Source organism: Girardinichthys multiradiatus, chromosome 8 (assembly GCF_021462225.1).
Source record: "Girardinichthys multiradiatus isolate DD_20200921_A chromosome 8, DD_fGirMul_XY1, whole genome shotgun sequence".
Classification (NCBI taxonomy): domain Eukaryota; kingdom Metazoa; phylum Chordata; class Actinopteri; order Cyprinodontiformes; family Goodeidae; genus Girardinichthys; species Girardinichthys multiradiatus.
This window is the reverse complement of record NC_061801.1, coordinates 8,811,175-8,933,521: the sequence shown is the minus strand read 5'-3', so window position 1 is coordinate 8,933,521 and position 122,347 is coordinate 8,811,175. Positions and strand designations below refer to the sequence as shown.

The 122,347-nt window shown below is 39.2% G+C and overlaps 6 protein-coding genes and 2 long non-coding RNA genes across 14 annotated transcripts; 6 read left to right on the top strand and 2 right to left on the bottom strand.

The window, feature by feature from the left end:
• The first annotated feature begins 1,018 nt into the window (after positions 1 to 1,018).
• Positions 1,019 to 9,068, top strand: denr (density-regulated protein). 4 transcript variants are annotated; one of them, XM_047373701.1, is made up of 8 exons: positions 1,019 to 1,125; positions 5,315 to 5,427; positions 5,511 to 5,530; positions 5,648 to 5,732; positions 6,354 to 6,443; positions 7,110 to 7,226; positions 7,312 to 7,451; positions 8,756 to 9,068. In XM_047373701.1, exons 2-8 carry the CDS (start codon positions 5,325 to 5,327, stop codon positions 8,798 to 8,800), a joined length of 600 nt encoding a protein of 199 aa, XP_047229657.1. In that variant the 5' UTR covers positions 1,019 to 1,125; positions 5,315 to 5,324; the 3' UTR covers positions 8,801 to 9,068. The 4 variants fall into 4 exon arrangements, with proteins under 4 accessions (XP_047229657.1, XP_047229658.1, XP_047229659.1 ...); XM_047373702.1 differs by having other exon boundaries at positions 1,025 to 1,237; positions 5,320 to 5,427; XM_047373703.1 differs by having other exon boundaries at positions 1,025 to 1,237; positions 6,363 to 6,443.
• A 135-nt stretch (positions 9,069 to 9,203) lies between these two features.
• On the top strand, positions 9,204 to 10,990 carry LOC124873165 (hydroxycarboxylic acid receptor 3-like). Its single transcript, XM_047373699.1, has one exon. The coding sequence runs from the start codon at positions 9,521 to 9,523 to the stop codon at positions 10,511 to 10,513; it is 993 nt and encodes a 330-aa protein (XP_047229655.1). The 5' UTR covers positions 9,204 to 9,520; the 3' UTR covers positions 10,514 to 10,990.
• A 2,773-nt stretch (positions 10,991 to 13,763) lies between these two features.
• Positions 13,764 to 74,408, top strand: clip1b (CAP-GLY domain containing linker protein 1b). Of its 4 annotated transcripts, XM_047372440.1 has the most exons (24): positions 13,827 to 13,883; positions 14,262 to 14,346; positions 17,416 to 17,599; positions 18,118 to 18,507; positions 19,736 to 19,869; positions 19,967 to 20,091; positions 20,716 to 20,917; positions 21,287 to 21,484; positions 24,658 to 24,761; positions 25,291 to 25,351; positions 26,033 to 26,137; positions 31,329 to 31,490; positions 31,745 to 31,840; positions 33,783 to 33,840; positions 33,954 to 34,051; positions 38,309 to 38,383; positions 45,131 to 45,237; positions 62,187 to 62,232; positions 62,441 to 62,484; positions 68,673 to 68,778; positions 68,851 to 69,016; positions 69,120 to 69,172; positions 69,290 to 69,402; positions 69,987 to 74,408. In XM_047372440.1, exons 3-24 carry the CDS (start codon positions 17,491 to 17,493, stop codon positions 70,219 to 70,221), a joined length of 2,787 nt encoding a protein of 928 aa, XP_047228396.1. In that variant the 5' UTR covers positions 13,827 to 13,883; positions 14,262 to 14,346; positions 17,416 to 17,490; the 3' UTR covers positions 70,222 to 74,408. The 4 variants fall into 4 exon arrangements, with proteins under 4 accessions (XP_047228398.1, XP_047228396.1, XP_047228397.1 ...); XM_047372442.1 differs by lacking the exon at positions 14,262 to 14,346 and having other exon boundaries at positions 13,764 to 13,834; positions 17,414 to 17,599; XM_047372441.1 differs by lacking the exon at positions 14,262 to 14,346.
• Positions 74,409 to 75,346: 938 nt separating this feature from the next.
• bcl7a (BAF chromatin remodeling complex subunit BCL7A) lies at positions 75,347 to 83,432 on the bottom strand. Its single transcript, XM_047372446.1, has 6 exons — positions 83,234 to 83,432; positions 81,075 to 81,156; positions 80,856 to 80,952; positions 80,598 to 80,747; positions 79,079 to 79,182; positions 75,347 to 77,662 (listed from the first exon to the last, which is right to left on the bottom strand). Exons 1-6 carry the CDS (start codon positions 83,323 to 83,325, stop codon positions 77,588 to 77,590), a joined length of 600 nt encoding a protein of 199 aa, XP_047228402.1. The 5' UTR covers positions 83,326 to 83,432; the 3' UTR covers positions 75,347 to 77,587.
• Positions 83,433 to 86,441: 3,009 nt separating this feature from the next.
• eif2b1 (eukaryotic translation initiation factor 2B, subunit 1 alpha) lies at positions 86,442 to 92,899 on the top strand. Its single transcript, XM_047372445.1, has 9 exons — positions 86,442 to 86,738; positions 86,822 to 86,923; positions 88,294 to 88,430; positions 90,533 to 90,649; positions 90,727 to 90,839; positions 90,916 to 90,984; positions 91,844 to 91,919; positions 92,500 to 92,625; positions 92,706 to 92,899. Exons 1-9 carry the CDS (start codon positions 86,726 to 86,728, stop codon positions 92,859 to 92,861), a joined length of 909 nt encoding a protein of 302 aa, XP_047228401.1. The 5' UTR covers positions 86,442 to 86,725; the 3' UTR covers positions 92,862 to 92,899.
• Positions 92,900 to 92,923: 24 nt separating this feature from the next.
• ddx55 (DEAD (Asp-Glu-Ala-Asp) box polypeptide 55) lies at positions 92,924 to 103,075 on the bottom strand. The gene is made up of 14 exons (XM_047372444.1): positions 102,862 to 103,075; positions 102,724 to 102,774; positions 101,047 to 101,133; positions 100,857 to 100,948; positions 100,677 to 100,739; positions 99,365 to 99,514; positions 97,760 to 97,949; positions 97,585 to 97,667; positions 95,615 to 95,746; positions 95,441 to 95,533; positions 95,064 to 95,178; positions 93,537 to 93,705; positions 93,167 to 93,459; positions 92,924 to 93,070 (listed from the first exon to the last, which is right to left on the bottom strand). Exons 1-14 carry the CDS (start codon positions 102,967 to 102,969, stop codon positions 92,924 to 92,926), a joined length of 1,773 nt encoding a protein of 590 aa, XP_047228400.1. The 5' UTR covers positions 102,970 to 103,075.
• A 3,342-nt stretch (positions 103,076 to 106,417) lies between these two features.
• Positions 106,418 to 108,101, top strand: LOC124872376. Its single transcript, XR_007039273.1, has 4 exons — positions 106,418 to 106,602; positions 107,609 to 107,659; positions 107,750 to 107,784; positions 108,039 to 108,101. It is a non-coding gene; the product is annotated as an uncharacterized LOC124872376 (long non-coding RNA).
• A 612-nt stretch (positions 108,102 to 108,713) lies between these two features.
• On the top strand, positions 108,714 to 109,552 carry LOC124872325. The gene is made up of 3 exons (XR_007039262.1): positions 108,714 to 108,931; positions 109,263 to 109,375; positions 109,496 to 109,552. It is a non-coding gene; the product is annotated as an uncharacterized LOC124872325 (long non-coding RNA).
• Positions 109,553 to 122,347: the final 12,795 nt, after the last annotated feature.

Here is a 122,347-nt window from a genome sequence, read left to right as displayed (position 1 = left end):
AAAATCTAAATAGGTTTGTAAAACAAGACGCACATGCAACAGGTTTAAGTGCATACTGCAGAGGAGAGGTCTTCCCCGATGGGGTCGCGACCCCTAGTGGGTTCTTGGAGGTACTGAGAAGGCTCGTGAGATTTCTTTAAATTTTACTTTTTTTTTTACACTTTTCTTTGTGTTTCTAAATTATGTCTTTAAATACACATTACCATGAATCCAACATGTTGTAGCAAACTGATAAATGCAGGCATAAAATAATGTATTTTAGTCAGAAATGCACACATTCATTGGACACACCAGCTGAACTCTGCTTTAATCACAGCCTGACCCACCATGATACACACACACACACACACACACAGAGCAACGACCCCTACTATACATCCATATGGTCATGGGGGGGATTCACAAGAACTGGTATTGGTTCTTCAAGAACCATCAGTATCCAGGACATGGGGAATATAGTGTTCCTATGTATAGTGGTCCTTGTGTTTTCTGAAGTCCAAAATTAACATAGCCATCTCTCTGGAAATTTTCCTTTGATGACCAGCTTTATGGAGACGCTGATTTCTTTTTCTGCATTCTGTAGCAATAACTTGGAAAAAATGTCGGATAAACCTGATCAGACATTGTAAAAAAAAGGTGTACAGCATTTTAGTAAGTCCTTAAAATGAATAAAAATGAAGCCGGTATCTTATGGTTCAATTTACAGATTTTTTTCATGTTCTGTGTTATTTTTTAAATATACGACAGACATATGCCTTCGATTGTTTTTTTCAATAAAGTTTATAAAAAAAAAAAAAAAAGAGTCGCTCTCAGGCCCCGACGTTCTCAGGTTCGACCACTCCCGGTCCTTTTACGTTCCGTTTACGCTAAAACTCTACCACAGAAACCTAACCTTTACATCCTACATCCCTTCCATCCTACCTTTAAACTACACTGATGTCCTACGCACAATCTTGGACCGAAATAGAAGCCAGTCAGACTTTGCGCATGCGCTAACCGGAAGCAAATTCTTGCATGAACCAGGAAGGGTTTTGGACTATTGGGTCCTGAGTGGCGTTGAAAAGCTGCCGCTATATATTATTGGCCAGACCCCTTTCACCAGAGGCGTTACAAGGCGTGCTCGAAGTATGCCAAGTAAACCTTATCAGTGAGAATGGTGTTCTAAAAGTAAAACTGACCTTAATAATGCGAGCGGATCTTCTACTGAACCGGCAGTTTTAAGAGTTTACTGTGCAAGGTAGGGCATGGTCCAATCGCGCGTCTTAATTCACTTTGTTTCCGCTGCAGTGAGCCGTTGTGCTGCATTAGCTTAGCTATCTTGCTAAACTAAATCGAGGTGCTAACGGTAACAGCTGGTGAGCCCACGTAGCCTGATGAATGAAACCACTCAAAGCTGATTCTAACGTTTCGTTTTAGCTACGTTTACGAAGTGGCGGAATTCGCAGTAGTAATTATGATGTAATTGTACATTTTGATATAGATTATATTAGCATACTGTTCTGTTTAACAAATCTTACAGCCAATAAAACAACCGCATGTGTTAGCTGGCTAAGGCTACTTCAGCTGTGTAGCAAATTAGATTCAACTGAAAGCTACAAAAATCTATTTTCTTTCCACAAGCAACAGAGTGCCAGGAAGAAATAAGCTGAGCTGTTTGGTTACAGTTGTGAAATATATGAGCTTCCAGTCAGCCTGGGGTAGTGTCTGGGAAGGAAATCAGATTTTTCTTTTCATCTTTTCGCACGTTACTTCAGCGATAGCTTTGCAAGCTGTAGCACTTAAAAACTGTGACCCATCGACACACGACTTTACATGCATGACATTATCATGCATGTATGTAAAAGTAGGTATGTTAGCAACATTTTCAAGACTTTTCAATGATGCCACGATAATGTGGTTAGGTTCAAAATTAAGGTAGTTTGTCTCTAAATTTATACGGAAATCTGTAAGATATTGTGACCTAACATAAAACACACTACTTAATCTTTTTTTTTAATATTACATTGAAACCTACAAACTATTTTAGTTGAATGTCCTAATTTTTTTAAGTGGGTGTTGTTAATGTAACTGAATTTATTTGTACCAATACTCTTTTTTTTCCAGTCAAATGTTCTGTTCATTATTGTTCAACAGACATGATGAGCTACTCCTATTTACACAGATTTAAAATATATACTAAGTATGAGCTTTGTTGTTTTTATTTAAAACTGAAACGTTTTTCCACTACTGAAGTATATTCAAATCTTAATTGTTACATTTATATTTCCTACAACATTTGATTTTTTTATTTGTAGACTAAAGTAAAAATACAGCATAAGCACCTGCTAACCTAAATAGCAGCTTAGTAACAGTTTTAAAATGCGACTGTAATACTTTGCTGTTTAGATGCACGTATAACACGCTGATAACAGCTGGTTAATTCTTGGGGCAATCTGCCCAAGGAGAACCACTAGTAAGCTGTTAAACAGAGATGCTGCCTACCAACTGCAGCTTTAAATAACGGCGTTATCTTAAAAGTGACTGGAGGGGGACTTTTTTTTTTACCAGACTTGACTTTCCGTGTTTTTCTCAACCATACACATTTCCAAACAGCCAAATGTTTTGCTTGTAAACATGGGAAAAGTGTAGTGGTCTTATTTCAGCTAGCTGACCAGCAGTGCACAGCCACAGGTGGGGGAGTGACACAATGCTCCATAAAATAGAGGGAAAACTCTTGCTAGTCTGGCCCGTTCTCTGGCATCTGATCAAAAGGATTTTAAACCGGTAAGCAGCGTGTTGTGTACAGGTAGAACATCCGAAGCGTAGACGGAGGATATGAGGTAGTCGATTCTGGCGCTCTATCTATCCATACGCTGGGAAAAAATAGACCACTAGTGCCACAAAATTTAAAAAAGGAATTTAAAGCGTGCAAACAATATGATGGAACCTTGAGCAGTTTCGAGATTTAATTTTTTTTAAAACTAAGGCTGAAATTATTACTCCGATTAATCGTGACACTTGCTGAAAGAACAACCCACTCAGAGCAGCAGTTAGACCAAAATTGTACTAAAGATGTATAGATTTTGCTTCTAAGATAAAAAAAAAAAAAAACCTTTTAGTGTGTAAATGTGCTCTGTTAGAACTCCTCAAGTTGCATAGTTTTAGCTTCACCTGGTTCCAATTCTGTGTAAAAAAAAACAACTCCTATTAAGCACCTTTTGCTATCTGATTATTAATCAATTAATTGGAGAAATAGTCAACAGATGAATCGATTAACAAAATAATTAGTTGCATCCCTATTTAAAACCTTGGTGTAAGTTGGTTCCAGTAAGCAGCCCATGCCTACTGTAGAATACTGTTAAACTGACTATATTCTGCATGAGACCAAATGCATGTGATTACGGTCTTTTTTTTTTTTTTTTTTTTTTAAATAAGACTCAAACTTTGAAATTAAGCTATAAATTGTTTGCAGCTTTTGAATGATGATGAAAAACAGACTTCTCTCAGGCCAGAGGCATACGTTCTAACATACCAAAACGGTACGTTTGTGGTGTATGCATAACTGAAAACAGTGGCAGACTGTTTGGTTGATTGACCAAATTCTGCTTGTCTTCAGGTAGAACATCTCACCCCACCTGTCTCTGACAGGAAGGAGAAAACTAGATAAATGATATTTTTGGGAATGTTTCCTTTAAGATATCAGTGAAGATTCTCCAAAATGCAACCCACAATGGTAAATAAATTGCTGTTTTCAGAAAGACTGCACAGCCTGCAGAGTAATCATTAATTAAGCAGTGGGCCAATGAGAGCAACTGCAGACTCACTGATTGTAACAGACCTAATTAGAGGACTGGATCTGTATTGGTTGGGCAATGACATTTATTATTATTTTTTTTTACATATTTCTTATATACAGTACAGACCAAAAGTTTGGACACACCTCATTCAAAGAGTTTTCTTTATTTTCATGACTATGAATTTTGTAGCTTCACACTGAAAACATCAAAACTATGAATTAACACATGTGGAATTACATACTGAATAAAAAAGTGTAAAACAACTGAAAATATGCCTTATATTCTTGGCTCTTCAAAGTAGCTACCACAGCATCTTGCAGCGGCATGGTATTCCATCCTGTTTGCGTTTAGTTGGAACATCATTTATTTTTCAACAGGACAATGACCCCAAGCACACCTCCAGGCTGTGTAAGGGCTATTTGACCAAGAAGGAGAGTGATGGGGTGCTGGGCCAGATGACCTGGCCTCCACAGTCACCGGACCTGAACCCAATCGAGATGGTTTGGGGTGAGCTGGACCGCAGAGTGACGGCAAAAGGGCCAACAAGTGCTAAGCATCTCTGGGAACTCCTTCAAGACTGTTGGAAAACCATTTTAGGTGACTACCTCTTGAAGCTCATCAACAGGATGCCAAGAGTGTTTGGAGCAGTAATCAAAGCAAAAGGTGGCTACGTTGAAGAACCTAGAATATAAGACATATTTTCAGTTGTTTCACACGTTTTTGTTCAGTATATAATTCCACATGTGTTAATTCATAGTTTTGATACCTTCAGTGTGAAGCTACAATATTCATAGTCATGAAAATAAAGAAAACTCTTTGAATGAGAAGGTGTGTCCAAACTTTTAGTTTGTACTGTACCTTACCTGATTGTCAACCAATTAACAGTAAATGTTCTTCTGTGAGCTGTGCAGCATTTCTGTGTAGATGGGAATAGTCTCCTGTCAATGAAACGCCAACAGAAAGACCTCAGAATTGCTCCTGGATTAACAGCGAGCTTCAATTCAAGTAGTTTGGACAATACAACCTTTTCAGAGGAACATCTCTTCTGAGCTTGTTTTGAAAAGACACACACCCCTCTCCATATTACGATTAGCTCAGCTGATCAAAATGTATATTTTTACTACAGCCTCTTTGGGGGCGATGATGCATTAGTTTAGAAACTCTTTACTCCGAGGAGTCCGAGTTTGTGTCCTTGTTGTCCCTGAGAGAAAGTGGGTGTGGTTACCACACTGACACAGGGTGCAGTGGGAATAAGTGAAAATAAAGTATTCGGATCCCCGACTGATTTTACAGTGCAGCTCTAATAGTAAATATCTAGAAACATGGAATGATACTATTTCACCTTGCTTATTGCAGCCTTCTAATACATAGAGGGTTTATGCTCCAACAAAATGACAAAGTTCTGACCTCAGGGAAAGAGAAAAATGACTGATGGTAGGAAAAAAGACAATGTGAATTATCTGCCATCAGCTGCCATGCCAACACTCTTTTTTTAAATTTTTTTTAACCTTCTCCTCATTTGTCTTCACCTGGCCCAGATCAGTTGTGATGGCTACTACTGAAATGGAATCTGGGTCTTCAGAAAGCAGGTCGGAGCAAGGATCATTGGACCCTGATTCGAAATACCCTCTTAAAGTTCTGTATTGCGGAGGTACAGTTGATAAACTCATTTTGTTGTTTACTACTACTTATTATGATGCCTTTAACCTTAGGTTATTTGTTTTTCTCCTACAGTGTGCTCCCTACCTACAGAGGTGAGTTTGATCATTAGACAGACCTTGCATAAACACACTGTGTGACCTAGTTGACTATAAATAAACTTTTGCAGATTATTCCTTTCAAGAGTTGTAAATTAGTGATGTCTCTTGCAGTACTGCAATTACATGCCCGAGCCAGCCAAATGTAGGCAGTGGCTTGAGAAGAACTTTCCGGATGTGTTTGCCAAGATGACTGTTGGTGAGTGACTTGAAGATTTTCTGTGGATTTTTACATCATTTCCCCACAATTTAAAGGACTGCATTAACTGTGGATAGATTACAGCAAAGAGAGTTGGGTGGACCCCTGTTTTCAGTTGCTTTAAAAGCCAGATTATTGGCTTGGCCTTTAGGCCTTTAGAAATGGGGTGCAGTATAGCAAAAGATGGCAATGATAGTAATGGAGTTCTGTCATTGGACATTTTTTAGGCATTTACTGACTTACAGAACCAACATATACACAGCAGAATGGTTTTCAAAGTGAAACCATTATTTAGATCCTTATGGATGCTAAAGTAGCTTCTAAGCTAAGGTTTGAATTTTAGTCATAAAAGTTGAAAAGTTTCATATTAAGATTCCCTTTTATCTGGGTTCTTTCAGAGTTATCTTCAACATGTAAGAACGAATATTTATTAGTATTTCACAGCAACTGCATTTCTAGATGCGAGTGGAATTTACCCTTATGGGGGACCAACCGACAAGTAAAAAAAACCAAAACAAATAAAATATTGTTTAGCTGTAATCAAAGTAAGCTTTCCTTTAATAGATAAGTTGTATTTTTGCAGAACTGGTTGTAATTCTTCTTTTTACTTCTGTCCCTCTGGTCCGGCAGGAAATGCTCCCAAACAGGAATCCGGAACTGGAGAAGCTCCCCCTACAGGTGAAGAGGAGGAGAAGAAAAAGCAAAAACGAGGTACGGTTTTCTAATAATTGTTTCAGACCTGCCAGTAGAAACGTAATGTGTCTGATTCCACGAACCCGAACTGCTTTAGGATGAGTGTCAAGTCAAATCAACGTTTCAGCAGTGTTTGTGTTCGACTGTAGAAAGAATGCTAGCATTCTTTAGTGTAGGAGCACCTGAGAGGCTCAATGAAAAGCAACAACAATCCAGATAATCAACATAGTCTCTTAGTTACAGCTCTTGTAGCTCATATGGCTTCGAAATGTGTAAATGCAAAAAAGTTATATTAGTCAGAATATAGCTAGTCTTGTAAAAAATTCTCATCAGGAATTAAATTTAGGTTTGATTTGTGGGGAAGAGCATGATCTACAAGGGTGGAGTTGTTCATGTAGAGAAGAAATAAAAATGCAGAATTTTATTAGTGAACTCTTGATTATTGCAATGCCATGTTGGATCTGGTTAACGATGGAGTCTTTCCTCTTAAGGAAGCAGTTTTCCGCACAATTGAGTTGAACAGACTGATTTCTTATTTTGTTTAAATTAAAAATGTAGTTTCAAACAATCATCACGAACTATTTGTGGGTTTATTTACCTGAAGTTTCTCATCGCTGAGCATCATTGTTGTCTGCATGGAGATCAGTGGTGATTCAAATCTTGTTTTATCACCTTTCTGTTCAGGTGGAAGAGGCCAAATCAAACAGAAAAAGAAGACGGTGCCTCAGAAAGTCACAATAGCAAAAATCCCAAGAGCAAAGAAGAAATATGTCACACGAGTGTGTGGCCTGGCAACATTTGGTGAGACTTATGCTGTTCTCTTATCCACACATCTTGCTGTTCACTTTTTAAGCACTTTATTCTAAATGTTGTTCCTTTGTTGCAGACATTGATCTTAAAGAGGCTCAGCGATTCTTTGCTCAGAAGTTCTCTTGTGGTGCCTCAGTTACAGCCGAGGATGAAATAATCATTCAGGGAGATTTTACAGATGACATAATTGACGTCATTCAAGAAAAGTGGCCTGAGGTAAACTGTCTGTTCTTGTGGGAAAAGTTTCATAGGATTTTATGCTTGTCAATTTTAGGAAAATGTTTTTTTTTTCTGTAGCTTCAAACTTTTCTTAAACACATCTAATTAGCGAACAAACGGCATCACCACGCTCAAGTAACACAGCAGTCAGGAAAGATAGAAAGTTGAGGAGTTGAAAGCAGGGTTTGGTCAAAAAAAATATCCCAAGCTTGAAACATCTCACAGAGCTCTGATCAATGCATCACCTGAACATTGAAAGACTGTGGCACTGCTGTAAACCAGCCAGGACATGACCTCCCACCTCAACTGACAGGCCAGCAAGGAGGACATTATTCAGTAACGCAGCCAAGAGGCCCTTGTTAACTCTGGAAGGGCTGCCCAGATCCAGAGCTCATGTGTGAAAATCTGTTGACAGGACTACCTGTTGTGTACTCCATCAATTTGGAAGAGTGACAGTAAGAAAGCCATAAGATAACCTGTTTGCAGTTTACCACAAGCCATGCACATAATAAAAATAACTGCACATACTTCACAACTCACCTTTCCTACACTGAAACATGGCAGTGGCAGCACCATGCTGTGGGGATGATTTTCTTCAGCAGGGACAGGGAAGCTGATGAGACATCAAGAGAAGACTTGCGTAGCTAAATTCATGATAACCCAGCAAGAAAATGTGTAAACTTTGGAAAAGACTCTATTCTGGGGCTTTGTTTTACCTTTCTACAGGACAGCAACCACTAAATACAGCCAGTGGAATGGTTTAGGTCAAAGTGTAGTCATGGCCTAGTCAAAGTCCAGACCTAAATCCAATTGAGAGTTTTTGGGTAGACTTTAAAATTGATGTTAACAAAACTTCTCTAAGCAGTCTGAGAACTTTTTTTTTTTTTTTACATAAAATGTACAGCATCTATGTACTGTTTCAAACTTCAACTTTACAATTACAGACCACAGGACATTGATGCTTGTGGTTGTAATGTGAAAAAATTTATTGGATATGAATTCTTTTGCAAGGTACTGTATATAAATATTTTAACTGCTCTTATCCAGTGTTTGTTTTAACACAAAGTGTTAATTTACTCCATACTATTTTTTATGGCACACTTTAGAAATCTGGACAATATAAGAAGCCTCTCATGGTGAAGCTAAGCCATTGGCTTTTAACCAGAAGCAGGATCTGAAATGGAGTTTAACACAAAAACTTCCACACAACAAAATTATGACCCCAAAAAGAAAAAAAAGTTACTTTAGAAAACTGCAAACCTAACACCTTTTCTAAGGCTAATCTCTTTATCCTTCTGTAGGTGGACGATGACAGCATTGATGATCTGGGTGAAGTTAAGAAGTAGAAGACCAAATATGCACTTTCACTGGGATGGATGTGACCTGTAACATCAATAACAACTTGGCCAAATGTACACATCAAGTCATTTTATACTTATTTTATTTACTGTACATAAAAAGGTGCAGACTTGGCCACTCACTTGGCAGTTTTCTTTTTTTTTTTTAGTTAATAGCTGCTTTCTCTTGTTTGCCAAAGGCGTGGTATGAATTAAGTCCTTCACAAATGTTCTTCACTCAAGCAAACTGTAGGCTAATAAATTCCCGTCTCCTCTGTCTGTTCTGCCTGCTCTTTATTCCTGAGTTGGTTTCTTGCTTTTCTCCATGACTGTTTCCGTTGCGTTGTTTTCTTTTCCAGAGTTGGTTTAGTCGTCCTCACCTGCTTTATGAGTCCCATAGATGACCGCAGGTTACTTGTTTTTCCTGCGTCCCACTGTTCACCCATGAGTAAACCTATTCCCAGGTATAATAGTTTTCTAATGAAGGTACCCTCCCCAGGGAGATAACATTTACAGTTGTTATAATGCTCCTTTGGGTCAATACCACTTCCCCGTAGATAACACCGTGCACAGATGCTCACTCCAATTTCGAATTAGTGTGTTTGTCCATGAGCCCTTTGCAAAAGTGCAAACATGATTTGCTTTTGAACCAAGGCACTTTGTGCAGCTTGTCTTTATTGACTCAGTTATATAGCAGCAGCTTGTTGTGCACCACTGGTGCGTCAGAAGATGAATATCTCTCATTCAGAGGTCTGCTGTGCCTTTGAATCGCCCATCCTGAACCAGGTTTTGCCTCCGGTTCTCATCTTGGAGTTTGTGTTTGGATTAATGGGAAACGTTTTGGCTCTGGGGATGTTCATCTTCTACATGGACACATGGAAGCCCAACTCCGTGTACCTCACTCATCTAGCTGTTGCCGACTCAGTCGTACTGTTCTGCTTGCCCTTCAGGGCAGATTACTACAGGCGTGGGAAAAACTGGATTTATGGCGATGTCCCGTGCCGTATCCTTCTTTTTCTGCTGGCCTCTAACCGGGCAGCGGGGATCTTCTTCCTCACAGCTGTGGCTGTCGACCGTTACTTCAAGATCGTCCACCCACAGAACCCTATAAACCGCCTAGGCCTGGGCTATGCTCTGTGGGTCTCCCTCGGCCTTTGGGGGCTGATTGTTCTTGCAACCGGATATCTTCTTGCTAATGAGCACTTTTACTACAATAGCAACCGCACACAGTGTGAGAGTTTCAACATCTGCATGGACTTCACCCCCTTGTCCACCTGGCACAACGCTTTTTATGTCATCCAGTTTTTCCTGCCCGCTGCCATCGTGGCGTTTTGCACCATCAGCATTACCTGGCAGCTGAGAAATAGGGCTTTGGATAAGAAGGGGAAAATCAAACGTGCCGTTCAGTTTGTCTCTGCGGTGGCCCTAATCTTCATTACCTGCTTCTTCCCCAGCACCATATCTCGCATCGCGGTGTGGATCCTGAAGGTTTGGTATGACGAATGCAGACATTTTGAAAAGGCCAACCTGGCATTCTACACAACGGTCTGTTTCACCTACTTCAACAGCGTCCTCAACCCTCTCGTGTATTACTTCTCCAGCCCGGCATTCAGCGGCACCTTCCGGAAGGTTCTGAACAAATTGCTGGGAAGAAGCGACGACAAAGATCCAACACAGCCGTCCGACAGTAACATTTCCACCGTCCATGGTGACGGAATCTAAAGCCACCTGATGAGTGAACAGCGATGCCTGAAAACATCTTTTCTAGGTTTCTAGCTGCAATAAAAAGGAGAAAGGCTTATGAACAAAGTAGTGATTGTGATGTAAATGTAGACAATAAGCAGCGTCAATAAGAATAAAACGCGAAGCAATTCATGGAATACTAGACAATAAAATTCAAATTAAACTTCGGGTTTTCTTCTCTAGTTCTTGGGTGAAAGTAATTTACTCCATTCAACGTCGGTGAAGTTTAAAAAGGAGCGGCTCAATAAGTTACAACCAACACACATGACCTGTAAAGTTTAGATGAGTATGAAGCTCATGGATAAATTCAGATGTTTACTTGATTTCAAGAAATATGAGGCGTTTTTTCCAGCTTTCATAAACATCATGGTGACCGGGTTTCTACAAGGTCTTAAAAAAGCTCAAATTAAAATTTTTGCTCTTCAAAAAAAAAAAAAAAAAACTCAAACACGCTCAGATGTTCTAAATCAAATCTTAAAATGTTTAATTATGTCTCAGCTTTTCTGGTTCATTTTCCTTTGATGAGCTCTGATTGGTGCTCTCCAGGTCCCGAAAATGCATTTTTATTATTCTTTAAAAGTAGACCTATTCAAGAGCTTTCATTTTGGTAAATAAACACATAGACCCAACAGTATGTAGGTAGTTTAGGGTTTTTTTTTTTAGTTTAAGAAAATCTGATAAAGGTTAGAGACCAATGAGCACAATCTCCTAACTCCTCCATTCAAAACTCTTGCCCGTATAAATTGGCAGCTTTTTCTGTCATTGTCCTTAGAAGAGAAAGACCTTCACCTTCTTTTGCATGGCATAGACTATTAAGAATAGAGTAAGTAGCAGTTGGTAATCACTGATTGGTACAGACACTAAATGTGTTTCAGTTTAATTAACTTGTGTAAAAGTATAAAAATAAAGCATATTTGAAAAGGGTTAATAGACACATTGTATCTTCTGTGAAAATTTTAATTTAAAACAGACAGAGGAAAAAACTGAAATTTGATAAAAAAAAAAAAAGCTCTCAGTAACTTAATGATTGGCAGTGGCATTTTATTTGTTTTATATGGGCAATACAGCTCATCTCCTAGGGGGTCATCCAGGTGGAGGGTGGCAAGGGTAGCATGTGCAGGTGCAAAGTTATGAAATATATTCCCAGAACGTTTTTGTAAGTATTGTGTGTAAGCGCTGTAAGAAGAAAATTACAGCTCTGCTGAATTGCCATGATTGCCTTTAAACTATCAGCGTTCAAACTTTTCTTCTGGAAAGATAAGAAGTCATTGTCATAGCTGCAAACAGCCTGGATTCTACTTGCATTTAAGATGCAGTGTGGAAACAGGGAATGATCATACTAAATGAACTGGTCATCTTCCATGTAAAACGTTGGAAGGTTAATGTTGAGTTTTTTTTCATGGTTTTCTTCATTTGATTTGGTAAATATAGACACCACTAATTTACACTGATTTATATTATTATATTTATTTCACTAAGTGTGATTTTTGCAGAAATAGATCCATAGTTTTATATCTTGAAATTTCTATTTTCTTCCCTATGAAATAAGGGAACTTCCCTGCCTGCTATGCCTGAAACCTGATTGAAATGTGAGAAAGAAAGAAGGTTACACTTTTCAATTGTAATTTTTAAGTGTGCTGAAATACAAAAAAAATTCAACAAGAACTGAAACAATGTATTAATTATAGTAATTATTTTTTATTATCATATTTTGGTAAATAAAAAGAGTAATAGCCCTCTGGTGGATAAACATAAGAAGACCAAGATGACTGTCCTAATTGATTGCAACTCTCCCTTTTGGAAAAATTAACTACACAATAAAAACATCAGCAAAATAAATGTAATCAGATTCTGGAGTCCTTAATTCACGAAGTCACAGAAACAGATGTGACACATTCAGTGGCTTTAAAAAAATGAACCGACCTCTGTTAAAATGCCTAGTTTTTATTAAAGTAAAAAGGAGAATTTGATAACTAATTCTTTTTAACTCTTTTTCACATATAGTGTGACATTCTTTATATCATAAAATAGATACATAGATAAAATTCAATTCATTGTACAAAGGATGACAATTTTCATGTATTCTCCATATGTCTGGACTACAGAGTAGCGTTATGAGACAGAATTATTTTATATAATGAAAACATTTAGGCCAGACTAAATTTAGGCCAGATAAATGTTTTATAGGCTACCATAGTTATAGTCTAATGAGTTGAATTTGGACTTTTAGGCCACAGTTCCATGAGGCATGTTTAGCACAAAAACAACATGGAACATCACCAAAAGAACAGCATACAGTGAAGTATGGTTGGGTCAATATAATGCTCTGGGGTTAGTTTTCTTCAGATGGTCAGTTTTGTCCCAAAACCTTCAGTTATCTGCTAGAAAGCTGAAGATTAAAGGGGTATCATTTTGCAGCTCTACTGTGAACCCAGACATACATCTTTATCAACAAAATTCTGACCGCATGAGATGAAAATTAAACGTTTTCAGTGGCCAGTCCCGAGTCAAGAACTGAGTCTGACAGAAAATCTGTGAGGTCATCTGAGTTTAAGAGACCTGATAAATTTGGAAAACTGTTGCAAAGTACAAAGGGGAAATATTGCCAAGTCAAGATGTGGGATACAGACAAACTCCTAGCAAAGATGACCGCAAGCCAAAGTTAAATCAAAAAAGTATTAGTTTAAGAGTATGCGCACTTATGGAACAAGATTGAATTTTTTTGTGTTGTTGTTGCTTGCAACAGATCTATTTTTAGTTGAACTTTACAGGAAACATGTAACATTATACGTGGAAAACCGTTTTGAAATTATAATTTCTCATTTTAACAGGGGTGTGTAAACGTTTGAGAGCCATTTTATAACAGAAATGCTTGGAGACAAGGAACAGATGGCATCTCAAGTCTCCAATAAAGCATATGTTTATTCTTGTTGTGCGTGTTTTTTTCTATTTATAAAATGGACTAAAACCAAATGTAATTCACTTTATCCCCAGTGAGGATGTGGATTTTACTGTGTGGTGAAAGTGAATCCCTATCCCTTTATTCCAGACTGCCAGTTATGTCGCTATTATTAGTATTATTACTGTTATATTCTAAAAACAATAAAAAGCAGCTTTGTGCTGTCCTCACTCATTTCTTTAACAATTCTTTGAAAAAAAATATCTGAATCTGAAATGTACGAGCTTTTGTGCGTGTCCCCAAACTCAGCATCTTCTCCAGGGTGACGTCAGACTGTGACAGCCGGGGCTGGGCAGGGAAACGGAGAAACGGGAGCCGCTGGAAAAACATGTAACGGTGCACCTTCCCACTACAGCCCTCACAGAGACTCATTTCACAAAAACAGACCAAGTAAGTCTGCAGAGCAACTTTTCCTGCTGCTTTCTGCTAAAACCTTCAGCAACACCCATCACTGGGCGGTTAGTTGTCTAACATTAACTAGTAGTCGGCGCTTTATTTGCTAGTCTGAAGCTAGCTAGCTTTGGCATTCCAGCAGAGAGTGAGGCTTTAGCTTTATCGTGGTTTGATCCCAAATAGCTCATTTAGACGCTGTAGGCAGGTCTCCTTACAATTAATTTGTAAGGAATTTAGCAGAAGTGTCGTTGTGGTTTACATCAAAGTTGTGCTGCTGTGGCTCATTTAATGACAGAGCCCAGCCCAGATATACTGACAACAAGGTCCAGCCTCACTAGGTGTGTACATGCTAATGTCTTATACTCCGATTTATAGGTAAAATGCAAAAACTTGAAATAGAGACAGAAGAGTTGGGGTGTGTGATATCTGGAGGTCTCACGCTGATGTCTGACAGCTGCAGGTATGCTTGTTTTTTGGTCTGGCTGCACCGACTGGGTGGGGAGAGAGACCCGTCTTGGTGATGTTACATCTGAGGAGCGCCACTTTTCATTGGTTACAGTTTAGTCTTGTTTAAGTAGCTGAAATATGCCTTTTTCACTCAAATGATCGTATAAGATACAGTGATTATAATATATGGAGAGGATGTGTATCTTTCTAAAAGGGAAATACAAAAAGATCCTGAGCATTTGATGTAATGGATGCCTGAGAAACCTTTGCATTGGTCTGGACGACACCACAATAAAAAGGATTTTCCACAGTTGTCACATTGCAACCACAAACTTCAGCATATGTTATTGAGATTTTATGTGATAAACAAATTTGGCATAAATGTGAAGTGGAATGACAAGCACACATTGGTTTGAGAAATTGAAGAAAAAAAAACATGGTGGTCTTGGTATTTGGTCCAACCAAGAAAATTCTTTGGAGAACCAAGTTTCTTTGCAGTCAGAGCTGCAAGTCTTCTGGGGCATATATCGTTTAACTTTGGAGTTATAGAGTCTTACCACAAATTCTCAATAGTATTTAGGTCTGGACTTTGACTGGGACATTCTAACACATACATATGCTTTGATCCAAAACATTCCATTGTTGCTCTGGCTGTATATTTAGGGTTCTTGTCCTGCTGGAAGGTGAACCTCCACCTCAGTCTCCAGTCTTTTTGCAGGTTTTCTCCCATTATTGCCTGTATTTAGCTCCATCAAGCCTCACATCAACTTTGACCAGCTTTCCTGTCGCTGCTGAAGAAAAGCACATCATAATGCAGCCACCACCATGTCTCATTATGGAGATTTTGTGTTCAGGGTGATGTGCAGAGTTAGTTTCCATCCACACAGTATTTATACATGTGGGGGCAGAAAGTTATATTTTTGTGTTATCTAAGGGTGAGGGGTATGAATACTTTTTCAAGGTACTGTATTTGTTGATAATGTGATATAACAGACAATATTTGCAACTAATTTGGACAAATTTTCAAGAGACAAATAGCAAACCAAAGCATACTGATGGGTCAATCCAAGGACTTTGAAAGTTGAGAAGCTAAACATTCAGGAATAGCCATTTCAGTCTGTTGATCTCAAGTGAATGGTATTTTATTTAGCTTTCTGATGACAAAACTAAGTATGGACAGAGACACCCTTTAACAGAGAAGTGAAGGCAGCTGCACCAAAGACTTGGTAAAGCAGCAAAGAAATTAAAGAAGGAAATTTCCTTGTCTTCCAGACTTTTCTCAGTTAGTGTGTGCAGATGATTTCTGATTAATTATTAACAATTGTAAATGAAAACAATGACTCATATCCCTGAGCATTAAAAGAGAATGACCGAGATGCAAGAGTGTACCAAGTGAGACAAGATAAACTTGTTACTGTGGTGTACAAACAGTAATTGTCCTTAAACATCAACTTGGCATTTCTGTCTTGCAGCCTCTCCTTATTGATTGGCTGTAGTACACTTAAATGTGCGAAAGCACCATAGTTCCCAAGACTTAACAGTAATCCATGCTGAAGTGAAAACACATCCATTTGTGTGGAGAAACAGAGTCTGTCTTGTTGCAGCCAGTATGAGTCATCTGTGTGGTGAGGCTTCTGTTCCCCACCTACAAGATGTGGATGCAGAAAACCAGTCCTTGTTTAAAGCTGGACACCAAGCACAAGCCCTGATGGACCTCACATTTATTACTCTGGTGATAGCAAATAGTTTTTTATACAGTAGTTTATGGGTTGTGTAGCAGCTGACATTGAGATGCTCATGTAATCCTGTATGATTTACAGTATGTCTCGGAGAAGAGAGGGAATGAGAACATGTTTTATGATTTCCCTTAAAGCATTAAATACAAATTTATTCAGTAAAGCCTTTTGATGTGGATCAGTCAAAAGTGTGGCTTATTTACCAATTCTGTTTTTTTCAAGTTTTTTTGGCACTAGTTGCCTTTTCATTTTTGTTATTTTTAAGTAGGTCGACAAGTAGGAATTGGGGTGTAGAGAGGGGCAAGACATGCAGGACAGGTCACCGGGGGTTGGGACTCGAACCAAGGATGGCTGCGTCGAGGACTGAGGTCTCCATGCCCATGGGAAGTTGTTTAAACTGTAAAATTCACGAATTAAAATATTTGCTCAGTGTTCATCGGGCATGGGCTGATATGAAATTCTCACAGTATTGCAACATTCGCAGTCAGCAGATTTTTACATAAAAGTGAAATATAATGATAGCTGCATTTAAAAAAAAAAGCAATATATCTATAACTGTAAAATAATCTAATAAATTGATTGCTATGGTTACAATAATGTTATTCAGCAGACAAATAAGTTTTCAAGTAAATGTTCTAATTGGGCAGAAAATATCTACTGTTTTTGCTTTAGTATAATGGAGTTAGAGTGATGCCACGATGGCTTGAGAACTACAGGAAAGCCCCCCAGCTACCTATTTTTTGGCAATACAGAGTATTTGCTATCTTGTATTAGATATCTTGTTATGACCTCAATTTGCTGCAGTATTACAGTTACTGTTTATTACGCTTGTGCCCGAATTTCTATTGCATATTATGGTATATGCTGCACTTGTGCGCTATGTAGTGTACGAAGTCTCCAAACAAACTTTTGTTGTCACGTTTATTTTGCCAATGACAATAAAGTATTGAATTGAACTGAATCTAAACCAGGTTCGTATCTCAAAGGTCATAGGGTCAATTTCTATTTGTAAAATTATTGAAAGCCACTTGTCTGTTTTCTTCCATTTCACAATTGTCAAACACTTTAAATCCCAGCAAAGTACATTGAAGGTTTGTGGTTGTAATGTGACAAAATAAGAAAACTTTCAAGAAGTACAAATACTTTATTAAAGCAAAGTAAATATTTCAGCTAAATGGCCAAATTGATGTTAATCTTAATTTTTAACTGCAAACTTGCATGTCGAAAGCTTGTGCTTCAAATACCATTAAAGTGATACTATTATGAATATTATATTTGTGGATTACGTTTAGAAAGCTTCATTCAATGTTTGGGTTGAATTTTTATTCCCATATTTGTTTTTCCAGCTCTCTTTGGTCACATTGAGACGGGGGAAGGCGGGGGAAGGCCGTGTCCCCCCACCCTAATTGAGTCCCTCAACCATGGACAAACAGGGCCCCATCACTACACCAGGCAAAGCAAGTGGGTTAAAACCTCCCAGTAAAATAGCTCGACCATCCGGAGTACCATCAAAGACATCCCCATCATTTGGTAAGAATATTTTAGTGATGCTGAATAAATACCCTCAAATAGTCCCCAACCATGAATGTTTAGATATATGTTAACCCAATGCCAAGGGTGGGAGACATCAGAAATGATCAACTGTGTGGGGACGGGGGAAAATCCCACTTTGTCCTGCTGTTGCCATATTGTTGTATTTTTTTTCTACATTTAAAGATCAACTAAATGTCTGATAATGAAAGTTCAATACTCTCAGAGCGCCTCCAAGTGGTCAGATACTTATTAGCCAAATGAATCAGAAAACAGGTCTTGCCATCAGTTTCACTTTTGGGTGCAAGCATCCGGCATCCAGAGCTGAGTGTGTCTTCATCACAGACAGCGTTTGCATAGTGTTGCATGAGATTGAGTAAAGTTATTATCGGATCATTGCTGCCATAGTGTGTTGTGGTATTAACTGAAACACATTTTAATTATGTTGCAACAAGGTTCTTTTCAGAATTTAATAGAAGAAAACATCAGTTTATTACCTTCTTAACTTGTCCTTGTAGGTGCCTCAAAGCCAGTTCCTCCTGAGAAGTCCTCTTCAGGTGTGACCTCCCCAACGCAAGATGGCAACACAGACTTTCAGATTGGTGATAGAGTCTGGGTGAATGGCAACAAGCCCGGCTACGTTCAGTTTGTTGGGGGCACGCAGTTTGCTCCTGGCCAGTGGGCAGGCATTGTCCTGGATGAGCCAATCGGGAAGAATGATGGGTCTGTGGCAGGTGTGCGCTACTTCCAATGTGAGGATGGGCGGGGCATTTTCACACGACCTTCCAAGCTATCCAGAACTGCGCTACCAGAGAAGGAGGCGAATGGGGGGCAGGCCAGCCCTGCACAAGCAGCCTCGGCAACAAGCGATGCTGCACCTGCTGTCTCTGCTGTCCCTGGCTCAAATGGTAACAAACAGAAATATTATTTTAGATCTGGATTAATGAAGCACCTCATAGTGAAAAATCAGTTTTGGTCTGGTTTCTGGTTTCTGTAAAATAATATATTTGGAAAATCACCCTTAAACAACAGTGTTATCGCAGTGCCTTACAAAAGCATCCGTATCCCTTCACAGTTTGTCAAGTTACAACCAAAACAAGCTCCTTTGATCATCAGTTTAAACATTTGCTACATATTCTCAATTGGATTTGGATCTGGACTTTCAATATAATTTCATATAAATCATTCCATTTAAGCACTAGCTGTGTGTTTATTCTCGTTCTCGTGTTATAAGGGGAACCTTCTCCCTTTTGCAAACTCTAACAGGTTTTTTTCTGGATTTGCGCTATATTTTCCTTCATCCATCTTCCCATTAAATCATCAGCATAATGCACATAGGACATAATTTTCAATTTCAGTCTTATCTGACCAAAGCATTTTCCACATGTTTACTGTGTCGTCTACATAACTTGTGACGTACTGGAAACAGCACCTTTTTTCTGGCTTTTCTTCTTTAATGACTTTGTTCTTGCCACCATTCCATTAAGGTCAGATTTGTGAAGGGCACGATTAATGGTTGTCTTAAGTGAGGCTGGGTACAAATGTACCACATTCTTGAAATGTTATTTGAAAAAAGTTTTGAAAACAATTGATAATTTATCTTCCACTTGAGGGTTGTGAACTTATATTAAAATTTCACATTCTTTTGCAAGGAGCTGTTGCATTGTGGTACTTAATTTATTTATCATCCTTCATCCATTCTTCGTCTGTAGCCGGTTATCTCCAGCTGTCTTCGGACAAGCAGCAGGGTACATCCTGGACAGGTTGCTAATCCATCACAGGGCAGCAAAGAGACACACAGGACAAACAACCATACACACACAATCCTGCCTAAGGGCAATTAAAGAGTAATTAGTTAACCTAACAATCATGTTTGTGGACTGTGAGAGGAAGCTGGAGTACATGGAGAGAACTCATGCATGTACTGGGAGAGCATGCATACTCCATGCAGAAAGACCCCCAGGTTGAGATTTGAAGCCATGACCTTCTTGTTGCAAGGCAACAGTGCTACCATGCAGCCGTCTGTCGCATCTTATCTGGGGAATTTTTGTAAACTCCGAACATAGCTGAAAAGACCCCTTCTCCAGTACCTTCCTTTGTCTGGTCGCACTGAAAAAAATATTTCTTCTCTTTCAGCTCCAGTCACTGGTATAAAGACCAGTGGTGTACTTAACCGAATGGTAACATCGAGCGAGTCAGTGTCCAACCTGTCAGACCCAGACTCCATGAAGAAGATCAGAAGAGAGCTGAGGCTGGGAGACCGTGTTTTGGTTAGAAAGACTCATTGAATCTGGAAAAGCAGCGTACATTTGTATAATTTGGTTCTAAAAGTAATTTCAATAATAAACAAACAACTTCCATGCACAGGTTGGTGGTACAAAGGCAGGAGTGGTGCGGTTTCTTGGAGAAACAGACTTCGCTAAGGGGGAGTGGTGTGGCGTGGAGCTGGATGAACCTCTGGGCAAGAATGATGGAGCTGTAGCTGGGACCAGGTGAAGATCACTGATTCCTGGAAACTTTGTATCTACATATGACTTAGCGTATCTGGTAAATCATTCAGTGACTGTTATACAAAGTTCATTAGAGCTGGAGTTTATCCTAATTAATTACATTTTTCAGCACACTTTAACCTGTTAACTAACATCTGTACAGTTTACCAGTAAGCTTTTAATCTGGCCTGTAATGCTATTTATCCATTTAAACTGTTTTTCTTTGGACTTGCCTTCTCTTTGATGTAATGGGACTGGGAGATAATTTGCTGTAATGCTTTCAGCACCAAAGAACTGGGAAGAGGTACCAATAATCGTTTCCCCAGTAATTTTAGGTAAAAACAAAATATTTCTTAACATGGGATTTTCCCCCCCAGTGGATAAATATGCTCAAATTAAAGGTTGGATTCTTCTTACATTTTCAGTAATATAGTGCTGCATTAAAATATAATTATATTTAAAGGCTTTTTACACATCTTTACAAGGGTTGCCAACAGACTGCTTCTATCTGCTTCTGTCTTCTCACAAATGAAACATAAAACAAAATCAAACATCACACAGCAGTTTCTACAGTGTATCTTAACCAACAGGAGTCTGACAGTTGGGTGCAACTTATTTTCCTCCCAGATACTTCCAGTGCTTGCCCAGGTACGGCCTGTTTGCTCCCGTCCACAAGGTGACACCGATCGGCTTCCCCTGCACCACACCCACCAAAGCGAAGAGTTCCCGGAGGAAGTCCACTCTCAAGAAGAGTCCGAGTGCTTCCTCCATCAGTTCCCTCAGCTCTGCCACGTCCTCGATCAGTGGCAAACCCAGCCGGGCAGGGCTGGTAAAATTTACACAGATATTGAACTGAATCATAAACCTGATGCATAACTGTAGCTCAAACATGTGTCACACCTGAATGTTTGGATCGGTTTATAGGAACTGATTTGGCTCTTCAAAAAAAACTAAAGATGTTATCTGTTTAACTCAAAAAATTAATCAAGACCTGTTTCTAGTTGGAACTTGCAAACAAGTGCACCGAGCAATGGTTTTAATTGGGCCTGTGCAAAAGTTCTTTCCCCTAAGAGTATCGATAGTACCAAGATTGACTTTATATTGTAATATTTACCAAAAAAGCCTACTTTCCCCATCCTGTTGACCTTGCAAACTTTTACCAACACACAGAGTAAATTGCGTTTGCATTGTTTTGCAGCTGACAGAAACATCTGCGCGCTACGCTCGCAAGATTTCGAGCACCACTGCGCTGCAGGAGGCTCTGAAGGAGAAGCAGCAGCACATTGAACAGCTGCTGGCAGAGAGGGACATAGAGAGGTGTGAGGTCGCCAAAGCAACCAGCCGTGCAGGAGAGGTGCAACAGGAGCTGGTTATGCTGAGTAAAGGGCGGGATCAGGTGAGTCTTCTGCAGATAATTAAAAGAATTTCCACCTCTTTAGAGTATTACTGCAATTTAAACACTTGTCTAGAGTATTTTCACTGAAACAACTAGCTCCAATGTTGGCCCTTGCTTGTGTACTATGCTTGGTAATAAAGGAGTTAACCAGGGGTTACAAAAACAAGCAAGCATCCATTTTGTTTCCAGAAGTGTTATATGTAAATAATGAACATGAATCAAAGATGGCTGCATGGGAAAAATTGTCCTGAGCAAAGTTTTAGAACGATAAACTCTGTATAAAATGTCCACATTTTAAATGCAATTTATATTTTTACATTAGCTTCCTTCTCTGCTTTAAGAAAAAACACTGAATAAAATGAGTTTTTAATTTTTATTACAAAGAAAATATCGAACCCTTAATTATTTTAATTAGCGAAAGCACAAAAATAAAGATCTTAGTCCAACTGCATTTAATTTTATCTCAGGTTAAACACGGGGCCTTGTAAAGGTTTTCTAACCCTTACATTTTTTCATTTTAAAACCACAAAACCTTATTGTATTGTATTGGGATTTATGTCACAGACCAACACAAGTAAACCATAATTGTGAAGAAGGAAAATTAAACCGGTTTCAAACTTTTGTGTGCTGTGCATTTGTATTCAGTCCCTTTTACGTCTAAATCTAGTCTATTCGAACTAATTGCCATTAGAAGTCTAAATTATTGATTATAATGTGACAAAATGTGGTAAAGTTCAAGGGCTATGAATACTTCACGACAAACTGAAATGTAGACTTTCACATGTAAAAACTCTTAAGTAGAACTCAGGTTTAAAATAAAATCTCTTCAATATCTAATTCTTTGATTCAATATAAACTAAACATAATCTCAATTTTCTAACAGCTTCAAATATAAAGTTGCTTGTTCTTCAGTCTTAACTAAGGCCACATTTGACTTTTTGGTATAGTGTATTCAAGTTTTCAGCAACAGTTAACAGTAAAATGACCGGATGTCTGATAGCTGAAAAACTGTATACCCCCCACCCCCCTGGTCCTGACTGCTCCTACAAGCATTTGTTTTATTTCAAATGCTGATTCGTAATTACCGTACATAGCATACAACCAAACAAGATGGGATAATAACAAAACTGGTATGATATGAAACGTGCAATAATATAAAGTGCAGGTGGTTTTGCTTTGGATGATACTGGTGCCTGATATCAGCAGTATAAAACCTTCATGAGAGGTAGCTAAAATTATTCAGAAAGCGGCTCTGAAACAGATTATGGACAGAGAAAACAGACTCTCCTCCCCTCACTATCCTCTCCAGGGCCGTTCTTGTCTGCCATTATGCACCAGCTAAACAAAACCACAGTTTGGTAAAATAACACCAGGATGTTAAGAGAGAGGGAGGTTTGTTTCCGATCAATTTCATGATCCTAGTGATGTTCCTCAACCAGGTGAGGTCATCAGAGAGGTGTACTTCGAGTTACTATCCACTCTCTTTAGTGCATATCTGCTGGTGCTGGAGGGTGTTTGCTTAGGTTGTGAGCTCTAGGAGCTTATGATCATCTCCTTTGTTTTGTTCACATTAAGCACCAGGTTGTTGCCTCTTGCACCGGGGATATACAGGGGTTGGACAATGAAACTGAAACACTTGTCATTTTAGTGTGGGAGGTTTCATGGCTAAATTGGACCAGCCTGGTAGCCAGTCTTCATTGATTGCACATTGCACCAGTAAGAGCAGAGTGTGAAGGTTCAATTAGCAGGGTAAGAGCACAGTTTTGCTCAAAATATTGAAATGCACACAACATTATGGGTGACATACCAGAGTTCAAAAGAGGACAAATTGTTGGTGCACGTCTTGCTGGCGCATCTGTGACCAAGACAGCAAGTCTTTGTGATGTATCAAGAGCCACGGTATCCAGGGTAATGTCAGCATACCACCAAGAAGGACGAACCACATCCAACAAGATTAACTGTGGACGCAAGAGGAAGCTGTCAGAAAGGGATGTTCGGATGCTAACCCGGATTGTCTCCAAAAAACATAAAACCACGGCTGCCCAAATCACGGCAGAATTAAATGTGCACCTCAACTCTCCTGTTTCCACCAGAACTGTCCGTCTGGAGCTCCACAGGGTCAATATACACGGCCGGGCTGCTATAGCCAAACCTTTGATCACTCATGCCAATGCCAAACGTCGGTTTCAATGGTGCAAGGAGTGCAAATCTTGGGCTGTGGACAATGTGAAACATGTATTGTTCTCTGATGAGTCCACCTTTACTGTTTTCCCCACATCCGGGAGAGTTACGGTGTGGAGAAGCCCCAAAGAAGCGTACCACCCAGACTGTTGCATGCCCAGAGTGAAGCATGGGGGCGGCTCAGTGATGATTTGGGCTGCCATGTCATGGCATTCCCTTGGCCCAATACTTGTGCTAGATGGGTGCGTCACTGCCAAGGACTACCGAACCATTCTTGAGGACCATGTGCATCCAATGGTTCAAACATTGTATCCTGAAGGTGGTGCCGTGTATCAGGATGACAATGCACCAATACACACAGCAAGACTGGTGAAAGATTGGTTTGATGAACATGAAAGTGAAGTTGAACATCTCCCATGGCCGGCACACTCACCAGATCTAAATATTATTGAGCCACTTTGGGGTGTTTTGGAGGAGCGAGTCAGGAAACGTTTTCCTCCACCAGTATCACGTAGTGACCTGGCCACTATCCTGCAAGAAGAATGGCTTAAAATCCCTCTGACCACTGTGCAGGACTTGTATATGTCATTCCCAAGACGAATTGACGCTGTATTGGCCGCAAAAGGAGGCCCTACACCATACTAATAAATTATTGTGGTCTAAAACCAGGTGTTTCAGTTTCATTGTCCAACCCCTGTAGCAGTTTGACTTCTACCATATACACTGATTTGTCATTGCAATAAATGAGTTCCATTACCGTGGAATCATCCACAAATATAAGGATCCGATTTTTCTCATTTTTGGATCTACAGTCCTGTGTTAAAAGAGTGAACAGCAGTGGACTGAGTACAAAATCTTGAGGAGTCCCAGTTGATGAATTTGGAGTTGTTTTTTTTTTTCCCAATGTTGATTGACTGTGGTCTCTCAGACTGTTCTGTACAGTTTTTGGCGTTCGTCATGCCATAGACTCCTGCTTATTGTGTATTTTACAGTATGCACTGGAGATGGAGGCCAAGCTGGATCAGTTGCGTTCTCTGGTGGAGGCAGCTGATCGAGACAAAGTGGAGCTGCTCAACCAATTAGAGGAGGAGAAGAGGTGAGCCCTTCCTTCTGCCTCACTCGACTATGGCTGTTTATGTACAATGTTAAATCCACAGAAGCAGCAACAAAGTACTCAGTTTACCAAACTCATCAAAGTGAAGCTCTTTTCTCAGTGTTTTCTGTGATTAAAATATCGTTACTCTTTAACTTGCCCAAGTAATTCTAAAGACTTATCTAGTGTGTCTGTGATTCAGTTAGATTTTAGTTTTATTTAAAAATCACTACTTCACAAGAAATGTATCCTCAGAGGGCTTTACAGTAAAAATAAAGTTCAATTAAAGTTCAGTCTACATTAAATATAGTTTGGTCACAATTTATATTCCAGTTTAATCTGGGTTGGAAGAGAACATTGGTACAAAAGAAAACAATATTGGAAATTAAATTAAAAAAATAGAGAAAAGGTTTTGAACCATGTAATTTACTCATGAAAACAAGCGTTAAAATATTTTTTCTGTTAAAGGTTGTTTAGATCATTCTTTTTCAAGTTTTACTTTTTTTTTAATGGTTTTGTAATTTTTTGACAGGAAAGTGGAGGACCTGCAGTTTCGTGTAGAGGAGGCATGCATCACCAAAGGAGACCTCGAGGTATACCTCCTTAAAATAAATTCTCCGCACACCAGAGTGTGACAATACATCACACTTTTAACACTTTCTGTGTTAGTGAGCTCTAAAATACTATTTTAGTGGATCTCCAGATCAAGTAACACTGAAGTTGCTTTCCATTTTCCTTTAAATAATGAGTAAGACTGAAGTTTTTCCTTTTCTTGCACTCTTTGGATCCTACATATTCTGTCCTGTTCAGACTCATCATTTATTCTCCCTTTTATTTATTCATCCAGGGGTTGGGTTACTCTTCTTCTCAAATGTCTCTACCATCTTTCATCTTTCAGTGATGGCATCATCCACCCATTATCTGTTCATTAACATGCTTGTTTGTGGAAGTTTTTATCTTCACCATTCTTGTTTGCCTTCATCTTCAGCTGTGCTTGTGCTGTTTGCATTCATTTTTACAGTAGACATTAATTAGTGCCTAAATTAGTTGGGTTCCTATGCTAAGTGCAAGAGAAGATAATATAAATGAGCAGATAAGTCACTTTAACTGAGAACATATCAGAAGTCAAAATGCTGCCAACCTTCTGTGAATTCTTCTGTTTCACTCACTGCTCTTCTTTTTAAATCATACTTTCTGTGCGTTGCACAAAGCTGGCATGTCAGTGCTGCATTGGTGTTTGTTCTCCTTCTCTTCCTGCTCTTTCTTACTAACAGACGCAGACCAGGCTGGAGCATGCCCACATAAAGGAGCTTGAGCAGAGCCTGCTTTTTGAAAAGACCAAAGCTGAAAAACTCCAGAGGGATTTAGAGGACACTAGGGTAATGCTGGCACTTGCAGTCCCACACCGGGGCTGAGTCACGGTCTTTTCCCACTAGGTTTATTAATGATACACAGTGTATATTAAAAGCACTGCAGTGTTGAGGCCCTATGGAAATTGTCCACCGCTGTGGCATAGAGACATTAACAACTCATCTGCATGTAGCTTCTCTTACAACCCAGGTTTATCTGAACAATATGCATGTGTGCATGAGTTTAGCTGATATTGTTTGGAGATACCTTTGCAAAATCAGCCAAAAATATGGCTGGTAACATTTTCTTCTTGCCAGCAAATCCCACATAAAAACATAAGTTTGTTATCTTTATGTTCTATTTGCTTGGATTTTCCATAATCATCTTATTTTAACCAGTTGATCCAAAAAGATCCAAACAATGTATAGAGATGCACAGATGGGAAAATTGTTCCTGTTTTTGTAAAAATTTGACCTGCTGATTCCAAATCCTTTGATGGAACTATAATATAAGAAGATATAAGAACAGTGATCAAATATTTGTCTAGCCCACCTGCCATGAGGAGTGTTTAATTATTTATATGAGAAGAAGAGGTGATGTCATGTTGCATGTGTGAAATAAAAGTTCAAATTTTATTGAAATTTTAAAAAGCAGAAAAAAACTGCATGGGACCTGGTGGCTTTAAGATAAATGTAGAAGACATTCTTTATGCTTTGAACTTTAACCTGTCCCTACTCACCTATGGGTTCTCTGATCAAGGTAGTATTTCATTCTGAAAAACAAGTAACTGTGGTTGATTTTTCTCAACTTCTTTTTGGTTCTATTCATCTTCTATATGTTTAAAACTAAAAACTAAATTTAGAATGTTTTTTTTAGACTGCAGGTCGTCTTTGTTATTTTGTTTTATGTCAAGTCTGTAACTTTTTGTAAAAAGAGCAAGATTTTTAAACAGAGTTGAAATGTTTAGATCAGGAACATAATCTGTGGGGTGATAAGCTGAAACTAAGATTTCTAAAATCAAGAGGCTCAATACAAAAGAAAATTTGTACATCCTGTCTTAATTCACTTTTTTTCCTTCTGTATATTTAATACATTTAGTAAACTTTATTAAAAATAGTACATGAAAAAATCCTAGCAGTATTCCACTGATGCCTGTACTTCCTGACGTCTTTCCAACACTGTGCAGAATGCTGCCCGTCTTATCCATGTGTTTATTAAAAGTACATTCATTTTCCCCCAGGACCGGTCTCTCCTCATCGTGGTCTGCAAGGGTCCAAACTCAGACATTCAGGTTCTTAATACGATCTGGTGTTCACCAGATTCTAAAGTTATTTAAAGCTAAAGTGAAGGGTACAAAAGACAAAACAGACACAACACTGTTATTATTTGTTAAATAAAAATAAAGCCAAAATTGAAAAGCTGTGTGATAAACTAAGTACACCCTATAATTTAAGAATGTAAATGGCAGCCAGGTACTTCTAATTAGGGCACTTAATAAATTAATCATCTGCAGGTTATACTGACTGTATAGGTTACTTTGACCCAATGCCAAGAAGGAAAGAGGTCAGTAATTTCTTTGAATTGCCCATCCGACAGAAATATGTTATGGCCATTCGCAAACTACTTGACATCTGTCATTGTAGAGTGAGAAAGATCTTTCACATTTGGAAAACATTTAAGAGAGATGACAGTCTTGTCACGAATTCACATCCTAGTTGATTTACTCTCAAGATCAGACAATGTTCAGAAATAATGCTGCTCTAGAGTTCTACTTCAGACTCTCCAGGGTACAAATATGGTTTGTTTGGAAGGATTGCCATAAAAAATGCTCTTCTCTCTAAAAAGAAGGCTGATCATTTGGGCTTGTTTTGCAGCCACTGGACCTGGATTCCATCCAATCATTGAGTCTAACATTGAGTCCTTTGAATATTCCAGAGTAAAATGTGAGCCCATCTGTCTGACAGCTGAAGCTTGGGCAAAACTGTCTCATCAAGAGGATAATGATCTCAAACAAAACCTCAGCTCTAAAGTAAAATGGCTGAATATATATATATATAAAACACACAGTTTATTGAATTAAAGTGATGCTGCAAAGAAGAGATACCGATAAAGTCAGTCAGAAAATAACTTTAAAGTTAAAGATGGTTTTACAAGCTCTTAAATCCTTTTTGATTTCTTTATCATATGTCAATTTAAATACAATGGTTCGGCTGTTTACATACACTGAAATCATTATTTCTAAGACTTTCCACATTGAAACATGAAACGACAACAAAATTCAAAGAAGTTCAAACATTTTGATATTTTTTAGCTGCTCTTGTTGCTAGAGAAAGGCATCTACACATATATGCTGGATCTCTTCATAACTTTATAGTTGCTCATTGACTTTGCTTGGAAAAAATAAACATTTGTGAAACAGCAGCTGGGTGTAATAGGGCTGGATGAACAGGTGGACTTACACAGGTGGGGGACAGAAATTAATTCACATACAGTGCCTCGCCAAAGCATTGACAGCTATGCTTTTTCATATGTTGTCATTTTAAAATCACAAATTATAATGTACAGGTCCTTCTCAAAAAATTAGCATATTGTGATAAAGTTCATTATTTTCCATAATGTAATGATGAAAATTTAACATTCATATATTTTAGATTCATTGCACACTAACTGAAATATTTCAGGTCTTTTATTGTCTTAATACGGATGATTTTGGCATACAGCTCATGAAAACCCAAAATTCCTATCTCACAAAATTAGCATATTTCATCCGACCAATAAAAGAAAAGTGTTTTTAATACAAAAAACGTCAACCTTCAAATAATCATGTACAGTTATGCACTCAATACTTGGTCGGGAATCCTTTTGCGGAAATGACTGCTTCAATGCGGCGTGGCATGGAGGCAATCAGCCTGTGGCACTGCTGAGGTCTTATGGAGGCCCAGGATGCTTCGATAGCGGCCTTTAGCTCATCCAGAGTGTTGGGTCTTGAGTCTCTCAACGTTCTCTTCACAATATCCCACAGATTCTCTATGGGGTTCAGGTCAGGAGAGTTGGCAGGCCAATTGAGCACAGTGATACCATGGTCAGTAAACCATTTACCAGTGGTTTTGGCACTGTGAGCAGGCGCCAGGTCGTGCTGAAAAATGAAATCTTCATCTCCATAAAGCTTTTCTGCAGATGGAAGCATGAAGTGCTCCAAAATCTCCTGATAGCTAGCTGCATTGACCCTGCCCTTGATAAAACACAGTGGACCAACACCAGCAGCTGACACGGCACCCCAGACCATCACTGACTGTGGGTACTTGACACTGAACATCTGGCATTTTGGCATTTCCTTCTCCCCAGTCTTCCTCCAGACTCTGGCACCTTGATTTCCGAATGACATGCAGAATTTGCTTTCATCTGAAAAAAGTACTTTGGACCACTGAGCAACAGTCCAGTGCTGCTTCTCTGTAGCCCAGGTCTGGGGAATGCGGCACCTGTAGCCCATTTCCTGCACACGCCTGTGCACGGTGGCTCTGGATGTTTCTACTCCAGACTCAGTCCACTGCTTCCGCAGGTCCCCCAAGGTTTGGAATCGGCCCTTCTCCACAATCTTCCTCAGGGTCCGGTCACCTCTTCTCATTGTGCAGCGTTTTCTGCCACACTTTTTCCTTCCCACAGACTTCCCACTGAGGTGCCTTGATACAGCACTCTGGGAACAGCCTATTCGTTCAGAAATGTCTTTCTGTGTCTTACCCTCTTGCTTGAGGGTGTCAATAGTGGCCTTCTGGACAGCAGTCAGGTCGGCAGTCTTACCCATGATTGGGGTTTTGAGTGATGAACCAGGCTGGGAGTTTTAAAGGCCCCAGGAATCTTTTGCAGGTGTTTAGAGTTAACTCGTTGATTCAGATGATTAGGTTCATAGCTCGTTTAGAGACCCTTTTAATGATATGCTAATTTTGTGAGATAGGAATTTTGGGTTTTCATGAGCTGTATGCCAAAATCATCCGTATTAAGAAAATAAAAGACCTGAAATATTTCAGTTAGTGTGCCATGAATCTAAAATATATGCATGTTAAATTTTCATTATGACATTATGGAAAATAATGAACTTTATCACAATATGCTAATTTTTTGAGAAGGACCTGTATTTTATTGGCATATAATATGATACACAAAGAAGTGTATCATTGTCAAGAAGAAGGAAAATGATACATGGTTTTCATTCTTTTTACAAATAAAAATCTGAAAAGTGTGGCATGCATTTGTATTCAGGCCCTCTGAGTAAATATTTTGTAGAACCATATTTTGTTGTAATTATGCATTTTTGGGTATGTCTCTACCAGCTTTGCACATCCATAGTCTTAAATGTTATGACCATTCTTGCAAAAAATACCAGATTGAGTGAAGAGCATCTGTGAACATGAACGTCTTGCCCCAGATTCGCAATTGGATTTAGGTCTGGACTTTGACTGGGCCATTCTAATATATGAATATGATCTGAACCAATAGTAGCTCTGGCTGTAGGTTTAGGGTCGTTTGTTCCGCTGAAAGACAAACCTCCACCCTAGTCTCAAGTCTTATAGCCCACAAGAAAACTTCCTACTACATTGCTGTATCCATCTTCCACCTCCACCATCATGCTTCTCCAGAAAGAAACATGATGGTGGTGCCACCTGAGGTGTGGATCTATGCAACTCCTCCAGAATCACAATAAGCATCTTTGCTGCTTCTCCTATTAATCTCCCCTTGCCAGGTTGTTAGTTCAGATGGACAGCCAATATTACAGGCTTTGAGATGAACAAACCCATGACCTTCTCCCTGACCTGTCAGCTTGTTCCTTGGTCTTCATTAAGCTGTTTGTTCTCTAATGTTCTCTAATTAACCTCTGAGACCTTCACAGCACAGCTGGATTTATACTGGGATTAAATTACACACTGGTGGTCTTCACTAATTTGTGTTGATTGGTCACATAAAATCCCCCAATAAGACAGGAATAATATATGAAGTCTGTGGTTGTAACATGGCAACTTGAAAAAGTCTAAAACTATTCAAGGAGTATTAATGCTTCACTGTAGATTTTTCATGGCTTTTATTTGACAGACAAATTGAGCCTTTTTTAATTGAATCATTTGAAGGTTTTACACCTCAGCATAAAACCATAAGGTCTTACTTTTAATCTCCTCAGTCGGGCACCCTGTGCGCCCTCATGCCGCCTTTGTCCTGTTTATGCTTCAGGTGGCCACGGTGTCTGAGCGCTCCAGGATCATGGAGCTGGAGAGGGAGGTGGCGGACCTCCAGCTCAGGCTCCGGGCTTCCCAGCAGAAAGAGGATGCTGTGTCTCTGTCGCAGCAGCAGATCAGCAGCCTCAAGGCCAAGGTTCAGTCTCAGGAGAAAAAGGTTTGTGGACAAGAGAATTAGCAGCACTGCTGCTGTGTTGAGCTTGGCTGCAGCTAAACCTTGAACACAACATCGTTTGCTGGTTAGACATAGTAGCCAGCGAACATGGGTGGTAAAGCTAGAAGTGTTGATGTCATTCATATATCTTACAGCTCTGGTGTCAGGTCTTAATGTAAACATCAAAAATTATATATGACCGTTAATGGTACTGTCATAGGATGTAATTATGGCCCAATACTGGTATATCTCAACAGATAAGTGAGCTGAGCGTCGACCTGGAAAGAAAACAGAAAGAGCTTCAGTCTGTGCTACAAGAAAGGACATCTTTGGAGCAGCAGCTGTCGAGTCTGGTAAGAAGTTAAGAATCTCTGGAGATTATGACAATTATTAAAAACGGAGGTGATATTTTCATCAAAAGATGAGTGTACTGCAGCCGGTCCCAGGCATGAAACATAAAGCACAGCAGTATTCCTGCCATTGTTCTTCATTCAGATATGTTGAAGAGTCTGTTTTTAGGAAACTTAGATGCACGATGTACTCCAAATGATTCCAGGATAAGGTTCACACAGTTCATCCAAGTTTCTGAATATCATTAGACGTTTAAGCACTTTCTCAAATATGAGGAAAGCTGAACCCAACACTGATCATCAATCTAAATCATTAACTACCACATTTACAGGGAAATAAATAACAAGTTTTAATAGCTGTATGTTCGCATTTTTACGTAATTTCATCAGAATGTGAAAATATAAAGAAATTAAACTATGTTTCTCTTCCCCAGCTGATTAAAAAGGAGCTGTAATTTTGTGCATGTTACTGAGAGCTTGCAGCTTACATCCTGAGGAATTAAGTTATTACATGTTCTAGTTGTTCTTGATTTGATAGTCATATTTTCATTCAGAAAGTTAAAGTGTTCATACAAAATGTGCAGGCCCAAAACTGGGCTTACTAAAATGCAGATACTTGTCCTGTGTGTGTCTGTGTCGCCCTGTGATGGACTGCTGGCCTGTCCGGGGTGCACCCTGCCTTCCACCCACTGATTGCTAGAGATAGGCACTAGCCTGTCTGCTTTGTTGTTTGCTACTCACCATTGGGGGTCTCTTAAAACAATCTGGATCACAGTTTTTAGATGGCTACCATTTAGAAAGGCTTGTTTCATTTTTCTGTGCTGGTATTTATAGGATTTTAGTGGATTAGAACTGGCTGGACGTCAGAAAACAAATTAGATGTTACGGGATAGACTTGAATCCTTTATTTAGGAGTGATGTTGATAGAAATGTTGAATAAGGATGCTGTTTACTATTGATTTTGTCTTGTGCTATTAGAGCGCTGCAATATTTTGTTGATCATTAGTTGCTAAAATCTTTAATAATATTGAAACCTCTTAGTTTCACTGATCCCCAAATCTGGATTTCAGTGTGAACATCGGAGCACAGTTCACAGGTGTCTGTTGGCCAAAAAAAAAAAAAAAGGTTGGATATATGATTTTAGTTGCATGTTCTTTCTCAGATTCCTCAGTAATCCTTTTCTCTTACTGGACTCCCCATGGATTCCCACGACAGCTGCTGCTGAACAGTTTCCATACCGAGCAATTATGAGGCATGCTCCTTACTGATCAGTGGAAGAAAACACAAACGGTTTGTGAAATGAAAGGTCTCTGATCAGACTTTCAGATAACAGAGGTTCCCTTAAGGTCCTCACTGAAATGAATGCTCTGAGACCCTACACTCCCTCTGCCCTTTGGGGGCAGAACTTCTTAATGCTCCCTAAGATGTGTGGCCCTCCTTTGTCTTTTTTAGATGTAGTCATCTGCACACTTTGATTTTATAAGCTTTACATAATGGGGGCATGCAAACTGATTTCATGGCTCAGACACTTCGACAAACTAATAGAGACATTTTTCTTAGCAAATTCTCATTCTCTGGACTTTATGATCCATTTAGAAGAGGAAAAAACTGAACCTAGATATATTTATAATAATGTGGTGAAGATGTCAAAACATATTGAACATATGGTTAAAGTAAATAAGAACAACCTTTGTTTGCTTGTCATCTTACTAATGAACAGCCATTTGTTTTGGGTCAAAACTGAATCTTTGCCCAGACGTACATTTATTACCATAAGGTGTTTTGCTTGTGGGCATTGTGAAAATCGCCTCATTAACAGAGGGATTTTATCCACAACCTTGCATGTTTTCTGGAGCCCGTCATTATTCACCAGTTAGCTCAAGGTACAGGAATGCTGCTGTGTAAGTGATTAGCATGTAATCATGCTGATGGTTCTGCATTTCAGAGACAAAAGCTGGAGATTGCTGAGGAGGAGAGCAGGACCATGGCAAAGACCATGAAAGGTAAAGATACCACTTGTATGTCTGCCGGTTATGTGGTTAATAGTTAATTTTCTCCTGTGTAATTTAATTGACGACTGATTTAGTTATTTTTTTGTCCCGCTGTTTTCTGGCAGAGATGGAGAAAAGTGTAGAGCAGTCAAAGAAGGACTTCCAAACCCTGAACGAGGAAAATCGGAGCAGAGAAATGAATGTCACGTCCCAGCTGACAAAGGTAGGAGCATACATGGACTTGGTAAAAATGACCTCAATTACTTTACCACAACTGCTAGATTTAACACAGTCAAAATGTAAGTGATTTACTTAAGCATTTAAGTTGTATGCCGTCGTGAATAAATTGTTATGCCACTGTTTTTTGCGTCTTTAGGAAAATAAATCCTCTATTGTTCTGGAATTTGTTTACCAGAAACAAGGTACATCATGTATATTGTATCAAACATGCTCTATAATTAATGGCACCCCTGTTGTAGATGTGTACAAAAGCCCTACAGTAAATTCCTATGGAGACTAAGGATTCTTTTTAGCAGAGGTACCTCCTTTACCATCCTACTTTACAATGGATGGTAGCAAGACCCATCGTGCTGCTTGTCCCGCTTCATTAGTCACAGTTCCAGTTGTATTTAACTTTTTAATTATTGAAACAGGACGTCACAGATTACTAAAGGTTCCTAGACACTCTGGTCGACTTACAGGGTTGAGTATAAATCTGAGAAATGCTTCAGTTACATTTGTTTTATAGGAATTGTTAATTTGCAAATTGTTACTAAATAAATGCACTAACATTGAAATAGTTAATCATGAGATTATATTACTTCAATAAAACATACATTTATGTTAAGGCCTTCAACTCATCTTTACAGTGGGTGCTAACAAATGTGGATGGCACTGTAGCCAAAAGCCACATTTGGTCTACTGTCCCTTTGCGGATCCAAGAACACAAGCAGTCAATAGCTAAAAACTCTGAACAAACCCAAACTCTGTGATGTAAACTTTACAAAACAGGTCCCAAAAACAGCTGTTTGTATCTTAGCGATACAAAAACATCGAAAAAGGGACGGAAACATCCATTTTAAACAAGCATCTCTCCTGACCTTACTGTGAAAATCACCACCATCAATACTCAGTTTGGGGACTGAGAAGCTGGCCTTAGCTTTGACCATTTCCTCAGAGCAATCTGAAAACCTCTGAAACAGCTGCAGTCTTTCAGACTCGGTGATAAAGATAAAAGCAGTTCACTCAGAGATGTTCTAGGATCAGCTATTAGTTTTGTTCATACAGTTCTAGTTCACAGCACAGCTCCACTTGAGTCACTTTATCTTTATTTAAATATGAATTAATTATTGTAATACAGAGGATATGTATTTTTTAAGGGTTTAATGTAACCACTTTGTGGTTTTATTGAGGCACCAAAAAGTAGAACTCTTCACTTTAACGTTCTATCTTCTTTCCCCTGGAGTTGAGCATGTTACAAGAAACAAACCTGATTATAATAGGACAGCTCTGAATTTTGTTACTATTGATGCAGTTTGTAGAGTTGATGAATCAGATTCTAGTTTCTCTTGACTCTTTTTGGCTTCTGGCTGATTTAATGTTTTTTGTGGCATGGAATTGGCTAGGAATTGGGAAACCTTTTTATAAAATGGCAGAACTAAATAAACATACATATTTTGGATGTTAAAGTAGCCTTTTAGAATGTTCTGCATATTAGATTTGGTTCATACGAATTTCTATGTAGGTCCATTCAGCACCATGGAAACTCTGCCATGTTAAGGCTAACTGTGACCTCAGGCTGTCATTAAAACATTACTAACACACACATGCACACATTGCTCTCATTCCTATTTCTGTTCTCAAAGGCCGTCCTTTTCTGGATTAAAGAAGGGCACTGATGGAAAAATGTTGTAGAATCAGCTATCAGTCAGTTCAGTTTGCTTCTATTTATACAGCACCGGGTTAACCCAAATCCACTGACACTTCACAATATAGCAACATGTGAGGGGGAGAACATTGTAAACCTAATCATCTAAACACTGGACATCCATAAACATCTTTTTATGGCTATTTCGACTATTTCAGGTGAACCCGTCATTTTGTTTGGAAATTAGACTTTTAATCCAATATATGTTGTTCAGATTTTCCCCATGTAAAGACATGGAAAGTCAGTCTTTTGTAGCCCCAATAATCAGCTCCAACACATCAGTAGACATCTAAATATGAGCAGCTTCTTATCTTTTAATTTACCGCCATTACCGCTATTTACTGGTTGTGTTAAGGTTTGGGGTTTCATAAGGTATTTTTGGAGCAGTGAAACATTTATTGCTTTGAATTAGCATTTATTGTTTAAGGTGAGTCCAAAGGTCACCTTATAGGTATATTTTGGATGTAGAGGATTGCTCCCAGAGCAGTATGTTCAAATCCTTTGTGAAAGCATCCTCTTTTTGCCCTTTTCCCTGTGATATTTGGGACAAAAGGTCACCTGCAAAAAATTACCACAAACTCACCTGAATGGTTTGAATGTTTTAACATCACGCTGAAGGAGGACCCAAATGCAGAATGTGGTCGTGGCAAAATAAAGCTTACAAAACTCAGGAACAGGGCCTGAAACACAGGCAGAGAACCAGGCAGAGCAACAGAAACTTAATGGGCAAAAACCTCAGACCATAAGACAGGACAACAGACACGAGGAAGGTAAGCTAACAGGAGAAACCAGCAAAGAACAATTCATATACTAGAGATAGTGAAGAGAAAGGCAGAGCAAGCAGGTGAGGGTAATCAGGAGAAGATGAACAGCTGAGAGAGCTGAGGAAGAAGAGAAAATGAGCAGGAGCTGACAGAGAGAAACACAGGGAGGAAATTCAGCAGGATAATATTAATACAAAAATGTACATAAACACTAAAATTAACCAGGGGGTAAAACATAAAAGAATGAACCTTCAAAGGCACCTAACAATAATGGACAGAGGTAACTAAACTAAAGAATACAAGATCTAACAACCTAACAATGAGGAAATGGTCAAAAATGCACAGACTATTTATAGTCTAATTTTATTGCCTCTTTCTGCAGATGTCAGACATTTTTACTGCTGGTGCAGAAGAGTCTATAAACAAAAACAGTTCAAACTGAAAGTGCAGGTGCTTCTGTTACCATGCAGCTGTGAGGTTTCTGCTTTTATGGTTTCTGCATAGAAAGCGCATTTAGCTGTAATATGGAGTGACGTGTTCTTGTTCCCTTAAACCAGAGCTTTTATAGTCTGACTCTCGCTTCGTGAAACTCATTCCAAATGGATGTTAAAGTGAAGTAACCTCTGCTCTGTGCCTTGATCAAAAGAAGGGTTAGGGTTAGGGTTTAATTTTAGGAGCTTTTGCTGCCTTTAATGAGTTGAGCGTGTACATTTTGTTTTCGGCACAAATGTGCCAACCTGTATGTTTGATGTACAAATCAGCACTTTATAAATGGGTTCACAATGAGTTTTTTTCAGTGTTTATTAAAAATACAGGTATTTATATATACTATGGTGGATGGTGAGTCAAATGCTGAGTGGCTTTATTCTGTACTATTTTGAAAATGCTTATTCAAAGTTATCAGCCAGAGTTATCAGCCGTTGTCCTGCAACTTTAAGAAGTCTCTCTGCTTCCGCACACCTGAATAAAAATAATGTGGTCATTAACAGGACTCTGTTGAACCGGACTGCATGATGAGGAGGTAATTAGGGCCCTGTTTACACAATGTTTTCTGGTGAAAACAAAAAAGCACTGTTGCATTTCTACTGTCCGTGTACACGGAAACAGCGCATGTTTTCTCTTAAAATGGCACAATTTGAGAACGGCTTTCATAATGTAATGGTTTGTTAATGTCCTGGTCTCCGTTGCCGTGTAGATGGAAAATATTAGGGATGCACATTATATCAGCATTAACATTGGTATCAGCCGTCATTTTTTACCATATTGGTCTGATAAGTAAAACTGGGTCGATATTAATAACCAATGTTGGACAATGAAACTGAAACACCTGTCATTTTAGTGTGGGACGTTTCATGGCTAAATTGGACCAGCCTGGTAGCCAGTCTTCATTGATTGCACATTGCACCAGTAAGAGCAGAGTGTGAAGGTTCAATTAGCAGGGTAAGAGCACAGTTTTGCTCAAAATATTGAAATGCACACAACATTATGGGTGACATATCAGAGTTCAAAAGAGGACAAATTGTTGATGCACGTCTTGCTGGCGCATCTGTGACAGAACAAAAATTATTCTTTGATTCACAAGTCATGGAAACAAATGCAAGCTACATGATATCCTTTTCCTTTACAGTTATGCACTACTTTATTATAAGTCCCAATAAAACACATTGAAGCTGTTGGTTGTAACATGACACAGTATGAGAAAGTTCTAGTGGTTTGAATTCTTTTGCATGTGGTGTGTATATCATGCTGTATTATGGGACACTAAATGTTTCCTCATTATGCGTTCTAGGCTACTGAGAAGTTGGAGAGAACGACTCTGTCGCTGGAGCAGCTGACTAATGAGAAGAAGACCCTTGAGATGCAGGTAAGGAGGGTTTCATAGGAAACGCTGCAAATAGGGTGGGATTTATCTACAACAGAAACTGACTGGTTCTCATTTTACTCTTTTATATGTTTTTTTAATTGGCTTCATTCCCCAGAAATATCTTCTTGTGTTTAGATTTCCATTTACGCCTATTAAATATGTACTTAATGATGGGGCGTCACTCTAATTGATATAAGACACAGTCCCAGCTGTTCTTGATGAAATTAGATAAAACAAACTTCTTACTGTCAGTAGATTAATGATAGTGGACACTGGTAAAGCAGCTCTAGGTAGTGGACTATGGTTTGTCAAGAACAACACAAATCAGGTCAGATCAGATCACTTGAAGTGTGATGATCAATGGCATAGTCAAGGGAAGTAATACACTTTCTTTTAAACCCGGAAACCCACAAACATGTAGTTCTGTGTGGCTTTAAAATACCTTGGCAGCCAGACATTTTACATTTCTAACTCACTTTAAATCCTCTTAATCTTTTCCTGCTGTGATTTTTTTTATTGTAACAGCACAACATTTTCAAGTGAGACCTTAATGCATCTCTGCATGTGTTTTACGTAGTGTGTCCACAGCGCTGTGAAAGGGTTTGCACATGTACGTACATGAGCTCAGCATCTGCAGCCTGCAGGGTTTTTGTTGCGTGTTCACGCTGACTGGATTGCTACACAGATTGCTCTTGTAAGGGGGAAAGGGAACATCAGGCACAGCCATCGCATTTAATTATCCATGATTGAAACCCTGCAGCCTCCTCCGACTCCCTCTGCCATCTCTAACTTGATATTTTTATCCTCTTCTGTTTAAACTGTGTTGCTTCTACCACAGCTCATTTGGTCTGTAGCTCTCTGGTGCCCTCTTGCTTTCTTGCTGCACGTTCATCTCCACTCTGTGGTATAGTTGAAACCTTAATAGCTGACTCCACGTGTTTAGCTGCAGAACAATTTGAAACAGAGTTTTTATGGAGCAAAATCAATGTAAATTACCCTCTGGTGAGCAATAGGCTCGGGCAGCCCCACAGAGTGTTTGTATGTCCCGGTTCTTTCTTACAGGATAGACTGTGTTGTTTTGAACCTTGTTACAATCTCAGTTGTAATAGTGTAAGCCTGAACATTCACACCTTTGTTTAAATAATTCTGTATAACATTATAGATCCCAGGGTGAGTTGATCGTACAATTTTCCTATTTCTTGGGTTTACATTTTACTTCAAGCCAAAGTGAAAGTAGACGACAAAGGCAGTGAATTTCCACCTGACTGACCTAATATATTACTGGTGTACAGAGCACGAATGCATCACACTCTCAATATTTTAGCCTAATAGCCAAATATTACATTTCGGAGTAGTCCTTCGGGATGTTAATATTGCACACACTGATATTGTATTGATGCTTTACTTCATCAGGACCTAAACAACTGGACAAACTATTGAAAGAGGTTCATAGTGGTGAGATGGCTTTAAGGTCAGGTGTACCTAGGTTAAACCAGTATTCCACACACACCACGGAATAATATGAATCGCCAATCTTAAGATTCTAGATAATTCTTGCAATTTTGTAAATATTTGGATCCAATTTGTGACGCCCTAAGATTCAGTTACGACAGTAGTATGATAGATAAAGATAAATTGCCAGATTCATCTTGATTCCCACAAACATCGTCAAGAATTTACAAGAAACTGTTAAGAATACTGCAGGAACGTTAGGAATCCGCTAACAACAGGCCAAGTGCATCTAAGAATCAGGTAAGATTAAATTTGAATTTGTTACTATTCTTGACAATTCTTGAGACTTAAATCGAGATATAGTAAAAAGGTCCTCACCCCTGCTTGAGCGTCAGTTCCAAAATGGATGTTCAACGTAGAGCAGCTGTAGTACTGGTTCTGGAACTGGAGTATCAACACCACTGCTGATGGTTAGAAGAAGACTGTTTGGAAGAGGATGGAGAAAAGCCCCCAGCTCAAGAGCTGCAAGAACTGACTAAGAATAAAATATTAATCGGTTATGATTTCAGGAACTGATTACAATTTAACTAATAGTCCTGACATTTAGCAATACTTGGTGATTTGTGTTATTCGTAGTCTGTGCGGAACAGTGTTATTAAACAGCAGGACAATGATTCAAAATGCAAAGTCCTCCTTTGAATGGCTCAAGAAAATAAAAAGGGGTAGATCATTTTCCAAAGCACAATAAATATTTGTGTAATACAAACAGGACTGATATCAGAAACAGCTGACTAAGGGTAGCATCAGTGCAGTGAAAAATTAACAAAGTGCAATTCTTTTTGTTTACATCCATGGAGCAGGCGGGAAAGCAGAGCATGAGATGAAAAAGAGTCTCAATTGTGTTACAAGGGAGAGCAGAAACTGAGTGTATGGAGGTAAACTGAAGCACATGTTGTCAAGCAATTATTCAGTAGGGATGCTTCTACATCTGCCTCTTCTCTCTGCTCAACCCTGATAAAGCTGTGACGTAATCCTGCACGTCACGGTGAGCTGCACTGTGTGTGTGTGTGTGTGTGTGTGTGTGTGTGTGTGTTCTTGTACTTGTTGCTGATTGATAACCATTTTTCGTATTTGTATCGCAAAGTGAGGACATTTTCCTGGTCCTCACTTCTTCAAATTCCGTTCTTGGGACAGGGGTTAGATTTAGGACTAGGGTATGAATTGAGTTATTGTTAGGGTTAGGGTTAGGTATTAACTGGTTAGGGTTAGGGTTAGTGTTAGGGTCAGGGTTAGGCACTAAAAATCAAGGAAAATGAATGGAAGTCAATGGAAGTAACCGAAAAGTCCTCATAAAGATAGTAAAACACGGATGTGTGTGTGTGTGTGTGTGTGTTGTAATCCTGGAAAGAACATTGCTTTAGTTAATGACAGCTGACTTGAGATTGACCTGTCATGTTGGACATAAAAGGTGAGAAAATGTTTGTCAATAACTTCTTGCTTTTTTTTTAAAGATTTCCTAGTGGACTTTATTTTTGTTATTTTTTCAGAAGTAGGTGGATAGGAAATGGGTAGAGAGAGAGGGAAGACATGCAGCAGAGGTCTCTGGGGTCGGGACTCATACCTGGGACAGCTGCGTTCCAGACTGAAGCGTCTGTATACGGGTTACGAGCTCTAAAGCTACGCCAGGCGCTGCACCCTGCAGAAATTCTAATCGCAGGTTGCTTTTTTTTTTTACCATTCTCCTAAATGTTCATCACCAACGACTTCATTAATAAACCCCAAAGACCTCTCATGCTTTTCACAGCTTACTTTAAACTTTGAAGCACAGTTGACCAATTATCAGTAGGGTTAATGTGTCGGCTTTGAGAAGACATTTGCAGAAACTTAATGTTAGCCTGTTTCAGCCATTCCAAAACCATTTGTGATGTGTTTGGGATCCCCACTTTGTAGGAGAACTCTGTTATGTCCAATTTTCAACCATTTAGCTGTAGATTTGAAGTGAAGTTGAACAATGTGAAGGTAATCTTCCTCCTTCATTATTTGACCCATTTAGTCCAGTGCACCAGTACCACTGACACCAAACCAGACCCATGATGAGTTTATGTAAAAGGTCTGCTACTGGGGATGTTCTAGTTGGCAATACCAACCATCCCAAAAGTCCTCCACTGTCCTCCATATTAAATTGCATCAGTAGCTTTAAATATATGCCAAGGAGAAAACAAGCAATTTCTAGGTTAAATGAAAGGGGCCACATTAAAAAAGAAAAAAACAAAGATCAATAAGTAAAATAAACACTACATATTTGTTAACATATCACATTTATAATGGAAGACAAAAAGATTGAAAGAAAAAATGTAGAAAGTCAATGATTTTTACATTTTTTAAATTAATTATACCTACAGATTTATAAACAGAGCCGTAGACATGAATGGGAAACAAAGCTTTCTGAGAAGTGTGTGTTTACATATGATAGGATCAACTAAATGAGCTGCCAAGAGGTGGGGATGAGAAGTGGGAGGAGTTTATGCAGGCTTACATAATTGTGCTGCTTCTTTAACCCAACTGTGTGAGGAAGAGAGGCTGCACAGGCAACACGCTCTCCGTTTCCCTCCTGCAGCTGTGCACGATGGGAGAGCTGATGTTTTATTGATGCTCAGCTTGTGTTTGCCTGTTCGTGATACAGCCAGAGCAAGAGCGGAGGCATTGTGACAAAACAGCTGCTGCTTAGCAGGTGGACTCTGCTGAAAGTTCAGCAGGGCTTTACAGCGTAGGTATGGACATAGCTGCTTTAAATCAGGGCTACTCCAGCAACATCTACTCTACTCATTACCAGGTAGGACTAGTCGTTCTTAGAACAGCGAATTGTAAGGACTCCCTACTCCTGATGCCCAAACACATGTTTTGTTTCCCGCCATGCTGACTCAGGATGTACTTGTGGTAAAGGTGTACTGCATGATTGCTAATGCATAATTGTCCTTAAGTTTGCATGAAATCCTTTATGTTCAGGAGCTTGATATGTTCAGCAGATGTCAGGTTGAATATGCTGATAAACACAGAAGCAATACAGTCTGAAACTGGGAGGCATCCCCAGACTCCAGCACAGTTGATGTCACACCTAATGAGGTGATGAAGTGGAAACAGCAACATACAGTAGGTATCTGGCATGCTGGCTTTTGTGTTTTCGATGGTTGTTTTAACAATTAGCATTGATTTCAAAGTCATGCTTTTAATTAATTATCGACCAATGTTGTTGTAGGGCTGTGGATGATGCAGTGCTGCATGTGTCTGACAGGCACTCTGATGTGTCAGGAGTGATTTCTAATGTGTTTGGAGTCTCATGCTTCCTGCTCAGTTGAAAAGCAAAAGGAGATATTATTGGTGCTTTTATTTTTAGTTCCACATTAGTTCAACTCGCTTTGTTTTCTGCTGGATCATAAGAAATGTGATTTCCTGTCATGTATTCAGTATTAACTGTTGTCATTATAAATAAAACTGTGACATGAGAAGCCTTTAAGTGAGGACATGTTTGGGTAAGCAAACACATTATGCAAGAACGAAGTGAAGCATAAATACTTTGTAAAATGAGAATAAAACTCTGTTTCATCCGCTCTGTCGATACTTTGTAAAACCACCTGTCAGTGCAATTACAGCTGCAAGTCCTTTGAAATAAGGCTTACCAGCTCTACACAGTTAGATTTGTTTGCACATTCTTCTTTGTAAAATGTCCAAAGCTCAGTCAGATTGGATGGAGAGCATCTATGAACATAAGTTTTCATATTTTACCACAGACCAGGTCGGAACTGTCCCTCGACCATTCGAACACATGAATATGCTTTGATCTAAACCGGCTCGTTGTTTAGGGTTGTTGTCCTGCGTGAAGGTGAAGCTCCGCCCCTGTCTAACATTTTTTGGAGCCTCTTCCAGGTTTTCCTCCAGGATAACTCTGTATTTAGCTCCATCCATCTTCCCACCAACTTCAGTTTCTGTGCCTCTGCTTCCCCCCACAGCATGACGCTGCCATCCCCATGTTTCACAGTAAAGATGGTGTGTCCAGAGTGATCTGCAGTGTTGTATTTCTCATAACATGCCATTTTACGTGTAGACCAAAATTTGATGTTTGGTCTTATCTGCCAACAGCACCTCCTTCCACATTTGCTGTGTCCCCTACATTGCTAGACTTTTCATGACTTTCTTTCTTGCCATTCTTCCAGGAGGAGTGGCAGGAAGAGACCCTGACTTTCAACACATTCTACCTCCTGAGCTGTGAATTTCTGCAGCTCCTCCAAAGTTACTATGGGCCTCTTGACTGCTTCTTTGATTAATGCTCCCCTTCCCTGGCCTGTCGGTTTAGGTGGATAGCCATGTTCTAGTCAGATGTAGTATTGCCGTATGCTGAATATTTTTGGATGATGAATTGAACTGTTTTATGCTGTAAAACCTAACCCAGCTTTAAACATATTCATAAATTTCCCCCTGACCTGTCTGCTGTGTTCTTCATGATGCTGTTTGTTCTCTAAAAAACCTCTGAGGGATTCACAAAGCAGCTGGATTTACATTGAGATTACATTACACAATGGGGGAATCTAATGCTAATATGGTGATTATGAAGGCAGTTGGTTGCATTGAATTTTACACTGTTGTTCTTTGCTTATTTGGATGCAACCTGGCAAACCTAGGTTTTTGTTTTTTTTAGGAAAGTGTTTTTTCTAGCAACCATTTCAAGCATTCCATATTTGTTCACTCTTTTATTGTTGTTAATATTTTACATCCTTACTGAGGCTTGTAGGGTCTGTGATGGAGCTCTTTGTTTTTTGGGGGGTTTTATTTTTTTTGCAATTTCTCTGAGCATTGCAGAAATACACACTACTTGGAAGACTGGCAGCTTGTAGAATGATGGATTTTAAAGTGTTTGGAAATGGCCTTGCAACCCTTTCCAGATTAATGGACAGTACCAATTGCTTCTCTAAGGTCATTGTTGATGTTGTTCCTTCTTGGAATTTTATGAAGATGCACCTATGTGCTAAAGGGGCACCAGCTAGAGCTCAGTTAATAATTGTGTTTGTTTAGCACTAACTTGCTACTAATCTCCCTGGAAGCAGGAAGGATCGACGGTTATTCTCATAACCGTATTGACAGTCATGGAACATTTATTTTCCCCATAAATGAAATAGTTATACCATGCACCCTATAGAAAGCACTCTAAATCAGTGAGCCTGAAATGATAGCACTGAATTTAAGAAATTAGGTGTAACCTGGCTGTATTTCTTTCTACCTCTACCTATGTCTCCCCTTCAGCTCGAGCCTTTGAAACAGCAGAACTCCAAATACCAGCAGGAGCTCAGCGTGTCGAAGGAGCAGAGCAGCTCAGAAAGTCAGCGGATCAGCATCCTCTGCAAGGAAATGTGAGTGCTCAGGATAACCCATGTGTTTTTCTCTGCCTCTGTAAAGGCGACCCCTGTCTCCAAGTTCATTATGCTGGAGTTGTTAAATTTATCCTCAGGTTCTAAACTGATGATTAAAAACCTATCTGGAATTTCAAGTACTAATATTGCTCAAAGAAATAGGCTACAATGGTGCAACTGAAGTAGAGTTACCAATTGAAATGCAAACAATATGCCCTACTAATGTCAAATGATTTATAAAGTGACCTTATTTGTAGCTCTTTGAGAGATGCTCCCTCTTGAAAATATGCTATAAAATGTTGTGTAAAGCCTATAATAAGGCAGAGCACGCTATTAGGTGATTTTGGATGCAGTTGAAGGAGTGGTGTACAATAAAACGTGGCCATTATCACAGCAAGAAAGACCTCCAGGCCATTCTGACCTTCACATATAAGTTACTGAACTATAGTCAGGTCCACATATATTTGGACCGAGACACCTTTTTTTCTTATTTGGGTTCTGTACATGAACACAACTCAGATGCAGCAGAGGTGCCGACTCAGCTTTACTTCAATGGTTTGAACAACAAGATTGTATAAAAATGTGAGGAGCTAAAGCATTTTTAACACAATCCATTCATTTCAGGGGTCAAAAGTAACTGGACAAATTAAATAATATCTAATGTTTATTTCAAATACTTGGGTGAAAACCCTTTGCTGGCAATCACAGCCTGAAGTCTCAAGTGGACAACACCAAACACTGGGTTTTCACCGGGTCCTTACTGTGGCTTTCAGTTGCTATATGTTTGTGAGCCTTTCTGTCCGAAGTTTCGTCTTTAAAAAGTGAAATGCATGCTCAGGTGACTGACTTGGCTATTCAAGAATATTCCACTTATTTCCTTTAATAAACTTCTGGATTGCTTTGGCTTTACGTTTTGGGTCATTGTTCATCTGTTTTATGAAACACCATCCAATCAGTATGACTGCGTTTAGCTGGGTTTGAGCAAAGAGTATGTCTCTTCAGTTAATTTGGCTTCTTCTGTCGTGTGTTGAATCTTCAATAAACATTTCTGTCCCAACATGTTTAATCCATCACACCGGCTCCACCATGTTTTTCAGACTAGGTGGTATGCTTTGGATTATGAGCTGATCCATGCCTTCTCCATATGTTTTTCTTGTCATTATCCTGGTAGAGGTTGATCTTGGTTTCATCTGTCCAAAGAAATTTCTTCCAGAGCTCTGCTAGCTTTTTTAGATGTTTTTTGGTAAAGTCCAATCTGGCATTTCTTTTCTTCAGGCTTATGTCTTGCAACTTGCAGTGAACCCTCTGTATTTACTTTCATGCAGTCTTCTCTTTATGGTAGGCTTGGATGTTGATATGTCTACCTCCTGGTGGGTGTTGTTTACTTGGCTGGCTAATGTGAAGGGGTTTCTCTTCACCATGGAATCAATTCACTGTTGTCGTCCATTGACGTCCACGTCGTTTGCATTGCTGACTTCATGTGTTCTTACTTTCTCTCAGGATGAATTTTTTTCTGTTTTTGCAGCTAAAGGACAGCATGTTGTCTATTCACAGCAAAATCTTTCAAATGCAAGCATCACACCTCAAATCAACTTGAGGCCTTTTATCTGCTTAATTGAAATAATAATATAACGAAGGAATTGCCCACACATGTCCATAAAAAAGCATTTGAGTTAATCGTCCAATTACTTTTGGTCCCTTTAAAAAGAGAGTGGCACTTGTTAAAGACCTGAGCCCTTTATCCAATATGAATGCGGATACATTCAAACTAAAGCTGAGAGTCTCCATATCATGTCCATGTCCATTATATAACTATAATTGTTTCAGTAAACAGGTAAAATCACAGAACTTGTCATTGTCCTAATATATATGTACCTAACTCAATTCAATTCAATTCAAAGATACTTTATTGATCCCCGAGGGGAAATTAGAATTCCAGTACAACCCATCCAAACATACATCATGACACAAGACAAGGTGGGACGGGTCACCGAGGCTTTGCTGCCCACTCACAGGCGCTGCCCTTGCTAGATGAGAAAAGAGGCCACATTAGGTAAGTAGAGGGAAAAAAATCATATTTCAAATTTTATCCTTAGCAGGATACAGTTTGAGATTGCAAAAAATCTCAGAACAAAGAAGCAACAAGTTAACAAAACAACATCATGCCGGGAACGGTATAGGTTGTCACAGGAAACAGTTGAAATTATAGGTGCTACTAAATGCAACCATCTTTTATTGTCCCCATGAGGTGTATTTATCTTGCTTGTAAAACTAGTTTCTGTCCAAGCTAAATTTCTAAGGTGTTTATAAGACTGACTGTATATGTACAACAGATTATTTACCCACCCAGACCTTTAAAGTTGTAAAACAAGCATTTTAACTCTATAATTCTTTTTCATAACAGTCTTTAAACCAGAGGTTCTCTGGAAAGGGGACAAGAAAACGTTCATTAAAACAGCTTCTTTGGTAATTTTAAAAAGATTGTTAATTGACTCCTCTACATCAGCTTTTTTTTTTTTTGCCAGTTGGACACTGATTCAGCATTTTTAAGTCTTAATGTGTTCTCATTTAGATGTTCAACAATCTGAATTGTGGCCAATTTACAATCTGTTTTTTTTTTTATTTTGAGCTGCCAGCATCAAATTTTCCCCACTGCAATTTCTGTCTTAGAACTATAATATAAGAAAACAGCTTTAAAAATATTTATTTCTAGCGTGCCTCCTGTTTGAGTCATTATTTATTCATATTAGCAGCAGAGTTATGGTAATGCCACGGTGTGAGGGATCAATCACTGTAAAAACATTTACTATTATTTTAAAGCAAGGCAAATCATGATGGTATTTGTAGTTCTTTATTAGCATGGCTAGTATTACTAAAACATCATTCTCCATGTGTATTCCCTAGAGAATGTAGAGCCTTATCTTTACTCAGGGATTTCCAAAAGGCTGTTAACATTTCCAAACCCAGCATGTTCCACCGCAGACAGAGACTGAAACTTCAAAAGGATAAAACAAACCAACTTTGCTGTGCTCCATTCAGCCTTCCTGTTATCTTCTGAAAGCATCACTGGCTCTTGATCTCTCTGAGCCTGAATGAACCACATACATCTCATCAAAAATACAGTTTTAATACAGCTTTTGAATAGCTTCCTATATCTCTGTGCTTCCTCTCATTTTGTTTTAAACACCTCATGGAAACAAATAGCTAACATAGTCTTCTTCACTCAACAACAGCATCCACACTAAAGAGTTATTCCAGTGTAATGTGATAGCGATTGGCGGTAGTGCATTGACAATTGGACAAAGATTTTAATTAGTTTCCTGCTGGCCAGTAACCTATCAGGGCCGATCAAGCTGAAAATTGTCTGATTCCTGTTACCAGTCTTTTCAGTCTATCTCTACTAATTAAGCTCTGTAACTAAAATGAATTTCTCAAACACAGGAAATATTTTAATTTCTGAATCCTATTTACCTGCCTGAAGCCAAGAGAACAAAGTATTCACAGCCATTGTATAAAACAGAAAGAGCAAAAAAAGCTGTTTTTTTCCCATTATGTCTGTCTTAATTTATTATTTATATTTTTTGGCTTCAGTTAATATTAGATAAGATAAGAATACACTACTTGACATTTAAATATATTTGTGATGATCAAGCTCTGTTTTGTAACAAAATAAATACAAATGTTGCCAATTGCCACAAAGTTTAAAGAGAAAACAGTGTGAATAGACACGAGAACCTATGTTAGGAAGGTTTTTTTCTTCAGTACTAAAAAACAGACATCTGAAACGTCTTTTAAATATCAGATTTGTACCACCAAATGCCACTGTTTATCCAATATGTTAATACCCCACTGATTCCAGTATATACAAAAAATAATTATGTATCCTTTCTTTTTCAGTTTAACTGCAATATCTGAGTTTAATATCAGTATTTTTCAAATAAATTAGTTTTACAGCTGCACATTTTGGAACTTAAATCACTACTTTAGTTGTTCTAGCAATTCATAGGTCCCCATTGTCAGTTGTCACTGATAATTAGCTTCTTTGTCTGGTAAGGATGGAATCAAGATATCACTGACTGAAGATCTAGAATAGTGCTGTGCACAGACTGGATGCTCTGGAGATGTTTGAGGTCGGTCGCCACCAACGATTTCACAGTTAGCTATAGCAAAGAATTCAATCAACTGGCTGCTTTTAGTGGATTCTGCCATGCCAAATGTATGCTGGACATAACAGACTATACAAGTAGTTCCAAAGTTGGGGTCAGGACCCAATGTGAGCAAAAAGCAATCAGGTTTTGGGTCTGAGATCATCTTCAGCAATCAGACTAAATAATAAAAACTAAAACGGTAAAAGCAAATTTATGCAATAATTCGTACATGACACAGAAACAGTAAATATGTTGAAGGTGGAGCTGGTTCCTATCTCCAGCTGCCATATATTGGGTGAGTGGCGGGGTACACCCTGGACAAGTCACCAGTCCCACGCAAAAAAAAAAACCCATGCAGAAATATTTGAACCTGGGATCTTCTTGCTACCAACTGTGCCACTGTGAAGCACACTTTGGGAACCATACAATCCAAAGCTTTTAAATATATTTCTCATGAAAAATAGGACTTTATGGAAAATAGACTCTTTGGTAATTACCAAAAAAAAAGTGTGAATGAACAAGAATCAGGTTCTTTACTTAATTGCCTCAGTTTTCTTATTCAATCATTGGGAAAGTGAATCAACCCCATAATATCTGATCAAAAAAGTCCCCCTTTCCTCTCATTGTGTTGTGTAAAGTAAAAAGTTTTTTTATTAAGCAAATTGATGTTATACATGTACTTTGTTAAACAAGACATATTTTAATTTTTCAATTTTGGGGGGACTAACATCCTAACTCATAACAATTGCCATGAATGATGTGATATGTTTGAATTATGTAAAATCTTTGAAAATCCTTCAAGAACGCTGTGGATAGATAAAACCCTAAAATACTTGTCAGTATTTAGATCATTGACAAGTCTTTGACAATGCTTGGAAAGGCAAAGGTTTCAGATCCAGGACTGATCACGCGTCCTTGGATTGTATTTATTTTTACTTTGCCTTGTTATGTTTGTGGTGATCTCTAGCCTGACGCAGAGGTTTATTTTTAGATTTTTTTGCTCGTGTGAAGCTGTCATGTGCCTGTATGTGTGTGCTCATGTGTGTATTTCTGAGACTTTGCATCATCCTGCCACACCCTCTTCTTAGTCATCAGTAACCCAAGCTGTGACGTCACAGCTCCAGATTGATCTAACTGGTGAACTCACTGTCATCAATTTTAAAATGTCCTACAAGAGGAGCATCTGATGGAGACACTGCATATTGTCAAACTAGCATAAAAACAAGGCGGTGTCATCCAGTCAGCTTCTTGTAGGTCTAAATATTTTAGGGGGACTGAAATATTTTAAATGGACAGGTCATGTTAAGTCTCTGATGATGTGTTACATCTATCCATCTTCCTCCTCCATCTTGACTTGTCCCAACAGTGTGTTCCTCCATCTTTTCCAAAGCACCTCCTTCCTCTCTGCACTGTTATATAACCACTTATCTCCTCCTAGGACCGCCTGGCTCCGGCATAGCCACTTCTCTGGCTGTGCCATCACAGTGTGTGTGTGTGTGTGTGTGTGTGTGTGTGTGTGTGTGTTTCTATGCATGTGTGTTTTTGTGTTGAAACAATGGGGCTTTGAGCTATCTGAATGAACAGCTGTGTGCATTGCAGCTCACATGTTCTTTGTGTTTGTGTATTGCTAGTGTTACTGTAGTTGAAAAGTTGAAATATCTACCTGTTCAAGCCAGCAGGTAATATGTTTATGCCAAATTTTGCTGTGCACAGTTAATCTTTTTTTAACTGGGTGTTTCAGCAGTTTTATCATTAGAAGATGGACACACTGGCAATAAGAGATCTAAAGTAGGGGTGGGCAATATGGACTTTAAATTTTATCACAGTATTTTGTGTTATTTATTGTGCTAGAGTCAGGCCGGATGTAGCTTCCTAGAAGCTACACTTGGCCTGACTCTGTATCTACCTGTGACACCTTCCTGGAGGGAGGCATCGTCCAAGCTTCTTCTGCCAACAACTTAATGCTCACCTTCTACCGATGATCCACTTGGCCGTCTTTCAGTGTTTAACCCTATTTTTCTCCTAGACATACCTACTGACTGAGTGTTTACTGTGACTAACTGTATATGCTCTCTCTCATACTCTAAACTTGAAAACTGGCTCAGAGTTTATCTGTTCTTTCTTTCTAGATGAAACGACTTTTCATTCCCATAGAAAGTACTCCTGGATCAGTGCTTCCTTGTTCTCTTTGTGTCTCTGCTCTGTTCTCTCAAACCCCCAGTCGGTTGTGGCAGATGGCCGTTCACACTGAACCTGGTTCTGCTGGAGGTTTCTTCTTGTTAAAAGGGAGTTTTCCTCTCCACTGTCGCTACATGCATGCTCAGTATGAGGGATTGCTGCAAAGTCAACGCCAGTGACTGTCCACTGTCGCTAAATGCTCATCCTGGAGTCTTTTTTTAGGCAACATCTCTGGCTATGACTGCATGTCACTGCAGTCAAAGTCCCACAAACACAAATACTGCTTTAAAAAAACATACCATTTTTAAAATTGGCTTCATCAGGACACCAGTTACATAAAGAAATGTGATTTTTATTAAACTTCACACAGCAACTGCCTTTTACCATAATTCCAAATGTATTGATATTTATTGATGCTCTCAATTTTTGGGGTTTTCAGACATCATTAGTTTCAATTTATGTTGACAACAATAAATCACAGTTAATTTCACAATAAAACATTTTTCATGATGATAAACAATACAATACATGCTCATCCCTCGTCCAAAGTGCATCAGAAAGCTGCCTGTCAATTCTTAGGATAGTTACATGTACTTTAACACATTGTCTATAATTTTGCGAATAAGAAACAGAACTGAGCACAATTAAAAGGACAGCGGTTCTACAGCCCAGCACAATATCCTTAAAACAAGTTGTGTAGCTGCCTCAGTGGGTGACCCTGTTTACAGCTGCATCAGCGTGTGTTACGGCTACATGTCTAGGTTACAGTGGCTTCTGCTATAGACATGCGCTGCTGTGAGGTTCGTACTGTATAATGACTAAAAATGATTCTGTCATATAAACTCAAACATAATTATTAAACAAACAACAGCCTAATTTGGTAATCATTTTTATATTCTTACTCCTCAGAATGTTATCACCTTTTGCTTTTCTGCTTGGATATTAGCTGGTATCTAGTCAGGCCATCTGCTCAGGTAGCCAGCCTGCATTTGGCTGCTTTACAGACATGATGCTCATAGCTTTCCAACGATGGCTTTAAAACAGTGTTAATTTAATCAGAATGATGGGTGGTGGTCCTTTAGTTTCCACGTCATGACTGTCTGCGCTTTTTGCAGGTCAACGTTTTTTGAATAAGTCCCATATTTTTTTTTTAAACTTTTAGCCAGCTGACAGTGTGCACTGTGCAGCAACATGTAGGAGAAATGCAGTACTAAGATATTCTATGCTTCAACCAGTCAGAAAAACCTTTTATTCATTCCCATAGAAAGTACTCCTGGATCAGTTCCAGTACTTTCTCTGGCATTTCATGAAAACATCTTTAAACTGTAGAATCGGTATAAAGAAACATGTTGTGGCTTTCAAACTAACTTTAAAATTTCTGAATATCTTAATTTTTTTAACCGGCCCATGCCTGTTCTGGTACTATCATTAGGGGGCAAAAATACTCCTGTATGTGTTATGAGAAATGTTAACCAAACTGTCATTCATTTTTGTTTTGGTAACCCAGGTTATGATCTCTTGGCAGATAATATGGACTCTTTGGATCATAAATGGTTGACATGTTGCTTAGAATCTCACCGAAAGCTGAATGATGGGAGCAGTTCAAACAAGGGATGACTTCGGGGGGACTGCTCTTTTAGGATGTAGGCTCTTATGAAACCTCTAGGTAAAAGATTCTTTAACCCTTGTGTGGTGTTCCAGTCTGTGGGACCCATTTTCATTATTTACTGAAGGAAAGATTATACAATTAATGTAATTAATTGTAAATTTGTTTCCACTCATATCATGATTTTAATTAATTGTTTGATTGTGAGGCATTAAAAATCACAAACAATATGTACATCACACAAGGGTTAACCAGTATTGATGGTTCATCTGAGCTCCTACTGTTCAGCAGCGGTGCAGCTGGAGAGCCATAAACTGATACAAATGGTCAGAATGCCCATTATGGTCAACCATGATAAAACAGGACCAGTTTCAGTTTGAGTTGGGCTTCCTGAGTATTGTCAGAAAATGTAGCTTTGCTGTGCCTTCTAAATAAGAGTGTTGGTGCTTTAGATAAGGCCATCCCAGAAGTGGATGCCTAGATCTGGAAGGTAGAGGGGGTTTTACAAGACTAGAACTAATACTTATCTGGCACCTGTACTCAGACTGCAGTGAAGAGTAGGGGACTCAGCACACAGCCCTGTGGAGTGCCATTGCTGAGGTGAAGATATAAAAACCAACTGTTACTCTTCTAGTGGAACATACCTAAAAAAGATATTGGTGGTGTGAAAGAAGAAGTATTTACTCCCTATGTATTCTATAGATTAGTTTGCAAACCATGTAATTCCGCAACCCATTAATGGCATGGTGAGCACTAATGCAATGAGAGCAGATTTGCATATGGATTATTGCTAGATTGCTCCACTAGATAATGCCACGACAACATTTCTCCCTATTCCCCAAGCTCATTTTTCTACACTGCATTCCATAAGGTTAAAAGCTGGTTTAATTATTGCACATACTGGCAAAGCTAAATCTGACATAATGTGTCAATCAGTAATATTACTGGCAGATAGATCTAGATAAATAGATCTGTTGAGAATAACTCAAGAGGAGAAAGTAAGACAGCCTGTCTGTATTGACACCCTAACTGGTTAAATTAGAGTATGATCGTTCCAATCCAAGACAAAATACATTAGAGACCTTTTATAAAGGCCTGTTTATGCAAAAAACAACATTTTCTTTGTTGAGGTAGGGGTCTGCAAAGTAAAACTCTGGAGCTGCATGTTGCTGTTTTGACCCTTGACAGTGGCCCTTAGTAACTTTTTAAAATACAAAGGTCATGAAGATGTTTTAATGCCATATTCTCATAGAATTCCCCCATTAGAATGACACTAATGGGACAATGATATTTATTTGTAATTAGGCTGCAAATTGGTGCTTGTTTTCCTTGATTTCCTTGATAACTGCATTTTACTTCTGTAAAGGTTTGCTATTTGATTTAAAACTGAAAATAAAAGTAAAACTGCAGTTATTTAACTCTAAAACAAATTTAAATTGTAGGTTCCATAAAGCTTGATAAGTTATCATTTTTTGAAGGGCCATTTGGGCATTGTGACAAAAATGTCCCTTTGGATTGCAAAGGTTGCTGACTTCTGGTTTAGAACGATTTTATTTGATTTTCTCTCTGTTGTCCTAGAGGAATCTAAAATTTGTGAGCAATGCATCTTGTGCTCTGCCGGCATGTCAGCCGGATTGATTATGAAGTGATTAGTGCTTTGTTCAACCTTTCATGACCAAGAAGAAGAGGCTGCACTTCTCACCTCAAAAGGAGAAGTGCAGGGTATTAGATCTCACAATTATCACAGTAACTAGATACTAGGTTAAATTTGATTTATCTGTCAGAGTCTGTTTGGATGCAGGATGGATAGCCTATTACAGAGCTTGGAAAAACATATTTAGCACGGTGCACTTCCCTTCCAAGTCTGCCTGCTGCCTGTTGTGTTAAATCACTGGGTTCTGTAGGGCCGTGATGAATGTGATTAAACAGCATGCAGCTAGATATTTCACCCAGATGGCACCCAGAACATGTTATTAGTTGCGCGTAGCTTCTGTGATCTTCCGTTGACACAAATTCAAAGAGTGATCCACATGGGAACAAATCTCAGTTTGCACAGGAAATCGTTTGGTTCCAGTATCTGAAAATATGCGGATATTTGCATTCACAGACGAAACTACGTTTTATGCTGTGTCAGTCCAAAGTGAATCACATGCTCTGAATATAGTTTGAACTTTGCATTCTCTGATTCAATTTTGTCTTTGTTACTTTTGTTAAATAGTATAATGTTTCACAAATGTACGTACAGCTGTGCTTTCTTGTTTCTTCTAGGCTAATGCTGCTTATCAAATCATGATTAAAACTTAATTACAATGAAATCGCATTTCTATTATCATTCTTCTAGTGTAATATTTGCATTACATTGCCACCATGAAAACTGCCACCATCCTCATGCTGACCTTGTAGTTGCCAATGCACATTCTCCACATAGTAGCTTTGATAAATGTTTGTGTTTACAGAAATATTTGCTTGAAATTGATATACAGTTGTGCTATTGTTTTTTTTGTTTTTTTACATATTTAGATATGTATATATATATATATATATATATATATATATATACACTGCTCAAAAAAATAAAGGGAACACTCAAATAACACATCCTAGATCTGAATGAATGAAATATTCTCATTGAATACTTTGTTCTGTACAAAGTTGAATGTGCTGACAACAAAATCACACAAACATCATCAATGGAAATCAAGTTTATTAACCAATGGAGGCCTGGATTTGGAGTCACACACAAAATGAAAGTGTAAAAACACACTAGAGGCTGATCCAACTTTGATGTAATGTCCTTAAAACAAGTCAAAATGAGGCTCAGTATTGTGTGTGGCCTCCACGTGCCTGTATGACCTCCCTACAACACCTGGGCATGCTCCTGATGAGACGGCGGATGGTTTACTGAGGGATCTCCTCCCAGACCTGGACTAAAGCACCCGCCAATTCCTGGACAGTCCCAGACCAATCAATAGCTACAACTCTTTTGAATATTTAATCCTTAGTTTTCCTCATCCAAATTGCAAAGCACTAAAACCACTTCTGTTTGTTGTTTTGTACTGTCCACCAGGCCCTTACTCTCAATTTTTAGATCAGTTTTCAGACCTTTTATCTGATTTAGTGTTAAATACAGATAAAGTTATTATAGTGGGGGATTTTAACATTCATGTTGACGCTGAAAGTGATATCCTAAATATAGCATTTAATGCTATCTTAGACTCAATTGGCTTTGCTCAAAACATTAACAAACCTACCCACCTTTGTCTTCTTTCTCTGGGCCTTGTGCTGACATATGGCATTGAGTGTAAAGACATAATATTTTCTCATAACTCTGTCCTGTCTGACCATTTTTTAATAACCTTTGAGTTTAATTTAACCGAGTACTCCACACCTGAAAGAAAATTTCATTATAGTAGGTCATTATCAGACAATGTTGTAACAACCTTTAAAGAATCTGTTCCACTTTTAATTTCCTCATTATCACAGAAAAACACAGTGGAGGGCAATAATTCTGTTTCTGCCCCTTCACAAATTGATTCTTTTGTTCATAGTGTTTCTTCACCATTCTGTGATGCATTAGACAATGCAGCCCCCTTGAAAAAGAAGATAATCATTCATAGGAGGCAGGCTCCTTGGTTTAATTCAGAGCTGCATACATTAAAGCACAATGTTAGAAAATTGGAGAGAAAATGGCGCTCTACACACCTAGAGGATTCCTACTTAATCTGGAAAAATAGCCTACTGTTGTATAAAAAGACACTTCGCCAACCCGGAACAGCTTATTTCTCATCATTAATAGAAGAGAACAAGAATAATCCTAGGTTTCTCTTTATTACAGTTGCTAAACTTACACAGAGTCATAGCTCTGTTGAGCCATCCATTCCCTTAGCAGTCATGACTTTATGGGATTCTTCTTAAATAAAATTGATTCTACTAAAAATAAAATCTTTGACATACTCCCGAAGGTGATTACTTTATCCTCAGCAAGTGAGACAACATTGGAAATAACCGCAGAACCTGATTTGTGTTTGGACTGTTTTGATCCTGTGGAGCTTCCCGAGTTATCAGAAATATTAGCTTCATCTAAACCTTCAACTTGTATGTTAGACCCAATCCCAACCAAATTATTTAAGGAAGTGTTCCCTCTGATTACCAGCCCCATTTTAGATATGATTAATCTATCTTTAGTAAATGGATATGTACCTCAAGCTTTTAAGGTAGCTGTAATTAAACCTTTAATTAAGAAACCTTCGCGTGATTGAAACGACTTGAAAAATTACAGACCTATTTCCAATCTTCCATTCTTAACTAAAATTCTTGAGAAAATAGTTGCTAATCAAATGTGTGAGCATTTACACAGCAATGACCTGTTTGAGGAGTTTCAGTCAGGTTTCAGAGCTCATCATAGCACTGAAACAGCTCTGCTGAAAGTCACTAATGATATTCTTATGGCCTCAGATAATGGACTTGTGTCTGTACTTGTCCATTAGATCTCAGTGCTGCATTTGATACAGTCAACCATAATATTCTCTTAAAAAGGCTGGAATATGCTGTAGGGATCAGGGGAACAGCGCTAGGCTGGTTTAAATCTTATTTGTCTGACAGATTCCAGTTTGTTCATGTAAATGATAAATCATCTTTAAACTCCAGGGTTAATTGTGGAGTAGCACAGGGTTCAGTACTTGGGCCACTTCTCTTTACTATATATATGCTTCCTACGCTGATGATGCTCAGCTTTACTTATCCATGAATCCTGATGAGCCCAACCAGTTAGATAGACTACAAGCATGTCTTGAAGATATAAAAACTTGGATGACTTTAAATTTTTTGCTTCTAAATTCAGACAAGACAGAAGTTGTCGTCTTTGGACCGGAGTCTAAAAAAGAAACTGCTCAGTCAATCACTTAACCTGGATGGCATTAAATTGACCTCCGGTAATAAAGTAAAAAACCTTGGTGTTATTTTTGACCAGGACATGTCATTTAAATCCCATATTAAACAGGTTTCTAGGATTTCCTTCTTTCACCTCCGGAACATTGCCTAAATTAGAAATATCCTAACCAGGAGTGACGCTGAAAAACTAGTCCATGCATTTGTTACTTCAAGGTTGGACTATTGTAATTCGTTACTATCAGGATGTCCACAAAATGCAGTTAAAAGCCTTCAGCTGATTCAAAATGCTGCAGCAAGAGTTCTGATGAAAATTAAAAAGAGAGATCAAATTTCTCCTATTTTAGCTTCCCTTCATTGGCTCCCTGTTAAATCCAGAATAGAATTTAAAATTCTCCTCCTCACATATAAAGCCCCTAATGATCTAGCTCCATCATACATCAGAGATCTGATTGTTCCATTTGTTCCTAACTGGGCACTTTGTTCTCAGACTGCAGGTTTATTGGTGGTTCCTAGATTCTCTAGAAGTAGAATGGGAGGCAGATCCTTTAGTTATCAGGCTCCTCTCCTGTGGAACCAGCTCCGGTTTTGGTCCGTGTGGCAGACACCCTGTTTACTTTTAAGGCTAGGCTTAAAACTTTCCTTTTTGGTAAAACGTATAGTTAGAGTGGCTTAGGTTATCAGGGAGGGAGCCTTCCTCCCTCCCTGTTGGATGGAGTAAGGGGGAGTCAGGTTTAGCCTAAACCGGCTCAGTTATGGTTGAGGTGCAAACACACCCTCCATTTCTGCTACCTGTATGACCCCTTCTCTTTTCCAATGGTTATAATCAGTCTGACAGAGAGATGTATCCCAGTCCTTGTGGTTTTTAGTATAACAATGACCATCAGTGGGACCCTTTGTGGGGTTCCTTGAGACGACATTGTTGTAAATAAGCGCCGTTTAACTAAATAATCTGAACTGAAACTATCTGTGTAGTTATGCTGCTATAGGCTTAGGCTGCTGGAGGACATAATGACCACTTTAACCCTCTTCGCTACATTCTCACACTACGCTCCAGTTTTGCATTATTTGCTGTTATTTCAGCTTTTAACTTTGTTTTCTCTTTTCTCTTCCTAGAAGCTACACCTGGCCTGGCTCTGTGTCTACCTGTGACACCTTTCTGGAGAGGGGAATCGTCCGAGCTTCTGCTGGCAACAACTTAATGCTCACCCTCTACCGATGATCCACATAGTCCTGTCTTTTAGTGTTTAACCCTTTCTCTCTCCTAGACATGACGATTGACTGAGCTTAACTGTAACTAACTCTATGTGCTCTCTTTCAGACTCTAACCTTGAAAACTGACTCTGAGTTTATCTGTTCTTTCTTTCTAGGTGAAACGACTGGAGGAGCTACATCCATTAACATTTACTTTTCCTTCCCATAGAACGTACTCCTGGATCAGTGCTTCCTTGTTCTCTTTGTGTCTCTGCTCTGTTCTCTCAAATCCCCAGTCGGTCGTGGCAGATGACCGCTCACACTGAGCCTGGTTCTGGTTCTGCTGGAGGTTTCTTCCTGTTAAAAGGGAGTTTTTCCTCTCCGCTGTCGCTACATACGTGCTCAGTATGAGGGATTGCTGCAAAGTCAACGCCAGTGACTGTCCACTCTCTACATGCTCATCCGGGAGGAGTGAATGCTGCAAGTTACTGACTGGATGCAATCTGCTGGGTTTCCTTAGACAGAAAAACTTTTTATCCAATTTGAATAAATAACTAACTCTGACTGCACTCTTCAATGGTTAGGATTAATTGGAATGTATGTACCTGACTGTTGTGAAGTGCCTTGAGACAACATGTGTTGTGAATTTATAAATAAAACTGAATTGAATTGAATTGAACCACTCCTTTATTGAGGGTGTCTTGCTAATCGCCAAAGATTTCCCCCTGTTGTCTATTCCATTTACAAAACAGCATGTGAAATTGATTGTCAATCAGTGTTGCTTCCTAAGTGGACAGTTTGATTTCACAGAAGAATGACTTTGCCAATACAGCGTCAATTCGTCTTGGGAATGACATATACAAGTCCCGCACAGTGGTCAGAGGGATTTTAAGCCATTCTTCTTGCAGGATAGTGGCCAGGTCACTACGTGATACTGGTGGATGAAAACGTTTCCTGACTCGCTCCTCCAAAACACCCCAAAGTGGCTCAATAATATTTAGATCTGGTGACTGTGCAGGCCATGGGAGATGTTCAACTTCACTTTCATGTTCATCAAACCAATCTTTCACCAGTCTTGCTGTGTGTATTGGTGCATTGTCATCCTGATACACGGCACCGCCTTCAGGATACAATGTTTGAACCATTGGATGCACATGGTCCTCAAGAATGGTTCGGTAGTCCTTTGCCGTAGTCCCATCTAGCACAAGTATTGGGCCAAGGGAATGCCATGATATGGCCGCCCAAACCATCACTGATCCACCCCCATGCTTTACTCTGGGCATGCAACAGTCTGGTTGGTACGCTTCTTTGGGGCTTCTCCACACCGTAACTCTCCCGGATGTGGGGAAAACAGTAAAGGTGGACTCATCAGAGAACAATACATGTTTCACATTGTCCACAGCCCAAGATTTGCGCTCCTTGCACCATTGAAACCGACATTTGGCATTGGCATGAGTGACCAAAGGTTTGGCTATAGCAGCCCGGCCGTGTATATTGACCCTGTGGAGCTCCCGACGGACAGTTCTGGTGGAAACAGGAGAGTTGAGGTGCACATTTAATTCTGCCGTGATTTGGGCAGCCGTGGTTTTATGTTTTTTGGATACAATCCGGGTTAGCACCCGAACATCCCTTTCAGACAGCTTCCTCTTGCGTCCACAATTAATCCTGTTGGATGTGGTTCGTCCTTCTTGGTGGTATGCTGACATTACCCTGGATACCGTGGCTCTTGATACATCACAAAGACTTGCTGTCTTGGTCACAGATGCGCCAGCAAGACGTGCATCAACAATTTGTCCTCTTTTGAACTCTGGTATGTCACCCATAATGTTGTGTGCATTTCAATATTTTGAGCAAAATTGTGCTCTTATCCTGCTAATTGAACCTTCACACTCTGCTCCATAGGATGTACAGCAGGCTCTTGCTACAGTTGATATGAAAATGCATGCCTGCACAATCAGAAAGAGACTGTAAGAAGTTCAACTCTCACTAGAGGTGTGTAAAGAGGAAACCTTTGCTTCCTAAAAAAAAACATGAAGGCCAGACTTGCATTTGCCAGAACGAACGTAGACAAAGACCAGGACATGTGAAACAATGTTCCTTGGATGGATTAGCCTAAAGCTGAATTATCTCCACACCAGAGCAGAGGACATGTTTGGTATAAACCAAGAACAGCATTCCAGGAAAAGAAGCTCATACCAACTATGAAGTATAGAGCTGGAAGTGCCGTGCTTTGGGAATTCTTTGCTGTACCAGTAACTGGCCAGCTTAGCATCATATAATCCGCCAAAACTTCTACTAGAGGGTGTCTAAGGAAATTGTGAGATCGTCTGTGAAAAAAAAAAAGATTACAGTGACCCACAACATACCAGTAAATCCACTATGACTGGCAGGAAATTAAGAACATCTCTCAGCTGGAAGTGAGGAGTGGGACAGACTTACCTTAGAGACTGGTAGATGGCTCCAAGAAGCGTCCCACCAAATGTATTTTAGCTCCAGTAGGTAAGCCTAGTGATAAGGAGGTGGGGTGTTCTTACTTTTTCCTCAGGTGAGAACATATTTTTGTTGATATCTGTTGGTAAAGTAAGAGACGGCTATTTGTGTTGTTTAGGTTCAATTCAATCATTTATTTTCTAGAGAAAACTAAAAAAAAGATTAGACATTGATTGCTGAAAATTTATATTGATAGAACTGAAAATGTAATGGGTTATCTTAATTTTTTCACAACTCTACACGTAACCAGATGCCTTGGTATTAGAACCGTTGAAGGTATATAGCTGGTTATGTTTAGCGTGTGTGTGCGTATTAGAGATCTGAACGGATGTGAACATCTGTAGCACATCAACGATGACACAGATATCACATAAAGCTGGCTGTCCTGTTTCTGGTGTAGCACATAAATGTATCATCTCTCCTGTTTTCTGTCTGTTCCCTCTCAGTGAGGAGCTGAAGCTGACCTCCCAGAAGTCTCAGCATCTTGATGAGGTAATGACCTTTCCCCAAATTCCATCTCATGTAAGCGGTTCTCTCTATCCTGTTATAGATCTGGGCTTTGTTTAGCCAGACATGGAGCTTTGATAAATGGGTTTTGGCGTTGGGAGGTTTGAGCCCCTGCTGTGACTAAACTCCTCAAGCTGAAACGGCTTTAGCCTCTATTTAGAAACCTCTATATTTGTGTGTGTTTGACCCGCAGCTCAATGAGGACCGCAACATTCAACAGTTAGACATGAAGACCAGGTAAGCATGTATATTTATTGATTTATTCATTCACTTCCAGATATTCAAATTAAGCATTGAGGTGCTAAATGTCTGTTTAAATTTGCAAATGGTGTAAATTGTTTTGTAGTTATTGTCAGGGGCAGAATGTCTCTATTATAATTTACTTTGTGTTTATAGAGCTGAATGTCTTTGTAACGCACAGCGAATAGCTGATTTAGACTGTTTACTCTACTTTTGGTTTGCATATTCTTTTGCACATTTTGAAGTGGTCTTTCGCTGCTGAGGGAGCATCTATAGTGGGTATGCATACAATATTATTTTCTTAAGGTTTGTGGAATTGGGAATTCATTTAAGATCTTTGTTTATAAAGAGTGAAATGTTGGATGTTCTTGCAGATTTTTATTATTAGGAAGAAAAACAAGTCATCTGAATCCAATAACTGGGACTAGTGAAATAATAGGCAGCTAATTTGCTATAAGATGGTTGGTTACCTATCTGCCTTATGATTCACCTCTGCTGTTCATTCAGGCCTCAGATATACTACTTCAGATATTTCCTTTCTTTTTGAAAAAAGGTTTGCATCAATACAGTTTTTGATATTCATTTTGAAAATGCTTATACCTGCACTCACCGACCCCGAGGCATGCCTTCCTACTACTGGGATGGCACATTTATGTCCTTCAGGCCTTCTTTGGCATAGATTCAAGAAAGTGTCACAAACATCTCTCGGAGATTCTGGTCCATATTAACACGACAGCTTCACACCGCTGCTGCAGATTTGTTGGCTGCATATCTAAATCTCCAATTCCATCACATCCAAAAGGGGCTCTATGTGGTTGAGATCTGGTGACTTTGGATCTTTGGATCATTGGAATACTCATTGTGTTCAAGAAACCAGTTTGAGATAATTTGACCTTTTTGACATTGTGAAAGATGGGTACACAGCGGTCATATAGGTCATGTGACCACTGTCATATGGTCAGCAATAATACTGAGATTGGCTATGAAATTTAAAAGATGCTCAGTTGTTACAAAGGGTACCCCACATCACCACACCACCACTGCCAGCCAAATTATCAACAGTATATAGCAATAGTTCTGACTGTACTGACCCTAGGACCCGTTCACACTGCAGGCAAATGTGGGCAAAATCAGATTTTTTTGGGGGGAGGGGTATCAGTGCGAACGCTCAGATCTGGCCCATATCTGAGTTTATCAAGTCACATTTGAGCCACATATGTGGTCCTGAAGCCGACTCGTATCTGATCTTTTACAAGTTGAGAGGAGAGACCCGAACATGATGAAAAGTTGCCTTCAACATGATAAAGTTCTGAATAAAATTGGTCTCTGTAAAGTTGTTAACATCCCTGCCCCACCATTGCTGGCTGTCTCCACATCCAAACAGTTTGTTGGCCTGAATTGACAATCGGATATCCCTAAAACGGAACAATAAAGAGTTTCACTCTCCTTTTATTCATGTGTTTCCCAAACAGCACCCGCTGACACAATAAATGGCTTCTGTTGGGCACTTAAACCATAGCACCTATTTCTCCGTGTTTACTGTTGTGCTGTGCTTAATGACGTACTTATTGATCTTATGTGCACGCGGGTCAGTTTGGAGCCACAACATTTTTAAAGTAATGTGAACGACCATACAAAAAAATCAGAATCGGATTTGAGCATTAAGACCTGCAGTGTGAACTTAGCATAAATGTTGCAGCTGAAATCAACAACCATCAAACCAGAAAATCTTTTTCTGGTCTGTCATTATCCAGTTTGGGGAGCCTTTGTGAATTGTAGGCTCACTTTCCTGTTCCTAGCTGACAGGATTGGCAGCAGGTGTTGTCTTCTGCTGCTGTTGCCCACCAGCTTTCAGGTTTGGTGTGTTCTGCATTTAGAGATTTCTATTGTGCAAGCCGTTGTTGTAATGAGGGATTATTTGAACCACTGCTGCCTTTCTGTTTAGCCCTTTGACCTCTTACAACAATAACACATTTTGGTTGACATGACTCCCTCTCTGGACCTTTCTCTGTGAACCCAAGAGATAGCTGTGTTAAAAAGGTCTAGTAGATCAGCTGTTTCTGAAATACTCAGACCAGCCCGTCTGGCCTCAACAACCATGTTCAGAGTCACTTAAATCCCTTTTCTTCCCCATTCTGATTCTCTATTTGTTCTTTCAGCAAAGAACTTCCCTTATGTCTTGATGCATAAATGCCTTTATGTTGCTGCGTTGTGATTTGCTGATTGAAGAGCTGTTACAAAAGGTGTACCTAATAAAGTAGCCCAAGAGTATACTGATAAAAAGTAAACCTTAAATAAATTCCCGACCATGGCTAAAGCATTGCAAGGCTAAAGAGTCTTCCTAAACAATTATTATTTAACAAGTAGCAAATCCTGTCCGAGTTTATCTGTTGCTTTCGGTCATCATTTTGTAAACTTACATTTGATGTTTATTGGAAACACAGTCAGAAAAAAAACAAGACAGATGTGGGGAAAAGCTTAAAAAGATATTTTCTTTAAAACCAGCTTGACCTCTTTGGTTTCTAGCAGATAATGCATAGCAGGGCATGTGCAGTCGGGTTCTATTTAATCTTTCCTATTAAGCTCTGGATATCCAGTGCACAGGTGCACTAGAAACACGGTTGTTAAAAATCTCCACTTTGGAAATCTAGGTTAGCTTGTGAATGGGAGCCGCACCTGCAACAGAAAGCTCTTTAGCAAAATATTGGTCTTTTTTTGTGGACAGGGCTTCAGCTATGTTCACAGAACTGATGAACTTTGAAAGAAAGGACACATGAGGAATAGCATGTTGTCAAGATGGGTTTTTTTTTGTTTTTTTTACTGTGTAATATGTGTATGAATGTAAATACCTACAGCTAAGCCCAAAGTTATTCATAACCCTGGCAGATTTATGTTTAAAGTAATGTTGCCCATCTAGAGATCCGACTTGAATCTGATAGAGAATTTGTGGAGGGTTAGATTAGGGTGATGGCAAGGAGGCCTGTAAACCTCAAAGACATGGAGCTCATCACCAGGGAGAAATTATCGAGATACTAGTGGAAACATGCGAAACGCTTGTTGTCAATTACAACAAGGATTTGCTTACTGTAATGGCGATAAGGAATTTTCCATTTATTGTTGAGTAGAGCGTGAATAATTTTCCACATGCCATTTTTAATGAAATGCAGTTGATTGTAGAGAAGCTTTTTTTTTTACTAGAAACATATTTTAGATTATTTTATTATCTATTGAGAGAAGCATTTCTCATTTCAAATTAGAAACAAACTTCTTGGTTTAATGAGAATAATTTAAATTCTAAATCTTCCAGGGATATTAACACTTTTAGGGTTAACTGTATAGTACTAGGAAGTGATCAGAAAGCACAGTATTTTGTAACGGCAGCTGTCAGCCCTTAAACCTTCATCTCACATTTAAATTCCCGGGACCATTCTTTGTTACAAAACCATTTGTACATTTTCTGGCCTTTCAACTACCTGAAATTGTGCGTCTGATGCAAAAAGTTCGATGTGATATCAAGATTATAGGAAAAAAAATAAGCAGAATATTTTTGGGCTACAGCATATTTATCAAAAGAGCTCAGTGTGTAGAAATAAGTATCACAGGTAAAGCTATGCATCCCATACTCCTAACATTTGTGCTACAGTTATACCTGCGTATCGTCTGCATAGTGTAACATTTAAGACTGTACCCATGAAATCTAAAGGAAGAAAAGAAATATTGATGCTGGATTTGAAATGTGGGACATAATTGAAAAAACCAAATATATACAAATGGTTGTCTAGTAATGGAGGTATACTTGTGAATATATACTTTTAACAGAGAAAAATCATTCACCTGAGATTTTAAACAATGATTAAGAATTGATTTCTTTTGAAAAAGATAACTTTTCTCTGGTTTCAGGTGAAAAAGTCAAAAGCTATTTGTGGAGTCTTTGATCTTTTTTTCTTCCTGTTTTCATTGGGCTATTGTTTGTTCCTATTTTAAGCTGCTTCTAGTTCTAAAAGCAAAGCAGCAGTAAACATCATTGAGAAACAAACTTATTATTTCTATTCAGAGGATTTAAACAGCATCTTTGGCTTCTAAACAGTAGCACTTGAGGTTGAAAGTGAACGTTTTATAATGTGGGGGGAGATTAAAAACAGGGCCGAGTATGTAGTTTAAGATCTGAGTGAAACAGATGAAGTCAGGCAGAGATGTGCAAGACGAGCTGGCGGTACTGTGGTATCGGCCAGAGGAAAATGATGAAGCCACAATCAGAGCAGAAATAACAGATGGGGAGGCAGAGCGTCTATTCAGGTGGATGTTGATTCAAAGAGACAACTTGCTTTTATATTGACTTGTTTGGATGACTAGAACTGAGATGTTTGTGGAATGTTAGCTGGTCTCAGGTTAGCTTAGAGCCTGACTCAGAACCGATACGTTTGTTGGCTTTGAATTCAGACAGAAATGCAATGCTGATGTAAACAGATCATACTTTATGTTCAATGCTGTATTTAACCTCAGTATTACAAAATAAACTACACTAACTTCATAGGCAAGCAATAAAGATCAGTCATTTGTAACAACCGGAAGCAGAGTGCAGAAACTTGTACATGCACTCTTGTTTTTTCAGATTATCTAGTATTAACAGATTTGGGTGAGAGCTGAACACTCTTACTAACATATCAACCCATTTCCTTACTTGAGATACAGCTTTCTAACTGTATTAATGCACCCTAATGTTTATGTGGAAGTATAAGATGTTGGCTTTTTGTTCATGACATCCCAATATTACCAGATCGTTATATGTTCTCCAACACTGGTATTGTGAGGGACAATACCACATTTTTTTCTTTTGGAAAAAGTGAACAGTCACAGGAACATACAAATAGCGAATCTGTCAAGTTGTAAAAGCAGAAGAACGGCATGATTAAATCACTATATCTTGGGTTAAAAATCTTCCATTCTTTGGATTTTGCGGTTTAATTTAAAGTCAGTACTTTGTCTCTATGAGCTTGTCACATCTTGCCACTGGGATTTTTGTCCATTCTTAAAAGCAAAACTGCTTCAATTCCTTCATGTTGGATGGTTTTCACTTGTGAATAGAGATCTAGTCTAACCACAGATTCTCAAATGGATTGAGGTGTAGGCTTTGACTAGACCATTCCAACACATTTAGATTTCCCCCCTTAAACCACTAGTATTGCTTTAGCAGTATGCTTCAGGTGATTGTCCTGATGGAAGGCGAACCTCCATCCAAGTCTCAACTCACAGGCAGTCAGACAGGTTTTGCTCAATAATATCCCTGATTTTTGCACCATCCATCTTTCCCTCGACACAGACCAGTTTCTCGGTCTTTGCTACTGAAATATTTCCCCACAGCATGATGCTGCCACCTCCATGCGTCACTGTGGGGACGGTGTTCTTAAGGTGATGGGATGAGTTGGGTTTGCTCCAGACATATTGTTCTCATTGGTGGCTGAAAACGTCAATTTTAGTCTCATCTGACCAGAGCACCATCCTCCATACATTTGAGGAGTCACGCACGTGCCTTTTGACAAACTCAAACTGTGCTTTCTTATTTTTACCACCAACGATTTTTTCTGACCACTCTTCCATAAAGCCCAGCTCTATGAAGTGAACAGCTTTTGTGGTCCTATGGACAGATACTTCAGTCTCTGCTGTTGAACTCTGCAACTCCTTCAAGGTAACCTTTGGTCTCAGCTGCCTCTCTGATTAGTGCTCTCCTCGCCCGGTCTGTGAGTTTTGGTGGGCGAGCCTCTCTTGGCAGGTTTGTTGTGATACCATGTCCTTTTTATTTGAAGATGATGGATTTGATGGTGCTCTGGGAGACCATGAAAGATTTGTAATTTTTTTATAACCCCAACCTGACTTCATGCTTGCTTAGCGGTTTCGCAGCCTCTGGGGCCTTTCAGAAAAGGTGTGTTCATACTGACAGATCACGTGACACTTAGATTGTGCTAATTATGTGACTTTTGAAGATAATTAGTTAAATCAGAACTGTTTAGTTGCAGTTAATCACGTAACATATGTACCAATCATAGCTTGCATACTGTAGTTTTACAGCAGTTCACGGTGAAATCCTTTATCAATGTTCTTTCTCAGAATTAATGATCATTTTTGGTTGGGGTTTATTGAGGCTTCAGGATTAACATATGTTGTAAAAAATATGTTTTTCTCTACAGAGAAGCAGCTTTAAATCAAGACATGAAGGGGGATGTAGATCTTCAGAAATCCATGGGGGCTTTAATCTCAGACAAAGACAGAGAACTAGAAACTCTGAGGAACGAGGTACTTGCATTACAATCCTACCTTTCAGTCTTTTTCCAACACAGGTCTGTAGAATCTACTCTGTCTTTGCAGATTACCGTACTGCGTGGAGAAAATGCCATGGCCAAGACACTGCAGTCTGCTGTAGAGACGTTAGAGAAGGACAAAGTTCAGCTGCAGAGTCGTGTTCACAGTCTAGAACAAAGGCTGATGGGAACCCAAGCCTCAAATGGAGAGGACAAGGAGGCTCCCCCATCAAGTGAGGAAATGTTTCTTATCGGCCTCTGATGAGAGTTTGACGGCAGATAAATACTGCATGTATGTGCTGACATGTCTGGTTTTTTTTTTGGATGCTCTTGCAGGTGATGTTGTCCTGCAGCAGCTGAGAGAAGAGAAAGAGTTCGCTGAGGGGCAGGTGAGGCTGTCTGCAAATACTTAAACACTGCTGAAATGTCTGTCTGTTTTTGTTGGTCTTTGTTCCATATTATGAAGTGTCATTTCAATAACAATCTAATGTGTTTGACGCCATCAGATCAACTTCCTGAACAGCGTAATTGTGGACCTACAGAGGAAGAATGAGGAGCTTAAAATCAAGTTGAAGAAGCTGGCCTTGGCTGAGTTCAACGGAAACAACAGCACAGACGGGTAAAAAAAAAAAAAAGGCTGGCTGGGAGGCTGCACATATGCACAGCTAGTAGAACATCAGTTAAAGGAATCAATCATTTAAATATAATTTATTCATGACCAAATATGATGCAAGAAATGTGCAATGGACGGGTGTTGAGACAGTGAATTATCAAAAAGAAAACATTTCCAGCATGTCTCTATTGTTTTTATTACGAATTAAAAACTATACCTCCTAATTTTGCTGGTAAGCTCAAAGCGGAACTTAGTAAAAGTGAAAATAAAGGTTCTGACCCAGGAGGAGTCTCAAGAAATCTTTCAAAGAAAATCTTCACAGAAAAGTGGACACATAAATGGAAAATATTCTCTCAGTGAGGGGATGTAACAAGAAACCTACCCAACCTGGACTTTATTTTAACGCGAGGAACGTCGTTGGTTGTATCTGTTGAAGTGACACTAATCAGACAGTTGTTAGGTAGTACATGCCTGTATAAGTGGTGGAGGGAGACACCATTTTAAAAACAGTCAATCATAAATCTTGTATAAAGTTACTGCTAACTGAAGACAAAATGTATCTGAACTGAACCTAATTTACTCTTTTATAGGTTTGATGAAGCAGCACTAAAGCGTGAGAAGAAGGCAACCCCTCGTCTGTTCTGCGATATCTGCGACTGCTTTGACCTCCACGACACAGAGGACTGTCCCACCCAGGCTCAGAGCCCCGACTCCGTACCTCACACCACCTACCACGGCAACCCGGCTGACGAGAGGCCCTACTGTGACATCTGCGAGGCCTTCGGACACGCCACAGAGTCATGTAACGATGACCAGACCTTCTAATGCTGTTTAATCCTCTGCTTCTCTTTTACTCTGTCTCCTGATGCACTTCTTACACTCCTGCTCAACTAAATCCAACAGATTTTCCATAATGTATTTTTATACTGTAATGAGGCGTAGAACTGGTTATCCACCGTCCTAACTTACCCATTATCTGAAAACAAAGTGTTCTGATTGCGATGCAGAATGCTTGTCCAAATATGCTTCTTTGGTGCAATATTGATGTTTATATCAAACGGAATTCGCTTTCTGCACTTGTAGTTTTTTTACATGTTTAGATGTTTTTATAAGTGAAAGTGATTTTCCATGCGTGTTTGTTTGACTTTTGTTTTTGGCAACAAAGTGATGCAGCTAAATGGAGCACAGTTAAAACTGAAGGGAAAATGAAGGTCTGCGCTCTTCTCTGTTTCCTAAAGCGGGTTCCTAAATAAGTTATAATGAGCAACACTGCCACACAATACATTCAACTAATGATTTATGCTCAGTTTTATTAGATAAGCCGTTGTTCCAGCTTAAATGAGGGTGAGGAAGGTAAAACCATTTTTCACATCTGTAATAAACAGAATATAAAAAAAACCTTAAAATAAATTTCTTTTAAATCTAATTCCATTATAAAGGGAAATTTTGAAATTTTGGTCCAAGAAAGCAGCAGTAATTCAGTGTGAAAATCTTAAATCCGAAAAATGAAATTTATATAAAAACTCTTTTTGAAACACAAATTGGAGCAAAAAAAGTCACAAAGTGTTTAAGGAAAAGCCACAGGGATTTAGGGAAAAGGGGAAACCTAATTTAGAAATGTGTCAACTGTTGCAATTTTGTCACGTTACAACCACAAACCTTAATGTTCTCTTACCAGCCCCTGGAGCTGAAGAGCTTTATTTTTACTGAGATTCAAGATGGACTCTTTTTACTGTTTAGGGGACGTCTGAAGGCAATTAGTTGGACTGGATTTTATTTTGGGGCATCGGAGTGAAGGAAGATGAGTCCAAAATAATTTTTAAAGAAATTGATTTTATTTCCAAAGACAATTTGTTGAATAGAATTTTATTTTGGTGCCTCAAAGTGAAGAGGTTTGGTTGTAACAGGAGAAAATGTGGAAAAATGTAATGAGTATGAATTCTTTGGAAGGCATCATGTACCAAATCAGGCTTTTTAATAATGCGTATTTTGAAACATTTTATTAGTTTGGAAATATTACAACTTTATCAACTAAATAAAACTTTGTACTGCAATTTCTGATCCAAATATTAGTGATCCTCTCGTAAATTTATGTATTCTCTAAGCACAGATTTTCACTGTTTTTTTTAAAGCTATGAGTTTTATTACTATTTCAATTATATATTTTTTATTAACAGTTGTTTATTTTTTGCAATGTTTATTAAAACATCACAACTTTGGACAATGTCACACTGAATGGTACCTAATGGAAATTGTCTTATTGGGTAAAATGGGTAATGTTCTATTCCTGACCTCTGGAAGATCAAGGCGTCGATACAGACCTCTTCCAGAGCCGATATCCCAGCTCCTCCTGAGTTTCCAGATTATTTTCCAGATCTCCACGATGGCTCTGAGATCCAAAAAAAAACCATGAAGTTTCACTCAGGCGGAAGTTGACTTCAGTCTGCACAGTTTATGTATGAAGCTGTTTTCCTTCATCATATCCTTAAATGAGCTTTTAATCAAAATCACACAGTACATTTCTGAAAGCTGGTGCCATGGATTTTTAAATCCTTTACATTTCTGTGAGAGCTTTCAGGGGAGCTTTTTGCTAAAGCTTGCTTAAAGTTGAGATTTCAAGTTAGCCCACAGCTCCTCAATCCAACACTCGTTTTAGCAGTTTCTGTGTTCAGGGTCAGGGATGAACATTTCTGCGTTTTGTCCATCCTATGTGTTGATAGGCTAATATAATGCTGGGGGAACTTACAGGAGACTTGCCGTAGATGATGATGAAGATGCATGTTATTTATCTCCTGATCTTTTAATAGCCAGTGATCATTCTCATAGGGAAATAAGCTAGCACTGATGCCTGTAGTAGGACTGCTGTAGTATAGGGGACGGACCTTGCCTACTAGCTTAGTATTGCACTCTCTACTTTATTTGGCATTTAAAAAAAAGCTGCAACATTAGGCTCTACAGTTGTGAAGCTTTTATTTTGATAGGACAGACAGACTTTTCTACAGTTTTTACCCGGCGCTTCAAAGATAAGGGTTGACATTTTGGTTATCATGCTTGTTCACTTTCAGAGCTGGAACATATTCAAGATACTCTTTCCTTTTTACTACGCAAAAGTACTGTCAGTAGATTTACTCATTTTAACATCAACCTTCATGCTTCTTAACTTGGCTCAGCTAAACACAGATACCTACGATGTAGAAATAATGCACCATAAACATGATGGTTAGCTACAGTGTATGTATGTCAGAACAGAAACGATTTTAGCTAAACACTACTTTTTTTTTCTGTTGAAAATACACCTAAAAAATATCTAAATGGTCCATAAATATGTAGGCTAAAATTTAAATGTCTTTAATTTAAATGAAAATTTTTTTGTATCTAAATTTGATTTTTCAACATTTATTAGAGGTCTAAATTTAGATTAACCAAGACTGACAAATGAAAAAACAAGGCTCAGCACAATATCCTTATCACATTGCTTACACAACCACACAATGTGGTCTGCAAATAATGAGTCCGGGATGATTTATGTGTACTTCTCATGGTTTTTATGTCACTACAAAATGTAGAAATGCTACAAATACAAATACTAGTAAAATATTGTTCCTCAACTGGAAATCTTCTGTCAAATCCAAATCATGGCGGTCTTACAAGCAGTTTGATCACAAAGATGGTTGTGGTTCTGGTTGGAAACTATTGTTCAAGTGGAACAGACATTGGTCTTTAATGAAAACTAAGTGAATTTTGGCCCTTGTGATACCCAGTTAAGCTCCAATGTTTGACATTCTGAATAAAGATGCTTTTTATTTCCATTTGCCAGTATAGTACAAATATGTAAATATGTCTTCATTTTTCAGAATGAGCTTTATTGGACAGGATTGTGTACATAAACAAGGAATTTGTCTTTGTTCACACATTAAGTATAAACTTAGAAACTTTGTAGAAAATTAAAACAGCTCTCAAATAGACAAAAATAAATTACGAGATCTAAATTGTGATACATATAACTATCCAGCATAAACCTCTAAGCTCTGACCCCATTTAGACCAAGAAATTCAGGATTATTCAAACATTAACAAAATATCTACGTTTAAATGGTATAAACTAGCACAGACTCATGTTTAAATGACGTCTATGTAGCCTCAGTTATTAAATTTGGTCTATAGCTCAGTGGGCAGGCTAAGTATAAATGCATCAAAAAGCACAAATATATACAAAGTAACTGGTTAGCTATTACATAAAAGCATTGCTGATTTAAACGTTGTCCATATTGTACCTTCATATGTAGGTACAATACGAATCATCAGAATAACTTGGCCAAAAGTATCAAAACGGGAACAGTTAGCCTCTGTCTTTCCTAAATATTAACTTTTGTAAAAGGGAGGTCCTTATCTTGTTTTAAACAATGTTTTTTTTTTTTTTTTAACCAGTCCTAAATATTTGTGTCAGAAACTAGTTTTATATTGAAGGACAGAGGCTTGTCGTCCACTCTGTTCTAGCTGAGCTAAAATAAAAAGAAGCCAGCTTTAGCTTTTCACTGAAGGTCGAAGGTCAATAAGCAGATCTCATAAAATGGAAAACTGTTTGCTTAAATTGAACTCCTGTAGCGGCAACCTTTGGACATGTTCTGTTCTAAAGCACAAGTTTGGATCATATTGAATCTTCATAATGATGCAACGAGCAGTTGGCACTAGTCTCTGTAAATACTAATCAGAGGTTTCCTTCTGACGTATGTGTACCATAAAACAAATCTAGCTTTTATGTGTGCTACATTTTATTTTTCTGCCAATTAAAACAACTAAAGGTATAGAGGTTTACACTCCCAGTGGGAAAATGATTCGTAGAAGACTCTATATGTTGTGTACTTTTTAAGTGATGACTCTAATTGTTGGTGTAATGTTTTATATGTAACATCTACACAAACAAGTATTTTACAGACGCCAACATGGTGTAAAATGTCACTGTTTTTTATGTGCTGTATATTCCTGAACAGTCCAATAGAAATTCTAAGGGTTTTATGTTGTCCTGTTTTCTTTTAGATTCCCAACATTATTTGTTGCCATATTTTAGACGGCATAAACAAGGTTACCTTTTAAAACGGAATATGAATTAAAACGAAATTTGTTTTTTGCATATAACAAGCCTTCTGCAGTTATGTTTTTGGCATACAGCAATCAGTTTAATTTTACATACATTTTCCTTTTAATCTACAGAAAAGTAACTCGTAAGAGGATCTTACAAGATTTTTGACATAAAAATAAAAGATATTAAGATTTATTCTGCAGAAGTAGCAAGACCTTGATTTCCTTTTTTTTCTCTATCAAGCAATAAATTCTAGATTTTTTTATTCCCAAAAGTCCAAGGCAAACCATCAATAATAAACCAGCTTTTTGCTCGTTTTTACTGGTATCTTGATTTATCGTTGGTGATGAGCTTAAAGTCTGAGGTTGGAAGCCCTCCTTACCATCACCCTAATCTTTCGCTTCCTCCTACTCTGGATCAGATTCAAGTCAAGACTCTGGCTTGGCTGATCCAAAATGTTAAAACATTTTGATGAAATAAAAGATTGCTTCACATCTAAATCTCTGTGTAAATACTTTGGGGCTTATCTGTAAAGGTTTTGCTGACCTAACAAGATTAAATGGATGAAAAAAATACATAACTTCCAAGTTAAATTGGCAGAGGCACCTGTTCACCAATAAAGGTTTTACACTACAATCCGTACCACTGGTTTAATAAGATCCTACCTGTCAGAAGTGCTTATAAGTCAGCATTCTAACAGCAAAATTAAAGCTTTTATTTAGGTGACAATTATTTCCATTAAAAAAACACTAATTTGAAAACTGTTGTAGATTTTAAAACCAAAACATGCAGGCAAAATTTGGCATTAAGCTAGCTGTTGTTCTAAAACATCCAACAACTCCAGCAGTTTCCAACAGACAGACACAGCCAAGACATTTTTATGACTTTTATTAAGAAAACAAAACCATTGGACATGATAAAAACAAAACCAAGCACTACTGATGGAATAAATAAGTCAAACCAAACCATAAATCTGTACACGATCTAAACAAAACAAAAAATGGTCCCAAGGGGGGAATAAATTTTTATCTCACAGCTCTTTTTTTTCTCATTTTTCTTTTTACACACTAGTTATGAGCAAACTATAATCAATCGGCTCAATCAGGTGAACGCTACAACATAAGTGAGAATTTGTCTTAAACTGAATGTACGTAATGCTGTTTATAACTGTTAATGTCAATACAATAGCATTTTAAGTTCCAGCTCTGCTGGACTGGGAATGAGGTATATGCTAATCCACCCTCTGAACCGAGACGATGTTAGAATTCTTCTCTCCATCCGTGTGAATGCCGATTTACTGAAATCTGATCCTGGCTTGTAATGCGTAGTCCCGTCCTGTCATGGTTCGCAGTGATTCAGTTGATCTCAATTCATTCAAGATTGATTAATAAAAGTAAATCTTACATGAGTGAGGTTTTACATTATAGGTCGTAGGTCTGAATCCGTACTTTAAAGTTCAAGTAAATTGCACTAATCAGCACACAGTCGCGAGCCGGATGCCGTGTGTGAATGGATTCAGCCGACAGACAGCACCTTGAAGGAGGATTAGAACCAAATGTTTGAGCGAAAAGAAACTGGACCCTTTAGTGGCGAGCAACACCAGCATCTGCAGATCGTAGACAGGTAGTGACACAGAACGAGTGCAGAGAAAGAAGATGGTTACATGTGAGTGACCCTGACGTGGTAAGAAAAAGGGAAAATCCTAGAAAGAGGAGAGTTTTCATCGCGGACCCTCAGAAGCGAAAAAAGACCAATAACTAGAAGTTCTGATGGATGACATTTGCAGGTGCTTAAAAGAATGAACATGATCAACTTCTGGGTAGTGTTAAAATCTAATCTTAATGTGTTTCGTAGGAGTAGTACACATTTACTTCCTAGCTGGAAGGAAAGTGAGAGGGCTGATACCAGCATGTGATGCTACTGTGCACTTTTGTGGAAATCCAATCCTGCATCCCCAAACTATAATCTAGCTGTTAAAATAACTGTATTTATGTCTGTAGTCTGTCATGGTTTCCACCTCATTGTCGCTCTAAATCACATTATATTTTTAAACTTGCAACAAGGAACCAAATATCTCCAAAACATTTCCTTTAAAGAAAAACGTCCTAGCAGGTGGAGTTAAATATAAATAAATGGAAAAACGACTTAGTGACAGTTATAAGGCAAAAAACAAACCGAAACAAAAACATGGCACCAAAACTTAAGTCCAAACCTGCTTGAACTAAAAATTAGTCGTAACAACTCAAGGCACACACTTCCAGGACACACTAACCATGCCTGTCCTCACTACGTATCCAAGATTTTACCTCAGCGTGTACCGTCCACCCTCTTCCTCTACAAACCACGAGCTAATTCACTTTAGGAAACACATACATGGAGAACTTTTCATGGATAGAGATAAAAGACATCCACTACAGCAGCAAATCTATCTGTGATCGATTGTGACATACCATAACAGTGCATTGACCCTCCTGAGGGAGAAGAAATAAGAGAACTAAACATTTCCTAAACAAAACAATAGTCTAGCGGGAGGATGAATGAGACGTGGCGTTGGGGTGGAGGTGCCCCCCACCGCCGCCACAGCCACCGATCTGAGACCAGGTTAGCTCCTTGACTTATCCTGAGCTAAACTGTTAGCAATGAAACAAAGAGCGATCTCAAAGCAGCGTCTGGGACCAGCCTGGTCCTAATCTCAGAACTCTTTTAGTCACAGAAGCAGGTCGGGGTTTGGATTCTGGCCTGGCGGTGGCCGGGCTGAGCTGCCGGCGCCGCCCCCCAGGGCCCAAACAAGACCAAAGCTTGGGTTTGGCGCTTCTCTTGGCAAAAATGTGGAGGACTGGAAGGAAGCACGGAGGGGACCAGTGAACAGAGGTAATATCCATTCTCTCTCAGTGGTAGGAGGAGTGTTCTGGGAAAGGTGGCGAACCGGGATGGGAAACAGCAATCAGAGAGGGAGACGTCCATTCCCCCTTTGGTTTTGAGAGCAGGGAAAAAAAAACTAGAGCGGAGAGTCAGTGTGTCCATTAGCCCTAAATCATCTAGAGTTAATGGGAGGAGGAACAGAGGGATAGAGACAGGAAGGTGAAGGAGAGAATGACTCAGCCCAGAACATTTAACTCTCCTCAAAGTCTTGAGATGAGGACTCCAGTTTGCTCTTCTTGCTGGGCGGGGCTTCCTCCTGTAGATCCTGAAAGCAAGCAAGAAGAAACACACAAAGCATGAATACATCTGATAAGTAAAGTTGCAGCAAGACGTTAGCTGGTGACCAGAATCAGACAATTTTCAGTTTGATCGACTCCAACTGTTGACTGATCGCTCCAAGTATATAAAATCCAATCTTTAACAGTCCTCATCATCACCTTTATTGTCACCATATGGGAACATTTGCCTCTTAACCTATTAGTTAAAAACATAAGAAACACAACAAGGCCCCCCCATTATTGAATACAAAGTAACAGTCTGAGGGATGTGCAACGCTCTTCCATGTGGAAGCTGCTACTGGTGGAAGATCACTTAAAAACCTCCTTCCTCAAACATTTATGTAATGAACCCGCCTCTGAGCTTCCTCTGGCCATTCATAAACCACAGGTGGAGTAGGTGGTATCAGTCAAATGTGTCATATAAACTCAAAAGGTTTAAGAAGGTACTTTGAAAGGACAACTGTATGTTCAGCGACATGTCAGCAGTTCCCTTAGTCTGCAGGAGAAAGCAAACCTTTCAGCAGAGAACAGGAAGGCTGCATGAAGTACGGAAAATTGTCTTTGTTTGCGGCTTTCAGCCTCTGTATCATGGAGCAGTGGTTAGAGTTATGCTAAAAGATCTACATTCTCTGGCTAATTAGCTAAAGACAATTTAAAATGTCATCTCCATCATGAGTCGGTCCATGATTTATAACAGGTGGAGGTTTTCTAGCTTTAAACAGAACCAGAATCTAGGAGTTGTGAACTCAGTTTCGACTGAAGAAATAAACTCCGATGAGCCGTTTAACAACGTACTGACTGCTATTAAAAACTCTTCACTCATTCTAAATGCAAGTTTCTAGGTTTTAAAAATGCTGATCTCTTAAATCACAGAAACTCATTAAGCATGCAGTATGAATTTTGCTTAAGTTACATTATTTGATGGTACAACAAGGCCTCACGATGCAAAAACAGAATCCATGCTGCTGCTAAAGGTCAAAACCTCCACAGGGTTTTCCTATAATGGCTCAGTGAGAGTCAAATAGATAGACTTCTTATGGGACACGCATGCCTCAAAGGCAGCATGTCCACACTAGTGGTCCTCAAATCTCCAGTTCCCATTCAGTTTGTGCCGTAGGAAATCACTGTTCTGGCTGCACATCTGAAAACAAGACTGGAACAGAAAATGCTACTTTTCTGTTTTTAGGCTTTTTATGAAATGGATCGTGTTTTTGACACCTTTAAAACACAATAGAATGAGCCTTTATTTTATTTTAGGAATATTTTCAGCCATTTTGTTCCTGGAAAGCTGGTAGAACAGAGATGCAGACTGACATGTGAACACCTGAATGCTTTGTTTATTTCCTCCATGGGTTACTGTTCCTCAGAGAGGTTTGCAGACAGACATGCAGACGAGTTCATACCTGAGTGGCTTTGCTGTCTGAGGAATCCTTCTCCCCTGAGGACAGACTATCTCTCTTGGCACTTTGTGCTCTCTCTGAGGTCTCTGATGAAGGGATGCCCTTCCCTGAAATCACAACACAGTAAGAAATAAAACAAGATGCTCACTTCTTCACCAGGCAGTAAATACAAGCAAAAACAGTCAGTGTAGGTTTGGTGTGGTGGTGTATTTTATTTGTGGCCCTTTTCTGACACTCTAGTGACCCCATGTGGCTGTGTGGAGTAACTGCCTGGTTTGAAACCCAAACATTTATTGTACTCAACCACTATAATATAATATGCATATTAATTGGTGTTTGAACAAAGCTAGCAGATGTAGGTGCTATGACAGAGGGGGGGAAATATTCTGGGCTTTTAGAGACCAACCCATCTAAAACACGAGGAAACTAAACCTGTTGCTCTTTTAATAATTGTTTTAAGTACGTTTTTTAATAAAGAAAATGTTATTTGAAACTTAACATTCATGGTGAGATTTTTTTAGCAGTGTAGTGAGGACTTTTTTCTATTTAAAGATCATTTTTTAAACTCTGGGCCTATTTGATGTTATTCCACGAACAGATTTTGTCAATTTGAAATATTCCTGTTTGTCAATGTTCACATTAACTACTTGCTCTATTTTTCAGCTTTATTTTTATAAGAAAAAAAACCTAACTATTTCCAAGGGGCCCAAGTTAATATTTTTTATTTATTAGCTAAAAAAGGATTCAGTTATGGATGTTGGATGTACTGTGAGTGGTATGGACTCCGCTTGTCCAGCAGATTTATTATTAATCATGACCTATTTTTGTGCCCACAGCTTCCAAAACTAAATCATAGGCCAAGGACATTACTTCATGAATCAGAATCAGCTTTATTGCCAAGTTTGTACAGACAAACAAGGAATTTGACTCCGGTACACTTTGCTCTCAACAATAAAGAATATCTTTTTTTAAATGTACAGTACATAATTATAATGATCTAAAAAATCTGGACTTTCCATCAAAATCCAGGTGTTTTTACAGTGAGAGAGAGAGAAAGTGACTGTACTGGTTGTTGCAGCTCCTTGTCTGCGTCATGTCACCTGTGCTATGATATCCCCAGCTGACCTGGGAAGAGAGCAGCTGAAACACCCATCTTTAAATTTAAAGATGTTCAAAGCAAAGCATCATGTTTATCACATATGTTTAGAAACAAACAAAACTATGTATGTTTTTGTCTGTTTTTGTTGTGAGACAGAACAGTTGGCAGTTAAATCCCCGGGAGGTTGAGGGGAGGGGACACTGTGGCCACAGGTGTGCGGTAAATTTAACAAAGAGGAAGTGGTTGTTTCGACGTGGCTGAGAGCGAATCAGTGACTGTAAAAACAGAAACAGGAGATGGCTCATCCTCCATCTGAGCTGCCTGACTTCGTCTTCACAACCTGCCTCCACCCTCTGTTGGCAGAAGGGCCCGCCTGGTGGCATTTGCTGGTATATACAGTACGTGTTACTGTCATGGTCTGACCTCTCTTGCTGTCTGGGCTCTGGTCAGTCTTGACCTCGCTGTTGTCGCGGTGAGATGCAGCGTTGGTCTCTGGGGCGGGGCTGGTGCTACAGCTGTTTTCCTGCTTCACTGGGGACGAGTCGGCGATGGAGCTCTGGTTGCTGTTGTCATCTGGCAAAGGGCAGATTGAGAGTCCCACACTCAGAAAATACTTGGGCTATATATACACGTGACTGAAAATGTCCTTATTTTGAAAGGAAAATGTCTGGAAAAACCGACCGTGCATGTCCATCATCCCTGGAGAGGAGCTGTTCTCTGGAGTCGTCACCTCTGACCCGTATTTATCATCCTTGCCCTTCTTCTTGTTTTTGTTCTTCTACACCAGAGGAGAAACACCATTTGAATGAAAAACACGTATGGATGAAAACAGAGTGAGATACATTCTGTATTTCTCTCATGCATCACTTTCTGAAACGAGCACAATAATGGTGAACTCACGTCGTCTGATTTTGGCTCCGTCACCGGCACCCACTTGTAGATACGAAGGGACGTGTCTCCAACCGTCACCCATTTCTTCTCCCTGAGTAGGAGAGACAAACAAGCTGATTCAAATAGAAGGACGCTGTGAGATGTGGCCTGCACCCTACAAAGTTATAGTAGATGAATTAAAAAAAGAATTAAAATGGTGGTTATTTATGACTTGTTCGATAACGTTGAAATGTGTAGCTAAATTTGTAACTACTGTTAAAATGAAGTTTTTCCTGTGAATATGTTGGTGTCACATATTTTAAATGAAAAGGTCCAAAATGTTTTTTCATTTTCTTACTGCTATGTGAAACAACAGCCTAAGATTACTTTCAGAAACCCTAACCTGTGTTTGTTTTTGTTCCACTGTGCATTAAACATTTTCTTTATTTTAGGCACACAAAACAGGCCACTTGTCAAATGTTATACCTCTTATTCTAATCACATATTTCCAGATTATAACTCACCTACAAACCTTTAAATCCTTTCACTGATTATTAAATGAATTATAGACTGAAAGATGACAAAGAATAAATTCCAGTGGTTCATCATTATTATTATTATGGAAATGTTTAATGAGTTAAAGTAGTGGTAAATTTGCTTTTCTGATTAAGTTACATTTTGCTTTAAGAATCATTGTATACAGAAAAATCCACAACCATTGAATTCTGCTCTATCTATCTATCTATCTATCTATCTATCTATCTATCTATCTATCTATCTACTGTAAAGGTAGCATCTGCCGTCTCTTCATTTTAATTAGGGTGACTACTGTTAACTGTGGGCTGGTACCCATTATGATCAGTAACTAAAAATACCATAAAAATTGAAGAAAAACAAATTATATACTATGATCTAATTGCATTTATTATTTACATTCTGACAAATACACTCACCCAAAAATAGATAATAAGCACCCTCTTCATTTAATTGCTAATTTATTTTTCAACAACCTACTGCTGTCCTGGCAGTGTGCAGCAACAGATGGTTCTACTTCTGTGAAAAAGATTTTAGTGGTTTGAAAACCCATAGTAATTTTTCCAAAAATAGCAGCAATGAGCCTATGCCTACTTGTTGGTTTAATATTCAACTTAACATGCAGCCTGAAAAGATTGCACTAATACAGAGTTAATGACAAAACACTGTTACAGAAAAATATGAATAACAGAGACTTGAAAAAATGAAAGAAGACTGAAGAAGCATCCTTATGTTTTCAACTGTTAAAACAAACCTAGATGAATCAAAAAAAGTGATTATAAAAGTGAAAAAGAAAACATGAACAAAATATAAGAATCCTTAGATTAACTGTACATTATTCTATCATACTGTATGTTTTTATTTTGAGAACCAAAAGATGTGAAAGTTAGAATAAACCCGAACTTCTGACTTTGACCTGGGGACTTTAGATGAATCCATCTGAATAAATGAACTTCTGATCAATTCTGAAACCGAGCGCAGCTAAACAGCTACATCCATAAATGTCATGTCCTCCGAACAAACATGTGCTTCTGCGGCGCTAAAGGAGAACAGAATGTGATTTTCTGGTGTAAAAAGATAAGACTGAGTCACTACGTGTTCAGCCATGCACTACAGCAGCCTACTTCCCTCTCCCAACCCCCACCGTGTCTTATTCTCCGGCAGACCTAAAGGGCGACTCAAAGCGCTTAATTTAAAACTCCACACGGACTAAAGTGCTCCGACTCAAGAGCGCCGTCGCTAAAATTGGCCTCAGCGTCCAGACTTATCGGCCGTTTCGCCGCTAAAAACCCGCCGCCTGCGCTCGCAGCTCAGCAGCGGGCAGCAATGGCTTCATGTGACTGCATCGAAATGGCTTCTGGGTTCAACCCTTTTTTTTTTTGCCGTTAAAATCAGCGGAAAAACACCGGGTACATGTTATATGTGTCCGCCGCAGGCAGCCTCAGTAAAGCCGGGGAAGGTGCTCCTCACTGGAGCGCCCCGGTCGCACCTGAGCCGCAAGTACATCTGCCGAGAATGCCGTTCAAAAGCTGCCCTTTATCTTTCTATTTCATCCCTCTCTCCGTCTCGCTCCTTCCCTCTCCTCCCCCAACAAGCAAGCCTTTCTCGTGTTAGATAACGAAGCCAGCTCTTTTTTTTAATCTAGCTCTTCTTACCATTTTCGTACTTTCTCAATAGCGGCCATAACCCTCTTGATGTCATCTTTCGCCCTGCTCCGGGTCTCAGCTCGGACCGACCTGCCCGACATTGCCGCGGTGGGTATAATATTTTTAAAGCTCGCCGGCAGTTCAGACACAATGCAAACAGTAGAGCGCACAGAGGAGCCAGTGCGCCTGCGCGGCCTGTTGGAGCAGAGGGCGGGAGGAGGAGCGGGGCCTGCCGGCTGCAGCTGCGCTCTGAACAGAGATGAGATGTCTGCCTGCTGGGCTGAGAGCAGCGGAACAAAGAGTACAGCCCGAAAACTCTGAGCTGGACCAAAGTGTCTAATGAGGGGGACAGGAAGGTTTACTGGGCTTTTTTCAGGGAATCTGTAGCCCTTGACAAAAATATTCGCAGTAAAAGGCCTTAGGAGATCGTGAGATCTGATTTCAGATCAGTTCATTGTTTGCATGAGCAGGCTAAAACAGGCAAAAGAACAGGCACATGATAAAACGTTTTTTTCCTCTGCTTTCACCTTTTTGTTTTTGTAATTTCTTACATTGTTTGACGTTTTCTCAACTTTTAGTCACTTTGAAGTTATTCTTTATCTCTTTGCTGCTATTTTGGGATTTTGCTACAACCTAGTCTTTATATTTCATGTCTCACATTTCTTTCTTTCTTTCTTGCATTTGTATTCAGATCCTTTTTGCCCGGTACCCCCTTTTTTGAAATAATATCATTTGTAAATAGTCATTCTGTGTGTGATTTAATTCCAATATAAATGGAAAGGCCTCAGAGGTTTGTTAGAGAACATTGGAGAAAAAAAAAAAAACAGAATCGTGAAGACCAAGGAATTCAGCAGACAGGTCAGGGATAAGACATGGCCATCCACCTAAACTGGCGGACCTGGTTAGAATAGCATTCATCAGAGAAGCACCCAAGAACTCCATGGTATCACTCAAGGAGCTGAGAAGATCTGCAGCTCAGGTGGGAAAATCTGTTGAAAGGACAAGTATTAGTCAGCACTCCACAAATCTGGCTATTGAGAGAGGCAGACGCAAAGTTGTTGTCAAAAGAGAAGCCAATAGAAGTTTAATTTGTAGTTTGAAGGTTGAAAATTAAAATTTCTCACCAACATGCAAAACACTATGTGTGGCAGAAAACTAACACTGCAGATCACCCTGAAGAAACCATGCTTATTGTGAACATGGCACCATGCTGCTATGGAGAAATGTTTCTTCAACAAGGACAGGAAAACTGATCAGAGTTGATTGTTGGAACCAAACACAGGCCAATTCTAGAAGAAAATCTGGTAGAGGCTGCAGAGGCTTGAGAATAGGGTGGAGGTTCACTTTCCAGCAGAACACCTACCCTGAACATACACCCATAGCTACAGTGGTTTGGATTTGTGTGTTAGAACGGCTGAGTCCAGACCTAAGCTCAATGGAGAATCTGTGGCAATACTTGAAAGTCGATGTTCAAAGACTCTCTCCATTGACTCTGACTGACTTGAGCTAAAGCTGGTATAAACATACCCTAAAAGACCTTAAGCTGTTACTTCAGCAAAAAGTGGTCCTGCAAAGTGTTGACTCAGAAGGGTTCAATACAGATGCTAAACACTCTTTTCATAAATAATTTTAAAAACCATATATTTTCCTTCTTTTGAGTTAGGTACTACTTTGTCTAACAGTAAAATCCCAATAAAATGCAAAGATGCTTGTGGCAAAAATAATTAAAAAAACCTATCAAAGTGTGTGAACACTTTTGAAAGGAATTGTATTTTGCCTACATATTCAGTACTGTTATGCTACCTTTGAAAATCTTTATTGTGATTGGTTACTTTTTCCATTGATTTGTGTCTTATCTGTTTGGTTGAGATTTTGATTGTCTTTATTCTCATTTTAGGATCTTTACATTGGGTCCCTCTAGCAAGTCCTGTTTTGTCCTTTTCCCGCTTCTCTGTGTGCATCTATTTTTAGATTATTAGATGTTTAGATTTAATGTCCTTTTTGTCCACACATTTACCTTCTTATTATTCTTTTTTTTTATTCAGGTGAGAGAAAAAAGAGAGAAAAAAAAGCCAAACAATTCAGACAGCTAGAATTTCACAGTCATTTTACGAGGATTTACAATTTGGGACTTGGAGTTCAATTCATTGAGATTACAAATAATCCATCCATTTTCTACATATGTTTGACCCTGTTCAGGGTCATAGAGGGAGGAGGGTTGTCACACCACGAACAGGTCACCAGTCCTTCCCCGAACCAACTCAGAGACTTCCAAGACAGCAACTCACACCAGTACCAGGAAGAAAACAAACCAAACAAGTTTGCTGAAGGAGAACATGCAAGCTCAACAGAGTAAGGTGCCACTTGACATTGGAACACAGGATTATATTTGCTGCTGCGAGTCTTCTTTCTGTTATTGAATATATTATTATTTTACATCTATATTATGCAGTTTAAAAACACGTATAATTAACAATGTAGAAACCTCTCGCAGTAAGATGAACAAGGGGGTGCACAGGGTCCTACAAGATAAAACTATTATGTAAAAAAATAAAATAAAACAATGTAATTAAAAATAGAATTGTTGCTTCCATATTTAATCCGACAACTTTTTCGATTATTATTATTAATCGACAAATATATTATTATTATGTTGTTGCTGTTGTTGGTATAATTCTATCTAATTTGAAGCTAATTGTGACATAAATGGGAAAATTAAAAAAACAGAAGAAAAATAAAAGGAACACGTCGCCCTCTAGTGATACTAATGAGAACTGCAGTGTGTGCCTGCTCAGAAACTTCATAAAGGATCAGTTTATTTACACTTGATTGAGACAACAGTTAAGATTAAATTAAAAACACATCTTAAAGAATATTAGGTGTATTCAAGTGGATAAATTATGTCAAACGCCAAATCGTATTTGATATACTTTTCCTTTTTACGTTTTTCTGATAGCTTTACATCTTTGTCAAGTCTCCTTGTGGTAGATTTGCGTCTTTTTCCTTACGCCGAAAATGTGAAAATTATAATTGTCATGCTGGTCGTTTTTTGACTTTTTGTAATTAACAACATTTAAACGTTTAATATACATTTCACGTTCACTTACATTATAACTATTTTTCCCCGCATTAAAATGTATCTACCTATAACTCCACCTTGTTTTTCTGAGCAGTCTGTGAAGCAGACACGTTGTATACGTCATAACTCTGCGACACGTCAACTATCAGAGCTTTGCATGAGCCAACGGTGTGTAACCCTACAGAGAGCGACTACGGTGATTTGTAGACCAAATTTGGCCATTTTTAAACTATTGCGGGTAATATTAAAGACGTACAACATAATTTGAAAGATTTGTGTATAATTTTGGCAGCAGCGTCGCGGTGTCTGGTTCTGGCATGTGTCCGACATCTGTGAACTGACTAGGTTGTCTAAAATAATTTTAGTAATAGTGATAGTGGTTTGTTTTGACCTTACAGAGCTTCTAGGCTTTGAATTTGGAGATGAATGAAGAAGGTGAGTTTCCCCTCAAAGTCCCATCCTCTGCTTCATGCGGTTCTGAGTGATGCTGAAACTCTCTCTCCGTGGTCTCTGGTCAGAACTAGTGGAGTACTTCAGGGCTCAGATGAGGAAAGACCCGGACATGGCCTCTGCTGTGGCAGCCATCCGCACCCTGCTAGAGTTCCTCAAGAGAGACAAAGGTGTGTTTTTCAAATGATCCTCGGAAGCCACACTACCAGTTAAAGGTTTGGACATTTGACAGTCAAATTAAATCCTTTTAAAATAATTATTAAATGAATTATCGTGTCCAGGTTAGTTTAAGTTGGTCTGTTTGTGAATCAGATTTAAGATTTATAATATATACCTGAAACAAAATCATACTGACCAATACTACAAGCCTGCAATGTCAGCCCAAGTTGAAGCCATAAGGCACAGCAATAACGCTGCCACATACACTACCTTACGAAAGTATTTCGTAGCACATTTTCTAATGCCACAACCACAAAGTCCCATCTTTCTTCGTGGGATTGCGAACCCTCTCTCCTCGAGTGAAACTCAAGCTCTTCTTGTCTTGCTGTCTCACTCTGCCTGGGTAAATCCCACTCCAGCAAGGGAAGCTTCCATTCAAAGTAACCCTACACCTTTTTTCCCCCTAAACGTCTGTTTGTGATTGTGTAAACAGAAGTGTACAATTTCCCTCCAAAGGGCCCTGATCACTCTGCAGATGCCGGCAGTATTATGTGGTGCTGCCTCTGTGATACACGGTGTTTCAGTTGGTCAGGATGATGAGTGTTGTTGGTCCAGCTTAGACTTCCTCACTCTGTACTCCAGGCCTCTGATGGTTAAGGTGTGATGTCCTACATATTAGTGATTTATATGGACTACATCTGCATACTTCAGGATTATGTTATCCATATACATGGCAGCACTTTAAGGCATCCCAGGACAGCTTCCAGTGTTTGAGAGCAAATAAGAGATATGTGCCTTAACAATGGCAATTATTCTTTTATGGTAAACCAGAAGCTTCAACAACACAGCCAGTTGAATGATTTTTATGACAAAATATTATTGAACCAAACTTATTTTCTACTTGTTTTCATAAAAATAAATAGGTATTGCTTTTTAAATACTGACCTGCACCCAGTTCAAGCTCCACTTAAAAGTTGCCAAGTCTGTTGACCAACACAAAGTAGTAAATGATTGGGAAGTGGTAATAAAACAATTCATGATTTTCACATTTTTTCTTTTTTTACAAATGAAAAAGATCAGAAAACATGTGGCATGTACTTGTATTTAGCCCCCTTCACTCTGATGCCCCTAGATGAAAAATAGTGCAATCAGCTGCCTTCAGATGTAATCAGTTAAGTGGTGTGAATACTTTTAAAAACTGCTTACTGATGGAGGTGCTTCCTTTTGAAAATATGAACAGAGGGCCACATAGTGTTTTTTTAAGCATCAGGACTTTATTTAAGAGGCTTTAGTATGTGTGAAAGTCCCTCTGCTTTCTTAAAAACTCTATCATTGTTATAATGTCTTTGGTTCCCCTGAATGTCTGCCTCTGATCCTACAGGTGAAACCATCCTGGGTCTGAGGGAAAGCCTGACGGGGGCTACAGACTGCCTAAAGGGAGAGGACTCGTCTGTGGCCGTGTCCTCTGGAGGAGAGCTCTTCCTGCGCTTTATAAGCCTCACATCACTAGAGCATCAGGCGAGTGATGTTTCATGTTCTTTATTCAGCCAATTACTCTGTTTATACATTGAAAAGGGACTCCACAAGTCTGTAATTATACATTTTACAGTGCTGTGAAAAAAAGTATTGTTCTGCTTACAGATTCCTTGAGTATTTGCTCCTTAGTCACACCTAAATGTTTCAGACCATAGAACAGATTTCAGTATCAGAAAGAGCTAACCAGTTCATATAAAATGATTTTTTTTATTAGGGCATAAAAGCTATCCATACCAACTTGGCTGAATGTAGAAAAAAGAATTGCCCTCAATATCTAAAAACGTGGCACTAACAACTGCCATCAAGTGTTTTTTAGTAACTGACATGTCACCGGGACTGAGGCAGCACACACCAAAGCACCCAGACCTGGACACCAAGAACCATCAATACACCAGCGGGCAGAGACACCAGCCTCCAGCAGCGGCGTCTCCTGGATGAGATCTAAATCCTCTCTTGGTTTAATTGTGATAGGTCACCCATTCCTGGAAAGGTTCACCACTGATCCATGTTTTGTCCAAATAAAACACACAGAGGGCAGTGTAATGGTGTCTTTATCCCGCCTTGATATACAGGGGTTGGACAATGAAACTGAAACACCTGGTTTTAGACCATAATAATTTATTGGTATGGTGTAGGGCCTCCTTTTGCGGCCAATACAGCGTCAATTCGTCTTGGGAATGACATATACAAGTCCTGCACAGTGGTCAGAGGGATTTTAAGCCATTCTTCTTACAGGATAGTGGCCAGGTCACTACATGATACTGGTGGATGAAAACGTTTCCTGACTCGCTCCTCCAAAACACCCCAAAGTGGCTCAATAATATTTAGATCTGGTGACTGTGCAGGCCATGGGAGATGTTCAACTTCACTTTCATGTTCATCAAACCAATCTTTCACCAGTCTTGCTGTGTGTATTGGTGCATTGTCATCCTGATACACGGCACCGCCTTCAGGATACAATGTTTGAACCATTGGATGCACATGGTCCTCAAGAATGGTTCGGTAGTCCTTGGCAGTGACGCGCCCATCTAGCACAAGTATTGGGCCAAGGGAATACCATGATATGGCAGCCCAAACCATCACTGAGCCGCCCCCATGCTTCACTCTGGGCATGCAACAGTCTGGGTGGTACGCTTCTTTGGGGCTTCTCCACACCGTAACTCTCCAAGATGTGGGGAAAACAGTAAAGGTGGACTCATCAGAGAACAATACATGTTTCACATTGTCCACAGCCTGAGATTTGTGCTCCTTGCACCATTGAAACCGACGTTTGGCATTGGCATGAGGGACCAAAGGTTTGGCTATAGCAGCCCGGCCGTGTATATTGACCCTGTGGAGCTCCTGACGGACAGTTCTGGTGGAAACAGGAGAGTTGAGGTGCACATTTAATTCTGCCGTGATTTGGGCAGCCGTGGTTTTATGTTTTTTGGATACAATCCGGGTTAGCACCCGAACATCCCTTTCAGACAGCTTCCTCTTGCGTCCACAGTTAATCCTGTTGGATGTGGTTCGTCCTTCTTGGTGGTATGCTGACATTACCCTGGATACCGTGGCTCTTGATACATCACAAAGACTTGCTGTCTTGGTCACAGATGCGCCAGCAAGACGTGCACCAACAATTTGTCCTCTTTTGAACTCTGGTATGTCAATCATAATGTTGTGTGCATTTCAATATTTTGAGCAAAACTGTGCTCTTACCCTGCTAATTGAACCTTCACACTCTGCTCTTACTGGTGCAATGTGCAATCAATGAAGACTGGCTACCAGGCTGGTCCAATTTACCCATGAAACCTCCCACACTAAAATGACAGGTGTTTCACTTTCATTGTCTAACCCCTGTATTTTCTTAAATGGGCTAATAACGTTTGATCAGGGCATGATGTTTTGCTTTCTCTAAGCATTTAGCCTCCTTCATGTTTTCACACAGACTCTGTTTAAGTAATTTCTTAATCCTACTGGTCTGGGTGTGGTTAGTGAAAATAAACTTGGCTTTCTAAATACTCCCACAGCACTGAAGGAGGGTTTTGGTAATCAGTCTCTGCGATCCATCCCAGTACAACACTAACGTCTATTTCTGTCTCCAGGATTTGTCTCGTTGTAAGAAAGTGATGGAGGAAAGAGGAGAACTATTTCTAGAGAAGATCTCTATGTCCAGGAAGAAAGTTGCTAAGCTCTGTCACACCTTCATCAAAGATGGAGCTGTAAGTACCTGTCGTGTCTTATTTCTTGCTCTTTGTACACAGTTAATCCCGTTCCTTTTTCCTGAAAATCCTTTCAGAAAATCTTGACTCATTCGTACTCCAGAGTGGTCCTGCGAGTGCTGGAGAAAGCTGCAGCAGAGAAAAAGCGCTTCTCTGTCTATGTGACCGAATCACAGCCTGACGCCGCTGGGTGAGTGAGCAGTCTGTGAACAGTTTTTTTCTGAAAGGCCACAAAATAATTCAGTTTTTTTTTTTTCTTTACTTAGACAACAGATGGCAGACGCCCTAAAGAAACTAAATGTTCCAGTAACGGTAGTTCTGGATGCAGCTGTTGGGTAAGGAAAGCTGTGCTGTGGACAGGGGAAGCAGCAAGTACAGAAAATACTACATGGTTTATTTTGTCATTCATTGATCCCTGGTCGGGCTTTACTATCGGAAATATCCAACTGTAAAATACATTTCTAAGATGACCTTTACAGTACAATTTAGTAACACAATTAAAGAAGACCGATTACTTTAAAAAATCCATTATAAAAACACAACAAAAGAAAACTAAGCAGTTTGACAGGTTGTTGCCAGTCAGATGAGACAAAATATCACCTAATTAAGCAACATATTAGTTATCAGGTTAATGACTTCATCCCTGATTCTGAGTGGGAATGATTCTAGAGCACAAAGGTTTTGATAGAAAACTTGGTTTCTCGGTATATAGATTTGAGATGAAGGCTTCGACCATACTGACACTTTCTAAACTGGAAATGAGCTTTTCTGCAACGTCACGTTTTCCCAGCGATGTGGAAATCAGTGTCCTTACCATACATCTGAACACGTGGATTATAGTTCAAATATACAACCTAATAAAAAAAAATGAATGGGACCTGAAAGGATCCCTGTGAAATTCCAGCTTCAATTTTGTTTGGAGAAAAAATACTTACTGTTACCAGGTAAAACACATTGTTCTCCTCCGCTGTATTTTTCTAACTTTTTCTTTTATATTTCAAATTGTGCAAAATCGCTTTCACCACAAGGGTCTGATGGTATGAAAGTAAATCCAGGGAGAGAACAAAAGATTTCTACATTTGAGGAAACATTCCCAATTTTTATGTTGACCCTGTTTTAATAAAGCTCACATCTCACATAAAATCTGCTTGTTTTAACTTAAAAGTTACAGTTGTTGTTTTTTTTGTCTCCCAGGTATGTGTTAGAGAAGGTGGACCTGGTCATCGTTGGTGCAGAGGGAGTCGTCGAGAGCGGAGGGATCATAAACAAGGTGCGCTGCCTGAGCTGGGACTAAACCAGTGTTGCTGAGCAGAGACCTGGATCATCAAACTTGCTCAACATAATCAGAACCTTTTCATATCCAATAAATGCAACTCAAACAGTCTAAATAGCAGCAAGCGGTTTCAGAATAGTAAATAATTACTCAGTGATTCAGAGTTTTTCCATTCTGTTAGCATTTATGGTAAATAGGCTATGGGAGGCTTTCAGGGACCAATTACAATCGTGAATGGGGAGCTGGGTTATGATTCAGTAAACGAGCTAAAATCCTGAACAATAACCACGAACATTGTCAAGTGAGGAGGCTGCACATAACAGCAAAAACATTTATAATATTTACTATTATTAATTTCCAGGTTGTGTTATCAAAGAGAATTACTGATCGGACCCTGGTCTTCCTGCCGCTGTTCTCTAACAAACGAGCAGCTGGATTAATACTTAATAATTAGGCGTTATCTGAAGGCAGTTGAGGCGGCTGAGCACAAACGCTTGTTACATTTTCCAGATCTTATTTGTGAAAACACAGGGCAGGTGTAAGTTGCAGCAGAAATAAGTCTTTTTTGTTTTTGCAGATCGGCACCTATCAGATGGCTCTGTGCTCCAAAGCTCACAACAAGCCCTTCTACGTTGTTGCTGAAAGTTTTAAATTTGTGCGTCTGTATCCGCTGAACCAACAGGATGTGCCTGATAAATTTAAGGTGCAACTTCATTATTTTGTGTTTTACAGTTTTCTGTCCCTGTATGTAGATTATTGACATGTCCTTCCTGTCCTGCACAGTACAAAGCAGACACCCTGAAGAGTGTACAGAACCTGTCAGAGGAGCACCCCATCATCGACTACACGCCCCCCTCCCTCATCACCCTGCTCTTTACGGACCTGGGAGTTCTCACCCCGTCGGCTGTCAGCGACGAACTCATCAAACTGTATTTATAACTGCTTCATCACTCTCCAATAAACGCCCCTAAAACAGATGTCCTGTTCTCCCGAGCTTTACATTAAGGTTCTTCTTCATGCTTTGACTTTGATCCATTTGTAATCTGCTGCTCAAAGTCTTCCTCACTGATTCTGCCTTTTTTTAGCTTCTTTAGGAGGCGAGTGTCTTCTAAAAGCTCCTTCATGTACTCCTCCTCCACATCAGAGCCCTGCAGAGGCACAAAAGAAGCCATTAGGATATATGAAGACATAAACTTGAAGACATATCCTGTCTTCAAGCTTAATTAATCCCCAAACAGAATTACCTCATCATGCTTCCTTTTGGCAACCCGTTTTTTTCGGCGCTCCTTCTTGGTCTTCTGTTTGGACCAGGCCTTGTTCTTTATGAAGTTCTTTTTAGGAAGCTCGACCTTCACTTTGTCTTTCAGCTCAGCCAGCATTTTCTGTCTCTGCTTTTCCCTATTTTTGTCCTTGTAGCGGATGCTGTCCGTGTCCACCGTCGTTTCAGTGAAATCGGGAAACGACTTCCCCCTTAACTCTGGCATCTTCGGCAGGCGGAGCAGCGCAAAGCCGCGGGCCATGGAGACAAAATCCAGATCTAAACAAAAAGGATATTACAATGTTTCATTCCTATATGTATCCTACAGCATACCATTGGCTTTGAGTGTTGCTCACCTTTTACCCTGAAGATGAGGCTACATTCATGTTTGGCATACGCCTGAACATATGAGACAAAGGCCCTCATGCCTTTGTCAAACATGGCCCGGTCAGCCAGGGCCATGGCCTTCACTTTGGGCAGCACATCCACCACGTCCTTTATTGGAGACATCTTCTGCAGCGGGCACTGGGCAGTTAAGACAACCTTGTTAACAGTCATTTCTCAATAAAGTTTACGAGATGCACCGATCAGAGGTTTAAAGCCGATTTCTGAGATTTCATAATGTTTTGGCCCATCTATACAGATTGCAGGCAATTCGGATTTCTTCTTAAGAACTTTAATATAAAAACTATAAGAGGAATAAAATATTTTTGCTAGCTTTCTTGCCATAAGTGGTCTATTTGTTTTAGGAGCAGAGTCAAAATCACAGAGAGATGATGCATTGCTGTAAAACAGGACAATGATTATGAAGGGGACAACTTTTAACGTTAGCACGGCTAACAAAAGATCCGATTGTAAAGGTTCTGACTGGCCAGTCCAGGCCGATCAAAGTCGGCTGTTTCTGGTTGCCAGCCAGTTTCTTAATTAGTCTCTAACGTTTTGGCATCTTCCTGTTAAGAAACTAGAAACAGAAAAGAAAACCTGTATTATTTTTTCTAGGAAGGTTCCCAGTAGTTTAGAATTATAAACTGAATAAATAAAGTAATAGTTTCTTGTTTCAAAGAGTGAAAAAAATATTTAACCATATCTAGCAGTAAGGCAAAATTACTAAGTGTTATCTTTACCAATAATTACGTTCATGTTGCCTTTCTGCTGCTGTTTAAATCCGGACATTGTGTCAAACTATTAAGATGGTTAAAATTTTTGAATGTTAGGTCAAAAAAGTAGTTGTACCTAATTAGGAATACTTTTTATGGCCATCTATGGGGGAAAATGCACATAAATGTTAAAACAATAGATGCACCAGAGGTCAAAATCACCTATTTTCCTTTGATCTGTAGATAAAGAAAATTATTTTCATGCATCAAAACTAAGAACTTTCACTACATTTGGTCTTTGAACGCATCAACCAACAGCAGGTACTCGAAAGCACTTTTTTTGTTTAATAAAAAAAATAATCAGACAAAGGTTAGGAACATCTCCTTCAACCCATCTTTGAAGGAGGGGGTTTCTAAAATGGTCAACATCTGAATCTGCTGGTCAGACCTCAAATGAAACTGAAAATAACCTCCAGCCAGGAAAAAAACATGCTTAAAACTCACCTATAATTTTATTCTATATCATTTTCTGAGGATTTCGCGTTACTACTTCACACTATTGACATTTTCTGTAGTTCTGATCCCTCTTTTAGTGACTTCATGCTTGGTTATATTATTGGACCGGCAGAACCTGAATGGATAAATGTCTCCAAAGCGTGCATGAAATGACTCACGGCTGATACAGGAAATCCTGTTGCAGACAGCTACGAAAAATCCACAGAATGAAATAACTAGGACCCCGATAAAACTTGTTTTTCTATACTTCCACAACTGCATTCAACTCACTTTCTGGTTTATGGATAAGAAGTTGACATATGATTCCTCCATTGGCAGCAGGAAGACGAGGGCGTTGCCATAGTTGCCAATACGCGCTGTTCTCCCACAACGATGCACAAAAGCACTGACAAGAAAAATCAACGGGTGAGCAGACGGAAAAAAAGGTTCAATGATTTCTCGACACCTGATAATCACATTGTTGTCTAATGTGTTTCATTATTATGAACAAAATCCACCACACCACCAAAATATATTAAAGTTTTGTTTTAATGTCTAAGCACACAGGATAGCTCAGTCTTTAACAGGCATTGATCTGCCAATAAAAATAGTCCTCAACTTTAGTAAAAAAAAAAAAAAACGTAATGTAAACGTCGCTGTGCACCGACCTGGCGCTGCTGGGAGGATCATACTGTAGAACCCAGTTCACATCAGGGATGTCAATGCCTCTGGCCATGACGTCAGTGCACACCATGATCCCACTGCAACAGAACGACAGTTAAAAAAAACAACGAAAGCATAATATCTTGTTTCTTTAGATTTTGACAGCAGGGCGTTTCTACCTTTTTAAGGCCCGAAAGTCTGCAAAAATACTGTTGCGCTTATTTTTCATCCTGCCATGAATGCAGTGGATTGTGACCTTCTTGACCAGCGACTCCAGGGCTCGGCCGAAGTACTCCACGCAGGCGCAGGTGCTGATGGTTCAACAAATACAGAGCAAATACAATTACTTGGCTGTAAAAAACAGGACATTCAAGATTATTTTAACATTTTGTACATCAGTTTTACTTATTTAGAGGTCTCTTTTTCAAGATTAAAATCAGTTTCCTTTTGTTACCCAGGAAACAGTGAAGCAGCCTGAAAGCAGATTCCTTCTTGTACTTCAACCTTTTCAGGGCCTGGTTTGCTGTCCAATGTTGGGGTGCCACATCATCAGCTGAGCTGCAGCAGATTGGTGGAGATCCCTGGGGTCAACCATGTCTATTTTTATTTTACTGACTCAATAAAATACCTTGCATAAAAAAAACTTTTCCCCAATAATGAACATCAAATCTGAAAAACAATACAAAGCAATAGAAGAGACCCTGACTGATGACACATTTAAGTATTTGCTGACATGCAAAATCAGGTCAGATAGACAAAGATAAACAAACATTACAAGTTCATGTATTGTCTTAATCACAGGTATTACAGTTTTCTTTTCCCTGGAACGTTTTCACATTTTGTAACATTACAGCTAAAGATTTTGATCTCTTTCATGGATTTCATGTCATAATCCAACACAAAGAAGTGCATAAATACCAAGTAGAAGAAGAAGGATACAAGGTTTCCAAAATGTCTTCTAATTCAAAAATTGAAAAATGTATATTTATATTCAGCCCTCCTGAGTTATTGCTCTGTTGACCCACCTTTTGCTGCAGTTAAAGCTGAAAGTCTTGTAGCGTGTGTCTCTACCAGCCTTCAAACATCTAGAGACTATTAGTTTTGCCAAATTCTTCTTTGCAAAATAGTTCAAACACTGTTTGATGTGATGGAGAGAATCTTTGAGCATCAATATTCAAGACTTGCCACAAATTCTTCAACGTTTTTCAGCCTGGTTCCCCCAAACTAACTAACTGACTGGCTGACTGACTGGCTGACACGCCAGGGCTACATGACCTGGCCGGCATAGATGGGGCAGATCCTGCTCTTCCTGTGCAGAATGCATGGATGGTGAGGCTGTGTGAGGGGTTCAGCTGGTGTGCTCACTGAATGTGTGCATTTCTGACTGAAATACATTATTTTATGCCTCCATTTTTCAGTTTGTTACATGTTGGATTCATGTAATTGTTTAAAGACATAACTTTTTTAACGTTTTTCAGACGTTTGAAAAAAAGTATATAAAAAAAAAGTCTTAATCAGAAATCTCACAACCCCCCTGCAGTACCTCCGCGACCCACCTAGGGGTCACGCAGGTCTTCTCAATGTTAAAGACCTCTGCTCTATTGGACTTTAACTGGACCACTGTAACACATTAAGATGCTTTGACACAAAACAGCAATAGCTAAACCCAACACAGCCAGAATGTAATGGGGTGTGCAATAATGGGAATGTCCTATCAGTTGGAATGTGTGTTTTTATTTTATCTTTAACAACTGCTTCTATTTTCCAATTTCACATAAATTATTTATTGGTCCTGCCCTGAGCAGGACGCTTTTTTCACAATGTCGTTGTATTTGTAACAGTGAAAATAAAGGATTTTCTGCCTCTGAAAATCCAAACCCTTCCATTGTATCTCTGGGTGTATGTTTAGAGTTGTTGTTCTGCTTTATTTCATGTAGCTCCATCCATCTTCCCATTGTCTATGACCACCTACCCTGTTCCTGAGCCAAATTTCACAGCTGTAGGAATGTGAATAGGAAATCTAAAGAAAATATCTACATTTGGAAGATTTATATACGCATTTTTTAACAGAATAAAAGAATCAAAAATGAATGACCATGCAGAAAGGTAGGTTTAAACATGTAATGTAAAGTAACACATATAATCATACCTGAAGAAGACCAGGTTCTTCTCATGCTTGTGTTGCCTTAGAAACGTCACCAGGTTGTTGAACTTGTCCTCTGCTCTTAAAATCTGACGGGACAGAACAAACATCTTTTGTGTCATCTTCACTTCATCGTTTGGGGAAAACTGATGAACAACAGGTTCTTCGCTCATTCACTCACAGTGTAGTAGTTGGAGAGGCGGGATGGAGTCTTCTGGGATGCGGCCGCAGCCTGACCTTTCTCTTTGACGGTGATCCGTACAGGGTTTCTGAGGCCGGCCCTCACCAGCTTCTCCAGCTCCTGAGTCTGAGTGGCTGAAAACAGGCCTGTCCGTCTCTGTTTGGGCAGGTAGCTCAGGATGGTGTTCAGGCTGCATACACACAGACTGTAAGATGAACTACAATACAGGTAAACCTGGAGTATATATAAATGTGGACCAGTTTATGGGCATCATTGGTGAAGATAGGAAAAATGGTTAAAAATAAATTCATGTTTTATTGCAGCAACAAAATGTCATCCTATACATTTTAGAAAATCAGACCAGAGATAGCTCTTCTCAGAGTCTCTAATGTTCTAGCGCAAAGTGACCAATGAAACTGTTCTGTCGTCCTTGTGTTGGACCTAAGTTCAGCTTTTGAAACAGCTGACCACCAGATCTTGCTTGAGAGGACGTGGTATTGGGCTGGTGTATCAGTATCTGCCTTGCAGGGCTTTTCTTCATATCTTTATAATAGCTCATTTTGTGTGGCTGCTTCAAACTATAAGACTTTGGAAGTCTCTGTGGACCCTGTTGAACTTTTTCAAACGCTACTACAAACCCATCTTTTTACAAATGCTTTTGATTAACTATGAGAATGTATTGATTTTTAATGTTTTCAGTTTTCTTCTATACAGTACTTTGTGAAAGGTGTTTCGAAAAGTGCTACATAAATAAATAATTTCAGTAGATTTATTCACCGACGGAAAAATTATATCAAGAAAAAATATTCAGTTAACAAACTGCAACTGTGTAAATTTTATATTTAAGTTAATCCGAATTCCCAGGGACTCTAATTAGTAATCCATAATTTCCTGTTTCCATGGGGTATAAGCATGAGGCCGAGGCCCATTTCTTTTAGTCAACAGAGTGAACAAGGACCCATGTTTGCCTTTCCACCGGGAAGTGTTCAGGAAGTGAGCGCAGTAGCTTGAGATTATAGACCGAAATGCTTTTTTTTCTTTTACAATATTCCAAACGTATCTGGTTTCAGTGTAAAGACAGATCTTTCAGCTATATCAAGGCTTTACTGTTGGTAAATGCTGCTAAAACATGCAAGAGGTTTCCTGAAAAGAACAGCCTCTAGATCACAAGTGTCAAACTCTAGTCCTCTAGGACCAGTTTTCTGCAACTTTTAGATGTGTCCCTCTCAACACAACTGAATCACATAATTGTCTCATTAGCAGGACTGTATGACTTGAATGTATGAGGAGGTCATTTAGTCCTTTGACACGTCACAAAGCTGCAGGACACTGGCCCTCGAGGACTGGAGTTTGACACCCCTGCTCTAGATGGTTTCAGCCTGTCTTCGTTATCATTCAGCCAGGAGCTCTAAACCCGCTCCATTCTCTCCCAAAGCAATGGGAAGCTAAATAGCAGCTTATATCTCAGATTCTGATTGGTTAGGTACAAATTTAGTCCAGAATCAGGAGAAGAATATTACATCCAAACACTATATTCAAAAACATGATCCTCTGCATGAGCTCCTTCTCTTTAGCAACTGTGAAATGTTTCCTGATGCTACATACCTGGTCTCGAAGCCCATGTCAAGCAGCCTGTCGGCCTCATCTAGAACCAGAACATCCAGACTCCTGACTGCGCTGGCCAGTTCCAGCCCCTCCGACTTCCTCCTGAACATGTCCTCCAGGCGGCCAGGCGTCGCAATCACAATATTGCCTCTGAAAATAAACACAACTGGACATTACCTCAGGATAACAATAACTTTTTATAATTCCTCCATATCTCACTGAAAACTGGAGGTAAAATACTCTCTGGAATTTTCACTTATTCATACAAAACTGTGGCATAATCATGCAGTCTTGTCAGATCTGATGTTTATCTTATGCAGCTGGACAACAACTAGGCATGTGCTGGTATGAGGTTCTCACTGTGTAAAAATAACAGCGTTAACACAAAGATTTAAAACAAGAATGGACAACATGATCTAGCTGCTCTTATCAAAGACAGAAAGGGAACAATTATTCCCACTGATGCTAAAATAAAACTTTTTTGTTTATCCTGCTGTGGTGTATGGTAGCCCAGCGCGAGCTCCATGAGACTGTTTTTGATGTATTTTCTTTTTTCACTCTCTTGATTACATGATCTTTCTTGTGGGTGTTTTCTTTCACCGTCTCTCTACGTTTCTTTTTCAGCACAATTAATTTGCAACTGTAGCACAAAACCTGCTCAACACATAAAGCTGACTTGTCAAGCTTATAAGCAAGGGAAAAGTGGAGCTGTCTTTCCTTTAGCCAGCTCACTGGCGGTGTGCAGGAACAATTTGGGGCTGAGGAGTGCTGTGTATCTCTTCTCCACACAGTTGCAGTCATTCCTGCACTTTCTCTGGCATCTCATGGAAAGTAGGAACGGTAAGAAGGAACATGTTAGCGGCTTTTAAAGCCTTGGAAAACCTTGGTGATGGTAATCAGCCAATGCCTTGTTGCATGATACTAGAAATGCTAGAAGTTTCTCCTTGTCAAATCAAGTGAGTCAGCCAATCACGTCTGTGTAGCTCTTCAGTGATCCAGGACAATACCGTCTTAAGAGCTTAAACAGAAAACAACTGGACTTATTTTCTTGTTTCTTAAAGGCTTTGGCTGGTCACTTCATTCAACCAATCAGGATATGGTATTTGAAAACTCAAATCCAAGTATTTTCCTCAGTTTTAATTTGTTATAATTAAAACAATATTTCTTACCTTGAGATAGGAAACACAGGTTAAAAAAAAAAAAATCTGAACTTTACTCAGATGCACTTTGTCCAAATGACCAGTTTAACAGAAGGACGTTATACTCCTCCCCTTAAAAATAGAGGAAGTCTGGATTGAAATACATCACTTACCCGTGTTCCTTAAACCTCTCCACATCTTCTGCTGGGTTACTGCCACCAATCAGTAAAATCTGCCTGAGAAGCAAGAGGTGAAACTGATTACTGAAGACAACCAATGCCTGTTGGTTTTTCAACATTTCTATTGATTATACTGTGGTCATATTTTATTCTATAACATTTTTCTTTACTGACGTGAGCTCTGGAAATTTCTGGATAAACTTTCCCATCACTTCACTGATCTGCAGGGCCAGCTCTCGTGTAGGAGTGATCACCAGGGCACCGACCTGTGGAGGACACCGGAACGTTTCAACAGATCCTACTATCAGCATCATCACAGTCTCAGAAATTAAAATGGACATCTTGGCTTTGGTCTCATGTTTACCTGCTTCTTCTTTAGTTTTTCCTCCCGCCTCAGCAGCAGCTCTATAATAGGAATGACAAAAGCCAAAGTCTTCCCACTCCCCGTGACCTGGAGCAAAACAACAATACATTATAACTGTGCCTCAAATGACTCCTTTTGCATAATTCCCCTAATTACAACGTGTCTGCGTTTTTACCTTACATGTTATTAGCAGTTTAAATACCGCAGTTTTTTTTAATAATAAACTGCTTCTTCCCATTTCATCCATTGTTTTAAAGATTTAGGGATGTATGAAGAAAGGCCCTCTGTCTCCGGATGATCTCTGATCATGTTTAAGCTCTACCAAGGTTTTTACACCGTCCAGGAATGAAAAGACTGCTGCACGTCTCAACAGAGGTCTGGGGGTCAAAGCTGTATTTATTCAGCTGCCAGCAGAGGGAGCTGCTGAGCCAAATCAACAGGAGTACGATAAATCCTTGTGGTATTTAGTATTTATACCCTTGAACATTTTCACATTTTGTCAACTTTTAACTATAAACTTCTATGTCTTTCATTTAGATGTTATCTAAACAAACAAAGTACTTTATATTTAGGAAGTAGAAGGAACTAATACATGACTGAAAACATTTATATAACTGAAAATCTGAAAAGTGTGGCATGAATTTATATTCGGCGTAGTGAACTTTGGGTCATGACTGAAAGAACGAGAGCCCGGATACAAGTGACTGAAATGAGCTTCCGCAGGGTGGCCAGGCACTCCTTTAGAAACAGGGTGAGGAGCTCGGAGAGCCGCTGCTCCTCCACATTGAGAGGAGTCGGTTGAGGTGGCTCGGGGGTCTGTATCGAATGTCTCCAGGATGCCTCCCTCGGGAGGGGGCCCAGGGGATGGCCCAGGATACGCTGGAGGGACTATGTCCCTTGGCTGGCCAGTGAGTGCCTTGGGCTCCTCCTGGGAGAGCTGGTGGTGGTGTCTGGAGAGAGGGAATTATGGGCGTCTTTACTGAGTCTGCTGCCCCCACTACCTGGTTCCAGATAAAGCGGAAGACAACGAGTACGAGATTTTATCAGCCTGTAAGAAAACATCTTTATTCCTGCTCTGTTTACAGAAAACTTGAAGAGTTTAATTCTTTGTCTTGTTTGGATACCACAAACCTTTTCTTTCACACAGCTCCCATTTAGGATAATGGTTTATAAACAGATTCCTGTCACTTTAAAACAAGCCTCTAATAACTGCTTCTAAGCTAGGAGATGAATTTTATTAGTTAGAAACTGGACTAAGTGCCTTCGTCAACAGCCATCATTTCAAAAAGTATCACGTGTTTGTTTCAACTTTTCATCTTCAGTATAATTTATTAATTGAAATCACCACTACTGTAATTTTATTATTAGCATCGTTGTTCAATTGTTCCTATAATCAGATATGGTTATATTTATTACAGTGCAGCATGGCTGTATTACTATATAAGGTAGATATATTGCATTTGTTGTACCTTAATTCAATATGATTTATTATTTTTCTGATTTTATGTAATTGAATTAAAGATTTGTAACGCGATAAACACACTATACCATGAAAACATTTCCTGGATCACATTTGTTTGGATTTTTTTTCATGACAGAATCAGAGCTAACGCTACATGTTGACGGTTCTTGTTCCGTCTCAGCTGCGTTAAATGACTTGCTGAAAGAGACACTCACCGCCTCGGCTGCCACATCTTTATTGTTCACGAACAGCGGAATACAAGCTGACTGTAAAGGAAGCGGATCAATCGGTCAGGTGGTGATTTAAGGGCAGAGTGGATAGAAACACAGGGATTTAAAGCTAAGTAAAGTTACCTGTACAGGCGTCATGTGAGTAAATTTCAATTCTTCGAGTGTTTGTAAGATCTTCTCGTTTAGCTGAACAGGTAAGCTGTCCCACGTCCCCTCTGTAATGTTCTCCATGTTGGGAAATAAACCGAGAAGATGTTGCAGCAGAGCGCGTTAGTTAGCACATGGTCCGCCTCGGCACGATGGACTTTCCGTTGCGTTGCGTTGCGTTGTTGTTTACACGCCGGGTGGGAACTGAAGCCGACTCCCTCGTATCGTTCCGCTTTCCACTATATTTGTGTTTCTGGGTATTAACTTTTATTTAGTTTTAATTACCCCACCTTTAGCGATTGTAAGAAAACCCCCTCCTTGCAAGCTACAATGTAACAAAAACTGAAAGCATAACACAAAATATATGAAATGTGGAAATTGATACAAGCCACCTTGCAAAAATATTCATATCCCCTTGTGTTTGCTCATTGTTTGTCACATTATAACTACAAACCTCATGGTAATTTAAATAGATTTTATCAGGGCATGCGTAATTGTCAAGTGTAAGGAAAATAATACATAATTTTCAAAATTTTTACGAATAAAAACCTGAAAAGTGTGCTGCGGATTTGCATTCTGTCCCACTTTATTATGATACCCCTAAACCAGTGAGACCAAGTGCCTTCAGAAATCACCTAATTAGTCCACTTATGTAGTTTATTTTCAGTATAAATCCAGCTGTCTCTGCCCTCAGAGATTTGGTAGAGCACATTAGTGAAGAACAAACAACATCATGAAGGAACACAGCAGACTGGTCCAAGACAAAGTTGTGGAGATGTTTAAAGCAGGGTTAACGATATCCTTATAGTAACCATGGTAACTCTGAAGAACCTGTAGTGATCCCCAAGTCAGGCGAGAGAATCTTATTCACTGGACAACTATCAGTGCGCTCCACAAAGCTGGCTAACATTGCACAATACCTTAAATACACCATCCATACAGTGAGGCATGGTGGTGGCAGTGTCAGGCTGTGGAGATGCTTTTTTTCACAAGGGATAAGGAAGCAAACAGCCAAAGCTACACTGTAGTGTGGTTTAGATCAAAGCATATTGACATTGTTGCTGTTGGGTAAAAAAACGTGTAACTCAGTCCTGCATCTATAACAGGAACAAGTGGTTCTACAAAATATTAATTCAGGGTGATTAAATACAAATGCACACCACTCTTTTCATTATTTTATTGGTAAAAAAAACCAAAAAAAAAACATGCATCATTTTATTCCCTCTTCACAATTACATAGTACTTTGTTTCGGTCTATTACATAAACTCCCAATAAAGTGCATTGAACTTTGTGGTTGTAACGTGACCAAATGTAAAAATGTTCAAGGAGTATGGATGCATTAATCCATCTCCCTTCACAGCTCCCTGGATGAAGAAGGAGTTAGAGTTTGAAACCCCAAGACATCATAGAGCTACAAAACAGTGGTACCCAGCACTGTTCTTTCACTTTACCAGCGGCTGTCCACAGGCTGCAGCAGGGAAAAAGCGCACATGAATGTCTGAATCTCTCTGGCCAAGTAAACGACTGTATCTTTGAAGAAATAAACCTTGGAAAAGGTTTAAGAAAAAAGTTAAGTACGGTCTGATGTATGTGTAACCCATGACCTTAACCCGACCCGATGGAGAGTAAGAGTAGTTGCCCTAACCTGTCTGAGCTTCTGTAGACACTTGCACCAGGCGGCTAGACCGAGAACAGTCGCCACATCTCCTTTGTTCATCATCGCCACCCAACTAACTTGCCCCATTGGTTATACAGTGCCTCTGGAAAGTATTCACCGCGCTGCATTTTTTCCCTCTTTAGATCCCAATGAGCACAGTGGCCTCCATCTTTTATAAATGGAAGCTGTTTGGAACCAACAGGACTCTTCCTAGAGCTGGATGGCTGTCTAAACTGAGTGATCGGGGGAGAAGAGCTTTATTCAGGGAGGCAACCAAGAAGCCCATGGTCACTCTGTCAGAGCTCCAACATTCCTCTGTGGAGAGAGGAGAACCTTCCAGAAGGACAACAATCTCTACAGCAATCCACCAATGAGGCCTATGTGGTGGAGCAGCCAGACAGAAACACTCCTTAATAAAAGGCATATGGCAGCCTGTCTGGAGTTTGCCAAAATGCACCTGAAGGACTTTCAGACCATAAGAAACAGAATTCTCTGGTTTGATGAGACAAAGATTGAATGCCAGGTGTCAGGCAGCAATGCACAGAGACACCCTGGATAAAACCTGCTCCAGATTGGGTGACGGTTCATTTTTCTGCCTTACAGCTCAAAGCCCACAGCCAGAATCTCAAAGAAGAGGCTTCAGAACCACTCTGTGAATATCTGGAGTAGCCAGAGTCCAGACTTGAATCCGATTGAACATCTCTGGAGAGATCTGAAAATGGCTGTAAACAGATGTCTTCCATCCAACCTGATGGAGCTTGAGATGTTCTGCAAAGAAGAATGGGTCAAACTGCCTAAAGACAGGTGCGTTTGTGGCGACAGCAAAAATGGCAGAAAATAAAGTTACTAACCCTCCGCAATACTCCCAGGTGAGAAAAGATTTAACTATTCCAGTTTTATAAATTTTCTTGTTTGAAGAACTAGCCAGTGAAATGACTTGTTTCTTGACCGATTTAAAAATGTTGAGATGACCGCACTTGGCAGGGTTATGTATTAGCCTAGCAATATTGTCGGTAGTCGGCTAACTAACTAAAATGAACTAAAACCAACAAGAATTTTCGACAGAATCCTTCATAATACAGTACAGTTACAGAGAACATTTTGTGTGAATTTTTAAAAACAGTCATAGAAAAAATTGTAAAAAATAAAGAGGAAGAATTGTAATAATAATGTTAAACTGGCCTAGTCGGCAACTTGCTAGTTACAGATTACTGTTGTAGGGTGTCAGGTATAGGTGACAAATATTTTAGGGAAACAAAAACATTACAATATCAACGTCAGGTCTATAGAATTACTCACCTAACCTAGCGAAATAGAAAATCTAAAACGGTAGAAAGATAAAACTACAGCAGCTTAGGAAATGAAATGTTTAAAGAGCTGAAGTGGTTGTTTTTAATTAGTAAGTAATGAATTATAGCAGCTGACCCACAGTGGATTTAAAAAAAAACTTCGGATCAGTTGTGTTATTGGTTTAATCTGTAATGGTTACCGGTTTGACAAAAAATATAACATCTGGTTTAATTCCTTTAGGGTGATGGTAGAAGTTCATTGAGTCTGCTGCCAGAAATCTGGTGTCATTGCTGATGGACTCCCTGGCTGCAAGTAGTTCATCTGTATAACCAAAGGCCAGAGAAATAGAGACTGGACAGCAAGAGATGACAAGGTGTGTGCTTGATTTTCTGTTGTAGTTTCTCTGTTATATTTTTTGTGAATTAATTTCTGTTTTTATATATATTTTTGTATATATGATCTACAGTAATTATTAAAAGTTATTGAAGGAAATAAAAAAATGTTGCTGTGGATAACTTTATTATTTGACTTTTACTGTTTTGTTTGACAGATCTTTTCCTGGGTATTTTAAACCCAGCATCCGTGGTAAAAAGAGGTGTTTTCCTTCTACTAAACAGTTGAAGGTAACCACAAAGAACATGGCTATTAGTTTTTTTTTGCTACCAAGAAATACTTCCCACACACCGTTGCCATCTGAGGAGCTTGAGCTCATGCAAGCTGGTTTGGGGAAAAAACTGTGACCCTCCCGGAGGATGGTGACCACACAAAGGTACCGTTGTCAATCCAATTATTTGTTTGTGGGGAGATTCAGATTATCTTTATTAACCATGCAAAAAAATCAAAGATGCACTGCAGAATGAACACTTCCATGCACTGCCACCTGATCCTCTCAGTTCATAAAATTTAATTTAAATCAGATGTATTCATAAATGAGTTTTTGAAAGAAAAATGTTTTTCTTGCTACAAAACAGTTGGGAACATGAATGTTTTTTTTTCGTTGTCAAGAAAGATGGGAATGAATACATGGTATTTGAATCAGTTGGTCTCAGTAATTTTCCAAACAATATTTCATAAAAATCCAAGTAAATTCATGACTGATACTTGGAAGTTTAAGTAAGCAGGCATGCAAGGATCCCTTGATATTAAAGGTTATACAAGGACTGTTGCTTTTGGTCTATTGTCTCTCCTTCTCTAATTTAACTTTTCCATGAATCTAGATTGAATGTGATGTATGGATGCCCAAGATTAATCGTTGAGAGCCATCACCCTGCAGCTATTAGATACGTCCCTACTTTGACACACCGAGAGGGCTATTCTGTCAGAGCTTTGAAAGCTGTTTCAGGAGGGGGGGGGAAGTCACCCTTTACATTGTACCCCTTCAGAAGACATCAGACATGTGTCCTTTGCCTCTTGACTCTCGGCACTTTTCAAAGATGCCAAATATGACATGCTACCAGTGTTGTAAAGTGATGCCTCTGCATATGCTTGCAGTGCATATTAAGACATGCACAGAGAAGGGGGATTCTGATGAAAGCGGGTGTGAGATGAGTGTAAGGTCTTCTATAAATTTGTTCTAAACATTGCAGGGTGTAATGTAGCACTTTTGTGTATTTGCAGGACTCAGACTCATGGATTGTAGAGAAAAAGGCAAAGCTTAAATCACTTAATTTCTAAATTACGTGGTAAAATTTGAAACTATTAAAACCTGTTTGGTTTTACCCTTTTATTTTTTATATTATTTTTTTATGTCAGGTGGTTTGTCCAATTTTCCACAGCAAATTTCCAGAAGAGGAGATCACAGTCCATGCTAGTCTGTGTGGGGAGAGGTAATATAATATTATTTCTGTTTAGGTCTTTATGAGAATGCTAACCTTAAAAACATATATGTTTATTTTTTAACTGTGTTCCATCAACAGCTTTGCCTCAACAGTCCCTGCAGCTCAAGACGTTGGTATGTGTTCTGCTAAAACTCCTGAATGTACACCAAAAAGGTATTTTTTTAAATGTATAGTCAAAATCTGCTCAAATAACTGCTTGTTGATTGATCATTTTCTGAGTTACAAAGTAACCAATGAAATTTGAAATTTAAAACTCCACATTGTAAGGTATCACTGTAGCCCTTTGTTAAATGGCTCTGATAAACAAGGCTGTTTACAGTGCCTGTATTATAGAATGTAAATTTGAACTGTTTTCTGCTTCTTTAAGCATGGAAGATGTATGGGGCTTGCTTGAACAACAAGTTGACAGAACAAAAGAGTTTAAATTGTGTGTGGCCAGAGAAGACCCTCCAGATAGGGGCATCCTCCAGTGGAAGAGAAACAAACTGCATCTCCTACAGATGCTCTCAAGGTGGTCTTTATTGGAGAGCCAGGTAAGTAATTCATAATTTTTCACATTCTAAATATGGAACAATTAACCTTAAAATGAATGAGTGGTTTTCTGCTGCAAGATATGATTTCAGATATAGAGATAAGATTCTTCAAAGGGCCTGAAAGCAAGGGTAAAAATCCCAAATTCTCTCTGACAAACCTTGACAATGAAAACTTCAGGTTGGTCAGATGTAGTGCTTACTCATAGTAACTGTATGTGTACTAGCCGTTTTTCTTCAATGGGTTAAGTAAGACAGATTTGTGTTCATAGAGCTGTTAGCCACGCCCCGGTGGCCTAGCTCCAGCTTTTTTCAAAGATTGGTGCTACAACTTCTTCTGCAGTGGAGATCTGGACTTCAGCTTTCTGAGTAAAAAGGATGTGGCAGACCTGGACTCTGCCTTACTCTGTCGACCACAATGAGAAATATGGTTCATCCAAAAACAATTCAACCCTCTGGAAATTTAAGTATATTTTAATTTTAAGGCATATATTTTACAAAAGTGTAAAAATCAGGTTTAATGAGAAATTAAATGCGAATTAGCTAGGGTTTTGAGTAATTATGGCCTTAACTGAACAACAATTGTACCATTTGTTGGATTTATTACTTTAACTGTCTTTTAGGTTGACAATGCAGGAGATGCAGAATCTCTTATGATGCTGGCTAAGGACATAGTAAGCTGTGAATACACCGCCCCTATCAAAATGGACAACAAAGAAACCATAAGCCAGTAAGAAATGTATTTGAGTCTTTTTGTGAAGCTTTGCCATTCTACTTTTTGGTTACTTTTGGGTTTTTTCCCCCACAAATGCTATTTTCTTGCATTCCACAACAAGCCTAATTTCAATGCAGCAGCAACTCAGAAAAGGCATGGAACTCTATGGTCTGGTAAACCAGATAACTGCAAATGCTGAGGCTTGCCGACCTCTGTTTGTTCCAGGAATGATGATGACCAAAGTAACTAGTATTAGTGTTTCTGGCTTTACTCTAACAGACCATTTCCTAATGTATTTTTAATCATGTCTTTGCTAATTCTTTGCAAACATCCCTTCACTCATAAGCCTGATGATGACTTCATCATGATAAATTGCCACCCACATTGCAGTGAAAAGGGAACATGAAAGGAAGATTATTAACTTTCTGCAAGATTTCTTGGAGGAGGTTGAAATATCAGGTACAATATTAAACATCACATGAATAAAGTATTGATTAATTGATTTCTTTAATTAAACATAGACCTCGTTAGATAAAAATTCCAAGATTAAAAGACTGTTTTAATGCATTCTTTTCATAGATTGAGAAGCGCCAAGTGCAACAGCTGAAGTGTCGGAGTCTCTTGCCGCCGAGGATGTGCTTCAGTGGATGACAGGGCAAGTCCACATTTCCATTCTTTTTAATGAAAAACAAACTTTTCAAAATAACATAGATGTTTGACCATGAGCGCTGAGAGCGTCTAAGGGATCACTCAACTTGTTTTCCAGTAGTGAGTGCATGTACTTGTACAGTCACTTTTCCAGTGCAACGTCTGATCACTTGCTCTGACTTTAGAAAGACCATGACAGAAGCCGTTCAATATGGGGGTGGATTCCATAGAATTTAAGCTTGTTGTTCCTTTGTGGAAGCAATACACTGCAAAAACTGAATCTTACCATGTATTTTTGTCTAGTTTCCTGTGTAAATATCTCGGTACACCTTAAATAAGACAAAACTAACTTATAACTAACTTATCAGCAAAATATAGCAGCTTGTTTTAAGTCAGTAATTCCTTATATACTAATGAAAAAGTTTTAGTTCCACTGGCAGATTTCACTTTTGATATGGGAAAAATGCCTTGTTATAAGTGAAATAAGCTGCCATCAATATTGAGCAATTAATGACTTAAAACAAGCTGCAATATCTTGCTGATAAGTTACTTAAGTATTGCAATAAGATATTTGCACTGGAAACTAGACCAAAAATACTTGGTAAGATTTAGTTTTTTGCTGTGTATACACCCTGAATTAATTATTTCATCCCCTGCTGATTATAAAACTCTAGTCACAAAATATATATTTTTTTGCAGTTTCATTTTAATGGACAGAATGAGAAAAACAATTACAGAAACTCTATTGCATATGTTTTAAAATGGCTTCCAAACAAATTTAAGACTTAAGATTAATTCCCTCGAGTTAATTATTCTTCTGTCATTGGAAATAAAAGTGACATTAAATATTTGTCTTTGTAAGTGGTGTGGCCTTTTCAGATCAACAGGGAATCTAATTATTTCCTAGATCAGGAGTATCTAAAGTCAGTCATCACAGGGCAGGTATCTGTCAGGTTCAAACAACTTAAAATACTTATAATCATCCCAAAAAGAAGAGAAAGACAAATAATTAGTTATTTTACTTGCTGCGAGGAGAACGGACAGAGATGTGCTTTCAGTTACAAATCTCCTACCGCTCTGAAAACCATCTGTCCGAATCCTCTCTTTTTATTATCTTTGAGGGTTCCCTAGTTACAATAAATGTTGCAGCTCTGAAGGGTGGGATAAACAGCTGCAACGTAAACAAGTCATAACAACACACTTCCACAATCTCCCCCATCTTAAGATCAGTGTCTTCTGTTCAGCACAATCAGCCACCATCTTTATGACCTCAACTGTGACTGCTTCCTTCCCAACTCCACCTTTGATCCTTGCCTACAGACAAACTTATCACATCCTTACTCACACATACATCATGAAAGGTTATAAAGATCAAATAGTAAAGTTAAAGGCAAGGAAAAATATAAGATGAAAGGAAAAATATAAGTTAAAACTATATACAATTATTCCAACATTTCCCCCCTGTTTATCTTATATTTGCTCATATCACTTAAACAGCCACTTCATTTGGATTTTTAACTGTAAGATCATTTTTCATGAGTACAAATATAATTACACTCAGAGGAACTTACTGACATTTAAACCACAGAATCATATAGAAATGGATCTGGGTACAGGTCAGAAAAGCGGTCAGTCGCATCCTCATCATCTTCATCATCCTGATGTTTAAGTAACGGATAGAGTTAGGTAACTCTGTCTTCCATAGGAGAAATAGCTGTGGTGATGAGACGGTTAAGAAGAGAACGAAGGCAGGGAATACAACAATATCCACACAATGTCAAAATTGCAGCAAACACTGCAAAGGAAATTATTACTGATGATACTAAAATTTTATACTTCCCAAACACATCCAGCCAGGAGTCCCACATCGAGGTGTCTACTCCAGAATGCTCCTTCATTTTGCCACTTAGAGATCTCAAACCTTCTGTGGCTTTAGTGAGGCTGCCGTCAGTCAGCAGTGTTGTTAGGTATGAATGTGCAGCATTTTTCTCCAAAAATGGCACAAACTTCTCCTTTTTCAGCTAACAACATGTCCAAAGCAATTCTATTCTGGAATGCCATCAGGGAAGTTGAAGCCAATCGGTCATGGACAGTTTCAAACCCGCTTTGTGTCCAATTTCCTAGTTTTTGAACATTGTAGTGGATATAGTTGATCCTGTCTATGTTTTTGTTCATCGTACACCACCAACTGATACTTGATTCAAATCCTGCAGCTACTTGATCAGTTAATTTATATTCATCTGTAGCATCTATGTATGTAGAGTCTCCCTCAGTCTGCCAAGCTACTGCTCTGCACTTTCTATTACGCCAGTCATGTGGATTTAACACTAGATAGTCCATCTGTTACTTCATCTACTGACATAGGATATACTGAAACTGGTAACAATAAAGTGACTAGAGCACAGAGTCCCGTTACTTTTGAAGGTAATCGATCAAACAACCTGTCGTCACCACACCACCACCAAATGTCTCCTCTAGAGACTGGTTTAAAATACTTATTTACTTTTACAATTGCAGTACACCATACTGCAGTGAGATTTCCCAATTTATTGCCTCTCTCTGTCATATTTATACATGTGTAGTTTCCAGTGGTGACCCGTTTATGGAATACTGATTTGTTCTTATCTGCTGTAGTTACAGGAAAAACAGAATCCCAGTGTTAACACGTTTCATTAAAATTAGTTTGATCCATCACTTCCATCACACAGGGTTGTGGTATCACAGCTGGAATTACTTGTAATAAAAGCCTGGGACACATACACACCACACAATCTCTTTTAGTCATTAGTTAAGTACCATTTATAACTTCTATAATCCTGCCCTCTCTTTCCTCGTTTGGTCAAGCTAATGAGTGGGATCAGCACCACAGCTATGGTTTTAGATTTCACGCACACTTGAATGCCATAAGTATAAGAAGTTTGTTTAGTACACATAGTTGGGTTATCTTGCCTTCCTTGGTTTAGCGCTACTTGTTTCATATGACTCATAGCAGGTGTTATTACCGTTGGATGGGTGCGAGGACTTGTTATCACTCATGTAAAAACTTTGTGCTGCAAGGCACCTGCACTCTGCTCTGTATCATGCTCTGGTATGCAGTCCTCCCTGTGTGTGGGATTCCGTTATCTATTTGTACACACACGCACACACACACACACACACACACACACACACACACACACACACACACACACACACACACACACACACACAAACACACACACACATACACACCAGAGGCCTATGAGAACCAGCCTCCTTTCAGTCTCTCACACACACACACCCTGTCTGAACTGTCTGTTGAACTGTGTTTGGACCACAGCATATAAATAAAGAGATAGGGTGTCAAAACTTTGTAGTTGCAGTGCAAAGCGGGCTACCCTTGTCACAAGTAAAACTGACTCTGTATCATTCTTACCTCTGAGTTAACTAAATAATACCTAACATAACTTGGTCCTTTGAAACCGGAGATTATAAGAACTAAACTGATCTTGTTTTTCTTTGCAGTGACTGGCGGATCTCCGGGAACAGCCTGACGTCGAGTTAAGCGCTGCCGCACAGCCGCACCTAGGCCTGGTGGCTGAAAGTCCCGGTGTGTGACATTCGCATCTGGCCGGTGGGTTATCGTCTTGCTCGACGTCGGGTGACTCTGGGAGGTTCGACAGAGTCACCTAGAAGTCAACTCCGAGGCGAGATAGCTTTAAAATACAGTACATGAGATAAGAGTAAGTGCTATAGAAATAAAAGAAGAAAAGTACTTAAAAGTTGTTGGTAGTGTGTCGCCGTAAGGACACTGCATTGGGAAGATTTTATTTTGCCGCAAGGAAATAGCGATAAATTTGGGTTGGATCTCGCGCAAGGAGATCAGAAACGACTAGGTAGCGTGTCGCCGTAAGGACACTGCATTGGGAAGATTTTTTTTCGCTGCAAGGAACTAGCGATAAATTTGGGTTGGATCTTGCCGTGAGGAGATCAGAAATGATGTTGCATAATAAGGGAGCTCATAAACTAAGCTAGGTCGACCATACATATTGCTGAAGGGACATAAATATGTTAAAATACTAACTGTGTGACTGTGTTGTGTGTGTATGGAGGACTAAGCATTTTAATAGAATCTTAGTAGGATTCTGCTAGTCCTGTGTTTTCTTTTGCCCAGATTAAAACGACGTACTGGTGACTTTGGAGATTAAGGTCGGATTTCATTCCGGAAAATTAACACCGCTGCGGACTAGTCGCAGTAAGAGGCCGTGTTAATGTCCTCTCCATAAGTCTCATGCCAGTGACCTTTTATCTGGGACATTCATACTACAATTAAACTAACATAAAACATAATGGGGAAGAAACAAAGTAAACTAATTGACTTAGAAGGGGATGTAAAATTTATGGAGAACTATGTAAAAGGAGCAGGTATGATCTTGTCATAGATGGAATAAAAAACATGGTTTCTTGGGTAAACTAAATATTAACGATATCTTAAAATTACAAGGGGATTTAAAATTAGAAATAATGAAAACCAAAAAGAGACAAAAGAAAGAACAAACGAAGGTTGAATATAAACTCTCTGAAAAATGGTTGGAATAGAGCAAGTTGAGAGACATACAGAGGCAGGATAAGAGGGAGAAGCGAAAAGAAAAGTTAAAAAAGTTGGTGCGGCCAGAGGAGGAGACTACAGCTGCCTTCAGACAGCAGAGGCGGCAGCCTCCGAGAGCGCAGCCGCCTGCTACACAGGCATTGGTACAGCGTGAGGAGGAGGAAGAAGGCGTAGCCGCAGCACCTCCTCAAACCCCCGAGAAAAAACAAGATAAATCAAGCAACCCTTTTAAAACAGAAATATGTACACAATGGCATAAAAAATACGGATTTTCAGGTAACTTAATTATCACTGAAATCCTAAAACTACACGGAGATCTTAAACTGGAGATTATGCATTCAAAAGATTCAAGAGACAATAAAAAACCTTGCCAGATTATAATTTCAAAGGGGACCTTTCAGTCCCTGAATGCACACAGTTGATAAACAGATTAAAACAAAAAGATGAATTAAAAAAACAACAAGAGCAGCCTTTAACTGACATAGCCATAATACTGAGGCCTAAAGAAAAGCACAGGAAAAAACTTTCAGCTTAACTGAAAACAAATAAGGGGGGTGGACCGCCACCCATCCCAGTTTAGAATACCAAGGTAGCCTCAAATTATAATGGTGTTATACTACCAACAATACCATGATAAAATGCAAAAGATTCATTTTACAGGGAAATAATTCCATATTTGGCTCAGATTGTGTGCATTCTTGATTTTTCCTCTTTGAGAGAAGTTAAATTTCAGCTCTGTGAAACGACCTTGACAAAGAGATGCAGCTGCCTGAGAACACAGATAAAACTTCTGCAAACAGCAGAAGTCTGTCTCTGCTGAAACATCTGATAAAGATTGTAACTCTAACCTGCATGTGTCAAACTCAAGGTCCGCGGACCAAAACTGGACCCCAGAAGTTTAGTGATTCTCTAGGGCTGGGTGGGGCTGCACGGTGGCGCTGTTGGTAGCACTGTTGCCTTGCAGCAAGAAGGTCCTGGGTTCAATTCCTGGCCGGGGGTCTTTCTGCATGGAGTTTGCATGTTCTCCCCGTGCATGCGTGGGTTCTCACCGGGTACTCCAGCTTCCTCCCACTGTCCAAAGACATGCCTGTTAGGTTAATTGGTCTCTCTAAATTGCCCTTAGGTGTATGAATGAGTGTGTGCGTGGTTGTATGTGTGTTGCCCTGCGATGGACTGGCGACCTGTCCAGGGTGTACCCTGCCTCTCGCCCATAGACTGCTGGAGATAGGCACCAGCTCCCCCGTGACCCACTATGGAATAAGCGGTAGAAAATGACTGACAAATTATGTTCAAATTTTTGCAAATAAAATTACTCTGACAGAGAAATAATTAAGATGTGTGTGAATGTGAATGACTGATTTCATTGTAATGCATCTTTGAGGGACCTTAAAAGCACTAATAAAGGTCTGATGTTCTGATGATCATTGCCAAACTTATATCTTAATAAGGTTTCCAGAATCTTTTCCGAAAAATCATATAAAGATGGCAAAGGTTCTACCTGTATTGAAAATACTGATAACCATAAGAAAGCTCATAGACCCGTCTTCAATTTTTCACAATTCTTTTACAAACAGGGTATTTAAACTTTCCTGTGGCCAAATGTCTGTTTGACTATCTGTTTTTGTGAAATAAATGTCTGTTTCATGTTATGTAAAAATTAGAGTCCTCAACATTACCATAACAATATTAGGTCAGTTCTCTATGGTAACACAAAAAGTGTTTAACATATGTTTAGACTTTGTCCAGTCAGGTTCAAAATGATCGAATTACACTCAAACTTAACACAAGATGAAATGAACCTTAACAGAATTACTGGACTGGACTGAAATAGAGAAAACTTGAGTTAATTGAAACAAACTTTAGTTACTTGAACTAAATACAAAGCTGACTGAAACTGTATGTTGTATCTATAAAACTGGGTAAGACAAACTAAGATTATAAGATATAATATGCCCTTCATTTTTTGTGTTCATCAGTGAGTGAGTTTTTATTTTTTATTTTTAATATGAACTAAACCAAGCATTATTTAAAATAATAGCAACTACCAAAAATTGTGATCTCATTTTTAAATGTAATAAGGACTTACTTTATAAAATATGATAAAAAAGAATAATAAGAATTTGGAAAAACAGAGGCTTTAAACCTCTGCAGGAACAGCACTGACACTGTCGAAAGTAGATCCTCATACAGAAATCTGGAAGCTCACTCTAGGATGGACAGTCAAAGTCCATCCAGGGACACATTTAGATGAGGCAGAGGGACAAATACAGGGCTTAGCTGAGAGCAAAGAGAGCAACATGCATCCTGCCTTAGCTGCTGTCCCACCTGAACTGTGGTCCCAATCATCGACAGATGTAGGGCTTATAAAGGGATTTCCCACCATACAAGGTTAAAACTAATATCTGAAAGATGGCCATTAGTCCGCCAATACCCCTTCAAGCCAGAAGCTGAAGAAGGTACTAAGCCAGTAATATAAGATATGTTGAAGTCAAGAATATTAAGAGAAGTACCTGACGCTACATGCAATGCATATCACACTGACATCGCTATTATTATCACAGCCCAACATAACTCTAAAAGATATGCCCCTTAAATCCAAGTATTCTAATACCTACTGCAGAAGATGGTAAACCCCCCTCCTGTAAAACAAAGCTAGAAGAAGATACAAAACCTAAACAAGATATTTCCCAAACACCATTATCAAACTCACAAATGGTGTTTTGTAGATGGCTCAGCATCTAAAGATGAATATGGAAAGAATAGAGTTGGTTATGCAGTGTCAACCATCGATAGGATAATAGAAGCTAAATCTCTACCAAATACATGCTCAGCCCAAACAGCAGAGTTATATGCTGTAGTGAGAGCATGCGAACTTCATGAGGGACAAATACTATATACACGGACAGCCACTACGTCTTCGGATCAGTACATCACCACGCAAATATTTGGCAAAATAGAGGTTTTAAAACATCATCAGGAACAGAATTAACACATTTTAATCTTTTGAAAAGATTATTATCGGCAATACAGCTACCTGGTAAAATAGCACTCTGTAAATGTAAAGCTCACCAAACAGATTCTAGCACGGAAACAAAGGGGAAAACCTTTGCAGACATAACTGCAAAGAAAGCTGCAACAGAACCCCTAAACACTAAAAATGTCAGATCTGCTATTTATAGACACAGACGTGCTGAAAGACGCCCAACAGTCAGCACCCGAGACAGAAATAAAGGCCTGGCTAAAGAGAGGAGCACAGAAAAAAGATGACATCTATCAGATAGAAGATAAACCAATCCTCCCAAAACATTTATACAACACAGCGGCTACAGTGACCCATTGGGAAGACCCACGTGTCAAGGGGGGAATATGTCACATCTGGTAAAGCATTAATTCTACACTATAAATTTTTCTGACTATGCAAAGAATTTTTGCAGATCATGCATAATTTGTTGCAAACACGGGGGAATAAATATTGCCTAGTGGTAATAGATGAACCTAGTGACACATTTCTTCCCCACATATGGTATCCCACAGATTATAAGGTCAAATAATGGGACTCATTTTGTAAATAATGTAATAGAACTGTGCTCTAAAGCATTAGGGTTTCAGTTAAAGATGAAGGAAAACAATGGAAGAAACAGGGAGGCCATGGCCCGAATGCCTATCCCTGGTTAAATTATGGATGAGAATAACTCCAAATCAAACTGGTCTTACTCCATTTGCCACCTACTGTACATCATTGTATAACTCCACCCACTATATTCTGAGCCTGAGATCACGTGACACCAAGTCGCTGATGTAAATTTGTATTCTCAAAGAAATAGTACATGGCAGACCGTTTTCTCTGCCCTATGACATGAATGAAACAGAGAAAGCACAACAGGAAACTTCATTAGCTGAATGGATGAATAAAATGTTACAAACAAAAGAAGTACAGTTGTCCAGTAGTCTGCCAGTAAATTCTGCTCCAATTTCACAGAACAACCTGAGGCCTGGAGACCTGGTCCTGATTAAGACATTCCACAGAAAGGACTGGAGCACCCCCTGCTGGAGAGGGCCATACCGTGTTCTCCTGACCACACCGACAGCTCTGAAAATCGCAGAGACCATCCTGGATCCACAAGAGCCACTGTAAGCCAGTTTTGCCGTTACAGGAGCCAGATCAACCGACGGGGTAGCAGAGGAAGACCAGGTACAAAGGGACTGGAGGACCCATAGGGCCCAGTGTCTCAAACCGGTGAAGAAAACAGCTGATCTGCGCCCAATTATAAAATGGCTTTCTGTAACATGTGGACAGGACTGATAAGCCTGAGCTTAATTCTGGTAGCAGGACTCTTTCTCTGTCTAAAGCGGGATCCACAGGAGGCGAAACCAAACCAGAAGAGATGGACATCTGACGGAATGCATCTCAGACCACTGACGGAAGAACATGACGCACATCCATTCCTACAGAATTTCTGGTATTGTTCATGGTGGCATATGCAACACTGAATCAGGTAGAAATGCCCGAAAATGAAGGGGACGATTATGATGACATGTTGTAAACAAATCACATCGAAAGCCCGAGTGTACTCATACATTGTATTTCATAAAATGACCTTACAGCAGAAAATCGAAATAAGTTGTTGCTTAAGTGAAATGAGAAAAAGGAGGGACTGTTGGATGGGTGCGAGGACTTGTTATCACTCATGTAAAAACTTTGTGCTGCAAGGCACCTGCACTCTGCTCTGTATCATGCTCTGGTATGCAGTCCTCCCTGTGTGTGGGATTCCATTATCTATTTGTACACACACCAGAGGCACATGAGAACAGCCTCCTTTCAGTCTCTCACACACACACACACACCCTGTCTGAACTGTCTGTTGAACTGTGTATATAAATAAAGAGATAGGGTGTCAAAACTTTGTAGTTGCAGTGCAAAGTGGGCTACCCTTGTCACAAGTAAAACTGATTCTGTATCGTTCTTACCTCTGAGTTGACTAAATAATACCTAACAATTACATTCTGTTTTATCTTGACTGGTTCCCAGAAGTACCAGAAAAATAAAAATAAATCTGAGAAAAAATATAAATACCCAGCAATGGAAAGCATTGCTAATCCATCTAAAAGTCATTTTGGCTGAAATTTTGACTCCTCTAAGTGGTTCCAGTGTTTTAATTTTCTTCACTGACTTTCGGGTCTCTCCAGCCTCTAAATGTCTGGGTCCAACCTATTATCAGTCTGTAAATCACTTCCCCTGATGGAGCTTTCAACCAAAATGACCTTTTTACAAAGTGTGAATCCAGGTTGATCCAGGTTGATCTCTCAGCTATTTTGACTGCTGTAGTAGTGGTTAGTAATACCTGATATGGGTCCTCCCACTTAGGTGAATACCAATGTTTCTTCTTTACACTCCTTATTAACACCGAGTCTCCTGGTTCCACTTGTTGGTTTTCCTGCTGGGAGATAGAACATTCCTCATTAGTTTGATTTTGTTTCTGTTGCTTTTCTAACATACTCCTCATATAATCAGCTAGGTTAGCTTCTTCATCTAACTCCCACTGATGTTTTAAACTGTGGTAATCTGTATGGTCTTCCAAATAACGTTTCATAGGGTGTTAGCCCTGACGTGCTTGTAATGTTTATATACAGTTTTACTAGATCTAGACACTGTGTCCATGGTCTTCCTGTCTCTTCAATACACTTTTTCAGGCGGTTCTTATAGACCCATTCATTCTTTCCACAATCCAGCGCTTTGAGGGTGGTAAGCGCAATGGTTTCTCAGATTTATGTGAAACATAATTCCTATTTTCTTTATTATTTGATTTACAAAATGGACTCCATTATCACTATATATTTTCTCTGGAATCCCATATCTGGGAATAATATCTTTACACAGTGCTTTTGCTACAGTTAAGGCATCTGGATGTTTAGTTGGAAATCGTTCTTATCCATTTAGAAAATGCATCTATAATGACTAAATAGAACCTTTTCCCTTCACTGTGGTTTAACTCAATAAAATCCATATGAATTGTTTGGAAAGGGTATTGTAGTTTTGGAAATTGTCCCCTTCGTGGTCTTAAATTCCTTTGTGGATTATGTTTTGCACATGTTAAACATGATCTACAAAATTTTTTTCAATAAGAATTAAATCCATATGTTATATAATATTTATGTATCTGTCCTACCATTCCTCCCTGTTGAGACATTTGAAACACGATGGGTCAATATTGCCGCCCATTTATATAAGTTCTTTGGTAGGACAGGTTTATTATCTGGTCAAATATAGTTTTCATCTTTTAATGCAGCTCCATGTTTTTTCCACATTTCTATCTCCTGTAGTGGGCTTTGTTGTTGCATTTCTTTTAACACTGTATCTTTTGTCACCAAAGCATATCCTGTTTGTATCTTCCCTCTCTCATCTTTTCTGGAGGAATCATCCACATAAACTATTTCGCCCTGTACCAGAGGTTGATCCTCCAAATCACTTCTAGTTTTTGCTTCTTTTTCTGCTAATTCTTGACAATCATGTTGAATTCCATCTTCAGGCATGGGTAACAATGTTGCTGAGTTTAAAGTGGTGCACCTTTCTATAGTTAAGTGTGGTTGTGACAGTAAGGTTGACATGCAGGACAAATATCTAGCAGGTGATAGAAAGGTCATGTTTGTTTGCAGTAATAATGCTGAAACTGCATGGGGAACTCTTAAAGGGTGAAACAACACTACTGTGGCACTGACTTCAACAGCCATTGAGGCTGCAATTACAGCTCTCACACAATATGGTTCCGCACATGCAACACTGTCTAGTTTTGAAGAGAAATAGGCTATTGGTTTAATTTTATCTCCATGTTGTTGACCCAGAACTGAAGTCATAAAATGTCCCTTGCAATCTACTATCTGAACAAACGGTTTACTATAATCTGGTAATGCTAAAGCAGTACTGGAAACTAGAACTTGTAAATGCTTCTTCAGCTTCTACACTCCATTTCAGTTCAGACGTCATTTTCAGCTCTTCCTCATACATTAGTTTGTTTAATGGAGCTACTAATTCTGCATAATTTGGCCCCCAGTTTCTACAATAATTAGTTAGTCCAAGGAAGGACATCATTTGCTTTTTTGTTACTGGTTTTAGAACTTGTAATATTGCAGTCTTTCTTTCTTCTACAATTGTGCATCCCTCTGCGCTAAGATTGTGGCCTAGGTATTTGACCTCATTTTTACACAACTGTAGTTTCTTTTTACTGACTTTGTGTCCCTCTTTTGCTAAATGTTTCAATAATGCTATTGTGTCATTTTTAAAGGTTTCCTCATCAGGAGAGGCTAATAGCACATTGTTAACCTTTCCTGTTTCTGTCCCCTGACCGTAGTCTGATGACACAGGGGAGACGCTTTCTCCAGGGCCGAAGTTACTAGTTTCCTCGGGTTTAACTCCCTCACTCATACGTTGCTGAGTTGAGCATGAAGAAACAGCATCAAAACACTGAGTTGTTGATGAGATTTGGGGTTCTTTTTAATGACTTTGCAGCACGTAAAACACAGGGCTTACAGACTCATACACCGCTGCTCCGGTCGCCGTCTCTACCCACCCCACACACACAATAATACCGACGTCAATCCTTCACTCTTGATTCACACTGAGCTTCTAATCACATATAGTTCAGGCAATTCCTGCAACATCATCATCAACATATAATAAAACCTGACTACCTCCTGGAGGGTCAAACTTGGCCATACTTGCACTCATTACCTGAGTATATAGTTGGACTTTCACAGTAGCCTTGAGGTAGTCTGGTATAAGTATATCTTTTTCCCTCAAAAGTGAATGCAAACCAGAACGGACTATCTTTATCTATAGGTACAGAGAAAAATGCATTGCTTATATCAACTACAGTAAATATTCTAGCATCTGGTCTTAGGGAATTTAAAAATGTATAAGGATCAGGAACACACGGTGCTCTCTGAACAACTGCATTATTAACCGCCTGTAAGTCTTGTACCATGCGCCATCCTGTTGATGGAGCTTATTTTTTAACTGGAAAAATGGGGGTGTTACATGGTGAGTCCTCGCATTTTATTATCACCCCTGCAGTTATTAAATCCTTTATTACTGGTTTTATTCCTTCACGTGCATCATGTTTCAAAGGGTATTGTTTTACACTGGGCCTGTATTCTCTTTTTGCCCTGATTTAGACAGGTAAGGCACCTTTTACTAAGCC

Bases quoted from the DNA above. Each gene is read 5' to 3' on its own strand.
- denr (XM_047373701.1), top strand. From the start codon at position 5,325: ATGGCTACTACTGAAATGGAATCTGGGTCTTCAGAAAGCAGGTCGGAG. The intron at 5,531-5,647 runs GTGAGTTTGATC...TGTCTCTTGCAG, and splicing joins TGTGCTCCCTACCTACAGAG to TACTGCAATTACATGCCCGA. The intron at 7,227-7,311 runs GTGAGACTTATG...CCTTTGTTGCAG, and splicing joins GTGTGGCCTGGCAACATTTG to ACATTGATCTTAAAGAGGCT.
- LOC124873165 (XM_047373699.1), top strand. From the start codon at position 9,521: ATGAATATCTCTCATTCAGAGGTCTGCTGTGCCTTTGAATCGCCCATC.
- eif2b1 (XM_047372445.1), top strand. The intron at 86,924-88,293 runs GTGTGTTTTTCA...CTGATCCTACAG, and splicing joins GTTCCTCAAGAGAGACAAAG to GTGAAACCATCCTGGGTCTG. The intron at 90,985-91,843 runs GTAAGGAAAGCT...TTTGTCTCCCAG, and splicing joins GTTCTGGATGCAGCTGTTGG to GTATGTGTTAGAGAAGGTGG.
- clip1b (XM_047372442.1), top strand. From the start codon at position 17,491: ATGGACAAACAGGGCCCCATCACTACACCAGGCAAAGCAAGTGGGTTA. The intron at 17,600-18,117 runs GTAAGAATATTT...TTGTCCTTGTAG, and splicing joins AAAGACATCCCCATCATTTG to GTGCCTCAAAGCCAGTTCCT. The intron at 25,352-26,032 runs GTATACCTCCTT...TCTTACTAACAG, and splicing joins TCACCAAAGGAGACCTCGAG to ACGCAGACCAGGCTGGAGCA.
- bcl7a (XM_047372446.1), bottom strand. From the start codon at position 83,325: ATGTCGGGCAGGTCGGTCCGAGCTGAGACCCGGAGCAGGGCGAAAGAT. The intron at 80,953-81,074 runs GTGAGTTCACCA...CCTCTGGTGTAG, and splicing joins CGGAGCCAAAATCAGACGAC to AAGAACAAAAACAAGAAGAA. The intron at 77,663-79,078 runs GTATGAACTCGT...GCTTGCTTTCAG, and splicing joins CAGACAGCAAAGCCACTCAG to GATCTACAGGAGGAAGCCCC.
- ddx55 (XM_047372444.1), bottom strand. From the start codon at position 102,969: ATGGAGAACATTACAGAGGGGACGTGGGACAGCTTACCTGTTCAGCTA. The intron at 101,134-102,723 runs GTGAGTGTCTCT...GTTTTGCTCCAG, and splicing joins AAGATGTGGCAGCCGAGGCG to GTCACGGGGAGTGGGAAGAC. The intron at 100,740-100,856 runs GTCAGTAAAGAA...CTTGCTTCTCAG, and splicing joins CAGAAATTTCCAGAGCTCAC to GCAGATTTTACTGATTGGTG.